Source organism: Juglans microcarpa x Juglans regia, chromosome 3D (assembly GCF_004785595.1).
Source record: "Juglans microcarpa x Juglans regia isolate MS1-56 chromosome 3D, Jm3101_v1.0, whole genome shotgun sequence".
Lineage (NCBI taxonomy): Eukaryota > Viridiplantae > Streptophyta > Magnoliopsida > Fagales > Juglandaceae > Juglans > Juglans microcarpa x Juglans regia.
The window spans coordinates 35,249,095-35,390,968 of record NC_054598.1 but is presented as its reverse complement, the minus strand read 5'-3'; the positions used below and the strand labels follow the sequence as shown (position 1 = coordinate 35,390,968).

The following is a 141,874-nucleotide window of genomic DNA, read 5'->3' as shown; positions in this document are numbered from 1 at the left end:
AGATACAATTTGGAATCGGAAGCTCTATGGAAATTAGTGGTTGATTGCAAACATGGTAAGATTTGGGGGGGGGGGGGGGGGGGAGATTCGTGTCCTAGAGAGGGGAATGGGTCCTATGGGGTGAGGGTTTGGAAGCACATACAACGTGGTTGGGGGGTGTTTTCTCGACATACTAAATTTTTGGTGGGGGAGGGCACTCGTAGAAATTTTGGAGGGATATTTGGTGTGGGGAGGAAGCTCTAGCGGACGCCTTCCCTTCCATTTTTCGTGTGACATGTGATCTAGAGGCTTCAATGGCGGATCTCATGGTTCGTTCAGGGGATCAACTCCATTGGAATGTCACCTTTAGCAGAGCAGCTCAAGATTGAGAACTAAACAGTTTGGAGGCATTTTTCAGTCGAGTGTACTCTTTGAGGATATCTAGATTGCGAGAAGATAAATTGTGGTGGAATTCGGCAAGTAAGGGTTTTTTTCGGTTTGCTCCTTCTATAAGTCCCTTACTATGCTTCCAAACACGCATTTTCCTTGGAAAGGATTGTGGAGGAATAAGGCACCTCCAATAGCACTATTTTTCACTTGGACAGCGGCTCTGGGTAAGATTCTGACCACTGATAATCTGCGGAAGCGCTGGGTTATTATTACGGAATGGTGTTGTATGTGCAAGAAAGCTGACGAGACAGTGGATCATCTTTTGCTACATTGTGAGACAGCTAGAGCATTGTGGAGCAATGTGTTCATTCGGATAGGGTTAAATTGGGTGATGCCTGCTACAGTGGTAAAGTTATTGGCTAGCTGGGTAATGCCGGATGGTCCTCCACAAATCTAAACTGTGTGGAAGATGGTTCCTATTTGTATTATGTGGTGCATATGGCGGGAGCATAATGAGCGGACATTTGAAGATAAAGAGCGGACATTAGAGGATCTTAGAATTTTATTTTTTCGCACCTTACTTCTTTGGGCTATTGCTGTAGATTTGAATGGCCTAAATGTACATGATTTTATACTACCTTGCGTACCTGGGCTTTGCCTATTCTTATTTATACTACCGTTTACTTATTAAAAAAAAAAAGGAGCTCTAGCTCAGATTGCACCTCCTCCCCTTGCAGAAAGGAGGAGGAGAGGAGGGGGGGGGGGGGGGGGTGACCAATTAGGACAAGAAAACAACAAAGTCATTGGTGATTAGGAAGCATGAAAATTTTATGTATTGTTCATGGAAACACATTCTTGAAAATATCAAGAAAACACCCCAAAGAAGGTTAGAAACTACTGCAAAACTCCAGGCCAAGCTTTATTACTAAGGTAGCCATCCCGATATATATTAAGATTATGCTTTCTGTGGAACCTGCTAATTATGATTAATGAACTAAATCCGGGAGTCATATTTGAAACAGTCAATTATAGACTCTTCATGATTATTATGAAATATTACTTATAAAAAAAAAAATGACTATTATGAAATATTTCCTTACATCAAATGTCACATGATCGCCTGGATAGTAAAATCTAAAATTTGAAGTTATACATAATTGGAGCAGCAAAACCATTTTCTCTGTTTTTTATCATATTAAGCTTCAAACTCAGGAGAGGCTAAGGACTTGTGAATGAAAAGATGGTCATCAGTACCCACGTAAATGAAATGACCCTATTTATGACCCAAAAGATCCCGATAAATGAAAAAAAGTCACTTGTTCAACGCACATAAAAGCCTATCATTGAATGCAGGTTATTACAGTGATCACTGAATACAGATTATTATGGCGAATAGAGTGGTTTCTATGTTTTGTAATCATTTTCAATTGCAGTAGAAAGAAAGTCAATGGGTATCCGATTTCACTTGTAATTTACGCATGTGGATGCCAACTCTTTTGTTCTTTCACACCCGTCAACTTTCAATACTCTCTCTTTTATGCTTTTCTGTAGTTGCTTACTTCCATTCTGACTGCTGTTGCTATATACTAATTTAAGTACTAGAAGTGATGCAAACTTCATGTTTGATGCATCTAAAAAATTGTTTATCTCTGTTGAGTAATTATATGTAACTTTTACCAGGGGAAGGCAGATGATCAAACTAATTGGAGAGTAGTTCACAATGATAAGCTTGTGAAATTGAGGGAGAAGCTTCGTTCTAATAAAAAGCAACTTGTGCAAGGTTGGTTGCCCACTGAAAGTTGCTCGCATTTCACTCTAAACCTGTTAGACTTATACTTACTCTTTCAGGCAAGGCTAAGATTGAGAAGATGTCCCATGATATAAAAGCTAAATATGGGGTGCTTGAATCAGCCCTTTCTACGGTAAATACATCCTGTTTAGTCAATCTTATTATCGATTGTAATGATGCAGGCTAGTCGCTCTTACTAGTTTTCTTGTGTTTTTCTGTCAGCATAAATTAATGTGTTTTATTCATTGGTTTTATCTTTGCAGTTGGGAAAGTATCGCGTGGAACAACTGGAAAAGTTCTATCCTAACCTAATTTCCACTCAGACCTTGGGGCACGTGAGTGCTGTTTTCCTTAGTTCTTAATGTTGATACTTGTTTTGTAATTATTCATTAATGGCTATTTACCTTGCAAAAAAACTGTTGAGTTGTTTTGTTTTAATATTATTTCATATTTGAGGGTGAATATCTCGCCCTTGTATTTTTTCTTCTATTCTACATAAATATCTTTTCTTCATCTAAAAGCTATGTTGAATGCTGCAGATGGCAATCACTGCTGAACGCCTTCATAAACAGTCTGTGGTTGTAAAGCAAATATGCAAATTGTTCCCCCTACGTCGGGTAAGCACTTCAGAAACAAATGTATCTTGATTTCTGCATGTCAGTATTTATAGATTCAATTGTCAACCATATTTTGTTGATAACTCATGACAAGTATATCCTTTGTGGATGACTTTAACTGCATTTTAAATGTATGTTCAATTTGGGCCTTTTTTTTTTCTTTTTTCAAAAATAGAAGTCCTTTATTTTTTGTTCAGAAACTGAAGTAAAGTTTTTGGTCAAGAACTGTTTAATTTTTTTTGGAAGTTAAGAACTGTTCATTACAGTTAACATTCATAACCTTGGCAATAATATATGGGGCAGTAGCTAAAATCTTAATTGCAATTTTCAAGCTTCCAATCTCATTTTCATTTGGTTAGTTGGAACAAGGTTTGTCAACCGGTTTCTTGTGGAGGATTGGGGGTGAGAAATTTGAGGTTGTTTAATAAAGCACTCGGAAAATGGCTTTGGAGATATCATGAAGAGAGAGATGCTTTATGGAAGAGAGAGAGATGCTTTATGGAAGAATGTTGTAGCTGTTAAATATGGGAGTGGGTGGAGGGATTGGTGTTCTAATGAAGTTAGAGAAGCGTATGGGATGAGTTTATGGAAGTTTATTAGGAAAGGTTGGGGGAGTTTTCTAAACATATTAAATTTAAGGTGGGGGAAGGGAAGAGGATTCTCTTTTAGCATGATATTTGGTTGGTTTGGATTCAGAGATGAGATGAGATGGTTTTAGATGAAAGATGAAAGTTGAAAAAAATATTGTTAGAATATTATTTTTTAATATTATTATTGTTTTGGGATTTGAAAAGTTGAATTGAAATTTGAAAACGTTGAATTGTTTATTATATATTGTGTGAGAATTTGAGAAAGTTGTCATGATGAGATGAGATGAGATGAAACACTTTCCGAATTCAAATGAGGCCTTAGTGTGGGGAATCATCTCTTAAATGATTTTCCATCTCTTTACAAGATTGCAAGGGATCAAAATGTTGTTGCGGCAGATTATCTTCAATGTACTGATAATAATATTCAATGGAATGTTGACTTTATTAGAGATGCAAATGACTGGGAAGTGAATGTTGTTTCGGATTTTTCGGGAAGAATTTATAATTCAAAAGTGATGCAGGGAAGAGAGGATAGGCTATTGTGGGATCATGCTGGAAATCTCAGGTTTTCAGTCAGTTCTTTTTATAAGGTGCTTAATTGTCATTCTGGCTGTGTATACCCTTGGAAAAGCATTTGGAGGGTGAATGTACCTACTAAGGTCGTGCTCTTCAGTTGGGTGGTTGCTCTAGGGAAAGTATTGAAGATTCTCGACTCCTTTTCTCCTCTCCCCTTCTTTCCTATATCCCTCTTTCCCGTAACTAACTCTTGCCCCTTTGATAAATTTACACACAAAGCAGGAATGAAAATAACAGTAACTAAAGTGCACCATTTGGGACAACTCCCCAAACGATGCGTTTTGCACTTATGAAATAAACGACAGTTGCTTAATTAAAAAAGGCTAAACGACAGTAGCTCTCCACTCCCAAAATGGTGAGCTTTGAGTCCCCTACTTATTCTTGCATTTCTTCCATCTTCAACGACGCCGTTCCCAGTCTAGAAGACTTCAAACCTTTTCACTTTGACCTATTGAAATCAGAACCCCTTCCCACTTCAACTTACCACGGATAACCTTAGAAAATGTGGTTTTTGTATTGCTGATTGGTGTGTCGTGCAAGAAGGATGGTGAATCTGTTAATCATCTTTTTTTACATTGTGAGGTGGCAAAGTCTTTGTGGAATGAGGTTATTGGTCGGATAGGTTTATATTGGAGATGCGATGCCCAAGGAAGTTGTGGATCTTCTTGCTTCTTGTTGTGGTTTCGAGGCAAGGAAATGTGTTGCTGCCAGATGGAGAATGATTCCTTTGTGTTTAATGTGGTGTTTATGGCTGGAAAGGAATGAGAGATGTTTTGAAAACAGAGCGTTCTTTTGAAGATCTTCGAAATTTTTTCTTTTCTACTTTGAGTTTGGGCTAGATCTTTGTAAGGAATGATGATAATGTACTGAATCGGTTTTTGTCTTAGTTTCCTGCTTTCTAGAGTGTAGTAGGTATTTCTTTTGTATACATTCTGTTTTCTTGGGTTGTGCCTATTCTTGGTAATAAAATTCTTGTTACTTATCAAAAATCTTAGATTTAATTATATATATAGGCACACACACACATTCTAAAAAGAATCAATTTCAAGTGTCCACTCACTATGAATAATCTTAAGGAAAAAAACACATCATTTTGATTTTTTAGTGTTGTGTATGTAAGATGAGTGGGAGGTTCATTGATCATCTTTTACTCTGGTGCAAGATTGCTACTGCTTTGTTTCTTTAATTGAGTTGGTATGGCTTCAGTCATGCTCAGAAGAATGGTGGATCTTTTTTATTCATGTAGAGGGTTAAGCAGCAGCCCATAAATTGCCGTTGCATGGAAGATGGTTCCTTTGTGTCTTAGATGGTGTATTTTTTCCATCTTTTTCTCCTTTCAAATAGTTGTTTCTCTTGTATACTTCTTGGGTACTTGGGTTGTGCCTTTTGCGCTTTTTAATGAAGTTATATTACATATCGAAAAAGTGTTTTCTTTGATGTTTTATGATGGAAGTTTAGAAAACTATAAAAAATTCCTTCTCTAAAGCTTTCTTTGTTCTTGCCTCTTTGTTCTTGCCGTTCTATCTTCTTCTTGTCCTTTCTCAAAGCCGTGAGAAACGAGATGAGTTTATAGGCACACAAAACCCTGATCTCACTTCTGCAAAATATCTGAAATCTGTGTGCATACAAGTGGAAAACATGTTTGAATGCACTTAATTATAAAATGAGGTTTATAGATCAATTGGTTCAAACACTTAAGAACACATTGTGGTCGCAACAATCTGTCTAGTCAAGTTAACCTTGAGTTCAAACAAGTTACCAAACGTACCTTCAGTGTTGTCTCCGCTTGAGTTTTTTCATCTAAAGTCAAAGTATTAATTGCATTTCAAACGAGACTCTGTGTTTTTTATGTGACAATCTGTCTAGTCGAGTTAACCTTTAGTTCAAACAAGTTACCAAAAGTATTTGTTATAATACAAGCAATACTTGTTTGTTTTCATGGTCAATATTTGTCCAAAATGCTGTAATTTCCCCCAATTAGTTATGCTTTGATTAGTGTTGTGAAGCATGAGATGAATCTATTTTTTAGCCTTCATCAAACGTGTGGTTAAAGGTGGGTTCCACAACCATCGGTGCTTACTCAAATCTTGGTGTATCCTTTTTATTTTTTAGGTGGTCATAGATGGTGAAAGAAAAGATGGATCTACTGGTCAATATGATCAAATTTGCAATGTACGATTACCAAGAGGACTTGATCCTCACTCTGTTGTGTCAGAAGAGCTTGCTGCATCTCTGGGGTAATTTTCTCTCTCGAGGTTTCATATGCATGTAGGATTATAAGCAGCTTTTGAGGCGTACTGAACGCTTTGTGATCACTATACTGTGCTGCTAAGATTCTTTTATGTATTCACTTATCAGAAAAAAGTCATATATTCGTTTGTGTTAATATGTTACTTATCCTGAAACTGCAGTTATTTGTACCATTGAATAACTCTGTGCAGTTGGCTTATGCATATTTATGTTGTCTTTACTCTAATCGGTGATAACCATGATTGATAAACAGATACATGGTGCAACTTCTGAATCTTGTTGCTCAAAACGTGGCTGCTCCAGTTCTTCATAACTCTGGTTTTGCAGTAAGGACTTATTTTCGTATCAAATGATTTAGATTTTCTTCCTTGGCAAACAATGAGCTTGGTTTGTTTAATTGTTCGGGGGGCAATTGGGACTATATTTGTAAATAGATATGAAAAGGCTACGCCATTGAAATTAAAGTGTTCCTGAAAACATTTATGAGTTTATCCCATTTGGTTTTAATATTTACTGAAATTCTATAATTATTAGTTATTCTAGTTTGTGTGTATTTATTAGTTTTAGAAAAAAAAATAATGCTTACTGTTTATGTTTATGCTTTCAATTAGATTCTATCGTCTTATCAAATTAGCACCTCCTCGTAGTGGCCTGTCAACTAGCTCACATGCTGCTTCTTCTGGCCTTTTATGAAATTTTTGCTAATGAGGATATTTAGAACTTTCTACATCTTTTTTTTTTTCTTAGAATCGATATAATAACAATTTGTGTTTTGAACTTTCAAAGTCTTGATATTTTTATATTGGTCGACAATGTTCCCTCCATGGTGGTTTTTTCTGTGGGAGATCTTAAGCTTCAGAAAGTTTATTGTGTTCATGTTGTACACGGGGATTCTCTCACTGATATTTCTTTGGTGTTATATCTGTATTTACAAATTTACTTAGGGTTCTTGCTCTCGAATATGGCAACGAGATTCTTATTGGGATGCGTGCCCATCATCTAGAAGGTACTTTTGTCTGGCAAGTTTATTTTGTTGTCATATTTGGTTGTATAAGCATATTGAACTGAGTATGCTTTCTGCTATGCAGCAATGAATACCCCCTTTTTATACCACGCCAAATTTATTGTTCTGCTAGTGGGGAAAATTCATTGTCCGATAGAAGCTCCAATAATTTTGGTGTTGCGTCAATGGAATCTGAGAGGAAGCCACGCCTGGATTCTTCTGGCAGTAGTAGCTTTAATTATTCTTCTGCTTCTGTGCATTCTGTTGAAACACACAAGGACTTGCAGAAAGGGATTTCACTTCTCAAGAAAAGCGTGGCATGCATTACGGCATACTCTTTTAATTCACTATGTTTGGATGTCCCATCTGACACATCTACTTTTGAAGCATTTGCAAAGTTATTGGCCAAACTGTCTTCGTCCAAGGAAGTTCGATCTGTTTTCTCTGTAAAAATGGCTTGTTCGAGGTACACAATCCCATGTTTCCGTATGTGTGATTTAAGTTTTTGTTGTCTTTATTTGATTTCTACAAGTAAAAAGTTGAGAACAAATGTCTTAAGAAGTTTTTGGATGACGGATAGTTTTCATGACTTTCTTTATCCATTTCTAGCTGCTAACTTGTAACTAGGTGTTCTCTTTTGTATACTTCCTGTATACTTGGGCTACTCCTATTTACTTGACTCAATAAAACTTTATTTACAAGTTTTAAGGAGTGCATTTTTATGAAGAAATCATTATGGCAATCTGCCTAATAAATCCTGTCTGTAGCTTGACTGTAACATAGATGCTGCACAGTTGAGATTATGCACGAGCTACAATGAGAAAATGGGAAGTACAAGGGTAGAAATAGGTATAAACTAAACGAAATATTTCAAAAAAGCCCTATTAAGCCTTACCATTTATTTGCATGTCGGAAGAGTCAATAGAGGTATTTTTTCTGAGATCACAGAACTTTTGGTTTGGCCTTCTAATATGGTGGACCAGTGCAATGTGGCGTGTAGATTTTTTACACAATTATAGTTGAGTTTGATCTTTATTTAACGGGTTTTCCATAATTTAATATCTTAGCAGAAATTCTTTATGTCCATATTTTGTTCTTTTTACAATATATAAAATTCTTTTTTTCATTAATCGAAATTTGTCGATAGAATAGGTATAAAATCCAAAGAATGATTCTTACCAAAAAAAAAAAAAAAAAAAGCTTGGTTATGCTGAAAGCTTTTTCTTTGTTGTCATTGTAATTTTTACAATTTAAGTTGATTATTGGAGTGCTAATATCATTTTTCCCGTTGACTGGAAAAAGATAATTTAATATCCAGTCCTTACTTGGTTGAACTTTATTTACTAACATGTCCTCAATGATATAAATTCACTTATTAATATCATACTTGTAATATCGTTAAATGTAAAAGTTATCGATTAAAAATTATCATTATATGTAACAGTCTTTTCTATTGTGCATGACATTTGCTGTTTTAATTTTCAGGTCATCTAAACAAGTTGAGCAATTGAAAAAATCTGTATGGAATGTGAATTCTGCCATTTCTTCAACCACTCTATTGGAAAGTGCACATGCACTGCCTACTATGGTATAACTTCCAGACTCAATTCGTTTTGTCTTCTTTCCCTGTTCTTTTGTTTGCCACTCCTAACACCCAGCAGTCTCTTCCTGCTTGACCTGCCAACACACCTGAGAGGCGTTGGGTGGGGAAATTAAGATAGGTGTGGTTGTAAAACGGCATTTCTCAGCTGCTGCTAGTGATGAAAAGGGAGTGAATAAGAATTATCTGATATGGTGATCACTGATCACCTAGGGGACCATTAAAATAAAAGAAAGTTTGACCCATGTTGGTGCATTAAGCTTAATAGCTTATGGGGAGATGCAGCTTAAGGTGCTATTGAAAGGAACAAATGGAGGTTGTCTCTCCTTTTGCACTTTTTTTAATCATCAAAAGGACAAAAGGTTATGGCTACCGTGACATTAATATATCGAACTTTTTTTACCTATCAAAAAGAGATCACGGCTACTGTGGGAAGATTTTTATCTGTATTTTGCATGTAGGCATATTGACTTTATCTTCATCCCTCTTCTGTTGCCTCGCAGAGAAACATTTCTGATAACCTTCCAAATTCTACTGCCAGTTTTCTATATGCCACCGAGTTGTCTGATGTTGGAAGGAACGAATGCCTCATTGAAGGATGGGATATTGTGGAGCATCCCACTTTTCCTCCTCCTCCATCACAAACTGAGGATATTGAGCATTGGACTCGAGCCATGTTCATTGATGCTACAAAGAAATGATCTGCTTTTATAACAGTCCTCTACTTTTTGTAAGTTGGCTATTAGTGCTCTGCAGTTGTGAATGTCACTGTTTATCCAACCAAAAAGTCAACCTTGCTGTGGTTGGTTTACACACACCCATCAACACACTTCGCAATGTCTGTAGAATGCATGTCCACCACTGCTATAATGCTCCGAAAGGCCTGCTGTTTTAGGAGCAAATTTTGATTTCTCTTGGTTTGAATGATTAGTTGTGCAGTGTCTTATGAATTTCTTCTTCTGATCATGATAAATTGCGATAATTCGGTTGCCTTATCAAGGCTTTGTTCTTGGTTTCACATAGTTCAGACTTCAAATTTGTTTTTAGTTCCCGTTAAAATCTTTGTTTCTATGCCTTTCTTTATTTTGTTTTGGCAGCCATCTACAAGCTTTCTTTAGCCCTTTTGGTTCTTAGCCGTCAAAAGTTTGATTCATTTTTTTCTCTTTTAATTGATGGGTAACAGGGAAGAAGACGCCCAACAAGAGTTGAAGATGGCATGGAGGACCAACCTGCAAAACTTTCAGTAACATGTTTGGCCTTTATCCTTTTACCTGTAAATAGAGAGAATATTCAATAGCATGTATATATGACCGCTATTGAAACTCATTCCTGATTCTCTTTGTTGCCCAGTTATACTCTGCATTGCTTCCTTTAGTTTTAGTTCAGTAAATATGATAAGAACTTGAATTAATTTACCGGAAAAAAAAAAATAACGGTTTATATATTTCCTCTAATAAAAGTGATTCATTCATCTTTTAATAGTCAGAGTAGGGTCTTTACAACTTTAGATTTCCATGGGTGAAGAAGGAGTTCTGCTTTTTAACAGCTACGAAGGCATTGGGCTTTCTGAATAAATAATGATTAGACAAACTTGTGCTACAAAACTAGAACTCACTTTGCAGCTTCGTGTTCGTGTCAAGGCCTGTTTTGAAAATTAAGGCTTAAAATTAAGGCTGGAGCCTGGAGAAGGGAGAGGGATCCCAACAAGAACAAGAGAAAAGATATTTGTAATCATGAATTGTGCAATCGTCGTGTAATTGTTATGAAAAATAAATAAATAACACATGAGATTCACATGAAAAAAATTACTTTTTTAAAAGTGGATTTTACTCTTTTTCAAAACGATTATGCGGCATTTACGCATTTCACGATTGTATGTAGAATTACTGGTTGATCATGACAGATTTAAAATATTTAAAAAATTATACATATTATCTTTAATGAAATGTTTTGTATTATTCTCATGGGTTGCACAGATATGTGATTAGTTTAAATAATTGATAGTGAATCAATATGCTTTGGTATGGCGTTGTTTTAGTTTTTCCTATTATTAACTTGAGCAATGGTTTTGAGATTATTATTCATATATTAACACATATTCAAGTTTTCAAATGTTTTTTTAATCTTTAATATCTTTTATTTTTCTAACAAATGGCATGCCATGTCAGCATAGTTAATGGTTGTTTATTAAGTAGTTTTTAACAGATGAAGCAATTTAATCAATCTTAAAAACTCAGTTAAAAAACCGTGGAGTTAATAATAGCTAATGAAATTGTCGTTTTGAGTGGTGGCCGTGTGGCACCGACCAATGTTCGAAACATTTATTTAGTTTTATATTTCCTTTTTAGCTCAAAAGTTAATGAGAAGTTTTATCTTCAGTTTTCAGACTTGACTATTGATATAAAAATTACAATATGATCGAACGGAAACATCAAGCATTAGGATTATTTTGAAATAAAATGTTAAAACAAACAAGGCCACAAGTTTTCAGAACTAAAAATCTAATAGATAATAGATAGCTACCTACCATCAAGTTTTCCACCTGTAAATTCGCTCCCTCACTTTCCTCTTACTTCTTCCTCTTCTTTGGGGGCTGGAGGGTCTCTTCTTCTTCATCCTCTTCTGGTTCCTCTACTTCCACAACTTCTTCCTTCTCTCCATCTCCACCGTCATCATCTTCGTCTTTATCTTCATCTTCATCTTCTTCATTGTCATTATTATTTTCATTATTACCATTATTATCGTCATTTTCTTTGTCTTTTCCATTCTCATCCCTAGTTCCACCAGCCTTATGGGCATGCAACTAGATCCGAATCCGGCCATAATCGGATCCGGATCCGGATTCTAAAAATAGGGCAGATAAATTGCCTGGATTAATCAGGAAATAATCCGGGCGGATAACCGGATTCAATCTGGATATCCGGATTTATTAAGACTTTTTAAAAAAACTGTTTAAACTTTAAAAAAATATTTTTATAGCACTTTTAAAAAAAAATGATATCATGTTTAAATTGCCTAGATTAAAAAAAATTTTAAACACTTTAAATAAATAAATAAATAAATAAAAATGCAAAATAAATAATATTATTATTACATCACAATGCAAAATATTAATTTATAAAGAATAAAATAAATAATAATACATCATAACTAGTTAGAATATAATTTTTGTATATTATTTTGTTTTGAAATTTGAAAAAATTGAATTATTTTTTGTATTTTTTTAAAATAAGACCTGGATAACTGGTTACATAATCCAATCTGTAGCCGGGTCCATACCGAATCCGTGTTCATATTACCCGGCCGGATCCAATCTGGACTGATAACCGCCTGGATTCACCCGAATTTCTGGATTCCTGACTAGACCAAAAAAAAAAAATCTGACCCGGTTGTACACCCCTAACTAGCATGTCCTTCAAGCCCCTTCTTAGACTTGTCACTGTTGCCATTCGGATTGTTTCCATAACCTCCTCCCTCTTCGGAAGACAGCTCCTCTCCACCTTCTCCAAAGCCACCATCCCCATTGTCGTCATTATCATCAGCACTGCCATCATTGCCTCCATCTTCTCCACCATCAACTGCTTCTGGACGACAGTTACTACTTTTGGGTCTAGAAGTTGGTAACAGCACAGGAGTGTCCTGAATTTATTTGAAGGCACAAATTAAGAAAGAGTTAGATCGTACCTTCATGAAAACCATAACAAGTGATCCAAAGCTGTGGGTATAAAGTGAATTCAAGTTATATATAATGAAAACAAAAGCATGAACCAACACGTTATCTTTATTTTCCTTCCTGACCAGAGGAATCTGTTCATAACCATGCCAATAATAATTCAAAAAGGTGGCAATATATATATATATATATATCTCAATCCCAGTAAGTCCAATTCTTGTTAGAACAAGCCAAATCAATATAATTAACTAAGCGTATTAGAAGGAAAAAATAAATAAATAATTAATTAAATCATGAATAACAACCACATAGAATTAAGAAAATAATATGCATGGGACCCGTTTGAGTAACCATTTAAAAAAAAATTATGTACTTCCAATTTCTTTCCAAGTATAATTGCGTTTAAAATACTGTAATTTCTCCCCCACCTTTTAATGTATTCTATTTTGCCCGGCAAAAGACGCAATAGCCATGTTTGTCAAGATAAGTGCTAAATTTACTTTGAAATCTTATAAAAAGTAAACTAACACACTAATGTAGTTGATTTGATACGTTACGTACTACATTAAAATATATCAACTTATAATTTTTTTTTTTTTTTGTAAGAGTAGTGTGTAGAATAGACATTTCTGGGTTGATCAAACTTCTTGTTTACTAAAAGAAAAGAAAGCGAAAGCAACAGATAAGACATCATACGTATATAATTGTCACTAAAACCAACTGCCAATTTTGTTTTCCCCCGTGATCAAAAGAAATATATATATATATATATGTATATATCTTTTTCCCACAAGCATTCCAATAGAAGGACCACTGGCTCGAACATGAACTCTGACAAAATGTTGAAGATTTTGATTTTAGTCTTTCTATTCTTCTTCCCATTTTGCAGTTCTTCCACTGAAACCTTAACACAAAACCAATCCATCAAAGACGGCCAAACTTTGATATCCAAAGAAAAGAACTTCTCCATTGGCTTCTTCAGCCCAGCCAACTCCAGCCATCGTTATCTTGGTATTTGGTTCGCCAAAGTCACAGAACAAACTCTGGTGTGGGTTGCAAACAGGAATGATCCTTTCAATGATTCTTCGGGAGTTCTCTCAATCAACCAAGATGGAAACCTTGTTCTCCATGACAACTTTAACCGTTCTCTCTGGTCTACAAATGTTTCAGTTCAAGGGCAAACCTCCACTGCAGCTCAGCTGCTGGATTCTGGAAACCTAGTACTGGTCCAGGAAAACAACAAAAAGGTGTTATGGCAAAGTTTTGACTATCCGACAGACACTTTGCTGCCAAACATGTCGCTTGGTTTGAATCGGAGAACCGGACTCGACAGATTCTTAACATCTTGGAAGTCTCGAGATGACCCCGGAACTGGGGACTGTATCTATAAGCTAAATCTTACTGAAGCGCCACAGTTCTTCCTGTACAAGGGTTCGATCCCATATTGGCGGACTGGACCGTGGCCATGGAGGTCCTCTGCAATAAAATCCAATTATAAGGTCAATTATATCAATAATGGAGATGAGATATCTTACAAATACTTCTTCGATGACTCTGCAATCATCACAAGATTAGTGGTAGACAACTCCGGATTACTCCAGCAATTTGTATGGAATGATGGTGAACATCGATGGAAGGAGTTCTGGTCTGCACCTATATATCGGTGTGACAAGTATGGACAGTGTGGCGCGTACAGTATTTGTAACCCAGATGATATTGATTTCCAATGTTCATGTCTCCCAGGGTATGAGCCAAAGTCTCCAAGGCAATGGTATCTCAGAGAAGGTTCTGAGGGTTGTGTTAGAAAGAAGTCAGGTTTGTCTATGTGTGGGAATGGAGAGGGGTTTGTGAAGATGGAGCGTGTGAAGGCTCCGTTTTCGCCTGTTGCAAGTCAGATGCATTTGAGTATGATGAGCTATGAAGCGTGCAAGCAAGCTTGCTTGAGGAATTGTTCTTGCACAGCTTTTACGAGCTTGAAAGATGGGAAAGAAACTAATTGCTTGCAATGGTATGGAGAGTTGATGGATATTGAAGTGCATGATGATGAGAGGTACCAAAGTGTAAATGTTCGTGTGGATGTGGCAGATTTAGGTATGCTTCTTTCTTTTGCAAGAAAATGTTGTTTTTATCCTTAATTTTGTTATAATTTAAGCAAATCTTCATTTAAGTAGTTGACCTATGAAACCATTTAAGACTTGTCATATTAACTAGTATAATTAAGGACGATAAAATCAAGATGGAAAAAAGCAGTATTACTTTTCTTATTTCCTTCTTTTTCCTTTCAGCCAAGAATACAAGGAAGCCTGGAGGTTTTCTTGGGAATAAGGGGAGGCTGGCTTTAGTAATAATGTCCATTGCTGTGCCATTGTTGCCAGTAATTTTACTAGCCCATATATGGCTAAGGAAGAAGAAGAAAACGAAAGGTAAATAAAGTCAGTTGCATGGTATTTGTTCAAACACACACAATAGAGACACTGTGTGTGTGTGTTTTCCAATAAGTCAAGACAAAAGTTCTCATATGTCAGGAGTCATTTAGATTAGTTTCCACATGATGAAAGTTCCTTAAATGCTCTATTAATTCCAATTTGTATTTAACAATCTTTTCCAATACGTTTTAGGACAGTGAAGAGAAAATTGCATAATCAGTCAGTAAATTTTATTGGTACCAAAGGCTTTTTGGAGGGAAATGAGCTCGAGGACAGTAATACAAACCTTGATCAACCCATTTTTGATCTAAGCTGCATAGTTGCTGCCACAGACAGTTTCTCTCCAGCCAATAAACTTGGGCAAGGTGGTTTTGGCCCTGTTTTTAAGGTATATATGGTGACAACTCATGATTGCTATCTTGCAAGATTTTTTGTATTTCAAGTTTCTTAATATTCTATAATAATGAGGGTGTGAAGGGGTTAAATGAAACTGAAGGAGCAGATTGACTAACCATGACAGGGTCAATTACCTAATGGACAACACATAGCTGTAAAAAGGCTATCCAAGAGTTCAAGACAAGGAATAGAAGAATTCAAAAATGAAGTTAAGTTGATTGCGAAACTTCAACATAGAAATCTTGTCCAAATGATAGGTTGTTGCATTCAAGGGGAAGAAAAGATGTTGATTTATGAGTACATGTCTAACAAAAGCTTGAACTTCTTTATTTTTGGTATGTCTTGTTTCTAAAAATTTATTTCCTTCACACACACACACGTTCTTTTGCTATCTATATAAATAGAACCACATACAAATCACTATTGAAATCACCATTTTGAGTGTTCCTGCAACAAAATTGTTATAGATCCTACAAGAAGTTCATCCCTGAATTGGAGCAAACGCTTTGAAATAATCATTGGGATCGCTCGTGGGATTTTGTATCTTCATCACGACTCGAGGTTGAGAATTATCCATAGGGATCTTAAAACAAGCAATATTCTACTTGATGATGAGATGAACCCCAAAATTTCAGATTTCGGTGTAGCTCGCATATTCAAGGGCGACCAAATTCATGACAGGACAAACAGAGTTGTCGGAACATAGTGAGTATCATATGCAAACATATCCCCAAACTTAAAACTACACCAATTTTCAAGTACTAAGAAAATTTTAATGTTGCATTTTTTATACTGTTCACATGCAATGACGTTAAGATTAACTTTGACACAATTCTTGTGCAGTGGTTATATGTCACCAGAGTATGCAGTATTTGGAAAATTTTCGACAAAATCAGATATCTTTAGTTTTGGTGTAATATTATTGGAGATCATAAGTGGCAAGAAGAATAGTGGTTCTTATATGGAGCACCCTTCCCTAACTTTGATAGGGCATGTAAGTAACTAAAAATAACAATATTTACTATTTATATCCTCAGATTTAGATCCCTTAGCATTTTGATTCAAACTCAAAGTCTTCAAGCGTGGGAGAGATATACATGTAAAATAAGTTTTACAGCATTTATTATTATCCGAGTGAATTTTTTGGACAATATTATATACTCGATAAATGTTGTAGGGTCTACTTTAGATTTTATCTCTCTCTCAGTACTTGATCCTAGAGTTTATATGTGATCTAAATCCTTTATAATACAACATTTTATTCATAATGCTACGAACCACGCAGGTCTGGGAACTATGGAGAGAAGATAGAGCCTTGGATATAGTTGATTCATCGATAAATGAGTCATGTGTTCCCCATGAAGTCTTGAGAAGCATTCACATTGGGCTGTTATGTGTGCAAGAAGATGTTAGAGATCGACCAAATATGTTGGAAGTTTTGCTTATGCTGGGTACTGATGCAACCACTATTCCTTCTCCCAAACAACCTGCTTTCATTTTTAGAACAGCTTCCAATGATTTAAAATCAGTTGCAGAAGGATATTGTTCTGTAAATGAGGTGACATTAACCAACGTCGAACCTCGCTAATTAATTAGGTGGCTGCATTCAAATTGGTTCATTAACAATTTTTAGGACTAGTACTTGGCATTTTACTGTTTTTGGTGCTAAAGAAAAACTTCACTATTTTTTCTTTTCTGTTTTCTTTTTCTCAGCTTGCTAATAATACTGCAGATATTGTTACTTGTATTATGCTTTGACTGAATAGATGGGGCATTAATATTTTATGAGTACTGCTAGAGCCACCGCGCTGGTGGCTCTAGCATGTGTTTTTTTATGTGTTTTTTTTTCAATTATTTTTTATAAAAAAAAAAAATCATTAAAAAATACTTCCTTAATCACGAAGTAAAATAAAAAAATAGAAAAAATAATTTTTTATTTTACTTCATGATTAAAGAAGTATATTTTAATGATATTTTGAATTTTTTTTATTTTTTTAAAATATTTAAAATTGTTAAAAAATCTATATAAAAAAAAACTAAAAAAAACACATAAAAAAACACACAAAAATGCTAAGCGAAAGTTAGGAGCGGGACGTTTAGCATTTTCCATATTTTATAGGTAGAAGAACCTCGACTTTGTTGTCCATCGAAAGATTCAATTAATTGAACTCTGATCAAATCTTGAAACTTACCTGCTCCCTAGCAACCCTAAAATATTTTAAGCCAAGTTATTGACTTTTTAAAGCTGAACTTCAAAGGGGGAAAGGCGAGTTTGGAGTAGGTGCCCCAATCTTGTCACCTTAACATTACATCCCATAGCCATCGGCAAACAATCATCCACAGTGCATGTACATGAACGTGACATAAATTATTCATGTCTACTTTCTTGAATAAAATTCGCTATAAACTTGTCAAAGGCAGGAGTCATTATCACAAATGTTGCCCAAGTACGTGTATATTGTATATAGTAATTGCCGACTATATATTTATGCAGCATAGTAATCAAATACATGCAAAGTCCCGTACTCTTCTTTTGCACCTTTTTAGTTGAAAGTCAATCAACAAACAAGGACGCTAGCTAGCTGTCGGATCTTAATATATATATATATATATATATATATATATATATATATATAAAGTGATTGATCTCTATATGCTGAGAGTCTTGATCTCGGGAGATAGTATTTTTGAAAGAAAGGAAAGAAATGTAAAAAAACTTGTTTAATTAATCTAGAACCACCATTGCATTTTATTTATTTATTTATTTTTAAGAACCCTGCGAGATTCTTGGTGTGATCATCCATCATCATGATATTCTTTCCCCCAGACGGCACCCCCCCAGCTAGGGGCCGGCTAGAATTTCCATTCCTATCAAAATTTGACATTTGTGTCTTTATTTTGTAAGCAGCTTGGAAACTTGGAGGCAGGCATGCATGCATCCATCTGACTAATGCTACATGATAATGTTAACGTTGTGAGTTGTACAAGCGTCGTATAGTCTTTTAGAAAAATAGTAGAGTTTATTATTAAAAAATTAATTTTTTTATGTGAGTCTTATATTTATTCTTTTTTTTTTCAGAAAGAATACGTGATGATTGCTCACTCTATGACTGAAAATATCATTTCTCTTTTTATAATCGAAAGAAAAGGTAATTTCCACTCCAGATCATTGTTCTCACTTTCACAAACCAATTACTATCTGTGATTACTTATAACTTAAAAAGCCTACAATTTTTTTAAAAAAATCTAAGCTGCAGTAGTATTGGGTAATCAAAGCATAAAACATCCCTAACCCAAATCACATACAATTCATGACTATATATGTCCAGTAAAATATAAATATCAGCTGATATATACATTAATGTTAAAACAAAATGAAATATCCATCCATCATTTAATACCCTTCTCAAGAAAATAAGAAATATCATTACTAACTTTATCAGAAAAATATAAAAAAAAAAAAACATCAATTAAATGTTATACCTTACTCGGAAAAATATTCAAGACCTGATGTATGGCTTTCTTTCATTTTTGAGTTTTTGTAAAAATTTCTTGCATGTTTCTAATTTATAAAAAATCTGACTTGTTTTAAATATATTTTAAGAGGTTAAAAACTAGCACTTAATTTATACATCATATGTTTATAAAAGCACTTCCTAAATTTCCAAGTCGTGTTAATAAGTCGATGTGCTTATCGCAACGTTGTCAAGCCAAAGTGCTAAAAAAAGACATCCGGATCAGATGGGGATAGGATAAAGTAAGAGCAAGTTGTGTGGCTTGATGGTGTTAGACGTGAAAAAATATGGGAAAGATTGGCACAAATGTGTCAAACTATTAGCCACTTGAAATAAAGAAAGCTGCAGAGATAAGGGATGATCTCCTTTGGGAAGATTTTTTTTCTTTCCCTTTTTCTCTCCTTCTTTCTTTTGTCAATAGATCAGATGCAATTTCATTTCTATTTCCCCTTGGAAAATCTGGAGTTTCTTTTCGATCCACTTCGTTCAGACATGTCAGCAACTGTTTAGTTCCATCATCCTCCGAATTGCTCCCTACTCGAAACTGTGTAGTGATCACCATTCCATGCAGTCCCAGTAATATCCTCCACTACTTTCTCTGCAATATTTTGATGAGCTTCTGCTACTTGGTCTTGACGACGATATTATTGAATTGAATTAGCCCATTTTTGCATAAGAAATTATTGAATTTATAACCAGTTAAAATGGTTGGAAGAAACTAACACTAGCTCTAACATGAATAACTTCAAAACAAAAAAGGTAGCAATGCTTGGTAACAGATATCATATCGCTTCTGAATCTCATTCTCGTGCCTCTTATGATCGATACACAGAGAGAGCGATGATGGGAAAGAGTAATCAACCACCGCAGCCTCCACCACAGCCGGCAGCACAAGCTGTGCCATAGGTATTGGTGTGGGCTGCAGAGTCTTTTTCTTTGGATGCACCATCTGCACAGGCAAAGATGATAGCTGTAATCAGAGACAGCATGACCAACGCACCCCAGAAAATCAAAACTGCACTGCTGCTGCTGCTTAAGCTTTCAGCGTTGCTGCCTCCATCCCCTCGTGCTGCTTCCTTCCATTCCCTCACCATCTATATATGTTCAATCTCTCTCACTCACTCTCTTTTGTCTGTTGAATTTGCAAGCAATTCTCTCAAACTCTCGGGTGAAGGACACTAATATAAACGAGGACAAGGATATAATCCGTTGAATAGTAAACTATATATAAATTTATCAAACCGTCGGATAGACAAATGTACACAAGAGTACAGAAACAGTGAATAGAAAAACCGTAGAGTCGGTGAGAAATGGTCCAGAGTCGGCCAGCCCAGACCTTATCCCCTTTCAAACCCAGCTTTGTTGACGAAAAAAAAAAAAAATCTATTCATTGGCTTTTTTTTTTATCATCATTTCACCTGTGTCATTAAATGATAAATTTATAAATAAAATATAATAAATAATTTTTAATCATTTAATATTAAATTATAAAATAATAAAAAAATAATAAAAATTAAGATAATAAATAATATTATTAAAAAAAATAATGTAAATACGAAAGACAAGAGGGTTTCTTTTCTCACTATAATTCTTTCGATCTAAATATTCTTTATATATAATTTAAAGAGATAAGCACAGTCGATTAAATTTATAATATCCAATACAGTTTATAAATAATATGAATTTTAAATGATATAGTAAGGTTGAAAGGTTATGTTTATATATCTTATCTAATTGGTTTAAAGAATATTTATACGAAATGATCTCGAACTAATTGAATAATTAAAATTCAAAATAAAATAAAACAAAATAATATTTATTACATTGACAATCACTAATAATATAAAATTAGTCAAATCTTTAATTACAATAAAGTTTAATATATATTTTTCATTATCATTTATGTTCATCTGATTTGGCAGTTGACTTTGTCCTCGATTTTTAACTTGGGGTAGGATAGACCCTAGACTTATCTTCTAGAAGACGAGACGATAATGATAATGATTATTATTCTTTAAAAATAGTAATGTATATGTATATGTGTTCTTGGGAAATGTATATCATATGTGATTTTTATATACTTAAAATTCCATGCTAATTTTAATTTTATTCTTAAAAATAAGGTAATTTTAACTTTTTTTATTTAATTTGTCAATGAAATAAACGAGCAACTCTTTGCGGGTTAATCATTCTTCTTTTATCATCTCTTTTATGACATTAAATGATTTAAACTATTCTTTTAATTATCTATAATTTGATATAGAAGTATGGGATAAAAAAATAATTATTAAAAAGATAATGAATAACATTACTTATATTTAAATCTCGTTTGGGGAATGAGATGGGCAGAGAGATTAGTTAATAGAAGTGAAATGATTTGTGACTATAAGTGAAATTGTTTGAATTAAGATATTTTATTGAGTTTTGAGAAATCAGAGATAAAAAGTTGAATAAAAAAAAATCTTATAAAATTAAAATATTGTTAGAATATAATTTTTGTTTTGGAATATGAAAAAATTGAATTATTTGTTATGTTTTGTTTGGAAGTTTTGAAATTAATTTGTAATGATTATGTAATAATTAGATAAAAAAAAGTTAAAGATTTAAAATTGAAAAATGTGAATGAAGTTCGGGAAGAAAATTTTAAAAAATTTTGAGATGAGATAAAATGAGAGATATTCCCAAACGAGACCTTAACTTATGATTATGCCATTCAATTAATAGCCATGACATTACTATCAGCCAATTTAACATGGCAAAACATTTGACAACCAGAGTCGGAGTCGCATATAACATTGCAGATTGTTTTGCCAAAAAACCATTTTTATTTTCCTTATTATATGGTTAGTGGCCGTTTAAGGATGGAGAAGGAAGGTCTTGCTTTTATATATAAATATAAATATATATATATATATATTTATATACACGTGTTGTGAATTATTTTTCTGTGGCATAGTGATCATATTTCAATGTCTTAATCTTTGGGACGTGTTATAGTTTATCAATTAATGAAATTTTTTGTTAATTTTTCTGGTCTCTCATCATGTTCCCTAATTTCCTACAAACAGTAGGACCAACAAATGCAAATCAAACAAACTAGAGTTAATGCAGAGTTATGAAACACATAATGAAATCGCTTAAATGCTAGAGCCAACACCATTTACATGATAAAAAATTCTATTGACAAACCGATATAGATAATATTCCTAATAAAACGCTTACATAAAATAATTTGATTTGAGACAGAAATTTTAAAATTTGAATCTTATAAATCAAATCTTTCAATATAAGTGATGTGAATAGAATGCTCTACACACCGACTTGTAAATAGAATAAGCTGTTAGGTATAATTGGTTTATCATTTATTTATGTCGTAAATGCAGGAGATAGTAAATGTATATATACACCTTAGTTTTTTTGTTGACCAACATGATTTATTTACACTCATATTAAACAACTTATTTTCATTCCCACAACTTCCATACTTATTGGAATTTCCTCTGTTTTACTGGTCCCCTTGGAATCTTGTTAAGAACCTTGGAATCAAACTTCCTGTACAAACTCTTCACATCTTGTCTGCCTTTGGTAGCAAGATAATCCACCTCCCTTTCATATTTCTTGTACAAAACAGGTAGTATTTGCATGCAGAGGAAGACTTCACAACAACCAAGAGAAACACATAACCAGCTGTTATACAAACTGGCTCAAACAATAAGGGAAACATAAAACATATGTAAGAGATCGAGGTTCTAGAAATGTTACCAAGGTATAGAAGATTCAAAGAGTTGAAATAGGCTCCAATAACTGACAATACCCAAAGAAAAGCGATTGCCTGTATTTTCAAGAACTCAAGCATGCCAAACTGTCAACTTCAGAGAATAGTGATCTTTCAAACGGAGTTATGTAGGGAACACAGATTTACATACCAGAAAGAAGCTTTTCAAATCTTTCCCAGTTGAAATCTCAAAGAATTCGAACAAGAACCAATTAACTTTTGCGAAGTAGAATCTGCATGTAGATTCTGAAAGGCTAAAATCATGGATATTGGGTGGTCGCCTGAGATAACATAAACATTGTAATACAACATAAGCCAAAACAAGTTAAGGATGCTATTCTAGACAATGAATCTCAAACTTGGGAATTGATCATTTCAGTGATTACCAATCGATCAGTACTCCTGCAACCTTAGACCAGACGAAAATAAGAGTCATTGCGGTGATCAGTATGTGACAGAGAAAAGTAATGAACTGGTACTCCACAACTTCAAAAAGAAACCATATCAATGTCAACACAATCAGGATTGCTGCGGATAATTTCTTGTTCTTCCACATGAGTATGTCAGCAACTGCAAAATCGATCCAACTTGATGACAAGCACAATCTTTCATGAAGCAGTTTATACTAACATATAAATATATATATATATATATATATATATATATATATATATTCCCTTCGAATATGGATCAAGCAACAAGGAGAAGATTACCTTTTCCTTCAAGGTTGTCATGCATAGTTCTTCCATGATCAAACACTCCAACCCACGATTGCTTTTGATATTCTGAATGAGATGAGAAGCTGGTTTTTGCCATGACAATATGTTCAATCTTACTATGAATATACTTGAATTATTTCTCGACACTGTAGCCTCTCAAGCTCTATTTTGCGCATATATATGTGTATATATATATATATATATATATATGTATGAATATGTATATAAAAGGTATGTTGTAGTTCTAAGCTTTGTAGCTAAGAAACTCATTACAAGAAAGGTATGACTTTGACATGGGCTGGAAGCTTGATGCACATGATCGATCGATGCCCAATTCAAAATCTATATATATATATATATATATATATATATATATATATATATATATATGTAGTTGATCTTCATTTTCGAAAAGGAATCCAACGAAGATTGTTGAAATCTCTTGTCAACCTCGAGAGGCTATCAGAATATTCGACATCTAGCAAAAATGGAACAACGTACAGTTGAAGTTGTTGAAAAGGTTATTAATTGTATTATGAATTAATAATTTAATACGTTAGCTTCATTCAATGACAATACACACATGTTTTCAGAAACCCATGAATTTGGTATGATCTCTTTATTTTATAGGGCGCTCTATGTTTTTCCATTCTTACACAATTCAAACTTTATTATTATTATTATTTTTTATAACGAATAAAGCTTTAATTTGTTGCAATACCCTTTTTCTTTTAAATACAAAAAAGTGCTTAACCTATAATTTTGGCACCTTTGCCTTAATTCTAAACACACCTTGGTCGAACTTCAACTGTCCGTATTTGAGGGGAAAATAAACGAAAAAGAAAAGGGAATATATCAATAGGCTATAAATATTGTGAATCTTTGGAGAGGTTTGCATAGTGAGTTGAGATGAAAATTGAAAGCCGAATAAAATGTTATTAGAATATTATTTTTTAATATTATTATTATTTTAAAATTTGAAAAAATTGAATTGTTTATTATATTTTGCACATAAATTTAAAAAAATTGTAATGATGAGATTAGATGAGTTGAGATACATTTTGTATCCATTATTACAGTATTGAAACATGCACCAAGTTTAGAAATTAAATAACAAGAGGTACCAATGAAAGCGGATGAATATATTGTCCAATTCTAGTGATTATGATGAAAATTCACTCAATCTTTTTTCTTTTTTTTTTTAATCTTATCTAAGAAAATTAGAAACATAAAGTAGGCTAGACAATATTTATTGAAGTTTGGGTGCAAAATTCTTTAGATAACAATAAATAGTAGTGAAATTTATATATAGTAGTGAAATAGTTTGTAAATAGTAATGAAATGATTTGAGTTAAAATATTATATGAGATCTTGAAAAATGAGAGAAAAAATTGAATAAAAATATTATAAAATTAAAATATTGTTATAATATTATTTTTGTTTTGAGATTTAAAAAGTTAAATTGTTTTTTATGTTTTGTTTGAAAGGTTGAGAAATTTGTAATGATTAGGTAATGATTAGATGAAAAAGTTAAATTTTGAAATTGAAAAATATTTATGTTTGATAATATTTAAATATTGAGATGAGATAAAATATGATAAGATGAAATAAGATGAGATAAGAGTCATAAGACCATCTCCATCGTCAACATCTAAACCGGAACTGACTATTCGACCCAGTACCATGTGTCACCTTTAGGGGTGAAGAAGTTTCAGTCCGGACCCGAAAAACCGACTAAAGAATATGGAATTTTAACATCATTCTATACTTTCTTCAGATCTAAAAAGCTTGGAAGCCAACTAATAAAGATGTTGCTGCAAAATTCCTAATACATGAAAACATCAACAAAACCTCAACACTGCAAAGGAATTTGATAGGTAGGCTGATTGACAAAGAATGCATAAAGCAACATTAAAGAATGAAAAAGAATAGAATGTGTGCAAGTTTGGATGTTAGAAGGAAGCAGAGCTGTTCCGTCGCAGTTGGTATTTGGGCATGGAAGTTGGATTTGAAGATAAAAGTATATCCACTTCCTGCAACATAAGCACCAACAACAACAAAATTGAAGACAAGCATCTATTCAGCAATTATGTTTGTTGAAAACATGACTACCCTTTACCATACCTATATATATTTTTCATATAATACATTTAATTTATACAAATACTCCAACTCAAATCAAATTCTCATATTGCTATTAAGATTTTTATGTATCTTAGATGATCAGATCCTCAGATCCTCATGTAATATATATATATATATATATATATATATATTAGTAGAACACTTGTGGGCCTAAGGTTTTAAATAAAACAATTAAAGTCATTCAAATGATAATAATATGTACTGCTATCACTTTGCTTGAAGGTACAAACCAAAATTCAAGAAATAAGTTCCCAATCTATTAAATTACCTAATTAATATCCTAATTTTTTCGTTTTGATGTATAGTTTCTTATAGAGTTATATGAGGACGACATAAGTATGCTGTTGAATAGTTGCATATAAATTTACAAAATGAAGTTTGGAATTCATTAATCTTTTCCCTGGATTTCATGATTTACTCATGGATAAATTATAGTGTATTTGAATTTTTATTTTATTATTATTTTCTTTTAAGTATTTTTTTTAACATCTTTAATCATTAAGAAAAATTTAAAAAAATATACAACTTCACTAATAGGCACTTCCTTAACCATTAAGTAAAATAAAAATAAAAAAATAAAATAAAAGGAATAGTAAATGGGTGGTTAGAAATAGTACGCCTATCATTATCATTTACTCATATGGTAGACTAGAGATAGCTAGGTCCAAGTTTAGGGGGCACATGTCATCTCCAGTAATATTAATTTGAATTTTGATAGGTCAGTAATCATTAAGGTTCTAATTACCCAAAAATCTATTAAGATTCTAATTAACATTGAGAGGGATTGCACCTCAACAGAAAAATCCAGCTGAAGTGAAACAAAGCTCTTGTGCACCACGCCTGGCGTGGAAAGTAATAATTACAGAGTAGTGCGGCAGAAAACTCCTAACTTTGATGGGTTTTACATAAGTTCGTTTCAAGCAAAGTTCAAAGAGATTTTAACAAAAATATATATTCTTCAACACCAGGCTAACATTTTTCAGCTTCCAGTTGAATAGAATTCTTCAATGATCTAGTTATAATTTACACCAACCGAAAGTTGGGGGACATGGCAACAGAAGTCCAGCATACATATCTCATATGCCTTCTCTACCTGAAAATCACTTTCCAGGTGATTCTGTCTGCTAATCTGTCCTGTATCGATGACGAACCTTGAAATTGGTTTTTCCTATCTTGGCTTGGGTGAATTAGGCACTTTAGTAAATAGGTCATATAAACGGCATATTGTTGACAAAATGTCGACAACAGATAGTGGAGTCTCAAAGGGAATGATGGTGCTATACCATCCTGAAATGATTGCTTTATTTTCAACGGTCACACATTGAGTTCTTCCAACAATATAGAACCCAGATCCACAACAACATTGAAATATATCACCATTAGGATGGTCTAGGATACTTAGGCAAGCACAGCCAAGCTATTCCACCAAGATTAATCGCATTGCTCACATTACAAAAAATTATGGATTGCCTAAAGTCCAGATATTTGGTTCTGGTTTTAGAAGATCCTCTCTACTGAAAATTATGTACAGCTTCTTGCAATCATATTGGTATGATACCTTAGGTCTTTGGCTTTGGCTGGCTCTCGAGTTTCCTGCAAGGGTACTTCCAATCTACCAAGTTAGTTGCCTGTTTGCCCCTAGGTCATGTACACTTTGGGGCTGTCTAGTGTCTGGAAAGTAATATACTTTATGAAATCTCAAGAACACTATAGAACCAACCTTTCAGAAAGAAACTTGCTAATCTTTAAAGGTTACCTGCCAATCTATTGATCAAAGAGGTGACAATGTTGTTAAGATAAGGCATAATTCCTCAAGCTGAGTATAGAATGTGGTGTGGTTAATAAGATCCCACATGTCTGGAAGGGAGAAGTTCTTGTCTTTTATAATGATTTCAATATGCTCTAATTGAAATATTGACTAATCCTTTTGGAGTATAAGGCCAGATGTATCTCGTGCTTTCAACGGGTCCTCGCATAAGGCATCCAAACCCATAGGTTTATATCACAATGAACTGAAGCAAACAGAACAGCACAAGACTTTGACTGCTGTTATAACAGGTTTCTCTACACTAAATGTCAAGGAATGCATCTCTATCCCATCTTCAAGCATAATAGAGATCGGTTGATCAACAAATGAGTGCATTTGTCCCTCTACTCCCTAGATCATTAACACATGTATGCACATATCTGTATAGACACAAACACAGGCGCACGCACGTTCCCACACACGTCATATCAAAGGCCGCCATTGAATCTAGAAACAGGAAATAAGAGATTATGATTGCTTTAAAAAACTTGCCCTTGATCCTAACATTAAAAGAAACAATTTCACAGTCAATGCATCATGTTTGAGTCGAATTATAGTCTTTCAGAATGTATCATCCAATCTTAACTCATAAATGAGAAAGATATAATGAGAAAAAAGTCTGACAAGCAAGCTAGAAGAGAAACATATGCATTCAAATTCATTTAAATCGTCTTCGTAGTATAGACTAAAAAAATGTGTGTTGACATTACTGCAATTGGTGCAAGAAAAAATCTATTTTGCAAGCTTGCTTATTAAAAACGTATTTGTATTTTGATTTTGTTTTTTGTAATAGGTCACAAAAGAAGTGGTGTGTTCATGCACCGACATATTAAGTAATAGAATTCTTGATGCAATGATTGATATGCGTATGACGAGTTTTGGTAGGAATGAAAAATAATTAATTTGAATGTACGAATAGTACCTTTTGCCTTTTGAGCAAGTTGTTTGTTTCCGTTAGGTCAGACACATCTTGCAGCAACCGTTGGGTGTAAGCCTTAGATCATCAAAGCAAAAAGATACGCATAACCATAACTACTTATTGACAATAAGCTCAAAACAGATCATAAATCATCCACTAAGATAAACTCCACACTGCAAATACTGTCCAATATTTACCTGCTTCCTTGCCCTTGACCTAGCAGCCGACTCCCGGTTCTTGATCATCCTCTTCTGTCTCCTCTCAATAGTCTTCTCCATTACATCTGAACATCTGAGCTTTCTTTGGGCAGCTAGATGAGAATCTGAACATGTCGATGATATTGATGGCATTGGTGCTGGCATGGCCAGTTGGTTCTCAGAGAAACCCATATCCACAACCGGGTTCTCATAAACCGATTCAGAAACATTGAAATTTGAATCCAGCACTGTCATCTGCAGCTCCTGCTGTTGGACAGCCGCCATTTGAAATGGCAACCAATTCGTCTGCGGAGACACCATTACCATCGGATCAATTGCCATTATTGGCTGAGGATTAATGACCCCAGCACGAACTAGAAACTCCTCGAGTGTTGTTTCTCCAAGTGTTAGTTGTTGGTGTACCGACTGGTTGGCCACCTCATTCACATGCTGCCGGTGAACAATTTCCTTCCATACCTCGTCGACAGTCTTCCTACTCAAAGTTCCATTCAAATTAAGATTCCCAAGAAAGAATGAAGCAGATGACGAGGAAGAAGAAGAATTGTTTTGCACGAGCCTGCCCTCTTCAACCAATATCACATTCCTTAATAACTCATCCAAATTCATACGATTCAAAGGTTTTCCTATGTTTCCCAGTTGTCTCTGAACCTCATCGAAGGTGAGATTATACAGAGAGCATTGTCTGGCTAGAAGAGGCGGAAAGTATGGCTCCCGAGCATTATTAGGAGACACCATTGCTCTATCAGCCATTCACCCGAAGACTAAATTTGCATAAATTTCTGGACTTCAAAGCAAACAAATTCGCAAGCACATGTGGAAAATGCACGCTATCAGGGCAGTCGAATCTACAGACACACTACTTAAATCTGAAGGAAATAGAAGGTTCTCATAAACGAAATCGGAGCCGCCAGAAAGATCGACGAACCCTTGAGAAATAATCTGGCGGGCGCTGATTCGTTGAAAACGATCCTATCTTAAAGAGAGAGAGAGATAAGAGTTGTTCATCTCAACAACCACACCTGATTTTCTTGCTATTTTAGTGGGATACAGAGCTAATTTTCCTGACCCAACCATTACGAAACGACTCTCTCTCTCTCTCTCTCTCTCTCTCTCTCTCTCTCTCTCTCTATATATATATATATATATATATCAGTTCCTCGATCTGGTTTTGGTATTGCCTTTCTCGCTCTTACAGTCACTTCCATGTGGGAAACGATAGAGGCGACCGTTGAGACAGTTATTTCTGGTAAGTCCAGGGCGGGTGTGGATCCCCTCCAGTCCAGTGAGGTCACTAGCACCTTCCTTTGGGTTGGGCTTCCTTGAGACCCAAATCTTATATGACAAGGCCAAGCCCAGCCCAGCCCATCTAATCAAAATAGTAGCACAATTCATCTCTTTCAAAGGATATTAATTATTATCTATAGAAAACGATAGGGATTTCGTTGGGGGATTCCGTTCATTTGTCCCGTTCCTAAAAAAAAATTGTATTTCTTAGGTTTTTTTTAATGTAGTGATTAAGAAAATGTTTTCTAATAATATGTGAAAAATATTTAAAAGTGTTAAAAAATTATGTGAAAAAATATTTAAAAGTGTTTTTTTTACATCATTTTTTAACACTTTTAAATATTTTTTAAAAAATAAAAAAATCACAATATTATTAAACAATATTTTTTTAATCACTGCATAACAAAAAACTAAAAAAAAAAAAGTAACGGGATGCTTGAACAGGATCCCCCAGCGGGATCCCTAACATTGCCCTATTATCTATTTATATCTTTTTTCTCATTATCCATAACGTGATATTAGATGATAAGTTCACAAATAAATTATCATAAATAATTTTTAATCATCTAATATCACATCATGGAATGATAAATAACATTATTATACCAGATAATAATTATCACAAAAATACTCTCGACTTAAAAGATTGTAACTCAATCAATCTATAATTAGGACAATCATTGATACACAAGGACACACGATATAACTCATATGACATGCCATGCCATGCATGCGAACTTTAGCTTATTATTTTCATAATGCAAAAAGTATAGGAAACAAGATGGGAGATAGCCCTCAATTTTCCCACGTCCTAATGCAAGTGGCAATCAAGCTTTTGGAGGGCCCCAATTACTTATTAAAGACTTAAAGTGGAAAATAATCAGCCGGAAAAAGGGAACAAAAGTGGACTGTTTAATTAATTTATCTCCGCCGATGGCACTCCCCATCTATGGGAAGCCTAGTGCGTTCATGACTCTTGACATTTTCTTTATTTTTTTACGATTAATAACATAAAAATATTAACAAAAATATAAATTATAAAAGGAATGATTAGTAAACACAACAAACACTTTAAAATAAACATTATAAAACTAAATATAAAAAGAACACCTGAAAGCGACATTTTCTATGATTATAATACCCATTACCTCTAACTTTTTTTTTTTTTTGGTGAAAAAGACAGAAAAATAACTCACAAGATTTAATTTCTTTATCCTATTTTTTTCCCTTTCTTTTATAGTTATTCCTAGGTATAAATAACCAACATATACATCTCTTATACAGCAGTAAAACAACACCAAAAAAACAAAAAAAAAAAACAAAGTGGTTAAGGCCTTGGTCTTAGGGTATCACTCCCTTCAAGGTCCAATGTTCAATACTTCATCGGTGCAAATAATCATTTGAGGCCACACTCCTAGTGAAAAGCCAGTAATTTAATCAGTTTCGTATAGAAAAACTTTCGAGAGTGCGGTGCACAGAGTCGAGATTTACTTTGTAGAGATGGGTCCAAAGAACTCTATCTTAAAAAGGTTCCCGACATTAAAAAAAAAAAAAAAAAAAAAACAAAGAATCCTTCTTCCTTTTGTAATTATTTTTTTTTTCTTTTCTTTTCGGAAGTACGCTTGAGAATCCCTTTGGCTTGAAAATTCCCTACGTGTTTGACCCCTCCACTTGGAATTGGAATAGTTTTTACCACTTTTAAATGAACTTTTAGGCTTTAGTCCACACCACATGAGATGGATGGCTTATAAACTTTGTACTCTTGGACCACCGAAGCTAGCTTTGAATTAATATATATAGAGTAAAATGGGCATGCAGTACTACTACTACTTGATTACACAAGAATAACCAAACAAAACATATGATTCTTTAGGTACTTAATTTCTGTATGCTAATTATAAAAAATGGGTCTTTACAATATCTTTATATAGTTGTCCTACCACTTGGGTAATGTTGTATGCTAAAAAAATACACACCAAAAACAATATAAAACTTTGCCTTTTTTTTCTACTTAATTAAGTGTTTGTACTTTATGTGACACTTGGCTATGGATTGGGTGGCATGTGCTCTCTCTTTTTTACGTGAGGGGTGATAATTTTTAAAAAAATATATAAAATCATGGGATTTAAGAATTATGGTGGAATGAGCACCCAAACTTAGGTAAGAAAATTATGGATTTTTTGATAAATAGGAACCCTTAGTCAAGAAGAAAGTTTCTTTGTGCAAGCAATTATGTGTATTAAAATTGCCTTTTTCTTTTGATAAAACATCAAACCACGTCAATTCACAAGTTATTTTATAGCAAACTCGTTAAAAGTTGAGGTGCTAGGGTTTATAATATAGTTGAAAAAGGGAAAAAAAAAGGATCCCGAGGTTTTGGCATGTGACACGTCACGTTCTTGATATATGATAAATATTCTCTATATAACGTACTTATATTAAGAAAACTTAAAATCACTCTGATAAGTTTCCTATAATATAATAGGAATACACTAATCGTGACATCTGTTTTTGCCCTTTTAATTGACATAAAGACATACTTCTTCTCAAACTTAAAATCAGAAAGCAAAAGAAAAGGTGAGAAAAGTTTTGTCCAAACTTAGTGTGCCTTTTAAGCATTTTTCATTTAAAGAGATTCATTTGTAACTTTGTTCATTTTGAGTTATCCTTATATATAGAAAAATTATGTACATCACACTGTTATTATCCCACTATATAAGATACGGCATATTTATTATTATTGGATGATCTTTTATTAGATGATTCTTTATGATCATCAAATAGTAATAAATGTGATACATCTTAAATAGTGAGATAAAAGTAAGATGAAAGTATGATGTATATCGTTACTTATATATTTGGTGACGAATTACACAGCACTAGAGATGCCGTGAGTGGTGGGAAATGGGAGCCAAAAGATGCCATCAGGCTGATCTTAAGTTAAGAGCAAAAAGGAAAAAGAAGACAATATTTCCCACCTACAGCCATCAAAAGCAAAAGCGAATTCGCTTCCCTGACCTAATTTAGCTGGTGATCAGGACCCTTACACCTACACATAAATTCCACTCATTCAGAGACAAATAATGCACACGACAATCCTCTTTTCAAACAAGAAAATGATAGTATTCATAAAATATCAAAATTCAATGAGATGGGGTTGAGGACTAGGCTTAGCTTAACAAATTAAAGTACCACATCATCTTAATAATACAATCTTGATAGAGCAAGAAAATAAAACTAAATAGAAATATTTTCATTTTCGTAATTATCGGAATATATATATATATATATATATATATATATATATATATATATCCCATTATTTCGTGATGAAAAGACTAATCGAGGAGATCAGGATGGTGGTTTGCGAAGCGATATTAATCTCATATTGTGTCTGTATTTTGAAACTACTAATTTATTACTACATTTTATACATGTTAGATTACCTATTTCTCATGTTATAAGATATCCTAAGATAACTGAGAGTTGCAATCACTTAGAGATAACATTCTTAAAGTACTCTTTAGAGATAACATCTTTAACAAATAATAATAAATAAATAAATAAACTTTACTTTTATGTGAAGATAACATAAGAAATAAATTAAAAACATAAGAACTGATTTTAAAAATGGTAGACGCATACTAAAGGTACCCCAAAAATTAAAAAAAAAAAAAAAAATTTTGAGGATGATACTTGTCGTCATGAGTATGCAAGCGCCGTGCAATTACTTTAAAAAAAGTAAATAAATATGGGATTTACATAAAAAATAATTTTTTAATAATAGATCTCACTTTTTTTCAAAACGACTGCATTACATTTACGCATTCCACGATTGCACATACCAACTTTTCCTCTTTTATTCACGTCCGGAATCTTGGGTATCTGTCTAAGTATCAAACCTAGCTATTATAAATCAATTGTAGTCTTTATTGTATGCCAGGAAAAAAAAGATAAACTTACACTTAATTAGCGTATATATTATCATATCTCTTGGGACCTTTCCCTTTGCATGCGTTCATTTCTTTTCTGATAAAAAAGTTTATAAATTGAAATGAATTACATAGTATAAATTTTGTATATTCTCTTTGACAAAAGAAATGTGGGGATATCTTAAAATTGTATAAATTATTTTCCTTTCATTTTATTGTTAAGTAACGTTAATGTATCGCATTAAACTACGTCAATTTATAATATAATTTATTTTTTTTTTGATAATAATATTTATCTTTGTGGATTGAGATACTCCCTAATTCTCTATTAAAATTATATTATTTAATTTGAAAAGGAATATAAATAACATTATGTCGGTCTATTTTATCCACAATCTTAGTAGGAAAAAGATGATGTAAGATCTCTTCTTGAAACAGATTCTTTTTAATTTTAGAAAGAAATAGAAAGATCTCTATTTATCTTTGCTTATTTAATTGTTAGATTAAAAAAAAGTAAAAGCAAAAAAATAAAATAAAATAATAAGATAATTAAAAAAATAAGAGAAAAGAAGCAAACAAGGAGTATCTTCCATATCATGCACTCTAAAGTCGGAGACAGATCACGCGCCCGTTCGACCTTTAGCCAAGGCTGTGACACGCATGCTTACGTGTACATCATCTTCGACAAAATCAGAACTAAACAGTCAGATTTTAATCAATTGGGAGGGGGTTATCATAACTTCACCAACCCCTCAGCTCACCCACCAATCAAGACCTCCCACGAAGCAAGAAGGAGTCCCACCGGCGAATCAACACTGGTAATGACATCATCCAAGGTTGTCAACAAGCGTGACTGTGACAGTGTCGTGGGCTCACGTTAGCTGGGGTGTGCGCGCAGGTTAGAATTTTCAATCACTCTCTCTCCCTGGCCTCTCACTGTGGGGGCTTTCACTGAGGTCTACTGCTTTTTTAGTGCGAACAAAGCGACAATCAAATAATGAACCAAAGTTTTTAATATCTTTATATTGTTTTGATGTTTGATTTTTTGTCTTCATTCATATAGTTAAGTCGGTCCGGTTTCTTTCATCTTTAGTCGTTATGTGTAGCTTTTGGTTCTTGTTTGTTTCCGGGGAAAAAGTGGTATTAAATTCGCTGAAGCTGAGCTTAAAGACAGTTCGAAGTATGAAGTTAGGGCTGTAGTTTAACCAAAATTAGGTCAGTTTCTTCGTTTTTTACCGACCAAATCCAACTCTTGCGCTGTTTCTTCTGTACACTGAAACTGAGCCCTGTGAAAGAAAAATCTGTTTTTGCTTGGTGGAGGTGGAACTGTGGCTAATTTGGGAACTTCTTTGTTTTGGCCAGTTTTCGTTGTGAAGGACATGTGAGTTTTGGCGCCATTTTGCGGGAAAAAAAAGGGTCAATCGGATCATGTTGTGAAGGGTAAGCACACTTTGATTAGTACAAATGTTTCAGTTTTTTTGTTTGTTGTTTTTTGTTTTGCTTTGATTATATATATAGTGGAGGAGGTGCCAATTGAGTACACTTCTTTGGCTGTATATATAAAGGTTGAGTTTTGCTATGCAATTTTACAGCTTTATGATTTCATGGAATCTGAAGCATCTAATCTTTCTCAAATCTGTTGCTCTGTGTTTAGAATCTAATTTTACGAGAGTAGTGTCGATTTCATTTGTGTAGCATTGATTGAATTGGCTTTGAACCAAAAATAGAACATTTCTGACGTGTTTCAGTAAGGTGTTGGAGAACATTTCTAGTATGGTAATTATTCTCCCTTCACAAAATCTCGATGAAGAGAAACTATTGATGTTAGTATGTATTTTCATCCTTTTCTATTGTTTTATGGTTTTCCTTTTTAATTTCTCTCTGTATTGTCTGGTTTATGAGATATCAGAAGGTTATCGAGTTTATTCGATATCCTAAACGAGGAAGTTTTTGTTTGAGATTTCTTGGAAGGTTGTTAGGGAAGATTGTCAAAAGTTTAGCAATCTAAAATGCATAGCTAATTGTCTTTAGAAGATGGCTTATTTTGAATCTGGTTTGTCAATAATATCGCTCTATATTTCCCATGTTTGAGATTCATGTTAAGGCAAGACAGTCTAGGCTTAGGGCACTTTTATGGGATCTTCATAGGTTAGCATTGGAGAAGTAACTAGCCTCGGCTGTTTCCAACTGTAGGATGTATCGATGCGTGATGTGGTTTCTAAAACAAGAGACCTAATCAAAGAAAGGACTTAGATCTCCACTTCTGATCGCAAAAACTTCAGCATTCATTCATGTCAAATTTTAAACATGTATGAAAGCACCTAATGAGAGGGAGTAGCTCGTAGTAACTGCTAAAAATGGAGAACTGTTGCCATTGGAAAATCATCAGTGGACTCTCGTGTCTATTCCTCCTGCAGAATAAGAATGACGTGTGTTATACACACACAATAACTGCTTTGCTTCCCTCTACCTGCTTTGGTCTATTAATATGGTTAATGCTTTCCATCATCGATTTACACATACTTTAACCTGGCATATCAAAGAACTTTAGACGTATGTTAGTGATGAGGGAATCAGTGAATTTGATGGATGTTAGGAGTTTGTTAAATACAACTGTCTTAAATTGGTTTCTACTCTTTATGGAGATCTTACAATTGCTTGAGGAAAGCACAATGCTAAGCACGACAGAAATTTGCTCCCTCTGTGCCACATTAGATGAAAGTTTTCAAAATTTATCCGTTTAACTTCCCATATTGCCCCATCTCAATGGATGCTGAAATGCATGAAGAATAATAAACAGTAAGTGTGCCCATTTTGGGTGGATCGTCTTCTTTACATCTTGCTGTTGCAATTGAAATTTTCTCCTAATGATTATGATAAGTGTAGACTTTGGGAATAATGCTCAATTACCTGATTGGCTTCCTAAGATAAGGAAATCTAATCCAAAAGCACTAAATATCTCTTTCAGTAGATGCTTTAGGTCATCCACTTCTTTAGAAGTCTCCTATGTGGTCATAAAATAATTTGAAGTTCACATGTCTGTTTCTTATCATTGTCTTGCACAAATAACAGAACTTGTAAGTTCAGGTAGAAGTCTCCTGGTGTCTCAATAGGCAATGAAATTAAAATGCCAGTAGACATTCACTCAATATGTGGCCTCCTTGTCATGGCTGGAGCATATGCCCTTACACTTTGTATGTTTTGTATTTCAATGAGATAATTTTGTACCGGCATGCTGCTTAATTATCTGATTATGGGCAAACTTTGAGGGTGCAAAATTTGTGATCGGGTAAATACTGGCAGACAATTTCAAACATATTCTTATCACCCATTTCATCGGTAGAAGCAATGTATATAATAAAAGCTGATTGTTTATAAACTTTGGAGTTTCATTTCTTTGTTAATATCCAATTTATAGTTGTTCTGTCTTCACTTCTTTTGTACTTCTATTAATCTCTTAAATTTCCCAGACATATATAATTTGCCTTTAGATGACATTTCTGTTGTGATTTTTGTTTTTTCAATATGTGATGTTGCAGGAGAGTTAATAAAAGTTTGCCTCTTTTTTTTCCATGTTAATGAAAGGTTATGAGCTCTGCATCAACTCAACTTATCACTTCAAGAAAGATGGGCATATATGATCCATTCCAACAGGTCAGCATGTGGGAAGATCCCTTCAAAGGCGATATTAGCCCAAATACAGGTGCCTCCACGATTTTACAGGTGGATGCTGGGCTGCCAAACAAGGTGAGGATACATGAAATTGGCTCTCTGTGTTTCTGAATCTAGACTTCTTTTATCTGATTACCCGAATTTAACGATTTTCTGAAATGATCTGCTAGTCTGAATTTAATTCTCAAGAATTGACGGGACCTTCCAGAAATGATGAAGAAGGAAACAATACTGCTGATAAGGTGAAGAAATTGCATATTTGCACCACGTGGTCTTTCTCCTCCCCCTATCCAAAACCTAAATTCTATAGTCTTGGGCAATATATCTGCTTACACTATTCTATATTTATCATACAAAGTGCATCATATCATTATCAAGTTAGAGAGCATTTGATTCTGCTTGGGATTTACATGAAAGAAAACATGTATCTTTTCAAGCCTATCATTTATTTGCTACTTGGACAGATTGCTCATCAAGAATTTGTTACTATGCTTGATTCTAATTCAGTTAAAAGGGCCCATGTGAGCACCCCGGTATTGCATTGTGATGCTGAACAAGCAAATATCTGATTGAAGTAGGGCATTAGTTTTTTGAATTAATGTTGGTAACACAAATGCACATCTGTATACAGGTACGGAGACGCCTGGCACAAAATCGTGAAGCTGCTCGTAAAAGTCGATTGCGGAAGAAGGTAATAATAAATGAATTCCTGTAATACATTCATTGTTGGGACTTAATCGAGCTAATTTTAGTCTGAATTATTATTTTTTATTTTTCGTAGGCCTATGTTCAACAGTTAGAAACAAGTCGTTTGAAGTTGGCACAACTGGAACTCGAACTTGAGAAAGCTAGGAAGCAGGTTAGGTGAAGCTCACCTTTATAGGTTTTCATTTTCATCAAATATCTCTGCCCATTGATCATGCATTGAAATTCAGCATCCATCTAATAGCCACTGCATGTCTGATTGTAGGGTGTGTATGTAAGCAGTGCTCTGGACACCAGTCATCTGGGATTTTCTGGAAATGTAAACTCAGGTTTGTGATTCCAACGGCTGGAAATTACCTTTTTATATTATGTGTTGTATTTTCCCTATCTCATGCGTCCTGCTACTCTTTACTGTTATATTTAATTTCTTGTACTTATTCCTTGTGCATTTTCAAAAACCTAAATTCTGTGGATAAACCATCCGTATTGAGTATGACATAGTACGCATTGTACAAGTAGGGGTCAGTTAGCTCGAGAGTTTCAAGCAGCGATATTTCAAAATCGAGTTTTTGTGATAATCATAGTAACTGTGCCTGGAATTTATATCCTTGTATGAATGTAGAACTCTCTTTGTGATTCTGATGTATATTTCTTTTTTCTTCTTTTCTAAAGAGGGCGGAACCCCATTTTTTTTCCATTTTTTAAGTATGCATGATCTAAGATAGATAAATATATGTATATCTATATATTTATGTATATAGTATATGCACAAACATAAGCATTACATTTGAACTTTGCCGTGCTCGTTAGAGATTACCTGTTCTCTTTTATCACTTTTAGTCAATTTGTCGAGTGTTGTTTTGTCATTACAGCTTGTATATTCTTGAAATTGGTCTCAACTGTGGATCTTGCAGGCATTGCTGCATTTGAGATGGAATATGCACACTGGGTTGAAGAGCAAAATAGACAGATTTTTGAACTTAGAAATGCATTGCAAGCTCATGTAACTGAAATAGAACTTCGTATGCTTGTAGAGAGTGGCTTGAACCATTATCATAATTTGTTTCGCATGAAAGCAGATGCGGCAAAGGCTGATGTCTTTTATTTGATGTCCGGTGTGTGGAGAACAACAACGGAACGCTTTTTCCTTTGGATTGGAGGATTCCGCCCATCAGAGCTTCTAAATGTAATTAGTGGTTCATTTAATCTCAATGCTTGAAGACTGCGTATGCATTACTAACAAATTGTCTCTTCATTTACTCCTTTTTTTCCCCGGATTGACTCTATTTAGGTCATCACTATCTGTTATTCATCACTATGTTGTCAATGTTCAACCCTGTGCTATGACTGCATATAATGACAAACTAACATTAGCTTAGCATATTATGGAAAAGGGGAAAAAAGAGTGGTCATGCAGCATGCTGATCTTTTTTTTAAAAACTGGTTGCAAGCACAGGTCCCCATATTCTTCAACATCTAGCAGTTACACAATTTCACCTCTTTGAAGCCGTTGCATGGTAATTAGTAAGATGGTACTGAAAAGCATAGCACTCAGGACATTATGAATGCTGGTGATGCCTTCAAATCAACTTTCACAACATCAAATAGCTGGAAATGCCACTTAAATAAGTTTGAGTTGTGCACACACACGGATATATATATATATATATATATATATATATATATAATATAACCTATAAAAAAAATATATGTATACATATACTGTCTGGTGGTTTTGTCATTAACTATTGATCTTCAAGAATATACATTTGGTCAATAGGACAGTTGATGTTATGCAAAATTGTTTCACTACATCGACTTGTCTCCTGTTTGTAATGTTTTGGTTCATACGACCATATCTCTTGTGCTTTGTGTCTGATGTAATTACATCTTAATCATCTCTTATGCTAAGTTTCAACCTTTTTCATGAAATATCTAACACCTATTTTGTTTTGACAGGTCCTCAGGCCACAGCTTGAGCCTTTGACTGATCAACAAGTTCTGAGTGTATGCAACCTCCGACAGTCATCTCAGCAAGCAGAAGATGCCCTCTCACTAGGAATGGAAAAACTCCAGCAGAGTCTGGCCCATAGCATAGGAGCTGAATCAGTACTTGCCGGTAATTATGGGTCTCAGATGGCTGCCGCAATGGAGAAGTTGGAAGCACTAGAGGGATTTGTGAACCAGGTAACAATGTTACAGATGGTTGCCATGAATAATTCTAGTTGACCTCAGAAATTTGAAGTGCATTTAGGGCAGTTAACGCACAATGTCAAGAAAACTTCTGCAAATTCAAAATTGGCTTCTTGAAGAAGTAAGACTACGGGTCTCTAAATGAATAAAGAGCCGTGAGAGCTTTGGGCTCAAGAGACTAAAGCTATTCTACATATTCATCCACCCATTGGCCATTAATATTAAAATATAGCTGTGTTAAATCAAATGAGCAAAATCAAAGCTGTATCAAGAATCTAAACAATGGTGAAACAAATATCCAGTGTAAAGGGCTAAGGTTTCTGTATGAATCTTGGTTATGTTTACCATGTCTATATGTGCAATACCATTTGGAATTGATTACTTTTTCACCGGACTCTCTTTGCCCTTCTAAAATACAGGCAGATCATCTTCGTCAACAAACTCTGCAGCAAATGTCTCGCATCCTAACAACCCACCAAGCAGCTCGAGGCTTGCTTGCCTTGGGGAGTACTTTCACCGTCTCCGTGCTCTCAGTTCGCTGTGGGCTGCTCGTCCCCGTGAACCTGAATAGCCTAGAAAGCACCACTAGAATCACCTCATATAGGTACACCATATATAGGTAGGCGTTACCCCTTGTTCACGCCTCAGCTGCAAAGGGAATGAATATGGTAATTTTTGTTTCAAAGCAGTCTCTCTAGTTTATAAGGTGTAAATATGTATTTCAATGTTGTGTATCAATTAGGATTTAGGAAATTAAGTTACCCTACAATGCATTTGGTAGGCTATATCGTGTATATTGTGATGAAAAGGTAATTTTGAAATTAGTACTTTTCAAACATGTTGAGACAATTGCCCATTATATGAAAACTTCATATTTTATCTTCAGGAGAAAAGAAAGTGCTCTACCTTTTTTAACTGTCTCGTGGATTTTGTACTGCTGTTTTTTTCGCTGTTTGGAGAGACCTAATATTGGAAAAAAGGAGACAAGAGTTGGGGACATGCTCACCATAAGGACTTCTTAAAGAGCAACCAAGTTCACTTGCTCCTTCCTGAAACAGTGAAACCCCTAAACAGAGGCAGCTCGCAGTAGATTAGTAGATTGTCAATCTTCCTCCTCCTGGGTAAAGAATATTACACTGACCATAGAGCTTTCACATCATATTCTCTCTGTGAATTGACAACTGAAGAAAAGATGGCTATGAGACTCAAGCATCTCATTCCACAGATTGCAGCAATTGCTAGTGATGATCCCAGATCTACTGTCTTGTCACGAGTGCCTAAACAACCATGAATAGCAAGCCAGAGGGATTGGCTTTAGAAAACAAAACAAACCGCACTGAACTATTCAGCTCTTGGTTTAACTTTCCAATAACTCTACCAAGCACTTTTGACAGAAAAACCTTGCCATCATTTGCAGTCATTCATACAACCCTTATTATCTTCCCGGGTAACACAGGGCTTGAAGTCATCAGGGCTTGCATAACCTTCTCAACTCTTATAATAGAGAGTGCCAATTTTCGCACCGGAGAGTGCTGCAACCGTTCCCGATGACCGTTAAGAAGCTTCTTCAGGTCCAAGAGCAATCATGATGAGTTCTTAGAAGACTTCAGTCTTTGATCAAATAATTCCTAACCCAAGAGCAAGCATGGATCTCAACTTACCTCTCAATCTAAACCGGCCATAATCGGTACGTTTGGGTAATGAAATAGGATGAGAAATTTTCAAAATTTATCATATTTTCTTTTTTGAACTTCACTCAAATACAAACACTTTTTAATTTTAAATTTTAAAAATTTTCATTTAATCATTACAATTTTTACAAACTTCAAAACAAAATACAATAATCAATACAATTTACATATAATATTTGTATTCAATTTGTTCTTCTTTCTTTCTCAAAACTTAATAAAACATCTTAACTCAAATCATTTCATAATTATTCATAAAATTCTGAGATTCTAGAGGAAACGGGCAAAATGGTAATATTGCCGCGCATCCTAACTGTCATTACAGGAATCTTAACCGTCCACAATAAATATAAATATAAATATAAATATAAATATATATATATATATATATATATATATATATAATTTATATATATACAGATTCAGCAAGATTCTAATTTCTCACGTGAATGGTATCAGAACCTCTATTCAGTTCCTTCACGTCTTCAACCTTGGAAGCTAGATAATGACAAATTAGCAGTAAGCAAAAACGAAACCCTAATTTTTTTCCTTGACCGAGCAATTTTGAGCTCGAAATTCTGGGCAACATGAGCAATCTGAGAGCAATCTGTCGGCCCCACACGGTCTTTATCTCCTCCTTCATGAGTTGCAGGCAGCGTTCTCGAGCTACGGTTTCATTTCGAAATCCTAATTACAAGCCTCGTTTCTCTGCGCCGTCGTCGTTCTCTCCCTGGTTCGAGTCCTTGGGTTCAAATGGGACTGAGCCCTGGTTTCGTGCTAGCCAGAGGAGGACCCTGGTTAGGGCATCGAATTGGACTGATCAGAAATCTCCCTATGACACTCTTGGTAATTCCCTCGTTTTTTTTTTTTTCCTTCAGTTTCTAAAAAACAAAAACTCCTTACAGATTGTGTTGAAGAAATTATAGGGACAAAAGGTTTTTTTTATTTGTTTTATTTATTTGAATCTTTAGGTGCTTGTATACGTAGCGAGCTTCGTCGGATATCGGATAATCATAATAATTAATACCCATATAATATATATATATATATATATATATATATATATATAATACTCATGTATGCATGTTTATGAATATCTCTATAAACACAGACCCACAATATCTAAACCGGCGGGTTCCTTTCAAAGACGTGTTAAGGTTTTATCCGAAAGGAAAATGAGAAATTAAATAATACTGCGCTGATTGTGCTTGCTTCCGTGCATTTTAGAGAAATGGGTTTTGAAGGTTAGACTGCTATGAGTCCTGTTTTTTCAATATAGAGAACTTCACCATGACTTTTATTGAACACTATCATCATCCATACGATCAAGAGAAACAGTATGTTGAATACAATTAGGAACCTCTTCCATCAAAACTATTGGAAGTCTGAGAGCCTCCTTGGAAGTTTTTGATGCTTGAAAGTGATCATATTGGCGATGACACATTTATATGTATAATATATACACTCGTACCAGTTCCTGAAAGTCGTATTATAAGATATTGAGATTTTTACTGGAACGTGATTGTTTTGTAATAAATTTTAAAAAGGTTCTGATAAAAAGAAAAGGAACCACATACAGAATCAAATACTGCAATCAAGAACTCAAGATAGATGCAGTTAACTATTCTTAAACTGTTAGTCCTAAAGATTGGTCTAACATTTTGTTATGAGCTGGCTGGACAAAGATGGATTGAAGGTAAGACAGTTTTGAGTTCAAGTGGCACTATAAGATCTTTAGATACCGAATAATTAGTGCAAAGTTAGATTTCATTATAAATAAGTTAAAAAAAAACTAAAGCTCCATCTATTTCAGGGTATTCATTTTACACATGATGAAAACTTTATCCATGTGCTTGTTATTCGAGTTAACATGCTGTTAGGTAACATATATACTTTCTAGCATGTTTATTCTTTAGATGTTTATTTGTGGTTGAAAAATTATACCTTAATTTTATTTTTATAAAACAGAGTTAGAAAGAGATGCCGATGAAGAGCAGATAAAGTTTGCTTACAGACGCTTGGCCAAATTTTATCATCCAGATGGTTTGTCCTTTATTATGACCACTTATTCTAATGTTCCTTTTGCATGTCTTCATTTTTCTGTCATTTTATTGTAAAGGTAGCATGAATGTTCTTAGCAACTTAGTTCATGTTTGCTGTTGTGTATTGGAGTTTGATTAAAGCAATGCATTGACCCTGTCATCTTTCCTGTTTCAAGTCTATGATGGTAGAGGGACTCTTGAGGAGGGGGAAACGGCTGAGGCAAGATTTATTAAGATTCAAGCTGCTTATGAGTTGCTCATAGATGATGAGAAGCGGAGGAAATATGATATGGATTACCGAGTCAACCCAATGAAAGTAAGATTGTAATATATATTTGTGTAGTATAGGAAATGTAGATAACTGTTTAACTGTTCTATTGAGTCTAATTGTTTATTATACTTGATGATGGCCCTATGAATATTATGTTGCTACTTCTGTCCATCCTTTGCAAAATTCCTGATTGCCTTATAAATTGTTTTTGAAAAATGCTACTTCTCAGATGGTTTGGAATATAGCAACTGTATACACACAACAATTTAGTCATTTTACTTCTAAGAAAGAAATAGTTCTGGAAGATTTCTTCACAGTAATCTTCAAGAAAGCAACAGTACTGATGTATCTCCACCATTACTCAACCATGAGAATGAAAAAAAAAAACAATTTTTTGGAATGATAAGGTTTTCTAGTTTCATGGTAACGCCAGATGGAGCATGCATATAGATCCAATGGAGTCGATGTTTCATGAATCACATATTTTGGTATTGTTAAATAATCTGAATAATGCATTTTACTTTCATGTTGAAAACAAATATCCACATGCCACTGTTAAGTTTATTTCTATAAGAATGGTCACCATAGTTGGAAACTCTGGAGTTCCAAGTTAGAATGATTTGGCAGTTTTGTTGCACATGATGCATAGGTATCAAAATTCATCAGCAAGAGATTTATTTTGCTAAGCCAATGTGGAACATATGGGGTAGGGAGATTACAGGTCTGCTCAAAGATTCAAAAGAAATGAAAAATCGTTATGAGCTATAGAAAGACCCCTCTAAATTCTCTCTTGATATGCTAATCCATCAACAATCTGATTCCCTTCTAAACTATATTCTGCTTTTATATGCAGTGCCAGCAAAGCTATATTTATCTAGTCTAAATTTTTAAGCCTTTGCTTTGGTTCTACAAATTTTTTCAAGTTTAGTGACTTCTAAGCTTTTAACTTAGATTCTTTGGAATATCTCTGTCGTGAAAACCATTTATAAACATTGTCGACTTTTTTCTTTTTGGTACTAAAGAACGATGAGCTTCAGTTTTTTTTAACTGTTCTTGTCCTATCCTATTTTCAAGTCAGTGCACCAGTATGCTTGCAAGATATCGTGAAACTGGTCTTCAAATGGACCTGTCGTTTATTTAAATGCATAAAAAATTGACTGTCCAGTCTTTTGTTCTCTCATTTAGGAAAATAAAGTTTTCCTTGTTTAGAGAGTAATATCAATGCAATTATGTTTTTTTTTTTTTTTTTGTAATTTTACTAATTTAATCCTCACTATTATATCAGGCATCTCAAGCATGGATGGAGTGGCTTATGAAAAAGAGAAAAGCTTTTGATCAGCGGGGTGATATGGCTATTCAAGCTTGGGCTGAGCAGCAGCAGCGTGAGCTGAATCTTCGTGCTCGCCGTCTTTCTCGTTCAAAGGTATCAAATTGAACAATATCTCCAGCAAGTGTTAAAGAAAATTCTCTCAGGCTCCATATTTATTTTCTCATAGCTCATTTAGTTAGGTCTTTGTTCTTGTTCTTGTTCTTGTTCTTGTTTTCCTTTCTGATAAATCTATGCCATGCCTACACGCTATCACTGTTATATAAAATTTTTATTTAAAACATGGTAAGTTGAAAATGAACTCGCACAACTGGATAGTTGCACTAGAAGTATCATTCCTCTCTTCAAAACCGCACCATACTTTTGTGTCAGCATAAAAAAAATAACTATTTTTAGCGATCTACCTCTGAAATAATAGCCTTTACGACAATCCTTGTACAATTTTCTTTTAATTCAGTAATCGAATCCTTTTTATGTATTGGCCAAATTACTGCAATTATCTTTTAAAATCTATACTGGAATTCCAGGTTGATCCTGAAGAACAGAGGAGAATCCTGGCTAAAGAAAAAAAGGCATCCGAGGAGTATTTATCCAACACCCTTAGGCGCCATACACTTGTCTTGAAGAAAAGGGACTTGATGCGAAAGAAAGCCGAGGAAGAGAAGAAAAAGACCATCAGTCGGCTTTTAGCTGCAGAGGGTCTTGAGCTTGACACAGAAGATGATTCGGCGCTGTAGACAACTTGCTTCACCCACTTTCAGATATCCCACATCTAATTACAGAATACATTCTTGAATATACGTTGTTGGCGATACACATATTTTATTGTACAAAATAATAATAATAAAAAAAAAAGTTGTACATATTGTTCCTTTCATAGTTAAAAAGAAACGAATGAGATTGCAATTTACATGGACATACCTCAATTGTTAAGATAAGCCTCCTGTTTTGTCAGTGGAGTGGGCTTGCCATTGGTTTTCAAACAGTTTGAAATGACCTTGGTTACTATATGTATGGTGCTATAAGCCGATCACCAAGGTATGCTAAAAGGAGAGTAATAGGCATAGCGCATATTTTCCAGTCCTATTTTGAACCTAAAGAAAAAAAGAAGCAAATTCATTCCCAATATTCTGTCTTCTGCATCTTTATTCTGATTTTCTGTGTTTAGGACCTCCAAGATGAAGCACAACATTTCTGATTACTCTCTGCTTCGATCCAAAACTAATGCCCATCTTTGTTGTCAAATGCTAAGAACAAAGCCAAAGGCCTTTGGCCTAGTTGGCATAATCCCCAGCTTTCAAAACGTAAGTCTGGAGTTCGATACCCCTTCCCCAAATAATAATAAATAAATAAATGCTAAGAACAAAATTAAGTTGGTTCCATTTAAAAAAGAAAAACAAAAGGATTTCAAACTAGATGGCATTTACATATAAGCCATCTATGATTCAGGATTCTAAAGAGAGAGGGGAGTCATGATCTCTAGGCAATAAGGGTATGTATAGAAATTAGGTCGAGCAATGTCATTCAATAGATCACCAGAAAATAAATATTTTTATTCCGTAAGTTCACATGTCATTTGAGAAAAATTAATATAGAGGATTAACACTATCATCCATAAACACGACAACTTTATTTACTTTAAATTAACGATACTCTATGGCAAAGAAAGGAAAGCTCAGCTGACATCGTGAGGATCCTGTATAATACAATGTCAGGTATGCCTTGAGAGACCCACAACAATCAACCATTTTTTGGTTTGCATGTCTGTATATATTAGATGATACCGTTAGGCTTAGATATCACAAGTCAGGATTCTGGATATAAGCTGAATGTCTCTCCACGATAAGTCTTATCAGGGGATTCTCCACATCGGTGCCAACCTGAGTATTGTCCCGGCAAACTGATATCTTTTCATTACTTGTAACAACTACAACCTCCTCTTTGCGGGTTGAAAGCTCATTTGCCACAACCATATGCATCTTGTACTTTTTAAGAGCTATATCAGCCTTCTCTAAAAGAATTTTTGTATCTGTCTCTAGCTGTTAAGTCAGAAAGGAAAACATCTCAGTCCCACTAACGCACCAGATTTATTAACGGGTACTTCTCAGTTACGCATAACAAAAAGTCAAAGAATGTTATAAAAACATTCTTTGTGGGGTAAAATGGAAGTACCATACTATCCAGTCTGTCTTTGTTACCATTTACTATTCTCAGATTTAAACAACCAATAAAAGATATGCAGATGGGGAACATGGAGATAAGATTTCTGTCCATGTAAAGCTTCAACGGGCCAATTTAAGTCCACCGTAGATGACCCAGCCCCAACCCTTATAGTTTATATGATATTTTACTGATAAAAAATCCTTGATATACTGGAGAGAGACAAGAATAGAATGATGCATAAGATAGTTGCTATAAGTAAAAACAATTACATTTTCTTCTCACTCTCACTCTCACTCTTGGCTGCTACACATCAAGAAATGCTTTATGAGTATGGCCTGGAAGTAGCAATCGCCTGGAAGTAGCAAGATATCTAACCTTGAAAGAAATGCAGTAGGCCATGGGAGCCCAGACTTTCCTCAGCACTGAGAGCATCTTTGGCACTTGATCTAGTCGGATGTCCAAAGGGCAGATGCCGACTGTATCTTGTGTTCTGCCTACAGAATGAAACAATGCCTTTTATAAATAAAAGTAGGCACAGGCATGATATAATATATAGGCACATCTTTATGTTTCCATAGAGGAGTAGTCTAAAATTGAAGGAGTTATAATTTCCAGGTAGAGGAAACCTCTGCCATCGCACATGACACCTGGTCCAACAGGGCTAGGTTAAATAAGTCTGAGCTAAGTTGCTTGGCTACAATTGAGGCTTCAAAAAGAAATATCTAACGCTCTTATTTTTATGTTCCTATTGCAATAAATATGATGCTAATTTAAGAGGATTCTGAATTATATATACTGGCCATTTTCGATCATGAAGCTTACCAACAAAAGATGATCAACTTACTCAAGACAGACCAATATAAAATGGGCTTATACTTTATAACAAGGAATTGTTTTTCAATATGTTTATTCATTATATGTGATACCCCGTTATGATAGGTGATAGGGGTAGATAGTGTATGAGATTCTTTCTTGGGAAGGAGAAGTTCTTGTTCTTTATAATGTTCCAATGAGGCTCCGATTATATCATTAACTAGTCATTTTAGAGTATGGGTCATGTGGTTTGGGCATTCCATTGGGGAGTTACGAATAGTGTCAGAGCCTATTCCAACTAGAAATGTGGGACTTGGGTCGTGCCACTTACGACAGACTGACCCGACGAGGATGTCGAGAACATAAGGGGGGAGGGAGATTGTGATATCCTATTATGATAAGTGATAAAGGTAGGTGGTATATAAGATCCCACATTACTTAAGAATGAGAAGTTATTGCTCTTTATAATGTTCCAATGGGGCTCCAATTGTATCAATGACTAATCCTTTTGGAGTATAGGCTATGTGATTTGTGCCTTCCATTTTACATTATAGTAATAAGATAATTATGAAAACGCCCTTAGCTCTTCAATGGAAAAGATTATCAGCAAGTAACTCTTGCATCCTTGTAATATATGATAGTTAATGAAGTGATGGGTGAGATAAGATGGACAAGAAGTACAACAACTAATCTTTTCAGTTTAATTTTTTAATTAAAAATTCTCGGAGACATAAAAAAGGAGAACAACCACGTTTAATGAAGTTTTCAATAACAGAAAAGATGACACCTGTGCTCTAAAATAGAACTAAAAATACTTTCTTTCTTTCTTCTTCTTTTTTTTGTTTTTTTTTTTTTGTTTTTTGTTTTTTTTTTTTTTTTTTGAGTCAGGGAGGGAGGTTGAACCCAAAACCTCCATTTTGGAACTAAAAATACTTTTGAAGGATTCACAGAATCTATTTTTCCTGAATACCAAATACAGCCAGGAGGATGGAGTAAAGCAAATGACTACTCAACATATTAAACCATACCATGCTCGTCCAAGGAACATAAAAGTCAGAAACTGCAGCTGCAAGATAAAACATTGCATGTGCCCCAAGACTTCTCATTGAAATTGCTATCATTTGCAGCATCTGCTCACAAATAAATAAATGATAGTGGTCAATCCATAGGAGATCAACTATTACCTCCAAAACCACCAGACACATTAGTAACATCAAATACAGCATCAACAAGTTTCTTGTATGGAAAACACAACACTCAATATGATAACCACATGCAATCCTATGCCAAAAGAGATGAAATATATAAAGAAAAAAAAAATCCCTTGGCTGTTCATGGGGCTTAAAAATTACTTATACATAATAGTTATAATTGGAGAACTCCCAATAGAAAACAACACAAACATCCTTAAAATTCCTAAAGATTATATACAAACTTTTTTCCACTTGAGCAATTTATGGTAGCATTTACTGTATTGAGTCTTGGATGAACAGGTTTTGTACTTTTCGATGACAAGGAATCCCAGAGATTGTGCAAATGCAACATCTCTTTTACCTAGTTAAACTCCAGATCCGTGTAGCATGCTCATATCCACACAAATCAGTTAAAATCATTGGATTTTCACCAATGAGACGTGGCTCCTAGATATTGTTTGAAGGATTTGAACCTTAGACCTAGGGGACATACTCCTAAGACCAAGGCCCTTACTACCTTAGCCAACCCCTAGGGATTCGGGTTTTGTATTTGACCTGCAGAATCAAGTACAACTCTCCTATAGACAGCTTACGAGATTAAGATGTGGAGAGAGAGAGAGAGAGAGAGAGAGAGAGAGAAGCTGATACCCAGGAGGAACACGAAATATAATCCATATTTTTGAAACAAAAGAAGGAATGAAAAATATACATGCATATATAGATAAGTAAACTACTGAAAGTACACACATAATTTGGTGTTAAGAAGAAACAAAATATGATCAACTGAAACTAACCTGAAGATACTCAAATATGGTGTTAAAGGGAAGTTTTAACAGGAGATTTTCTGCCACTGCCTGCAACAATAAAACCACAAAGTTGCCCACGGTCATGTTGAGCTAATCTTCTGCCATTGCATTATACCCAAGAGAGCCAAAATCAAAATACAGTAGTCAAGAGAGGAAAAACATGCACAAATATATTAATAGTCCATACAGCATGATGCTCAGTGATGGCCCTCGTCACAGCTTCAGAATCTGACTGGCGCACTGAAGTATAAAATGGAATTCATTCATCTTAGCAGGAACCATCAGTACTTGATAAAATATTAACAATGAGAATATGAAAAGGTAAAACTTCTTAAAGAACTGCAGGGACAGTTACGAGAAGACTCCCCCAACCCTAAAAATCCCCTCCACTCATGTCAACCCTATTATAACAAACAGTAAGAATAATGCCGCTTAGGTGAGGCTGAAGAAAACTTGATTTCTCAATGTCTTTGTCATTTGTAATTAGGCCATGGATTTCAAGTATTTGAGTCATGTCATAACATGGGCATGAACCCAAGGGGTGGAATAGTGGTCCTAGGCGAGCCATATAGACCGGAAGTCCTGGGTTTAAAACTCTACAGTCACACTCTTGGCGCCATTAGGCTAATAGAAATTTCTTCTTGAATTACCCAAGGTGTACTTGCAGAAAATTCCTTGCCAAGGGCCTGTGCACCCCCAAAATTTTTCAAGACTTTGTCCCAGACACCGGGTGCCAATCAAATCAAAATAACATAGGCATGTATGATAAGCCTTCTTTCAAAACTGCTTTCTGTTTCTGTTGACAGTAAGTGATTTCAAAACATAAATTCCTTTCACGGCCAATACAAACTACAAACCTTGAATATTTGACTCATCCATGACCTCGAAACATTCAAGTAATGGATCCTCGGGAAGAGATCTACAGTATGGCTGGTAGGTTCTCCTGCACAAAATGGGTACAGTATCCACCATAAAGTAAGAACTTTTAAAATTGTTCTCTTTCACCAAATGTAAAGATGTTTCAGTGAAAAGATAGCATATGTCCAGAGAAGACGAATTCACCTGCGATGTAAAAAGATAACTGCATATCCGGCCTTAATAAAATGCCTGCAAGATAATCAACGCATCAGTATTAACTTTCATAGAAGTTTGTAAACGAAAGTCTTCCTGTTTGATAAGGTGCAGTGTGACATACTCTGTGGATGCAGCTCCTCTATGGCCTGAGCTGAAGTTATCAATGTGGCGAACACACCTTCGCTCCAAAGGAACTGTGGTACCTCCAGATGTCACACACACAACCCTCCTAGCATTTCCATTCCCTGAAAATAAAGTTTCAAAGTAACGCACATCCAATTAATAAAAAATTAAATGGCATATGTGTGATAAACTAGAGAGTGAGTTTGCCTGATGGTAATAAATTCCTGTCGATAAATTCCTTCAACTTTTCACAAATGCGGTCTCTATTTTTAAGAGGAGGGGCGGATTCAAAGAATGACTTGATTTCTGCATCCAGTGTTTCTTGTGGAACTCCTATTCCACTTGTTACATCCATTGCAAAATTCCTACAGCCATTCAGGTTGAAAAGAAAAAACTAAGAAAATAGAACCCCTCACTTTCACATGCACAAAATCATAGAATCATAAACAAAGTACACGAAAAAGAAATTTCCAGCATCATGGAAAGCTACTCAAAACTCAAAGACACTTGATCATCACTAAACAATGAAAGCAACTAGAAATCAATTTCACTTGGGCGCAAAAATTATCAACCCAAAGTAAAGCGAAAATGTTGAATAAGACCCACTTGATATCGAACAAGCGTTAACCCCCGCAAATATCATGAGTCAACTTTCAGAAAGGAGAAAACAAAACCCTAGTCTTTCCAAACCACCATATGATCAGAGGAATTCGCGGCACTTACCTTCAAACAAACAAAATAATGTGCCAAATCAAATCGGAGAAAGGGATCACAGCCCTCAATTGGTGGTGCGGAATACGAAGATTTGAACATGTTTATATATACAAAGTCCATGATTTTTTGTGAATTTCATGGACTAGATAATGCGTAATGTAAAGCGTGAGACGTTAATAGCGGTTTATTCCCGCTAATACCAACTGTAGTGATAGATAGCGGAGAATAAACCGCTTATACCAACGGCAGTGATAGCAGAGAATAAATGCGAGGAGCTCACCCAACAAAAAGGTAGAAATTCCATTTGGCGGCGGAATTTACTTGACCTCACAACTCCTGTGCGTGAGAACGGGAGCAGAACCAACCGGATTTAGATCTCCTGAAATTTTGATCCAAATTGAGTTAGAATGAAATGAATAAAGGGGTCTTTTTTTTTTTTTTTCTTATTCTTCTTCTAAAGCTAGATATATTATAATAAAAAGATTTTTTCATCAGTAACTATTCATTAGTCCATACTTTACACTTTATAAAAAGAACAGTGTTACGTCCACCGCTCTCAGCTCCTGTTGGGAGCTACGTTAGGTATAATTGGCCTTCTTCATTTTTGTTGTCTTTTTTACATGTATTTTTTTATACTTTTAAATATTTTTATAAAAAAAAAATACAATATTATTAAAAAATACTTCCTTAATCACTAAGTAAAAGAAGAATAAAATAAAAAATTTCAACGGTAACACCAAGTTGTATAAACCAGTAATGAGAGTATTATTTTTCTTAATTTTTAGAGTGGCACTACAGCCACCGCTAGTTCCCACTAGTTATTTTGGTGTGTTTTTTTTCTTTTTTTTTACATGTATTTTTTTAAAACTTTTAAATATTTTTTTTAGAAAAAAAATTCACAATATCATTAAAAATATTTCCTTAATCACGAAGTAAAAAAAAAAATGCCATCGGGAGGATTAGCATTATCCCTATGAAAAACACCATCATACCCTATGAAAAACATTATCACACCCTATGAAAAAGTTATAGGTGTAGAGTGTGAAAGTGAATAGTAGTCAATGCATAGTAAATCCCTATTATAATTAAAGGATACAGAAATACATGAACAACGGGTCGGAAGATTCTAACAAACACCATTTTTTAACTAGTGCATCACTTTAGGAAAAAAAGAAAAAAAGTAGGCACCGAAAACAAATCAATGTTTCCTATCCTTTCCTGCAAAGGGTGAGCCGGACAAAGTGGTGATTTTTATACAATTCGAGAGTGAGATTGTAATCCCATGACCGAAGGCCATGGTGGTTATAGTGACTGCATTTTGTTTTGAAAATGTTGTTGGGGAAGTCAACTGCCTCGTCTTCACGATCATGTGACCAAATAAACCAACTCTTATAATAAAAAGTTAGATAAAAAATCTCAACTCCATCACGTTATACGTCGTCGTAAGACTCTGCACTCTCCCAAAGGAATAAATGTTGTTCTTACGCCAAGAGTAAAAGTTTAAAAAAAAAAAAAAAAGTGGGGTTCATGGGTTGTGGCGGAAAGAGATCGCCAAGGGACTTGAGGGGGTGGTGATCATCGGGCGCCAACAGTTCAAATTTTTTACCAAACTCTTTGGATATAAGAGTATTCTTGCAAAATTTAGGAAAAGCAGTAAAGAAAGCAATAATGAAAGTAAGATAGAAGCGAAAATAGACGGATTACAGTTTGGATTAACTCTAATAGACTCCAAAATCTATAATGAAGCGTACCTGTGCACTTGTCTCCGTGTAGCCACAACAAGTAGATATGAAGGATCTAATGGTGGCCATTGGTTCCTTGCATGTGACAAGAAAAGCTTCCTGAAGAGAAGGCACTTGAAGCCCACGTGCGCCTGTGGGCAGCGTGTGAGCGTCACTCGCAGAGATTTTTAGGAAACAGCCACTCCTCTATGAAGTATTGGAGGCTTATGAGCCTTCTTGTATGATGCGTGTCTCTCAAATGTTGACGAAAAATTGCAGATCTGTACTTTTCGACTTTAGAGGAAACAATACAATTAAGAAAGTGAAACTAATTTTATAGACAAAGTAGGTAGATAGAGAAAGAGGAGAAGGAGGGGTAGCTCCCCCCCCCCCCCCCTCCCCCTCGGCGGCGACGACGAGGACAAAAAAATACATACACAAAATTGCTTTAGAACAGTCAATCTGTTGCTTAGGTTTTAACAGTCCCCAATAAAAATTTTCCACGTCAACAATTTTACACAAATATCATAGACTTATCACACCCGATAATTTCAAGAGTTTTGAAGGGCCGAGTGCTTAGTCTTTTTTCCTTTTTTCCTTGTTCAGGCTTCAACCCTATTATTTGTGAAGTTCGGAGACTATCAGAGACCAACTCCATCGCCGCCATAACCACACAAGGGCGTCACCACACCAAGTTTCATCACCCAATAAGGTTCGTCGCCCCAAGAGTCCACAACAGTCATTTGGCCACCAAGTTTCATCAATTTGGAGTTGATTATCCACAAATAAATATGAAGAAAAAATTTAATTGTAAGCGATTATGAGCACTAATATGTGCATTCATTCAATATGATTGGTCAAAAAGTAAATTTTATTGAAAACTGTGCTATTTTAAATTTAGAATATGAATGCAACAATATTAATACGCAAATTGGTACGCAAACTTAGTTGTACATAACAAAACTCAAATATGAAACCTAGTAAACCAACTTCCTTATTTTTTTTTTCTCTCATTTTAATAAAACGCAAGAGGAAAACCCATCAATACTCTCACTCTCTCCTACATTAATGAACTGAGCTAAACACTTGAGATCAAAATCAAAAAAAGAAGTAAAAGGAGAAAATAGAAGAGATCAAGATGTACGATAATCGGGAGCAATAAATGGCACTAGTGAAAACGATCGAAGAATGAGTGTTAGAGATGGCATTGATGATTTCAAACGTTCAAGATAACGCCCTCTTCGCCACTGGTATTTTTGAATATTGTACAACAAATACAATTATTTTGCATTTGCTTTATCGATCTTATCTTGGTATATCTAATGGTGAATAAATTTCAACCCTATTTTCCTTTCCCACAGCATAACAAAACCACTTTTTTTAAACTTGGTTGTCCTCTTTTTACTTACCATTCCCTCTCAGATTCCTTATAAATCAAAACTCGTATGCGTGCACATTTGGTGATAATGGTGAAGGCTCTTTCAATTTTAGTGCATTTTTCTGTGTCTTCTGCTGCTAGCGGGTGTTGTGGCTACCAAGAACCATGGTACTATAATCACCCATTCTATTGTTTTGAATGGCCTTGAAAATTTTGATATCAAAGCTTCTAATGGCCTCCGAAGTTATTATTGTGGCTTTTGTTCTTTTTTGGCAAGTTTAATTAGGGTGTTTGAAAATTTTGCCTAAAATGATGGTCATTTAAGCAAAGATTTTTGGTTTTGGGTTTCGAGATAAGGGATGGAGGACTGGAGAGGGGAGGCGTTTTTCGTTGCCATGAGTAGTAGCCTGTTCTCCAGTCATATTGGAGATGAAATAGGAGGTCTACATGGCACTCACTCATTAGAGCATTCACATTGGATTTCTCATAAAATTTCCTATAATTTAGCTAAAAAATACCTTCCCTAAAATTTTTTCCTAAATTTTACTCATCTTTTAAAAGCCTTTTACGTCTCATTCCATATCCATTCTCTATTCTATTAAAATAATATTTCTTTATTACTTTTTTCTCTCACTTCCATTTACAAATTTAACTACTCAATATTTTTTCTTATGTTTTGAACTATTACTCTAGTGAATATTTTAAATAAAAATTCAATTTTTTTTTAATTTTTTTTTTTTATATTTTCGTAGTTATTTAAATTATTTTTAAAACTATTATTTAAAACTATAACAAATATGAGTATAAGAGAAAGTGTAGACGATTGGAAGAAGAATTAATTTAATTGAAATGAATAAAATATTGATAAAAGTGATTTAAGGAATGAATAAATATTCATTCCTAAATCTTTTCCCTAAAATAGGGATCCGGATGGAGGGAAGTTTTGAGAGCATTTCTTAAATTTTTTCTCAAATTATAGGAAAAAATAGGTTATGAGAAATTCAATGGGAATGCTCGAAGGAGGCTAGTATTTGAGAATATATATATATATATATATATATATATAATGTATTTCATAATCATTAATATTTTCTAAAAGACTAAGTGGAACAACCATAAAGATAAGACCCCTTATATATACTTAAAAATAAAAAAGACCCCTTTATATTTATATATATATATATATATATATATATATCTCCTTATACTTAAAAGCCGCTATAACTATAAACAGTAATAAACAGTAACATATAAACAGTAATGAACAGTAACATAAATAGTGATTTGTGTTTTAAGCTTTTCTTCTTACACCTTACGTGTCCCTCTCTCCATCCGCGTCCCTCCTCACAGCAAAATCATAGTAAAATCATTACAAAAATATCACAAAATCAAAAAATCACCATACAAATCATCACACAAATCACCAAATCAACACATACGTTTCACACAAATCAAGATCTTCGGTTGGAGCTTGGGAAGGAGGGAGAGTCCGTGAGAGAGTGAGAGAGAATGGGCATGCATGACGGGTAGATCGGGGCCATGGGTGGTTGGGGTAGGTCGATGGTGGCCAGAGGAGGCTCATGACGATGGCTAGACACCGTGGGTGGCGGCGCACGAAGGTGGAAGTGGAAGAACCCGTGCGTGAGGGAGGTGGACTTCGTGGGGGCAAACGGTAGGGAGATGGAGGCCGAGCTCGCTAGAGGGGGATGGCCGGTGGGAGGGGAGGCTACCGTGGAGGTGGTGGTGCCGGAGGATGGCACACGGCGGCGCACCAACATCAAGTCCATTCGGGCTGTGCACAGCCGAGAGAGAGGAAGAGAGAGCGTGAGAGAGGGAGACCGGTGTGGGGGGACTCGCCAGAGTGAGGTAGTGCCGGTGGAAGGGGCGGTGAGACTCACCGGCGCACGGCGGCGCCGGGCTGGGCAGAGGAAGAATCAGCTTGGAGAGGGGGCAACGTACCGCGTACGCGTGAGCTGAGGGAGGAGAGAGAGAGAGGGGAGGGAAAAGTGAGGGAGAAGGAAGAGGATCTGGGTATTTAACCCAGTCCCTTCGTCTTTGAGTCTTCAAAACGATCTAACGGTAGAAGATTAAAATATTAATTTAAAAATACGTAAACATTAACTTAATTAAAATACTGAAAAAAAAATTAAAGTAAAATATTATGTAAACTAACACACATGAAGATTTAGATTTGATAAAGTGCAGAAAAATGCTGTGAAAAAAATCAGAAAACAGAACCCAAGAGAACACAACCGTAATTATAGCAAGTCATACAGGGGCATAAATAATTAGAATTGTTAATATAATTTAAATTTCATAATATTCTAAATTAATTAAAATCATTTAAACAAAATAATTTTCTACCATTATAATATTTTTGAAGTTTTCAAAATAGAAGAGACTTACTTTAATGATGAAAAAATGTGAGAATAATATAGAAATAAAAGACTGTATTTTTTTAGTACTCCCTAAGTCATTGAGTAGTATGGTTGAATTCTACAATTCATATATTTTGCTAAAAAAACTATTTCTAGAATATCTAAAATCTTTTAATTTTCATATTACTCATATTATTATAACATTTATATTTGCAATTTTCGTAGGAGTTTTTGTGGCTTTAAATATAGACTACTACTTTGGAGGAATTGACTCAGAATTTTACGATTGGGTTCTTTTTCGTTTCCTAACTATAATGTGTTTTTCTCTATTGATACATATTCTTTTGCACTCCAATAAAATTAATTCAGAAATTTCTATTCTCTGACTAAGACCATGCTTTGGTTTTGCTATTTTTAAATTTCATTTTACCACTTCTCATTTTTTATTTTCTTCGGTTGGATTGCTTCAATTTATATAGTGAAGTACTATCATCATCACATAGATTCTCCGCATCTCTTTTCACTTGTTAGGTGCGGAAACTAAGTTCATAAAAGATTCTCTATATACCACTTATTTTGCTTATGATTACGTATTTTTTTTTTTTAACACAAAGCATGTTTATATTTTACAAAACAACTTCTTTTTCATTCAACCGGGCAAATGTGCCTCGCACAATGTCTAACTACTAGTGTGTGTATATATATATATATATATATATATATATATATATATATATATATATATATTTGGGGACTCTCTCTCTTATGTATCTATTTCTCTTCCACTGTAGATCTTAGAATTTGGACAGAAATTCTAGAGAATTCAAATGAAGACAATAATGCCAAGTGAATTTAATATTATCTATTGTGTGCATTATCAATTTTTGTTATCATTCTCTCGTTATTTTTAATATGATATTAAATATTTTCTATCTGAATTATTTATTATCGATTACTTATCCTCCAATTATTTGATGGAGATAATGAGAGGATGGTAATGAAGATAAATTGGACTTGTTTTCTCAATTATCCCTGTTCTTTATTTCTTTATAGGAATTTTTCAATATGTCTTAGGATCTTGATTAATACGATAGAGTAATGGTAGATATAGTCTTAGGGTATGCAAATTTCGCACACTCTTTTTAAAAAAAAAAAATGAGTCCACCATTAAATTTTCTTTTTTCATGCGAGTCTTGTATTGCAAGATACAGTTTTAGGATGTGCAAATCACCCCTACTCTCTTTGTAAAAAAGTAAAGTCCATTATTAAAAAAGTAATTTTCTCATATAGATATTTATCTACTTTTTTAAAAAGAAGTGCGTAAAACTTGCACAACCTAAAACTGTAAATATCATTTTTCTTTTTATAAACTATCGTGTAAGTAAAACATTGTCATATGGGTGGTGTGGAAAGTGTAGTATCCATGCCAACTTGCAAGTAGAAGTGTTTATACTATCATTGATTGGATTTGTTAAAAAAATAAACTTGCAAGTAGATTTCCTTTTTACTAGGAAATTACTTTAAAAATTTCTCTCTCTCTCTCTCTCTCTCTCTCTCTCTCTCTCTCTCGGCATCCCCACCTAGGGGTGGATAGCGAGGCCTGCACCTCGTTGCCTAGCCCCGTTCGTCCCGCCCTACCCCCGCCTAGGCGGGGCGGGGGATCAGCACTGCAGATGCAGAAGGCAAGCAGGGGATGGAGGGGGCCAGCCCCGCATATATTATATATTATTAATAATATATATATAATTATAAAAAAACTCTGTCACAAAACGTGATATGAATTTTTTTAAAACACCCCAAACCAAAACGACAATGTTTTGGTCTACAAAACGGCATCATTTTGGTCTAGGATGTTAAAAGCCCCCCTCTCTCTCTCTCTCATCTCTGTCGCAGTCCATCCGTTTGTAGTACGCTTATGTCGTCATCATTTGTCTGCATCTCTGTTGCCAAAGGTAAGTCAGCTTAAGCCTTGGATACGAAGCTTTAATTTTTTTTTTTTTTTTTCTTTTTGAGTTATGGAGATTGGAAGAAAGTTGGGATTAAATGGAGGAGTTGAAAGATGAGATTGTATCTTTGTGAACTATGTGCTGTGGAGATTTGATTGTGCATATATTTTGAATCTTTGATGTTGTGATTTGTGTTTCGGGTTGAAATCCTAAATTAGTTTAGGGTTCCAATCCTTTATGGTTTCAATCATTGAATAATATTTTTTTACAATATCAATTAAGTAATCATTAAAGTAAAAATTATTTAATGACTATGTTTCTTTTTTAAGAAAGAGAGACACAAAAATTCAATTTTATTAATAACAGTTTCTTACGATAGAAGAATACTTTTCCAAATAGGATAAAGACTTTAGGATTACATAAATCCGTAAACTAAAACCTTTGCAAAAACTATATATTCTAAGAAACTAGTCTACATAATAATATATCAGCGTTTTGGTAAGTGAAAAATCGAGTAAAAAGAAACATACACTAGCATATCCTAAATTTGCTAAAGTATCAACCAAGCTATTCCCTTATCCTAAATCTGCTTTAGTTCAAGTGCTATGTTGCTACTCTATTTCTAACACACTCACTTCACCTCTATACCCATCTCTCCTACTTTCTTTTTTAGATAGACATGTGCATTAAATTGCTTTTTCTTTTCTTTTCTTTTCTTTTTTTTTAATGTGAATCCTTGGTGTTTATGTTTTCACTTCAGATTTTTTGCTTATTTTGGAGAATGTCTACTCCATCATATTTTAGTGATAGTTATCCTACCCCTATCCCAACACCTAACCCTGCTCCTGAGACTAACCCTACAGACCCTAGTCCTAACCCTACATAGACGGACCTTGCCCTGCCCCCAAGCCCACACAAAGCAAGAAACTTGTTTCCATAATTTGGTCTCACTTTACCAAACTAGAAGGTGGTGACCCCAATAATTTTCAAGTAAAGTATAACCACTATGGTAAACTCTATAGATGTCACTATAAAAAAATCCTATATCACAATTAAATGTCCATATAGACGAAAAATGCAAGAGTCCAATTTTGAGATCCTTATAAGAGAAGAGTCAATCTAGACTAGAGATTGGACTAAAAAAAATGTCGAATGAGAGTAGTGGGGTCAACGTTGAATGTGTATACTAAGTATGATCCTCATGAATGTAGAAGAAAATTAGCTTGTATGGTTATTATGAACGAGCTACCTTTTCAATTTGTGGAGGGGAGAGAGTTCTAAGAATATTCTCATTGCTTGGAACTTAGATTTAATATTCATTCTCTCCACACAATGGCAAAGGATATTGAAAAACACTACAAGAAAGAGAATGATTTGTTTAAGGGCCAATTGCTAAGTCAAGTAGTTTGCCTTACTATCGATACTTGGACATCCGTTCAAAATTATAATTACATGTCTTTGATTGTACATTTCATTGATTGTGATTGAACACTACACAAAAAGATTGTGAAGTTTTGTCAAATTTTTTATTATAAGGGTGAGACGGTTGGGAATTGAAGGCCGCAATAAAAGAATGGGGGTTGGCACGAGTTCTGACGGTTACAGTTGATAATGTCTCGTCTAACGATGTCATATTAGGATATCTTAAGACCTATCTAAGAGAGGCAAATAAGAAAATCTTGGGTGGTGATTGTTTGCATGTTAGATGTGCTACACATATTTTGAATTTAATTGTGATTAGTGGCTTGAAAGATGTTGATAACTCAATTGCATGAGTCAGAATGGCTGTAATATTTATGAGATCTTCACTTGCTAGATTGGAGAAATTCAAGGTTACTGTGAGGAATGCAGGCATAACATCCAAAAAAGGCCTTTGTACTGATGTTCCTACAAGATGAAACTCAACTTTCTTGATGTTGGAGACAGCTCAAGAATATAAGGCAGCTTTTGAATTATTGGGTGATGAAGATATTTAATACGTCAAATATTTTGATGAGCACGGGGGATTAGAAAAGCCTACTGATGATGATTGGGAGGTGGTTGCTATTTTTGTAGATTTTTTGAGACTTTTCTACAAAGTCACATTGAGACTATCTAGTTCTTTGTGCTATACATCCAATAATTTATGTCAACAAATATGTAAGGTGAAAGAAAAATTGAATGAAATGTGTATGGGTGACCATATTAGAATGCAGGAGATTACATTGATGATAAGAGTCAAATATGACAAGTATTAAGGGGATTTGAGTAGGCTAAATATTTTGTTATATGTGGTTGTTGCTCTTGACTGCCAGATCAAGATTGATGGCATGACATATGGTTTTGGACTTACGCACGGGGCCGCATGGGTTCAGCTTATTGGGACAATGGTTAGAGAAACCCTAGATAAATTGTTTGATGAGTTTACCATGATCAAGGATGGTAATGCACTTACACTTACACCTACCCCACCACCTCCTCCAGAAGCAGAGGTGAGGAAAAAGCGTAGGTTGACGTGAGGTGAGAGCCTCTCACAGAACCCTTACTAATCCGTCAATTTACAAAGGTGAAGTCGAAAGTAGACCGATATTTGACAGAAGATCTTCTCTCATATACGGCAAAATTTGATATATTAGCATGGTAAAAGACCAATACCGTGAAATATCTCGTCGTTTGAGAGATAGTCTGTAGTATTTTGGTCATCTCTATTAGTACCATTTCTTCAGAGTCGGCCTTTATTACCGGAGGACGCATATTGGATCTATTCCGAAGTTCTTTGTCTATTACCACTATGGAGGTATTGATTTGCACGCAGAATTGGATCAAATGGACGAAAATTCATGTTTTGGATGTTCTTGACTTTAAGGAGGCCAACAAGGAGGAGGGTGATCATCAGCCTGAATCTGGTAATCGTTGATTTCATTTTATTATTTTGATTTATTTTATTTATATTCATTTCATCGGTATTAATTTCAAATTTAATTGTTATAGAAATACATAAGATGATGTCTACCTCCATTACAGTATGACTTCACCATATTGGACCTTGACCCACCATTGCTATTTGCCATAGGTTTGTACAATTTGTATTGTCCCTTAATTATTTTTTGTATTTATATAATTTTTGGTATCTAATTGTTTTTATAATCTTACTATCATATGCACAGCTCAAATCTCAATCTTACTCCCAAGCTCAAAGACCAAAATTCAAATGATATATTCTCAATATCTCATCTTGATCCTCATCTCATCTTGGTTAGTCAGGTTTTAGTTTCTAATTTTTTCATTTCTATTGGTTCTTTGTAATTTTAATTTTTGTTTCTCGTCTATAATTCTAATTTTCTTCCTATTATAATTAAATTGTTAATATTTCAGATTTTATGATCTCACAACTCACAGCAGACAGCACTAAATTCTAATTAGTCATTCCACCATTGGTCACCCACCCTAAATGTCAAATAGCTCACTTAGTAGTTATTAGTTAGTTCAGTTGTATTTAGTTATTCAATTATTTGTAATGTTGATACAATATCATTTTTATGTTTGTAATTGTTTTCTCTTAATTTGTATTATTGTAATAGGTTAGTTATTATTATTAATTTAGTAGGTAGGAGTAGTACTTCATAGTTCATTTTCTCTTAATTTATATATTATTTTTATTGTTGTAAATTCATTTTTGTTTATATATATATATATATATATATTATATATATATTTGTTAATTTTCCAAAATTTTGAGACCATTTAGGTCATTTATGCTGTTTTTGGGCCATTTTGAACTCAAAAATAGCTTCTAGGTCGATGGCCCATTTGGGGGCGGGGGATGGGGTGTCCGCCCCCACATCCCGATATCTAAACGGGATATCCCACCCCTGCACACCAAGGACAAGTGTCGGGAGTGAAAACCCTACCTCCGGCCATGCAGGGCGGGGGCGGAGAGGGGGCTGCACGATACGGTGCGAGTAGCACCACTGTCCACACTCATCAAAGTCCCATTACCAAACAGTTCAAAAAGAAGCTTCCCGCCAAGCCCAACCGTTTCTGGAAACAGAAGATAACCCTTCCCAGAAACCAAGCCACACCTTCTTGCAACAGAAGATATGGCGGACACCTCCAAGTTCCACACCCACATCGAAATCAAGGCCCCTACACCACCACCACCAACGCTAGCTCCAACTGCAGCATGGCCATTCTCCTCCGAGCTCGTCGAGACAACAACTACTGCTAATTCTACTCTCCAAGATCAGAGGATCCCCTTCTTCAGGTCCCGCTCTCGGCGCCGCATCGGAGAAGATACCTGGGTAATCTCCGTCTTCGTCATCCTCCACATCGTGGCCTTCTTCGCCACCATGTTCGTCAACGACTGTTGGACCAACTCCCACCACGACTGCGCCCTCAAGGTGTTCGGGAGGTTGTCCTTTCAGCCTCTCTCTGAGAATCCCCTGCTTGGGCCTTCCGCTTCCACGTCCGTAAATACAGCTTCTTCTCGTTTTTCTCTTCGGTTGCATTGAGTCTCTTTGATATGTGCTTCTCTAATTGGTTTGGTAGTTTGATTGCTGAGAATATTGGGAGAAAACACACGCGCAATACATAGTAGTTTATTGCTCTGGCCAATTACCGAAAATATTGTCTTGAAAATTCATCTTCTGTTGTTGGATGCTAAAAACTCTTGGGGAAAGAAGAATTTAGTGCTGATTTATAGGTTGATTAGGGTTTTTGGAACCTTTTTCTTGGTGATGTAATCACTCATTCCTCCGTGGTTCTCCAAAAACTTTGAGTTTTAAGTATTTCTCTGTTTGGGGGCTAAGAATAATCGAAAGAAAGATTACGAATGCTTTTAACAGCAACTGTCAATTCTTTTCGCTGATTTTCTTGAAATAGGTTTCCCGAATACTTTATACTACTCACGATTGCGCTTTCTCTCGATTCTATGGCTTTATAATGTTTTAACTGTCTTTCCCAATTAGTTGCCAAGTGAGTTTCAGAAATGGAACCTCTACCAAACAAGTTTTCACCTCATTCATTTAGACGTAGACAGTTGACTGATCCATCCGATTGTGTTGATGATTTGATCAGGATTTGGGAATGGAGGTTTTGATTTCAGATGAGGAGAGTTGGTCAATTTTTTAAAGTATCATGTATATGGCGTTTCAGACTTCAGTTCTTTAGCCAATTTGATACCCTATACTTATTACTTCTAGAGACTAAGTATAAACCGAAGTCTTGCAATGCTATAAATTGGGTGCTCTTCTCTCTTTTGTGCTTTCCACGAATGCTAAATTAGTGGATGCACTGTCACAGGCTAGATGAAATGGGAGCTCTTCGACGGACATTTTCGACACAATATCACCAAATTTGGCGTCTTTTCACATCTCCATGTTTGCATGCTGGAGCCATCCACCTTGTCATCAACATGTGCTGTGTTATCTTCATAGGCGTTCACTTGGAACAAGAGTTTGGATCATGTACCTATTTTCTTCTATTTTGCCTCTATTCTGCATGATCAAATAAGAATACAGCTAGATCTTGAGAAGTTTGTACAGTATGTTTTACCTTCTTGATGTTTTCAATTATATTGGGCAGTAAGGATTGGACTGGTATATATTCTCTCGGCTTTTGTTGGTACCTTGGTGGCTGCAGTTTTTGTCCAAAACAGGCCAGCTGTCAGTTCATCCGGAGCTCTATGTGGATTGCTCGGGCTATGCTCTCTATGCTTATTCGGAACTGGAAAGTTTACACCAATAAGGTCTTTCACCTTCTCTTCTCAGTTCCCTGTTACTAACTCTATACAATTGGTCTGATGAAGTGGTCTAATATTTGCTTTTTTCTCTGATTGCAGTTTGCAGCTCTAGCATTCATTTTTGTTATTTCCACAATCAATTTCATCCTTGGTTTGCTACCTTATGTAGACAATTTCTCAAATGTTGGAGGTTTTATATCTGGGTTCCTTCTTGGATTTGTGCTTTTCTTCAACCCTCAGGTTACAAAAGTGGCTCAAAATAAAGGAGGCTTCTTTGAATATGGTGATAAAGGCTCCGTCAAGTTGAAGTTGAAACAGAAGCTAGAAAGCCCAGTCCTGAGGAGTGTTTCTCTTCTTCTTTTTGGTCTTATGTGAGTTTCTTCTTTTCTTTGCATGGCTGTCTTCCATTGCTACTTGTTTTTCATTTGAGGCCTTATGTGAGATCTTATAAGAGGATTTTCTTCCAAATGCAGACTTGCTGGATGTCTTCTAGCAGTTCTTCTAGGTGTTAACATGAACCAGCATTGCAGATGGTGTCAATATGTTGACTGTGTTCCTGTCAAATGGTGGAGCTGCAAAGACAAGGGAACTTATTGTGAGGTATATATTTTCTTTTAGCATGTTTTTTCTTTTATATATCTCCACAACCCACATACCTTGAGATTGAACCCGTTACTTCACTCCTCATCCCTGATTTTAGCAATGTGTTTGATTGTAATGTTGAAAGTAACCATGTAAATGAAAAGAATAAGTAAAGAATCAGGATAAAAAATACGATTTGGAGAAGCCTGAAAGCATTTCCTCTATTGCGGTTGAAATGACCCCCTCTTCCAAATAGGAAAGAAAAAAGGCAAAGAAAAAAAAAAAGACAGGAAAGAAACGAACAGAATAACACTAAGGGATGTTTGTGGTGGTGACTAGTGTGGTATATGCCTTTCTTCGGTCTGAACAAAAGGAGTGAAACCAATACTTCATACTGAATGTATATCCACGTGTATTACTACCATTTTCTATTTTTATAACATTTCTACCATATACCGCAATTTCTTTTCTCATGACGGCTAATTATTTCACTTTGAGAGAGAAGGTTTCTTTTGACACTTTCTTGCAGCACTTAAGATCATATTCATCTGTATCTTTGTATAAAATATATATTTAAGAATATCTAACTTGAAAACTTTTCTTATGTATGAAATATACTTTTCTTTCAAAATTCACCAAAAATGGACTATGGTATGTTTTGATATAGCTTTTAGACTCTACAGTTTGATACTCAGCATGTTATATCATAATTTATAAACCATAATTTGACACTCCATGCTAAACTAGTTATTGTTAAATGCAGACCATGGTGAACGATGCACAGTTGACATTGACCTGCATGAGTAATGGAAACTTCAGGGTTTTCCCTTTCACTAACATTTCGCAATCAAGGTTGAATGATTTGTGCAGTTTGCTATGCTCATAAAAACTAATGAGCTTTGTTGTTGTTGTCTTGTTGTTTTGGTTAATTGGTAGGACTAAACAAACTTCTATGTACATACCATACTATATCTGGTACTTGTTACATGCAAGACCATGTTAAGCAATCCGTAGTAATGGCAACTTCATGGTTTCTCCCTTTCAACAAACATTTGTGTGCAATCTGTGACATTATACGCATGAAAACTTGTGAGATGAAAAAGAAGTGAGACTTGAGAGCTTGCTTGTGTGTCCTTGAGCTCAACTGATGAGATCAACCAAAAAGAGTGTCCTTTGTTATGCCACTTTCACTATATACAAAGTTAAAGAAAAAAATGAGGATAGTGATAGTTACACCATTCAATCTCTACTCGAGCAACATAGCTTTCAAAGTTTTCAAACCAATTTCACCATGGCAAGTTGCTGCCTCAATTGGAGGACTGAGAAACCAGTAAACATTGAGTAATTGAGGTGAAGTTGAGAATGATAGTTTCTTTTTAAGCAGAGTTGAGCGTTCAAAATACATAATCTTATGTAACTAAACAGCAAATTAAGCAGCCAAACAAGTAACTTTCCAACCATTATCGGACATATGTAAACCTTTTTGGTTCCATAAGGCACTAAACGATTATCAAAATATCTCAAAAATTTGAAAAGTGTCCCCAAACCACCACTTTTTGGTTAGCAATTCATCACTTTAAGTTTATTTTAGTTTGTTAAAAAACAAAAGCCCACTTTCTTTAGTGTTTTTTCAGAACTCAGACCGCCCATAAGCCTACAGTGGACAGTCATCTGAGTTGGGCTCGAGTCCCATGTCATACTGGTCCACCTAAACCTAATGTTTTCTGGCTTTCTTCCCCCATTTCAGGAGAGACACCGCAAAAAAGTATCAAGATTCATACTGTTTTTAGTCTTAATTTATTTATATATATATATATATATATATATATATATATTCTTTTTAGATTTTTTTTTAAAGAAAGTACTTTCCAAAATTTTGAAAAAAAAAATGCTTATTTGATAATCTTACAAACATTCATGCATGGACTTTTACAGGAAATAAATATATTAAAATTTCTTAAAAGTCGGGTCCATGGAACTTTTTTGTTAATGACCATATCATTCAAATCAAATAGCAATTGAGCTAACAGCGTTCATCATACCTCGACTTATTTTGATTATCTAGCCCTACTTTATTTTTTCTCTTTTGTTTTGTTCTTTATGGGTTGTAAAAATGAAATATAAAGTATAAAGTTTATAATTCCAATCAATCCACTGCAGAGGTATCTAGACTTTCCAATTTTTTTTCTCAAATATTTTCTATAACTTAGAGAAAAATCGACATAGTATGTAAATCTTATGTATTTAATGTTAGGTCTACTATATTTACATAAATTTTGATATTGTCGTAAGAAAAGTATTACAGTTACAAATTAATATGATTTCACGTGATACGTTAAATCTATTTTATAATAAATTTAAATTTATAATTTAATATACTACATCAAACTAATTAATCTAAAAATTAAATTAAATAATTGTCTTGTAATAAATTCCAATCCATCAACAATATTAGAGTACAGTACTTACAGCGTACAGGAAGAGAACAATGGACATTCTAATAAGCCATCAATATCTTTTTTTTTCTTTTGGTTTGATTCTTTTATTTTTATGGTTTTGGGTTAGAGTTGCGCGCAGACACGATTGATTGCCGCAGAGCTTGGCCTACAGCACTAAGTACAGTGGCCGCCCTTCGAATCGCAGGACCATCCATCGCTCATACTGGGTTTAAATGAGTACACGTTTAAGTACAATGTATTCAAAACTTCCGCAAAAGCATTTTCATGTGGTCCAACTCCTTTCTCCTTTTCAAAAATATTTATTCACAACATATTCCATAATATATATTGTAAAATATTGATATTTAGATAAAATAATATTATTTTTACAAGTTAGTTTATAAAAATAACCTTATTTTTAAAATATTATTATGTAAAATATTGTAAAAAATTATATGCATTTACCATTTTTCTTTACGAGTAATGAAAAATGATGAGTGTTTATCGCCCACAAAACCTTTGTACTTCAATATTCTCAATGCTCGGTACTAAGTATCCATCAGTCAAATAACAATATTAGATATAGTCAAAGATTATGTAAATATCATGTATTAATTTTAAAAAATATTAAAATTTATGATTCATAAATTAATTTTTTTATATGAATCTCATATTTACTCACTTTTTTTTTAAAAAAGTATACAGTGTTTACATATTTTATAACTGTAAATATTATTTATCATCTATCAAACTAACTCTTTTGATACTATGGCTAGTGATCCTTTTTATTGTCTATTTTTTAATAATGTTGTTTTTTTATCTTAAACTTATATACGTATTTTTAAAGTATTTTTAACTCTTTTGATACTATGCTTAATGATCCTAACTAACAACAGTAACTGCACTGAGAAAAAGAGGAAGGTGTCTGATCTGAATGAGAACTGCGCCTTCTTTTATTTTTGGGCTGCTGCTAGCTTTTGAAAGTAGAAACATGAAAGACTGCTGCTTTTGCACATACTTTCTGGGCAAAGCTGCAACTTCAGATCAAACTTCGGCAAGTCTTAAATGGCATCTATAGCTAAAAAACCCAGAGGAAATTGCTGGACCATCGTACTTTCGACTGCCTGAAACCATAAATAGCCAACACATTGTTAACCGCTGTATTATTATATATGCGGCAGCTTTTTTAATTTGTTGTCTTATCAATGCATGTTTCTATTATTATTCCTTTTTTTTTATGTGCATAAAAAATAAACAAACAAATATTTTTATAATTGTTTACATAATTATATTTCAAATGAATGATATTAAATCTTATTATTTTACAAAAAAAATGCCATTTTAAAAACATTATATCTATTACTATATATAAATATAGAGTCATATAATTCTGACATGACATTTTGCTCATAAAATAAGTATTCTACCTATTAAATTTGAAGTGTTATGTTTATGAGCGATAAATATTTTAAAAGTAATGTTTCATTATGAATCATTGTAATTTTTAATTTCATTTCTTTTCTTATATATAAAGATATAAATCGATTCAAAACTCTACTCAAAAGTACAAAGATATTGTTTTGTGACATTCTACTCATAAAAGTAGGCATTTTATCCATTAAACTTAAAGTGTTATGTTTATGGAACGATAATCTTTTTAAAAACAATGTTTTATTATGAACTGTTGTAACTTTTATATTGTTTCGTCAAATAAACCGGCCTATAAACCGTTTCAAATTTCTCCACTATAAAATCCGGTCTCTTTCTAAATCTCTCTCACTCTTACACAACATACACAACAATATGCGCATTACACGGATTATAAGCTTGTAAAGAATATTTATACGTCGATCCTTACTCATGCTCAAAATTCAAAAGAAGAGCTAGGATCTCAGGCATCCCTTATCCCTAGCTACCAAGATGACTTTGAAAATGGACATAAAGTTGATTACCTAGTTTTTTTTAGCATTATTTTTCAAAAAGATTTTATGCATTAGTCACTATTCACTCTCACACTCTACACCTATAATTTTTTCATATGGTGTCATGGAGGTATTTTTCATAGGATACGATATATTTTTCATAGGATGTGGGGTAGTGAATAGTGGCTGATGATAAGAATTTTTCTTTCTAAAAAATAAGACTCGAACAAAATAATTAATGAACATTGTTCTTAAGCTAAAGTCCTACCACTACAATGTTTTTTCGTGGACGAAATTTGTCACAAAATTTTTCATGCGGCCAGAAAGATGATTATTTATTTTTCTCGCAAAAAAATTGTTACGAAAATTATCCTTTTGGGATGAAAAATTTAGTTTAAAAGAATTATGTTGTAGTGATAATATATTATACATATATATAGGCTATTAATTAATTAGCTTAGACATTTAATTAGTTTTAAAAAAAATTGAGATGATATATTATAATTTGGTAAAAACCTGATGCATGGTCATCATAGAGCGTAGAGGATCGGTACGTTTTGAGTTGCAAAATGATCAGATGACGAGGGAGATGATGTAGGCGCACTAATAATTAGAGCACAGGATCATCGAGTTGCATGCTTGGGGGCAAGGCTGGTTGATGCATGGTCAGGATCAAAGAACGTACGTGTCATTTGTCAAATTCATGTATTTCCTATCGATCTATATACGCATGCATGATCGATCTCCAGATTCTCCACCTGCATTTGATCAGACACCAACCATTAATTTTGTAACATTCAATGTTCCTGGCCACTAACGTCGAACATCAACATGCATGCATGCATGGTGCTGAGGTTATAGTACTGCCCTAAACACCAACTTTTCTCTTCTTTTCTTTGCCTTTTCCTCCTTGCAAACAGTCATTTTTCTTCAAAAAAAATGAGAAAAAAAAAAAAAAACCCAGGCTTTCAAAGGAAAACTCCAGAATCAAATATTTCCCAGTTGAAGGTTTTGAGAAATTGGGACAATAGCCTCGTGTCTTAAGTTTTATTGTGAATAAGAACATGAGAATTCTAAGATTGTTGTAAGGAAAGAAAGTAGCCGGATCAAGGCATGCATGCAAGCTTAAGAAAGCCATGCATGCATTTCCCCAAGATTTTTGTTAATATTGTTTGTTGTAAAGGGCCGATCGATGGTCGATCGATAGCAAAATCGACTAGCTAGGCACAATTAACCATCCGTACGTACGTGGTGGAGCTAGAGAGAGAGAGAGAGAGAGATAGATGGTGTCAAGGGTTTTGTGCATGTGTCCATGGGTTACAAAGAAATATACAAAAAATTAAAAATGTATATAGCATTACTTTTAGAAAAAGATGATGTTGTGAGATGATGATTGAAAAGGGGTCATGACTAGATTTAGGTGGGTGATGAGCGGTGGTACGTAGATCATGCACAATATGCGCTGACATCATGTAGTACGTGGCTTAATTGAGATGTGCATAAGAAAGCTATTAATTAAAAAAAATAAAAAGAAAAGACAACGAACTGGTAAAGGAGAAAAGAAAGACTAGAGAAAAACAAAAAAAAAATGAGAGAAGGAGAGGAGATGATCAGGAGGGATAAGAATTTCTTGTAAATTTCTCATAATATTTAACGTTGAAACTCATGTTACCATGGAAAGAGAATCTAATTACAATATTAAAATAGTTGAGATGAGATATTAAAAGTTGAAAATTGAATAAAATATTGTTAGAATATTATTTTTTAATATTATTTTTTATTTTAAAATTTTAAAAAATTAAAATATTTATTATATTTTGTGTGAGAGTTTGAAATAATTATAATAATAAAATAATATGAGTTGAGAAACTTTATCAATAAATAAAAAATTAAAAATTAAAAAAAAAAAAAAAAAAAAAAAAAAAAAAAAAAACCTAAGAAATAACATTTTATGACTCTCTGATCATCTTAATCATAAAGAATTAATGTGGAGAATGTATGCATGGGATTAGATCAGGAGCGTAGAAAAGGGAAGCTGAAAAAGAAAGAAGGAAGGAAGGGAACAGAAGATAGATCAGTAAATAAAGATCAAAATCATAATCATGAAAAAGGGAATTGTAAGGATCCCTTTAGACATCCATCATTTCAGCATCTAAAAGCCTAAGCTAGCTAGCTACAAAGCAATAGCTAGCCAAGCCAGCCTGATGATCTTACGCTTTTTTCATGCATTTACCATAAATGTTTAATTAGATGGTTTTGCAAAATTCATGTGAAGGTAGGAAGGAAGGAAGGTGCCCGGCCACTCTTTTAACTCTAGCCCTAGGCCGGGAGGAGAAAAAGGTGACAGTGGGAATTAAGAAGGAATCCAGAAGTACTAGGTATTGCCTAGCTAGCTAGCTGATCGACCTAAAAAGCCAAACCAGTTCCTTTGCCTTTCTCCATCAATTCTTAGTCAAACAAAGGTTAATGGGATGATTATTGAGCATATATAGACCCTATCTATCTATATATATATATATATATATATATATATATATATATTTCATTGGTTGACCCTTCCTTCACTCTCTCTCTCTCTTATCTCTCAGTGTACTTTTTGATTTGGTGGACTGACTGAAAAATATATATATTTTTTCCAATCTTTTAACATCTCATGATTTAATTTATAAGATATCTTTCTATATCAATTATTTCTAGCTTCAATAAGAAGGTGTATAAAATAAAAATAATGCATTTCAAATGAGTTGATTATGCTTAATTACCACCACTTAAATTAAATAGAGAAAAAGATGTTTTTATTTTGCATGGTTTTCTTATATTTTATTTATTAATGGACCACATGAATTGTAACTTAGCCACGGAATTAAACACATATTTCTTAAATTTTAATTAAATAAAAAGATTATTCTCTGTAAATTCATGAATCATGAATAAGAAATGAAAAGATGTTGATAGATGTTTGTGATGCACTTGACATATATATATATATATATATATATATATATATATATATAAATAGTATCCATGAGAATTTTATATGATCCATTAAATTAATAGAAAATTGGCCTTTATGATCAATAATATAAGATGATGAGGGATTCCTTTAATCATATAGAAAGTCGATCTTCAACCATCTAAAAGAAACTAATTTGGTGTATAGTAATCAAGTAAAATAAGCAATAGTATGACCCTCCACAAACTTTATACCAACTGAACATATCATTTAAATGAATATAATGATCATGATCATTAAAAAAAAGTGATTAATTCTTTTTTTATATATAATTAACCCATTCTCTGACTGCACATATATATATATATATAGCTGGTTGCTTGATTTTTATTTTCTTTTCACTTAGAATATAGATAATTAAATTAATGTGCCTGTCCAGAATCTAAGACTAATTAGGAGGCCCAGATCAAAAAGGACAAAAAAAAAAAAAAAAAAAAACCTGCTTTAGAAGTTTTAGATTATGATTAATCTACAGTTGTTTAGTTTATTGCTCGACACTTGTCCTAGAATGCATAGGTACGTTAACACTTTTACCAAACTTTAATTTTCTCTCCTTTTTTCCTTGTCTCCAAACAGGAACTTGACTTAATTGCCTGTGTCTGTGAGAAGTGGAGCATCTTAATTCCTCTGATAAAGACATACATGAATCATGGCCGTGTTCAACTATTTAATTGCAACCAATTTAGACTTTTATTTTTCTCAGTTTGAATGATTCCTGTAAATTCTAGGTGTAGTCTACGTACGTATGACATGATTCTAATTTCCATATTTAAATAATATACATGAAAAAAAAATCAATAAATACCAATATTCCAACTAATCTATAACATATGTAATAATTTTTGAAGCTGAAACTTTGCTCCATTTGATAATTTAAGTTTTAAAATAGTTTGAAAGGTTACTTGATCAATAATTATTATACAATTTTAAATTTTAAAGGTAATAAAAAAATATTATGTAGCTCTTTGTCTTTTTTTTATTATTATTTGTATTTATCTTGGTGATAAAAAATGATCGAGTCTAGATTACTCGACAGTTAGCAATGCATTGTGCGGAGGCCAGGCGTGATTAGATTACTCGAAAGTGGTCATGATCATTGTTATTTAATTGATTTATATATGAATAATGTTGAGATATGCAAATCTCGTACACTCTCTTTAAAAAAAATGAGTGTGCGAGATTTACACGCTCTAAAACTACAAATATATATATATTCAATTGATAAAGAATGTCATATCAATTTAACTATTTAAGGTTTGATGGTCTGAATAAAAGTGTTTTAATTCCGATTTGAACCAATTCACTGGCAATTTAAAGTTTGTACGTAAAATTAATGCAAAGGTGGAGTGCTGATCCCATTCTCTATGATCATCAGCTAGAACCTGAGATTGGGTTGAGATAGTGTATGCATGGCATGCCCGGCCCCCATTTATCGTGCATTTTCGAATTAAGACCGAATCCCTTTTTATCTTTATCATCAAACATCAACACGATCGAAGAATGAAAAGAAGTGTCAGTGGTCCCTGAAACACCCCAATTTATTTCTGAATTAATAGCATAAGCAACTTGTCAAGTTTAGGCATATGATCACAACCCTAACTCATTGCATACATATATCATTTTTAAGTCAGTGTGTAGAATATATCTAGTAATTTTATTTAAAAGATAGATTTTAAAATTTAAATCTTACAAATCAAATCTTACCATTTAAGTGATCATGTGAATAGTATTGTACTCTATACACAGACTTGATAATAGAATAACTCATATATATTGCTTTTTTTCTTTTTCCTTTCCCGAATGCTTCCTTATCCTTTCTTCCTTTTCTTCTATTCTCCTAATCTCAATTTGATTTTCAATGTAAACAATGATTCCTTTATATCATTTTCAATTATTTGGAGGCTCTGGACCACCCAGTTGTATACATCTAAGAGTACCAATATATTTAAGGAGAAAATGAAACATTCTCCTCCAAAGACTTCATATACAGGCCGGTGGTAATAACATGATGGATGGATGGATGAAAGTGATGTTGCCAGCCAAATCTTAGCCGTCCAATTCTTTTAATCCCATACCACCATTGGACCCACATGAGGGACGCCATTTTTTTGTGTACACTCGTGATTTTTCACTTTTCACTGTAACCCTTTTGAGCTTTGTTTCTTTGTGTAATGTAAAACCTTCAGCACCCGACATACCACAAACCAGATAATAGAATACTAGATAACTATCCCAATTTAACAGGCAAAATCTAGCTTCTAAACAAGTTGATTTATTGAAAAATTCTACTCATCATTTCTATACCATACACTAGACATGATTTTTCTAATTTATTTGTTAGTAGGGGTGAAACTTTTTTTGTCCTGACCGGATTGGACTGAATTCACCCCTACTTGGTCTCAATCCATGGTATCTCTAAAATTCAATTTTTGGTCCGGTTATGGGGTGTGGTGTTTTTGGACTAAACCAGACCTAAACCGTCCGAATCACTTACATATAAATTTTTTTAAATATTTTATATATATAATATATTATTTATATAGTAGTTATATAAGTTAATTGTATAATTTTCTCTAATCTATCACTATTAACCATATAAAATGTAAATTAATATATGCTATCAATTTACTAATATATCATACGATAAATCATATAATAATTAATATATGTTACTATACGTAGATACATACTCTACTAAAGTACTAAGTTAGTCATAAATATAATTATAATTAATTATTTTTTTAATGAGTTAGTTATATAATCTACATTAAAGAGCTCACTTAATTTTGATTTTACTAATTTAATTAATTTTTTGTATTAATTTATCTACCAAAAAAAAGAAGAGAGAAAAAGATATTCTTAGCTCATATGGACCGAATTGGACTAATTGGACCGATAACTAATGATCCGGTCCTATCCTTAGGGATAATCAATCCAAAAAAAGGATGGACCAAAATCTCCGGTCCGGACGGACCGATTACATACCTATTTGTTAGAAAGTTTAGGAGGAATCTTGCTTGGGTTGAAATTGGACCTGTTAGATGTGGGACACGTCTCTCGTGTGATGTTATGAGATAAGTGTCCACCTTCGGTTCCAAACCATGCAAGATAGGAAGTAGCTAGTTCATATTTTTAGAACAAGAATAAAGAAATCCTGCTCAAGTGCTAGCTGAGTTGTATTGTTGTCCTTTGCCAATCAATTCAAATGCAATGGTGGTGTTTGATAGGTGTATAATTCAATTGCAATTAACAAACAAACAAACAAACAAACAAACAAGCCAAGAAAAATAAACCAACAAACAAACAAAACATCTTTAATAAATTAAAAAAAAAAAATAAACAGTGAGAGAAAGGAAAACATCTTTAATATATACTGTGTGCCATTTGGAAAACATTGGATGGAAAGACTGGTTCTTCAAAGCTTAATATTGACAATAGTTGGCATCAATTATTTGGTAATGACATGTCATTGTTATGTATTATCTTAACCAGTCATCTTAGGATATTTATAAAAGATTGATCACTACCTATCACATGAAATAAATTTGAACTGTTCCCAGATTCCTTTTTTTTTTTTCTTTTTTTACTTGGTATTAAGATTGAGATAGAGACTTTGTACAAAATCTAAGTCAATGATCAATTAAATTGAACCATAATCCAATGCGACAAGGATACCATCCATTTCAAGTGAAATGGTCGAAATGGATTGTATCTATTTATAAGTGAAATGATTAAAATACGCTATGTTTTACACTAATTAAATAAATACTATCTATTTCAAGTGAAATCAGGATACTTTTATTACAATCTAAACTCATCATTCATAGGTCCAATCTCAAATAAACTAAAAAAGATTTTCATTTTTTCTTAAGGAAGACAAGAGTGATTGAATATGCAAATGCAATCAACCTATCTGATATGCACTGAATAGTCACAAGATCGCTGAGATCGATAGAAGAATTGGAGTTTAAATTTAAAAATCAATGTGATAATTTCAAACTTGTTTCTTTTAAATGTAATTTGAAAATCAAGTTTAGAAACTAGTCCAAATCTAATATTATTATATTATATGAGCTCTCCAACATGATTTTAATAGGTTCTAAAGAGATTATTGAACAAGAGAAGGTCGCCACTTACACAAATTGCTAAAAAGATTATAAGATATGGGAAGGAACAGTGGGGCATACCCATATTAGTTGGAGAATGGGCTACCTTATAATATGGTGGTGGGGGGTGGTACTGTGTAAAGCAATGAGGGTGCCCATATCAATGCCCTAAAATAATGGTACTTGGCTCTTTCTTCACTTTCCCAACGAAATCTTAAAAGACCAACATGCTCTTAAGATGTCCCATTCTCCGAAAACCCACGAGCACCCGACTAAAGTTTAAAAAACAAAGAGTAAATTGTTGCATTAACACCAAGCCATTAGCAATTTAAGATTTGATGGTCCCCCTCCAACAACCCTAGCCATATAAAAAGTACTCTTATAAATAACAAGAAATTCACAATAAATAGAAAAGACTTCTAATATAATTCTTTCGTTATGTTTCGTACACAATAGTCTACACCCTTTTATTAGGTATCTATCCCGACCGATTCGAAGAATAATATCAAAGGGGAGAAAATTTTATATTTATTGTTAAGAGAATGAAGGAAGACAATATTAACACCTTGAATCATTGCATTGCCGTCCAAATAACTAAATCCAATCGAACATTGCAAACCCATTTGACAAATGAACCATATATACTCGATCGGGACACTAATCTCAGCCGCTCTATAAGAATGGCAAAGGGACGGCCGGGATAAAATTATATACAACTAGTTGGGTTGAGTCGTATTCAATGCACAGGGCTAAAAAGGCATGACGATCAAATCCAATTAGTCCTAGAAAAGAGTGATAAAATCGTGAAAATGTGGCCTAAAAAGACTGATAATGCATAGTACAAGGTTACAAAACACATATACAAGGAACCTCATCATTCCAAATCCTCCCCTTTTTGAAAAAATCAATAAACCAAGACATATCTAGGAGAAACAAAACCACAAATTTCAATAGAATGGAGGGGAAGTAAAGGAGCAAAGTCAGTTGCTCGAGGAAGAAAAAGAGGGAAGAAGAAGCCAAAATGCACTCAAATCAAAAGCATTAGTCGTAAATCTAATTGGGAAGAATAAGAAGGTATTGGTCTCAGAAGCATAACCCCAGTCAATCCGGTCAAACTTTTTGTAACCCCATAACATAACCTCAATCTAGCATCATATATAGAACTTTGCCAAATATATTAATAGCATGCCACTTGCCTCTCTCTCTCTCTTTCTCTCTCTCTCTCTCTCTCCCCCTCTGTACTTCAAATGGGTGGAGACAAAGGAAGGAATTGGAAGGGGAGGTCATGGTCTTGGCTCATGGTCATGGTCTTACTCGGTGTCTGATCTTCTTCTCCTCTGAACTAAAATTTTCATCCTTCTTTTTTTATAAGAAAAATCTGAGGCTTTATTTATGTGTGTGTGTGTGTGTTTATTTTTCCTTTTTCTTTCTGCCCATTAAATAATGAAAATGGCATATTACCAATCATCCATTCCCCTCTATAGGAAACACCCATCATTGCTCCCAACAATCCTTTTCAACCTTAGAAACCTGAGCTGCTTCTTCTAAGATATTCCCTCCCTCCCAATTCTTTCTATTCCTTCTCCTACTGCCTTATGCTTTCCATTCACAATTTATATACCTCTCTTTGTAACCTTTTTTATTCCTCCCTTCCCTTCCTCTCTCACTTCTACCATCCCCTCCCCCCTTTTTTTTCCCTTTTTTCGTCTTTCCCCACCACAAAATGGATCCTTCTTCTACCAACTCTGTCAATGGGTTCTACTCCTTCCTCACGCGTGGGATCGATGATCTCGAGCGCGTCTACCTCTCCAACAATTTCATGTCGATCCAATTCCTTCAAAGGGTACTTTCACTTCTCCGATCCTTCCACTCCCAGCTGACACTCCTCGTCCAGAAGCTCCATTTGCCTGGGGGTGAGAAGTGGCTCGATGAGTACATGGACGAGAGCTCCAAGCTCTGGGAAGTCTGCCATGTCCTCAAGTCTGGCATATCCGGTATGGAAAACTACTACTCTGCCGGCCTCAACATAACTTCTTCCCTCGACAATCATCGTCATCTAAGCCCACAACTTACTCGCCAGGTCCATCACAAAATCACCAATCTTTTCAATTTATTTGGGTAGGATTGTTTAGAAAAAGAAGGAATTTTCATTTTTCTTTGATCGGATTCTTCAAACAGGTCATTCGCACGATCTCTGGGTGCCGCAGAGAAGCTCTGGGATTGGAGGAAGAGAACAGAGCCTTAATGGAAACAAGAATCCAACCGCTGTCGTTGCGGTTCGACGAGAAGGTCTCCATCGAGTCGAAGCTAAACGGGTTCAACGGTTTCAGGGGAGTTCTCTACGCAATGAGGAACGTGAGCTCGCTGCTGCTCATGATCTTGCTGTGCGGATTGGTGTACTGCTGGCCCGAGTCGAATTCTCTCCGGGGAGGATACGAGGGGTGCTTGTGCTTCGGATCGGGGTTCATGATATCGACGGCGAGGCTGCAACAGAGGGTAGCGGCGGAGATCAACCAGATGGGCGGGAGGCCTGGGATTCTGCTGTACGAGTTCCGGAGATCGAAGGTGGCGATGGAGGAGCTGAGAGGGGAATTGGAGAGGAGGGGCGGTTCGTCGTCGCAGTCACAGGTGGTGGAATCGGAAACAGAGGTTGGAATTAGGGAGAGAGTGGAGAATTTGAGAGGGTGTTTTGGGGCGTTGAGATCTGGTGCTGACAACATTGTTGGGCAGCTTGATGATTTCTTTGATGAAATTGTTGAAGGCAGGAAGAAGCTTTTGGACTTTTGCAGTCTTAGGTAGAGTCAGGGGGAGAGTTTCTGTAGAAAACTCAAAAAATGTGGATGAATGGGTTGGTTGTATGGAAGTTGGAAATTGCAAAATACCACTCTTACTTACTGTGGGTGTTTTTTTTCTTTTCTTTTTTCATCACATTAGTTAATTAGGATCGATTTCATTTATCATTATAATTTTATTAAATTTTTATACAAAATATAATAAATAATTTAATATTTTTAAATTTCATTTTAATTTTTTTAAATATCAAAATAATAATAATATTTTAACAATATTTTGTTCAATTTTTATCTTTTATATGAAACCATCATCTCATTTCTAAATCCAAACCAGTCCATCAATTAACTATTTAAATTATAAAAAATTATTAAAAATTAATAAATTAATTAATATAACTGAGAAATCCATCTATAATATATTTATATATATTACAAATAGAAGAAGCAAAGCTGTCGTTGGGAGAGGACGGGTTGTTGTCCCTTTGCCTTTTAAAGCCTTTCTCTCCTCTCCCTCTTTTTGTTTATTCTTCTTCTAATATTATTATTTGTTTTTTTCTTTTGGGTTCTTCTCTCGTGGTTTTGCAGTTGTTACAGTTACTACAGTTGAAGCTTTGGAGATGGCTTTTTCTTTCAAACCAAACCCAAAGAGGAAGCTTCTTGAATTGGAACGTAATGACTTCAAATGAGAACCCCAGAATAAAATTTTAAGCATTTAAAACATAAATAAATAAAAAATCATATAGCAGAGCCAAGTTCCTTTACTTCTAACACCAAACCACCACCACCACCATTTAAAAATTGGGTTAAAAGAAAGAATAGAAGCTTCTGATGATCCCCACAGGGAAGACAAAACAGCAATATTCCCACTCATTTTAAATTGTTTAATGTTTTATGAGCTGTTAGATTATGGTTATATTATTAAAAAATAAATAAAAAAAAGAAAATATTTTGGGAAGTGATTTTCGATCTTGGTTTTGCATTTGCTTTCAATATAGGTAGTAGTGCTGTATAGTTGTTATAGAGGAAATGAATGGGTGGCTAATGATTCAAGGTGTGAGAGAATGATGAAAAGGGAGGCTTAGGACTGTAGGAGGGGAGGGGGAGGGCGACTGTGAGATTCCTTGGCTGCTTTAATTTCAAAAGCAGCAGCTTCTTTTTGCTCTTGTGAAGCTTTTGTCTGATTCTGTTTGCTTTGAAAGCAATGGAGTCGATGATGAAAGCTTCCTCTTCCTGACATCTCTCTCTCTCTCTCTCTCTCTCTCTCACAGTCAAATTGTCTGTATTCTATATTCTGCTGAAAAATTTCTTCCCCTTTTTTGGGGTTTTGGGGATATTAAAATACTCAACAGAAAATTTCAAGAGGGTCACTTTCTCAATTCTAACCGTATCTCATGCTTTTTGTCCCTTGCCGGAAATTCATGCCTTGCCTCCCTCAAGGAGTTCCATTTGAGCATTGGGTAAACAACAAAATCATATAATAATGCCAAAAAGCAGAGCATAAAGGACAAACACAAAATGAGTAAAACTCATTAAATTAAAAGATAAAAAAAAGGGGGGGCTGGGCTTACACTCTGGATGCCAGAAATTCAGGTAGCAAGCAGACTTCTGTTCTAACAAACCAATTGGTGTAACGTCTTGGGCACGTCCATTTCCCCTTAAAACAGCACCCCCATGTGTTTTACACCCATCACCAGATACCATCATCATCGATGCTCTTAACAAATAAATAAGAAAAAAAATAAAAGATATATCACTGAAATAATTCTGGTTTTCCTGACTTGACAAAACTCGATAACTACAAGATTCAAACCACAGATGATGCAGGTTGGTCAAGATTACTAGCAAAACCAACCAGGATGAAATAGGTTAGATTTTCAAAATCAGAACCAATAACAGCTTTCAGTACTGAAAATAAAACAGCTTCGGTAGACACATAAACCGAAAAATCTGAATGGCAGTTGCAATCAAGAGCAAGTTCAAATGGAAACATTCTCATATTTTTCACGTATAACTCCTTTCAAACAGAAACTGTCCGAATCTACCCCAGTTCTGTAATTACACATGTATTCATTAAAAAATATTCACTACAGACCACTAAAACTTTGAGAACTTTGATAATGCCTTCACAAATATATCAGAAAATAAAAGGACAGGCTTTTTTTGGTATAAATTTTACAATTTCACAAAAGAAGTCACTCTGGGACTAGGTGAGTGATGCTTGTAAAACTTTTGGGAAACATAATCTAAATGTCGACTTTCTTTTGGGCGTAGTTTACCGGAGGAGATGGGTGAAAATGGATGGGTTACCATGTGGAGTGACAGGTGAGGCCCAGAAGCACAGAATGATGATTTTACTGATGCAGGCAGCCTGCCTCTTTCACATTTTCAAATGTCAAATCCTGGCATTGCAAACTGGGAAGCAAATTCCTCAACTCGATTTCTGAGCTCAACAACATCTCTATTGTTCAGCAGACCCTTGAGAAAATCTCTGTGTAACTTTCCATGTTCCCTCTGCAAGATACTTGTAATCTGAGCTGCCCTTAGTAGAAACTCTGCAATCGTCTCAAAATCAGCCTCTAAACAACCTCTTGATGTCATAGCAGGAGTACCTGAATAAGAATAACAAAAAAAGTAAGAAAGTATATCCGAACATTCAGCAGGCAACAACAGATATATGCACTATCCAGCAATTTCAGTAAGGGAATAAAGTCTGCAGGTTAAGATACTTGTATTATTTGCCACGTTCTAATTCAGAAAATGGTAAGATAGTGTGCATATATGGAAACCTTCAAGAAATACTTCCACAGGACACCCATAGAGAGAGCAGCATGCCAACAAAACATTAGTTGATGATGATTTAAAAAACATTACATTAAAATTTTGGATACCATGTTAAATCACTAATTATCCCAAAAGTTTAAGGTGATAGGTAATGAGGATTTAGCTATTTAAACTATATCCTCTAACAATACTAAACAAAGAAGTGGAGAAGGTTTTCTTTTCTTTATTTTAAAGTTACATAATGGGTCTTGAAACTACAACTTCACCCTCCACCCCCTTTCTTACAAGGGAAAGGTAGTGGCATTTTCGCTAGAGTTCAACTGCAATATAAGTTGATTAGGTTATACATGATAAATTAAAAAGGCGGGGAACAAGCGTACATTACATGTTTTCTAAGCCTACTTGGCTATTCAATATGACCAGATTACTCACCAATTCTTACGCCTCCAGGTGAAATAGCACCATTATCACCAAATATAGCACTTTTGTTGAGAGTGATGTGACACATCTCACAGACCTTCTCATAATTCTTGCCTAAAAACACATTTTGGGGAAAAGATGAGAACATGCATGCATATTTAAGCAGGTAGTTTATACACTTTTACCCTAGCAAACAAAAAGAAAAAGCTAACAATTAAAATTGTACCACAAAAGCCAAAAAGCTAAACAAAATGTCCCTACAAGATGTTGAAACTTTTTTTATTGTAAGCATACAATATATTTAACTTTTCATTTGCTTGTGGGTTTTTTCCCCACCTTGTACACTTCTCAAGGGAAAAATAGTTTCTTTTTCATCAGTCTCTGCTAACACAATCACAGATGCGTAATTTCTCGTATATTGTCAATATGTCAACAAAACATACACTTTTCATACAGGTATGTAACCAATCCTTAGATTCCAGAAAAATATGCATTCAGAGCCAAACAACATGGCCTGAGGAGAATGCAGCTGGCTTTTAAACATTTGCAGATCATATGCTACTAAAATTTTTTGACTGTCAACATAAATTATGCAGAATATTTGGACTGAATTTCATAGGCAGTCAACCTAAACCTAAACCAAATCAATAATAGACACCAACTTCCACAGAACCTCAAAAAATTAGATCAAACCACAATATATTTACCATCAATGCACCATTACAATCAGATGGTTTGCAATTAAAGTACTATTATATATTCATCGTCGTCTTTAAATTCATAATTTTCATCTCCTTCCACAGCTAAATGGACCAAATTGATGAAAACGGAGGAACAAGAAGCAATTGTTTCAACAATATAAAGTAAAGTAACTTCTCATGAAAAGGTATAAAAGTAACTGCCACAAACTTGTTCTGGACAACATGTATAACAATAATTGTATGCCTATGAGATTACTCTGCCAGTCTGTAAACATAACAAATTGTGCTAATTGAAAGGGGGGGAACAAGAAAAAAGTTGGGAATGTAAACCACAACCAGAAACTTCATGATAGCTTGATACCAAAAACAAAGCTTATTAGCATAAACAAAGATAAAGCTAATTACCAAAAACATTTTTAGTGAAGTTCTAATCTTAGAATCAAGATGGGTGCAACTAATGTAGTACCAAAATATAAATAAATAAAAATAAAAAGATAAGAAGTATAAGAATTAAGCAGGTAAAATACAGCAGAGTTTATCCTATCCAATCTATTTTTCGTTTCTTTCTTTTTTTTCGTGGAAATTGAGCAGGTAAAATCAGAATACCTGTCAAGCCTAGAGCAGTAAGATCCCAGAGCAACAAATGATTGTCAGTACCCCCAGTTACCAGCTTGCATTTTCTTCTCAGCAAAGCAGATCCTAATGCCTGAGCATTTTTCTTCACCTGTTGCATATAGGTTTTATACTCCGGAGTAGCTACTTGTTTTAAAGCAATGGCAAGAGCGGCAATGTGATTATTGTGAGGACCCCCTTGTAATGATGGAAACACGGCGAAGTTTAACTTTTCCTCGAAATCATAATGATTACTACCATCTTCATGACTAAGGTTCAAATCCTGTTTTCTTGATTTTGTACCTCTCCTGTAAAAAATAATACCTCCCCTAGGGCCTCGGAGACTTTTGTGAGTCGTTGAGGTAACTATATCACAGTACTCGAATGGACTTGAACATTCCTGTGGTAAGCAACATACAAAAGTTATGGTAAAAAAATTTGGATTATTTTTAGATAGATATGTGTTTGTAAGAAGAAAATATACAAACTGCACAATAGATGCCAAACAAAATAATTTGAACTCATCATAATTGAAGGTCTAACATTTGAAACCACTTGAATATATCCCGGGTACTTGGGCTACGCCTATTTCCATTAATAAAACTTGCTTATTGATAAAAATAAATAAATAAATTGAAGGTCTAACAATTTGAATGGGAACTTGTCCATCTTCATTTATATCAAACCATTAAAATAAATCAATAAGATGCATATATTGACATCTTTTGAATTGGTTTAAGTTGATGGAGTTAAATGTCTCTGTATCTCTGATTTTTACTTGAATATCAATGCTGGAAAACAGTGGATATATGGGCAAAAGTAGAGCACCCACTTTTCATAGAAAAATACCTCTATTATTATTTTTCTTTTACTTTGCTTTCTCTTGTATGCAAAATCCTCAATCTGTTTAATATTTTAGATTGTGAGTAAAATATGATGTCATATTTATGACAAGTGAATTACTTTGGGGTTCTTAGCTTTGAAAAAGTTTAATGGATGATTTGCATGGTGTAGAAACAAGATACTAAAGAAAGAGCCAGCCACATCAACTAGACTTCGATACTCGTACAAGCCTATAAATATCAATGAGATCAATCTGACTTCCGAATTGACTTCTATAATATCAATCAACATCGGTTTTATCATGGCAACCAGGTGGTAACTGTTAATCATGGTGGAATTGATCTCATGAAGTTATATTGCCAAAGGTAATTTGTCTAGGAGAGAAATCGATCATAAAAGAGTTCTGCATCCTGAAGTTTCTACCCTTGAGATGAAGCTGGGCAGAGGATGCAGGTCCTTATTTCCACAAGAGCTATTTCCTCTTGCACAGTTTTGAAAAAAGCATTTCAGTTTGAGAAGAGTGCCTTCTCAACTTGGCTACACAACTTATTTTATTTATACCCTTCCAACTTTTGCAACTTATGGAATAAAATAAATCTCCTGCCAAAACTTTCAACACATCTCAACAAACAAATTATTGGGAAAATCCCAAAAATTGATATTTCAGTTTTCTACAATAAGAATAAAAACTGACTCCAAATAAATCTATTTAGATAGAATAACCTAAAAGCAAGTCAAACGTGTACTTTTAAGGGAGGTTTGGGGATCCAAAACTTAATTATATTCAATCGAGCCCTTTTAGGGAAGTGGTTATAGAGGTATACTCCCGAGAGTGAGAGTCTTTGGATGCTAGTGGGGGCCGCAAAATATGGTTGTCCATGGGACAGATGGTGTTCTGGGGAAGTTAATGGGATATTTTGGGTTGTACTTTGGAAAAACATTTTTTTTTTATAAGTAATAAGAAATTTTATTGATATAAAGATAGGCGTAAGCCAGGTACACTGGAAGTATACATGTGAATACACCGCTTTAAGAAACTTTGGAAAAACATCTAAAGAGGTTACAGGATTTTCCCACTTTGCTATATTTGTGATGGAGATGGATCGAGGATAAGGTTTTCACATGGTGTGGTGTGGTGCAAAGACCCTTAAGGCAGCTTGTTCAGAAATTTTCAGTTTTGCTCACTTCAAGGAAGCTTCAAGGGCAAGCCATTTATAGATCTCAAATGGCTGTCATCGATGGGTTTGATTTTATCAGAGCAGTAAATGAGAAGGAGATGGATACTCGTACTTCATTTTTTGAGAGTTTGAATTCCACCCATTTAAGCTGGGTTGGTGAGGTGTACCCAAATTATGTATAGAGAGAGGTGATGGATGAGATCCTACATTGCTTAGAGGAAGAAGTTCAAACGCTTTATAATAATTCCAAGGGCGAGGCCATTGTGAACATGACTGGTGTTTTGGAGTATGGGTATAGATGTGGCTTGGGCCTTCCCTGGGTTGACAATTATGTTGGGTTCCCTCCAAGCAAGAAGTGTTAAAAGTTGGATAACAATCTAGATGTTTGTCGTCCTTTGATGGATCTTCTTTCTCTTGGAAGAAAACCTAGCAGAATAAGACCCCTTTATATGTGGCTTTCTTTGTCTGGATCATAGTATTAGGGAAGATGCTCACTTTTGACCGGTGTAATATGACAAACAACTATGAGGACTTTGGCCTGCACTACTCCTATGACTATAAGTATACTCGTGAAAGAATAAAATTTTATATGACAAACAACTATGAGGACTTTGGATCATGATGTAAATATCGAGTATATGACAAACAACTATGAGCACTTTGGACTGCACTACTCCTATGACTATAAGTATACTCGTGAAAGAATAAAGATGCACCTCAGACTACAAGGAAAACCATCTCCTTGTACCAATGATGTAACTAAATCAAAGCTAGCTCATAATGATCCACATCGACTTGTATATAAAGTAAGAATGCACTTTAAAACGCACCAAATCAAAAACTTAAGTATTAAAAGGTCGATCAATATTAAAATTAGATTTCAGAAATATATATTAAAATTGAATTTAAATTTCCAAATCAAGAATAAAATGACCAGAAGAAGCTTAAACCTTAGCTGCCACGAGACCGCTAATATGAGCCATGTCACACATCAACACCGCTCCACATTTATCCGCAATCTGCCTAAACCTTGCATAATCCCACTCCCTCGGGTACGAACTCCCACCGCAAATAAGTATCTTGGGGCGAAAATCAAGTGCCTTCTCCTCCAGCTTTTCGTAATCAATGTAACCCGTTTGTGGGTTCACTTTATAAGGGAGACTCTCAAAGAATATCGAAGCAGCGGAGACCTTCTTCCCGCTCGTAGTATAGTACCCGTGACTCAAATGCCCTCCGGATGGTGAATCCAAACCCATAATCCGATCGTTGGGAAGCAAAAGACCAGTGTAAACCGCGAAATTTGCGGAGGTACAAGAGTATGGCTGAACATTCACACCCCACTTCTCGGAGTCAAGACTAAACGCCGCCAATGCGCGCTGGCAACAGAGAAATTCAATCTGATCAATATGCTGGTTGCCGGTATAATATCTGGCTCCGGGCATTCCCTCCGAGTATTTGTTCGTCAAGTGACTGCCCAGAGCTTCCATCACAGCCCGGCACACGAAATTCTCCGAAGCGATCAGTTCGATCCCTTTGAACTGTCTCTGCTTCTCCTTTTCCATAATCGCGTGGATCTCCGGGTCCGCCACCCCTAGCGGCTGGTTTCCCCAGGCCCGCACAGCAGCTCGCCTCGCCTCGAACCCCGGTTCGTCCACAACACGCTTTGGAGGGTTTGTACAGACCAACGATTGGCCATCTCTCGGCCTCTTCAAACACACAGAGTGCCCCAGAATGCTGAATTTCTCATCTTCACTTTGGTCATCCCCATTTTCGAGCTCAATTTTCTCTTCCTTCCGCTCGAGCAGCTGTAGCGGAACGGGCGGAACCGGGTTCAACGAATTGCAAAACCTCGAATCGATTTGAAGCGAAATCGGGCTGTCCACCTTAGAGGTTCTTGAAACAGGCGATGAATGTGTATTGAACTCCAGATAGAGGCCCGGTTGAGCATGCGGCAAATCCATAAACCCTATAAACCTAAAAAAAAAGCCCAACTTGCGCAAGGAAAAATGCGAAAAATCCGAGCCCTCCTACGGATAGGTGTAGCAGCAACAGAAACAGTGACAACAACGCCTGAAGCAGCGGCAGTGAAAGTGACGGAACGATGATCTGCGAGACGTTTCTGCTGGAGCGGAGGTTTCCATGAAATTTCAAAAACCCTAAAACCGTAAACCTTAAAACCGAAGGATTTTTCCTTTTTTTCTGAATAGGAAGAAGGGGATGACGAATGATATAGGAAACAAGGAAAGCGGAAGAAAAGGGGAACGGGAGATGATGAATATGGTTCTGAATTCTGATTATGAGCCCACTGCCTATTTTTGTGGGAGGAAGGGGCCCGATTTAGGCGACCGGGGATAGCCGGTAGCGTGGGGTTTATGTTCCGGTTAAGCATACGTGGACGAATTCTGCGGCTGTGGGAAAGGCTGGTTCGTCCACCTGGATGGAATGTCATCTAGGTTCATTCGGAGCCTGTGCGGAAATTTCGTACAATGGATTTGTCCTATCGGTCTACGTCTGAAAATTGGGCCATCTACTCGTCTCTTCTTGTTTGATTACCAGGTATGAACGAAGATCAGGAAAGACAACCACTTTTTACATCTTTAATTTTGTTAAATGGAAAAAATAAATAATATTTGCAACAGTAGAATATAGATAAAAAAATAATAATTTTTTTAATAATAAACTATATTTTTTTAAAAAAAATTATACGGTACTAGACTCTACGATTGTATCTAATATTACTCTTACATTTTTAAAAAAAATAAAAAAAAAGGATAAAGTATCCAATTATACATAATGAGATAAAAATAAAATGAGAGTGTAGTTTTTAACGTTATTCATAATAAATATATAATATTTATTTTATCTTAAAAGTTATCTCGAATAATTATAGATATTATAAATTTATTTTATGTGTCTATCTTCTTACCTTCAAATTAGATTAAAAACTCTTAACGAATTCAAACTCATAATGTATGATGGTGTGATACATCTAAAATCATTTATTATATGAGATTTTGTTTTTATTTATTATTTTCATCCACCGGTATTAGTATTTAGAGACAATAAAATTAAGATGAAGAATAGAGAATATTATTATTCACTATTTCATATCATAATAGCTGATATGTTGGCAGCTTTTCATTTGAGTGGTTTACTTATGATTTAAGGATAAGAAGAATAAAATATCAATAATAGTATTATTCTAAATAATAAACATTACTACATAATAAAATAGTATTTTTAAGGATAAAATTTGACAAGAGAGACAAGTTTAGGGTTTTCTTTTTTAAGGAATAAAAAAAATGGGGGATGAGGACATGATCCCTATCCGGATGAAGGATCAGCTTAGAGCACTGGCATTGCATCTTCAAAAATTAAAGAAATATAGATAAAATGATTTATATTGACTTCTTCAATAAGTAAAAGCTTGAACTATGAGCTATAGTAATTTGAAGTATATCTTTAAAAGTAATATTTTATTGTAAAAATTATCCCTTGCTTTTCAGTTTTCATTTTTCAAGATTTTCACTTCTCCCGAACGTCTTTTCACTTTCATTTTTGTGTTCAATTTTGAAATATGTAAAGAAAGAAATATTATTATTAATTAATATATAGTTAATGTAATTGTAAAATATAAAAAAAATTAAAAAATAATATTATTAAAAAATAATATTATTAAAAAAGAATATTATATTATTATTTTGACTAATCCAATATAAGATTATGACTATAGAGATTTTGGATTTATAAAAATTGTATACTTTTCATCAAGTTTTGAATATGATTTTGATGAAATCAATACTAATCCGAAGTGAGATTTAAATAGGCTGGCCAATGCACCCAAAATTATAAAAGGAAAAGAGAAGACGTAAAATACAAAGCTATATATTCAAAATCATGCATAGTGAAAGTCCAAAACTTGATGCATCAAGTTGAACAGCCATGTTATGGGTTTACATTGGAGTTAAAAGTCAAGATTTTATTCCCTGATAATATTTTAATTTTTTGTTTTTTCTTTATTGATTATGGAAAATGACCCACAATCATATCGTATCTTTATATTATATTATATTATATTATATTTTGGCAAATACCATGAAAGCACAACATGATTACCTGTTCTGTTCTATCATATTTTTATCATTCCTTATTCTATGTTCGCGTTTGGTGAACCTAAAGGAGAGTTGAAGTGTCAAACCAATAAAAGAAGAGAAAATACTTTAGACACAAAAAATATATATATAAAAATAAATTTATAAATTGACGTATTTTGATGTGATATATCAGATTGTAAAATTATTTTTATTATAAAATATATCTAAAAGATCTCATGAAGTCGTATTAATTTGCAAGTTTATTTTTATATAATTTCTTTATGTCTATAACAGTTCTCTAAGATAGATAATTTGTACAAATTCTGAATAAATAAACTTCTCGCGATCTGAATCTCTTCTATCTATTTGTAAAAAAAATAGATATCACATTGAAAATGTGTAAAAAACACTTATGCTTTTTTTAAATGAATTCCAATTTTTTACAAAAATTTTGTGCGAGGTTTATACCTAATATTACTCAACCAATAATATCCCAAACCTTCTTATTCAAGAAGGTTAAATTGATCACATTTATAATTCATTGCCTTATTTGAAATCGAAAATTAAAAGATTTGGTGAACTCAAATAGGAAAATCATTCAAAATTACACGTCAACTCCTTTTTTTTTTTTGGTCTAAATTTTGGACAATTTTCACCAATTATAAGAGAAGGTGCATTTTGTTTTGATAGGGGTCAAATCTTTTTTCCCCAAACAATATATTCATTTAGGAATATATATATATATATATATATATATATATATATATAGGGTTATGGAAATTTGACAACAAGCCCTACAGCCAATTCATAAAAAACACTAGCTTATATTTTTTTGTATTGAATACCAAATTTCACATGGTTGTTGTTATTATAAAAAGAAATTGGAAAAACACTTAGGAATATATATTATAAAAATCTTTGATAAACTGATACTATTGTATTGACACTATGTAAAATGAATTGCAATATCTTTGTAGTATGACACAATTTTTCTCTAATTCATTTAAAAAATTATCGTGCGTCTCTTAAATACTGAGAAGTACGTGTATTTTTAATGAAGTAGGACCCGACATTTTTTCAACTTAGATTTTTTTTTTTTTAAAAAAAAAAAAAACATATGTTTGTCATGTATTACAAATATTACTTTTATAGAAGAAATGTAGAAAATTTCCATTTCTGAAAAGTGGGCCATATGCTGCTCCCTGTTTTTTCCAAAAATTAATAATAATAATAATAATAATAGATCCCTTTAAAAAAAAATACGTTCTGGCCAAAAAAAGAAAAAAATTATATATAAAGATGTAATTTAATATTATATTTTAAATTATAAAATTATTTTTATTATAAAATAGATATAACGTATTATATAAAATTATATTAATTTAAAAGAGATAGAATTGAAAAAACTTAAATCTTGAGAGCTTCGAGTTTGAAACTATTGAGACCAAGAATTTTTTTTTTTCTTTTAATTTGGATAGAGATTTTATTCGAGCTTATTAATATTCAAGCGATTTTTTTTTATAATATTAAATAATTAAAAGATATAAACACTTAATTTAATTTTAATTTTAATTTTGTGTTTATCAATGTTGCACGCGAATTTCAAAGGAAAACGAGAAACAAAAGCCAAACAGCTATTTAAAAGAAAATAACTTTTCGTCGGTGCTTCCAAGCTCAATTTATCGGAGACCAATAGAGTAGTGCCACGTAAGGACTACATCTCCATCCCTATTCGCCGTCCTGTAGGGGATTTGCCTTCTGTCGAGACCCCGCTCCCCCACCCCCTCTCTCTCCCTCTCTCTCTCTCCCTCCTTCAAACCGAAAACCTCCTAACCTTTCTCTCTGTCTCTCTTTCGAATTTCAGGCTATCGAAGCTCTACGTCCTAATCGTCAAGAAAATTGCTAGTCAAACATGCAAGAACAGGATGAAAATTTGTAGAGTTTAATGTTGATAAGGGTGGTACACCCCAAGTAAATAAATAAAAAAAAGTTTTCATGGGAATTTTATAAATATAAAACGAAGTCAAAATTGATTTAGAAAATTAGAATATCTTTTTGCAAATTCTTCTATCATGGATTAAATTGCCCGTGCAACATGACAAAGATTTTAAACACAACACCAAAAAACAATGAATGTTACGTCTCCAAGCTATCCTTGATAATATATTTGAAAAAGATGGAAGCCCTAAGTCAAACTCAACACAAAGGCACCGGGTTCTTCTTTTTTCTCTGTTCTTTCCCCTTCTGCATGTTTGAGAACTCTTTTGTCTAATACTTATTTTTCAACCTCTCTCTGTCTTTGTTTTTCTTTTTCCTTTTTTGTTTTTGGTTCAGTTTGTTAGTTCAGTATCAGACTAATATATTCTCCCCTTCCTCCTCCTCCTCGTCTTCTTCTTTCTCTGAAAGTAACAGATAGTAATATGGCTGAAAACTTGAAGAACAAAAAAAAAAAAAAAATCATGCATGTTGTCTTTGAAAGACATCTAAAAGACATTTTGAAATGGTGGGATTGTGACCTCAAGATGGCGCTTCAAAACAACGTACGTAGGCGTATTTTTACCACCAAGAAGAAAGTGCGCACTATGGAAAAGCCTACCCACAACACCGCATGAGTACCAGTACTGCTGTGAAGATAAAGTTGCAGGATTTGAGGTACACGACAGGTAAGTTGCAAGTCTTCAAGCCACAAGAGGGAAGGAGAGAGAGGTTAGGGATTTCGATTTCGAGAGAGAGAATGAGAGCAGAGAGAGGGGGTGGGGTCGGGAGGTCTCGATTCAGGATCCTCTGACGTGCATCTCACGTTGGTTTTGCATATATCTCTTATGTGGCGAGTCTCCATTGGTTTCCGATAATTAGACTTTGTAGGAAACTCATGTTAGAAGCGTTTCTCTATTTAAAATCATGCCTAGTATTCCAAAAGCTTTCATACAAAGTAGAACCATTACATTGGAGTTGAAAATTAAGATTTTATTCCTCATTAATATTTTATTTGTTTATTTTCTATTGGTTGTGGAAAATGATTTATAATCAAATCGCATCTTTCCATATATTATTATACTTTCATTTGTAGCATGTGAAATCACAATGTGATTACTTAATTCACCATATCTTTTGCCTCTAAAAAAATAAATTCACCATATCTCTTGTGATACCATGTTTTTAAATTGGGGCTTGTCGAGGTCAAGGGAGAGTTGAAAACAGCTTGATTATGGGTGTCATTTCCTAAATTCGTTTTTTTTTTTTTTTTTTTTAATTATAAGTATTTTAAAATATTATTATTTTTCATTTTAATTTTCTTTCAGTCAGACATGACGATGTATCTCAGGCTTCATTTATTAATTACTTAAATAACATTCATTTAAAATATATAACATCACAACACATAATTGGGTTTAACAAAAATTAAGGTCCTGTTTGGTTTCACAAATAGTCTCAATTCATCTCATCTTATCTTAACATTCAAACATCATTCAAATATAAATACTTTTCAACTTTTTCATCGATCTAATTATTACAAATTTCTCAAACTTACAAATAAAACACAAAAGATAATTCGATTTCTCAAATTACAAAACAAAAGTTTTATTACAAAATTATATTTTAATAGTATTTTAACTTTATAATATTTTTATTCAATTTTTTCTCTATCATTTTCCAAAATCTCGTTAATTATCTTAATTAAACTATTTCACTACTATTTACAAATTATCTCACTATTATTCATAATTTTTTATCTAATCTGTTTAACTAAATGAGACCCTTAAAAGGAAACATTACTCATTATTTTATGCCCATGAAGTATTTAAAGATAATAAATATTCAGATGACGTGTTAAGAAAAAGAAAATTTCAACACCATTATTAGATAAAAGAGTAATGCTAGATACAATCGTGGAGTGTGCAAGTACTGCATAATTATTTTTAAAAAGAGTAAAATTTACTATTAAAAAAAAAATTTTATGCGAGTTCTGTATTTATTTATTTTTTTTAAAATATATTGTGTGATATTTGTATATTACACGACTGCAAACATCAATTATCCAGATAAAATGTGTGATTTTTACAACTCTCAATACGAAGGCTGTAATAATAATTTTAGTGTTTAAAATATCGCATGCTATTTGACTGTATTGAGATCTGTTTGACTCAAAAGAAAATTCAAGGAAATGGCTTTACAAGAACCCATTGCCAAATTCTAGGAAAATTCTAGTCTCTTTCCTTGCCCGTAAGCGAAGCTTGCATGTAGTTGCGTGTCTCGGGAGGTTATTTGAGGCTTCGAGTTCATCTCGGCCCTCCCCTCTCCCTCACTTTTTTGTTTATTTATTTATTTATTGATAATTTAGTAAGATATATGCACAATACAAAGATGTCACGCAACTACTTAGAAAAAAAAATCTCATACAACTATTTTATAATTTTTATGAAAGAATAAAACTTGCAAAACATTTGTACCTATATATATATATATTTTTATTAAAAATGGTCTAAAAAAATGATTTGTACAAGCTTAAAGCAGGTTGTGGCGCCCCCAACCCTCACGTACTGAAACTCGGGACTCGAGACGTCCGGATGATGATAATACGGTCACGCACTCTAACGATAAGTGCCAAGTGTGTGTATGTGCAACAATGTACAACAAAAATAAAGTAGTGGATAACTTAAATATGTCGACTAAGTACCATAATTGTTTAATACAAATTCACTTAAAGCAAAACGTTTTAAAGAATAATACAGTTATCCCATAAAAATATAATAATTTCAAAATATTTAATTCAACAAGCAGAAAACAAGTCTCAAACATGAGTGAGTGATCCCAAATCACTCCTCTGGCAGAGCCAAATCATCAGGCTCAACATCAGCATCATCTGCATCAAAATCTACGATACCATAAAACGATACCGCAGATAAGTAATAATCCAAACAACCCATGAGATAAAAATGTATTAATGCAACCAACAATTATACATGTATATGATGAAATATGCATTAGACCCAAAACATCCTTTTTCCCGAAAATAAATATTTTCTAACACAGGCCAAAATTCCATTTTGCCTCAAAACATTCCATTAAAACATTTCACACCATTTTCCCTGAAAATGGCCCAAAACAATAATCTATCATTTTTCCAAAAAATGATTCACATAAAATCTTTTTATCCAACACACGCTATTTTTTCAGAAAATAGCCAATTAATCTTTTTTTTACCGTATGCACATTGATCTCCCCTAAGGACCATCCGCACACCCTGGCTCCCTTCGTCACACCATGGGTAATGACCGTGTGAGTGACTTCGTAACGAGCGATGCCCAGTTCCGCTTCCAGCGCGTTCGTGGCCAAACATCCTCTAGCACCGCCAGCAAAAGGGGCCACAGAGTCGGCACTAGAGCGTTACCATCCCGTCTGATCCCGTTGTCGCTCAGCGACAACCCAGAGGGACGTCACTCAGTATATTCCTCTCCCCAGTGACCAAATGAGCTTCATCGAGATAATGCCCCATCTAGACTTGGGGTCATGATACACATGCACCCAAAAACCATTTCTCACATGAAAACCCAGTTTTCAAATATACATATGAACATGTATGTAATTATGCGAAAACTCAGTTTTTATTTACAAACATGAACATGCGTGCAAATATGCAATGCACATGACACAACACAAATAGCCAACAACCAACAAATCATCGCATAACCCAATCACGCAACAACTCCATTCTCTAATCCAACCGACCCTCTTACTCTTCGGACTCGGTCCGACACAATCAACTAGTTCATAGTAAATATGAGTTAGAACAAAAGTACATTTAAATATCAAAAGTTCTTTGGAAATATACTTACAGCGCTATAATATAATTTTTGAAGGATCACGAAAGTCTTAGAAGGGGCGGCATAGCCATGCAACAGTGTATTTTGGACTATGGTCTTGGGTCTCAAAAACCTAACTTTGAATGAAAACAAACGAAAACTTGAGATGGCTAGGAAAGAGCTTATGGGTGTTGGTGAAACTAATGGTAGTGGTGGTTGGGCGTGGGTGGCGGCGTGAACGGCGGTTGAAAGTCAAAATACTCAAATCGGAAAACGAGTTAGAGGGGATTCAAAGGTGGCAAATTAGGGCTGAGCTTGGGTGGGTTAGGTAGTTGAAGGCCGCCAATGCTGTGGTGAAAAGGTGGTAGCCAATGGCGGCGCAACGGCGGCGCAACGGCGGCGTTGGAATGAAAGAGGGTCGCGGCTTGAAGCCATGCGTGGAAGAGATTGGTGGCGCGAGAGGGGCTGAAAACAAAGGGGGGTGGCGGCCGGTCGGAGGGGAAGAAAATGGGAGGGGCGGTGTGGCTCACGCCTGTGTGTGGCGACGCACAAGAGGCTGATGAAAAACTGACGGGAAGAGTAGGGAGGGTGTTTCGTGTGCGGGAGGAAAAGCAGGCGAGGAAGAAAGAAAAGAAAGAAAAAGAAAGAAGAAAAAAAGAAAAGGGAAAAAGAAAGAGAAACAAGAAAGGAATGGAAAGAAATGAGATCTAGTCTTTCAACTCGGGGTCTCGAAACTGATCCAACGAAAATGATTTCAAAACGACAATTTAAATAAATTAATTTAAACACAGTGGCTAAATAAAAATAAAATAATTAAATCCAACAATAAACTAATTTAAAATAAAGAGAAATTTAAATAATGAACAATAATTAATAACAAGAAAACATATTGAATTAACAGTTAAAAAGATCTTAAAATAATACCACTTAAATCATCTAAAATTTAAAATAAGAAAGTCCATAATCTTAAGAGATGCAATAATTACTTGGTCAAAATATACGTAAATACGAGATATCACACATGTAAGTTATTCAAAAAATAGTAAAATTTATTTATTTTATAATAAAATTTATTTTTTTAAAATAGATTACACGAAACTTACACAAGAGCGGTTTGTATCTGATACTACCCACTTCAAAATGGGATGGACTTCTTGTTCCTTCTTTTTCGGTAGTTGTCATAATTGGCACTAGTGGACCTGGACATTGAACCAGCTGCCAGGCCCTTAAATAAACATACGCATATGGTCTTCAAGCTCATCTTGACTCCGACAAGAAGCCCAAGCCCACCATACTAAGACAGATTCGAAGAACAAAGGAACCATAAAACAATTCCTCAAAGACACAAAAGTCATACATCGGAGAGACTTGTTCAGGTTGTCTATGGAGTCCTCCTCATCTTCTTATTCAAAATATTCACTTTCTCCTTGGGATTACCTCTTGCTATTCCTTCTCCGCCCGGTCCTCGCAATCGTATTTGTGCTCTCCCTGATTTCTATCGGTAATTACCTCTCTCTCTCTCTCTCTCTCTCTCTCTCTCGCAGTACTCTTACAGTCTCCCACTTTCTTCTCGAGTATTTGGCTTTGTATCGCCTCCATCAGTTTTAGGTAGAAATTAGGATCTGGGTCTTTGAGGACTTTTCTTTTATAATTTTGAAGAAAATTTTATACCCGAATTTACGAGTTATTTGATGGGGTTTGGCTTTTCGTATAGGTTGGTGGTTGGCGTGGAAGCTAGTTCTGGTTCACGTTCCTCTGGTGCAAGAGATATTCGGCTTGCGAAAGAAACCCTTCAAGCCGAAACCCCCGACACGTAGGCTATCTAAGATTTACAGTAGCATGAATGCCCAGAATTCTTCTTCTCGATGGTAATTTTATTTTACGCCCTTTTCGACTCTTTTATTTATTTATTTATTAAATGTGTGGATGCATAAGAATAAATATTATTCCAAGCGTTTTCGCTTTAGTTGGCTGATAACAAATATAGGGTGTAAATGCATCATGCATGCCGTTTTGCGTTTAAAATTAATGTTGTGTTAAGAGCATGGTGATATGCAGGTTAATATCTGAGTGTAGTTTTTCCGTTTGATTCATATGCTAAATGGCATGGATTGCTTTCATTTTTATTCGCATCCTATATGTATGCCTAGATGCATTTTATGGTGAGATGCTTCAAGTGCCTCTTTAGAGCTATTTGGGATTCTATCTGAGGGGATCTAATGCAGAAGTGACACCCAAAACATCTAGTCATCCTTAAGGAGGATGGAGTTAACTATGATCACTTAGTTTCATTAACTTATGAAAACCATTAAAAGTTGGATTCTAGTTGTTTGGGCGATCGATTTAACACTAAAGTTATTTCTGCTAGTCCGATTTTGTTGGTAACTCAATCCTAGTCTGTCAAAATAATGTTGCTGAGATTGAATTTCAGCTGTACAATTCGGAGCTTTAAAGATCGGAAATGCTCTCTAGATGATCTTAGAAGTTTCTTTCGCAATACCTTATTTCTTTGGGCTGTACCTATAGACTTCAATGGGTTTAGTTTTCATGACTTCTTTTATCTCTGTCTAACTCCTAATTAGTGCATTAATGTGCTTGGGGGTAATTTTTGGGGGTAAAGAACTAGTTTTAAGAATTTACCTTATAAAAGAACGTCAAAATGAAATTTTTAATATTTTTTGAAATTTAAGGGGTGGAAGCCCAGATCCTCCCCCCTAAAAAAATGCATTATGCTAGGCCGTGCTGAGAGAGAGGAAGGCAAGGAGGTTATTCTCCCAAAAAAAAAAAAAAAAAAAGTAAAGAGATGATAGAAAAAACAACCCACAAATTCCTGTAGATCTAACCAGAATTTCAATATATACATGGATAAAGTGACATTTAGAGAATCATTGGAGTCACTTTGCCTAACAAATTGCATATGCTCATCCTGTTAAAATGATTAGCTCCACAGTATATATGACAAGAGAGACGATAAAGGCGAAACAACAGAAACATTTTATGTTGATCAAGATCTTTAAACTTTTGCTTATATGGTTGAATACCCTTAGATGTTCTTCTTTCATCTTATTAGTTTTTAATTTTTGGGATTAGATGATGAGTAATTTGGTTCCAAGGGGAGGAGGGGATGGGCAGCGTAAACCAGTGACCGTTGCTTTATGAGACATTGATCCCCAGTCAATTACACTACTCCAAAGGGTTACCCTTGCTTATTCTTAGTCTACAAAGGTCAAGTGAGTCCAACATTTATTAAGCATTTAATGTTGTCGGTAAGATTCACACAGGCAATAACAATTGTTATGGAACCCACTTCATATGTCTACCTCTCATCCACTCTAAACCTTAGAATTCAGGCAAAAGTTGTAGGAGATCTTGGTCCATTGAGAAGAATTGCTTAACAATGGATCATACTTTCTTTACCAGCCTTTTTGCACGTGCTTTTAGTCTTTTACAGTAAAGATTTGTAAAACACGAAGAGTTGCAATTTGATTTTCATGATACTTGCATGTAGATTTTTAGTACATGGCACACTTGAAGATCTGTTTGTGGAGTATGGAAAAATAATATGGGCATCAATGATAATTGCAGAAAAGAAAAACATCTCTGGATGGAAGGGGAGCAAACTTCTGAGTCTTTGCATGTCCTGATGGGCAAGTGGACGAAACGAAACCATTGACGCTCTAATCCAATGAACATATCTTGACTTTAGAGCATCGGATTCGGTTGATTGTAATATATAGTTGTACACAAAATTTGTAATCTCTTGTAAGCAAACTGTGATGGAAAACAATCACAATTATTTACGAAATTAATTTAGTTAGTGGAATCTTATCTTCCATGTCAAATCTGAGCGGTGACTGATTTGGTTTTAGTGCTATACATGTTTATGAAGAATATTACCTATAAAAAACGGCTCTACTTATATGGGATATGGAAAACAAATTCGAGACAGAAATCAGTGCGCTCCAAGGCCTACTCAATTAAACCTTTCGTGGGTCCTGAATGACGCTGATAAAAAAGGCAGCAAACCCGGATGCCTTAGATCTTCCATTCAAATATGATTGCACATAATTGCTTTAGGCACGAAAAAATGACGTGACTTAACATAATACGTAAGTTAATTTTATTGTAAAGTAAATTTATAATATATCATATGAAATTATGTCAGTTTATAAATTTATTTTTGTAAAATCTTTTTGTGCTTGCAACACTCTTCTTTGAATGCGTAAGATGCGGGAAATGAATACATAAAATAGAATTTTTATGTAATTGGGGAGTGATTGCAAATTAGGAGATAGTTTGAGGGAGGGATTTGCGTATCCACTCTATAATGTTTTTATTCTATTTGAAAGTAGTTGAGAAAAAGGTAGAAATAAGAGCTTCAAAGTATTGATGAGTAAGCTTAGATAAAAATACTTGAGTTTGCACAAAAAACAAAAGTAGAAAGAAAAAAAAAATGGTTATGATGACTTTTGGGTGCAATATTGAGTTGAGGTTATAATTTGGATGGAAAAGATACTGTCGTCTAATAATAATTACAAGCTTTATAATCCTCATAGTACTTGATTTGTGCAACAAATACTCTTTTTAGTAAAAACGGTCATTAAGTCCATGGGTTTCACGAAGCATTTATTTAATATTGGAATCTTTGCATTTTGGGTCAAAACGGTCATCAAGTAGATTTGACTTAATTCAGACTAGGTTTATTACAATTCTCTTTATATTCCAAGCGACTCTCCAAAATCAAGTAAAAATTGGTTTATTTACTGCGATGTATATGGCATTTCAAATTTCTAAGAACTTTTTATGAAATGTCTAGCTCTGTTTGGATTCAAAACTTATATCATCTCATTTCATCATTACAATTTTTTCAAATTTTCACAATATGATAAACAATTCAACTTTTTCAAATCTCAAAACAATAATAATATTAAAAAATAATACTCAAATAATATTTTATTCAACTTTAAACTTTCATCTCATTATCCAGACCTCATCTTAGATAGAATGGTATAAACCAAACATTTCGTTTTGATTCTTATCATTTAGAAGTTACTTTCTGTTAAATTAGTGAAGTTTGCATTCATCATACATTTAAATAGATGCTACTTGATTTTTGCCAATCAATCATTGCTTAGAATTTGACAAAATATCGACTCAATGATACCTTATTCAGCAATGTGGCATTATAAAGCATTAATACGAGGAACAAGTATCTATCCAATGTTGTTTTCTTTTTTAGTCTGAAACAGACCATTTTTTTTGTTTAAAATAAATAACCTGAAACAGACTTGTGAAGGTCAGAAATCCAATAATAAATAATAAGGGTACAGCAACAAATTTAATCCTAAAGTTATTTAACATTACACCCTTCAACAAGATATTTAACTATTAGTAGGTCTTTGAGCACCTGAATGTTCTTGGAGATGCACATTGAGCCGCCTTCTTGTCGAAACAAAAGTATGTGTCGTCTTTAGGTATGGTAATCAAAACCATCATGAAAAGACTGGAACTCAACTAAATTTGCCTGTGCAGAAACGGGGAACAAAAAAGTTGGACAAAACTCGAAGAGCTGATGAAAATACCAGATAGGCTAAAAGTGGATATACCAGCACAGCGAGTTGAGCTTGCGCTGGAAAATCTATACTTCATCTACTCCTGCACCTGTTGCAGTTTGCTCGGTGGACTTGTTGCTGTCAGCAGCCACTTGGACTTTCTTACTACCGGGGCCTGAAGAAACTTTAACCATTGCTGGTCTCAAAAGCCGTTGCCCAAGCTGAAACCCACGACGGAATTCTTCGATTACAATCCCTTCCTTGAACTCATGCGACTCCTCACGTGCAATGGCTTCATGCAGCTGCAAAACCAAAATGGCAGCCCACGTTGAGGTTTAGATGGCATGGAAAGGTTTATTAAGTTGCTTATCAATTCAGATTCTAATGACTACCACTCCAAGATACAAGCCTCAATTACCACGTCTCAGTCAGCCTTGGAAATTAAACATCTCACTTGGGTTAATGATTTGGACAACTCCCTGTCTAAGAGTGGTAAACTCCCCTCATAACATGAAACCATAAGCAATAGATTTGACTTTTGGATGCATAAAGATGAAAAAAGATGGACTACTTTTTGTAAAGGATTGAATAAAAAAGAATGGTATCCAAGTAATGCACAATTCCATCTTAATGATTAGTTTTCATTATTGAATACATTTTTCTTTTAAATAGAGACTACACAAGGAATTCAACCAAAAGCTACATGACCAGAGAACCCAACCCAATCCACGATGTCACATATCAGATTCCTGGATGCATAAAATGAGTCGACAGTAAAATCTGTTATCTTTACATGGGATAGCTCACAAGCATGAAAATTCTAGCAAGAAAAATGAACTTGTAACTACTTGCAGAAAACACCACCAAGAGTGGTGGCTCAAGATCCTTAGGTTACTCTCAAGTGTTTGACATGTACTAGGTCCTGGGCTCGGATTCGAATATAGATTTGCCTTAGGCTATTAGTATTAGCCGCCTAAGGCTTCATTGAATTCCTAGATGGACTAGGGTGTAAGCTATGGCTCAAACCCGACTTGAGGGAGTGCCTATGGCTTCTCACAATCTAAGCCCCTCCTGTCCGCTTCCCAACACGTAGGGTGCTACTATGGTCAGGTAAAGAAACCACCTCCAATTGCCCCTTCTTACCCCCATTCCCCGCCCACCCCCCCCAACCCCCCCCCCCCCCCAAAAAAAAAAAAAAAAAAAAAAAAAAAAAACACTACTCGCAAATAACACCACAAAACTGATAAAATATCAAAAGCTTTCACTTACTGAGGGATCGAAAGGCTTCCCTACAGTTGCTACCGCAGCCACGTGCAAGCTCCTCATTATCTCCACAAATTGCTTGTATATACCCTGATAACTTGCATCAATCTTTTTTTCCTTTTCTGTTTCTAGTTTAAGTTGTTGCTTAGCTCTTTCAAAATTGTCCACCATGGGCAAAAGACTCTCAATTACTTCTCCTTGGGCATCAGACCTTATGGTCAGTCTCTCCTTCTCTGATCTTTTCCTAAAATTGTCAAAATCGGCTTGTAAGCGGATGTATTTCTCCTTCCCAGAAGTTATTTCCAATGATAGAGCTGATACTTTTTGGGTCAATTCATTCCATTCACTTTCTATTATGTGTACCCTGGCCTCGATATCAGATACAATTTTTTCATCTCCAACAAGAATGGCATCCTTGTAAACGTTAATGAGAGCCTTTAAACTGGATAGGTGGTTTTGATCTCCACTTTCTGACGTCTTTACACCATTCTGACTAGCCTCCTCTATACCATTTGCCTACATAAAGAAACAAAATTTGTCTATGAATTGCATCTGTAAAATAATTAAACCAGAAAAAATTACACTTCACCCCTCAATCTCAAACAGCCACTCCTTTTACAGTATGACCAGCGACCACCAGAGTGCCAAAATTGTCACTTTACCTGCAAAACTGTCACTCCTTTTGCAATTTACTCCCTCCCTTCAACAATTAAGATTGTGTTGCATCAATTTTTTTCGTATATCGCAACTTATGTTTCAGATTGGGGATCAAGTGACCCCCAATCTGAAACATAAGTTGCAATAGGGGTCATAGTTAGAATGATTAAGTGTGATTTATCACACGTTAGGTTCATGTATGCTGCTTAATAAAAATGTGAGGCCTCCAATGGGTATTTATCCAGTGTCAGATTTAGGAGCGATGATGAGTTGGGAAAGACATGGATGATACATCCCACACACACACACACACACACACACACAGTTCAAAGTAACAGAACAGAGAATTTCAATCAATGTAGACAAATTAGGATTCATAATAATCAAAATCCCTTGGGTTAAAGGTGGATAATGTAAATTCATAAATCATAAAAATAATTGGGAGAAACATCAACGGGATAGTTGATATACTGACCAAGGGCAACTGGGTCCTAGATGTTGTGTCATTGTTAGTTTGCAAATCCTAAATGTGTCCTTTGGTCTTTCTAGCCAAGAAAATTCTCCTCCCTTTATCATTAGCATAGGTTATTAACCACTGTATAGAAGGATATTAATACATTATATTTCAATTCTGAACTCATTTTTAATCAGAATGCTTGCATTTTCGATTCAGAAACAGTCATGATGGGGGATCATATTACCATGTCATGAGTCCTTCCAACAACCCCCCCTTTTTCTCTCCTATAAAGCTCTTCTTAGAATAGATTCATAAATAAACATCATTAATGCCAACTTGGAGAGGGTTCAAATGTGAAGATTACATTTTCCCTCCATATACCATCATGTGTACTTCGGAGATGCCTATTCATACAAATATAATCGCTTACTTATAAAAAAAAAAAATTACATTTTCCCTCCAAAATTACATTCCCAAGGCAATGACAACTATCAACCTGAAATTAATCTACAATATCATCACAAAAGATAATTTACAGAACGTGTCATGACCTGAGGACATACTATTCGCACCTATGTGACAAGTGCTACCTTACTACAAATCGTTTCACGCTTTCATGAAATTTTCCTGTCTTGAAAAAAAAAAACTAACAAGTAGCATTCACATCCAATTACTTACAAAAATATAAAGTTAAATTTACATCGTTAACAAAATGTTGTTGAATTGTTTATTTATTTCATTAGTTATTTTCTTTCATATTTCTAATCATTTTTTTCAACTCATCTTTTTAATCTTGCCCATGTGAACCAAAAATCTGGCTCCACCACTGGTCGCACCCTTTTTATACGCTTTTAAATGAAACTTATTACTTATATAGTAAATTTTCCACCAAGACCTATAGTTCATATCAATAGGCATCGCCCTGTGTATACAACTGTACTCATCAAGTTAGAAGCAGCAAGTATGAATAAAAAACATTGCAAAAAAAAAAAAAAAAAATAGTATGAAAACGAGAAACTTATGGAGTTCAGGCTGCAATACTCAAACAGAATAATAATATACCAACAACAGTACAATAGCAATAGCATTTAGATTATCTAGAATTACTTGTAGAGTGAGATAGAAATAGTCGCATGTTGTAAGACATTAATAACTGCCCGAGTGAATTACCGAAGAGTCTGTCATTTGCCTGTATCTCCCACTGTAGACCTCAGAGTTCCTATCCAGAGTTCGGATAAGAAGTCCGGATCCAAACTAGGAACAGACAGAAACAAGCATTAAGCAGAGGTGGGGGAGGTAAGTAAACAGCGTACCGTGGGGGCGGAGTCTTGGGAGGAAAAATAAGATTTGAAAAAACGCCTGCACTTGTTATCCATGGTGATTGGGGATGAGTTGGGGAGAGGAAGAAACCCTAGAATCGGCTTGCAGAGATGAGGACGGTGGTGATAATGGAGGGGTTGAGAAAGTGCTAGGGCTTTGGAGTGCTTAGTGGATAATGAGAAAGAAGCGGAGAGGCGAGGAGGCAACAGAGAATAGTTAGAAGGAGACACCGCCATTAGCACCGTTTCGTATTTTGCTTTGCAAAATAAGTCAGAACTGAGCTTTGGCTTTGTAGTTAGGAAAACCGCTCTTCTTTCTGGTTTCTTCGTTTCTTTTCTTATTTATTTATTTATTTATTATTATTATTATTATTATTATTATTTTAACGAAGTAATGAAACTAATTTTCCGACGAGACTCGGTGTATTTTGTTAGCTTACACTTTTTTTTTTTTTTTGTCCTTTCTTTTAGGGGTGGGCAGTGGGGTCCCCTATCCTGCCCCCGTCCGCTCCACACCCCCACATGGACGGGTGGGCAGGCATCGCCCATGCGGGGGCGATTTGGCCCTAGTGGGATCTCGCTCTCACCCCTGCTCCACACCCCTCCCATTTCTAATATAAAAAGTTATAATTTTAAATATTTATATAAATATATTATATATAGATATATACAATTTGTTAAAAACTTGAAATTGAATTCAAGTTAATGGATTGTCTTGGCCTCCTAGACCAACCATTATATAGGAGGTCAAGACAATACAATAATCATACATAAGCAATATGAAACTTAACAGTAAGCCTCACATTAATTAAGTATGACTATTGTTTTACCTTAAACTCCTATATAATGATTGGTCTAGAAGGTTAAGACAATCAAAAATACAACTCTAATGAGCGAGAGGTGGGAGGCATGGTAGAAAACCCTCCCCCTGCATTGTGCGGGATAGGGGGCGAGGAGGGGGTGCCCCTGCCCCACACCATATGGGTAGCACCCACACTTTCTTTGTCGTTTCAAGCCTTCAACTCTGCCTCTCAACAATCTACATCTATTTGTTTTATTTCCACCATTTTAATTTTGAAAATTGATACACACACATTACTTTTTACAACATTTTATACAATAATATTTTAAAAAGGGGGATAATTTTGTAAACTATCTTATAAAAGTAATATCATCTTATCAAAATATCATTATTTTACGACATGTGTTATGAAATATGTTGTTTATTTTATTTTATTTTTATTAAATTTCAAACCTTTTCAGATTCTAAGTTTTTCATTTGGGAAATGCTTGGGCCATAGAGAGGTGGTCCCGAGACATTTTCCCGATTCAATTTTTTTTTACTTAATGATTAAGTAAGTGTTTTTAAATAATATTGTAAATTTTTTTAAAATGTTTAAAAATATAAAAAAGAACGTAAGAAAAAAAAGGTTAAATGACCTTATCGAAGATTCCTCAGTAGCTGTAGTGCTATCCTTTTTATTTTTAACTATCATATCTTTATCATTATTTTTTTAATATCCATATTTTTAAAAACTCATATTTTAAGTCATATATAAGAGCTATTCTATTATCAAGTTGATATGTGAAGTCAACTTAGCAAAATACTTACATGACATAATTTTATTCAGAAAATAAATTTTAAAATTTAAATATTACAAATCAAATTTTATCATTTAAATAATATGGATGATCTGTTTTGCACGCTGATTTGAGAATAATAACTTAAATTACGAAGACTTCAAAACTCTATATGTTATATAATTGTCATATTTTTACGAATTCCTTTTTATCAATAACACTTTTTGCTTTGCATAAATTAAGATTTCAGGCCTGTGTTTTTTTTTTGGTAAAAAATTAGGACCCATCGGTGGTTGCCAACTCGATGACCCTAACATTGTGACGGCCGGATTCGTTTACCCCATAGTGGTGAACTTAGGCAAGCATAGAATGGCCATGACCAAGCCATCCTTGACGGCTAGATTCAGTAGCGTCAAGTCTCCACCACCACATCACTTGGTCCCGACAAGGAGGAGAGGCCTCCCCCACCTTATTTCTGTTTAATCTTCCATTTGTTAATTTTTTAAAACAAAAATAAAAAACAGAAGAAAATTTTACCCGACGACATATTTCCAAAACTACTAAAATGCATTGATTTTCAAAGAGTCTGAATTTTATTTTTTATTTTTAATTAAAATAGAGTGATTTTTTTTTAATCATATATTTATGCATCGTTGCGTAAACAGTGTTAAGAAAAGCTGGCCAACAATAAGCAACATAGAATTTCTACAGCCATTATAACTAGAACGCTTGCATGACCAATTAAGCACACCATTTTGGAATGCCCTAGCCATTCACAAGCAAATAAGACCAAAGAACCCTAAACAAAGCAAAAACACCACAATCTGAAAAATGTCAAATCACATCTTAGTTCGCCATCAGCACTTGATTCAAACATCCAAAGCCAAGTTTGCAATAGTTTCAAGTTTCCAAAATGGCAAACTAAAACAAACCACCCTAACAAAGTAACTACTGCAAGGGTCAATTAGTAGAGCAGCTTCCTGCCTGCCCTGCCTTAAGTACCTGCATTATAGAGGAAATTTTATTTAAAAAAAAACAAAAAACCTTGGTGGTAAATGGAAGTGACTCACAGTATGACTGTTAAAGATGCATGATCGGCCTCATCCTAGTTAAAATGGTTCAAAATAATAATGACCTCTGAAAGACAATAGACTGTATCTTTAATCTTCCTATTAAAGGTGTATCTTCTGATACAAAGACATCTTGTTTTGATAGGTCTGATCCAAAGACAATTAGAAGTGTTCTGATACCTGTAAAGCTCCAACACAGTTTTTCAGTCAAATTCCGATCAAATGGTAAACAGACCATAAGGCCAATCAATCAAACCGGCTGTAGTTTATAGACTTGGATCTCCTATAGTTATTGCCCGAACTCTAGGGCTAAGAGTAGGAGAGAGAGAGAGAGAGAGAGAGAGAGACATAAAATGTACTCAACAGCATTTGTAGCTGCCCTAGTGAATTTCTCGGGTAGTATTAAATGATCAAGGCCCACTTTATGTGTCTATTTCTCTTCTACTCTAGACCCTAGAGTCCAGTCAAGAACCCTAGGAGATCTCTATCCGTACTTAATGAATACATGGCAAGAGATTTTCACGGCTTAGTAATTCACAATATCCATCTATCTGCCGGTGTATATGGGTCGTTATGAACAAGGCACTCCTTTTAGGTATGAAATACTGAAAATGATAGTCTTTTTTTTTTTTTTCCATGCAGGTCACCGAGGTCATTACTATATAGTTTATAATCCTTAATGCAGGCCATAAATAGAAAATATTATCACCAACGTAATTCCAGAATACATACCAATATCCAAATGATACACACCAAATTAAAATAGAGAAGATTACCACTGATGTATGCGACAGTACAAACCCCCATGAAGGCTTCACATATACTTCCTGTACCAAAAAGACACTATTAATATAATTAGATTTAGGTTCACCATATCGCAGACAATTTAACAATATTGCTAATGCTTTTGTCAAGAAAATTGTAGCAACTAATACTCTAAATTATTAAAAATGATCAATAAATTGATTGGAATCTAGTTTCCCTCCTTCATACATCTGGAGCTTTCCAACATAGGAAAGGAGAAGGTAATTGCATGGGATGATAAGTAATATAAGTTTTGTTAATTAGCAAAATGGCACTATCCACATATACATTTTTTTTTTTATTGGCACCGGGTGTCCGAGAACAGCGTCAACTATCCACAAGACACACATAAATGAGATGCTAAAATTACCTACATGCAATTTTGGAAATAAAAAAAAAAAAAGCATGGCTACAATGTTTATAAAAGCGAAACTTCATATACAACTTTTAATGGAACTGGTCGTCAATGCCATGGCAAAATGGAAGACACTTCTACAACCCCAAAGGTTACAATAAGGCTTGGATAAATTCTAACCAAGGAAAACATGTCATAAAACTTATCACAAGTTACCAATAGGCCAAACTCCTAAGAATCATAATCAAATTTAAGGAAGATTTATATGACAACTATACAAGATATCTGCGGGAACATACAGATAAAAAATAGAAACAAGATATCTCTAGGAACAAGCATCAATTCACTCCATCATATAAAGTAACAGCTTAGTTAAGTCCAGTGAGTGAAAAGAATACCTGTACAGCTACTTATCAGCATGACATAGACGCAATCACTAGTTCACAAAGTACATGCCTCAAAAACAGAGGCTCTATTACATTGGACATCAAGCCTGTCAAGCAGTTTTGTGTAAGTCGAAGAAAGATCCTGTGGGTTGTTTATGCCTTCAGTTTCATTGTAAGCTTTGATGCTATCATCTTCTGTACTATTAACATCATCAAAACCACTTTCAACCGGTTGCTTTATATGAATGATCTTACCAAACAACTGAAAGCAACTACCACCAACTTTTGTTGAGCTACAGCACTGGGTTCCAATCAATTCTGTGCCAAATGAATGCACACTGCTCTGGCTATGTGGTGATAAGTTTTCAGACTGTGAACTTCCAATATTCAGCTCGGTAGAAACAGTACTCAGCTTTGGCACCATGCTGTTGCCATAGGAATTATCGACCAACATATTGTTTTCACTTAAGACGTTGGATAAAGTAGATTTGGTGAATAGATTTTGCCTGGCTCCCTGCATGCCAGCAGGAAAAGAGTAAGAGTTATAATTCAACAATGGTTGGTTCATGTGCCCCATTGTTGAATTAGTAAATCCTGTGATGGGAAAGAAAAGGTCCCCCTCTCCATCAGTCAGCAGCCCAGAATTCTGCAGGGCTCTGCATTTCTTTGCGGGAGGAAATGTAGTATGGAGTGGTGATACTGGCGAAACATGTTCAACTTGCCAAGGACTCACTCCCTTGGCATTCTGCAGAACTCCAGGTTCATCCCATGTGACCTGTGATACACAGACAGAATAATAAAAACTAAATCAGTCAAGAGGGAGAGCAGGTAAGATATTTTTGCGATATTAGTAACACAAAACTATCTAAACAACCCTACAAGCTATGTGAAAATTCATAACCTCCTATGGCACCAAAACTACACTAGACACACATAGTTAACCATTACTAACGTAGAAGATAATTGTGGTTATATTCCAGAAATGAGTAATGCCTAGATACAAGCCTAGAGCGTGCAAGCCCTGTACAGTCCCTTCAGAAAAAAGTGGGACCCACAAAACAAAGTGGATTTTCTCAGGTGGGTCACACTTTTTTTCAAAGGGCCTGCATGGGGCTTGCACACCCAAATCATTTTCTCGTTCTCCTGTCAATGTTTCACAACAAGAAGTGATTAAAAATGCTGCCAAATAACCTGATCAACATCAGTTCACTTCCGTTCTATAATCTGCAATCAACAGCATGAATTGGGACAGTCGGAACATACAAATATCAAGTATAAACTCTCCAAGCATATGTTTAATCGACCAATTTGTATTAATATTCTCAGCATCCATGTATGAAAACTGAGCAACAAAGCTTGGAAACTTCAAAGTCTTGAATGGATCAGTGACATATAATCAAATAGCACATGAACGGACTAAAGATAAGTTAGTTTATACAAACAATCGATACAACCCCAATACTGTTTAGTTCAACCTTATCTTATAGTGATGAAACAGGGTCTATGAGCTGGCCCTGACTAGTATTGTGATTTTTTATTATCAGAAGGTATTGTGAAATATCACCAATCCACTTCATGGGAAGCAAAAAAACCCTTGCACAAAGTAAACAGTCATGTTCCCTTAAAAGACCTGTTCACATCAGACAAATCCCAAAGTAAACAGAAAATAAAAGGAAAAGACAGAGAAGAAAATCTGTTGTCCTCTAATAAAAAAATAGAGAGACAAAATAAGCCTCATTATCAAAAAAATATTTGCTTTCAATGGTACTGGTATTTATTAAAAAAAAAACAGCGCTACCGGCATGCTGTCATCATGTCAACACCAAAGGAGAAGTCATAATCCTCCATGATAGTATTTCCAATTCTGTGTTCAAGATCTTTCTTATCAAAATGATAGTATTTCCAATTCAATTCAAAATCACCAAAGGGAAAAAAACAAGAAAAGAAAACATGTTGTAGTCTAATCCAAAATTAGATAGAAGCGAAATAAGCCTCATTATGTCAGCACATTTAAAGATACGTAGCATATATCTTTTTTTTATAAGTATATTTTTAAATAAGTAGATTATATCTCGAAAGCTCTTTCTGGGATATAAAACTTTATTGAAAACCAACTCTTCTCCCTTTCATTTTTCATCATCTATTAAGAAATTGTAACTAATGCTCAGGAAAAAAAATTACGTTATTTTCAGCCCTACTTATAAAAAAATATGTATTCAGTGCTACTGGCATAGTGTCATCATGGCAACACCAGGGGACAAGTCATAAGCCTAGTGGTCCCTCCCATCTTCAATTCAATTCAATATCAATTACATCATATAAGCACACATGCTGGCCATGGACTACTTCAAGAGCATTCCGATCAAATTCAAAGACATTATCACAAGATTTTCATAATTAAACAAGGATTTTCGTGCAGTGTCATCTCTTTGTCAAATATCCAAACATGGAGCTATATTCACCTCAATCTTCATCGCTAAAACTAAATATTACTAGTTTTTACCTGTATGTTGTTAGCATCTCACTTATCAAAAAAATGTTGTTAGCATCTCAATAATCATAATAGACTATGAAGCAAAGAAAAATGACACATCAATCCGAACAATGTACTTGGACTACCCATTCCAACACATCAATCGATGCAAACTCAGAGCTGCATCAGCAGGCAAAGAGAATGCAGCAGCTACAGTTCTGACATTCTATCTTGGATGTAAAATCCTTGAAATCAAAATGAAAAGTCTATCCCGAATCTAGACACCATATAGCCTATCAATAACTAGTTAAGGAAATGCAGAAACAACCCAATAAAACATACTAACAAAGAAACACGAGACGTATGCGACACAGTGTGGATACCATGAAACAAAAACTCTTGTGACGATATGTATGCGATACAATATGGATGTGACACGATATGGCTAGGACACATTAGCTGACTAAACGATAAATGTATATCTATCGTTTACACAGCATTATATATTATATTTTTTTTATTAGGTATGTATCATATTAAATGAGAACACAAATAACAAGCGCCGAAAGATCAATAAAAGATTCAAAACTAAAGCTCAAGCAATAATAGATTGCATTACCAATAAAAAAAATAGATTGCATGTCACCAATCAATTTGTTATTTCAAATCTTCTAATATTTAACACCTTAGAATTTTCAAACAACAATTATAACTCCATTTTTTATATTAAGAAAACTTTATTTTATCCGACACGTTCTGAGTGTCCTGCCATGTACCAGAAGTGCCCAGACTTTGAATATTCTTATTTTTTAATTCGAGGACACGTATGCGGCCATGTCTAAGCCGTATCCGTATCCGTATCCGACACAGTACTTCAGCGGTTCAGCCCTTTGAAAGTGCTTCCTAGCAATTTCGTAGTGTACATGATCAAAGAAATCAAACTAAAAAATTGCTCAGACAGTATATGCAAAAGCGATATACACATATACCTGAAGCATGCGCCAGGGAGAGCCCCGCCAAGGCCCGCTGTCCGGGACGGAAGCGGAAGAAACAGTTCCCTGAAACCACGTCATCCTCGATGAATCCTCAGTCTCCATTGCCATCTTCACTCTCATTCCGGCGGTCCAAAACATATTCAGCGCTTCTTCCACCACCTCCGCCTTTACCACAAAGTCTGACCACCCTGCCTTCGGATAATACACTACCTCAAAGGGCATCTCCTGCGCTGCCAACTCCGCGGCCTCCGCCACCGCCTCCGCAGATAGCCTAACCCTCCCGCTCCTCGAGAATCCCTCTCTTCCAGAGGCATTATCATCATCCGGCGTCCCTTTCGTTGCTTCTGCGATCTGCAAGCTCCACCTGCCGCCGCAATCTGCATTGCTTGAACGCACTGCGCGGCGGACCCCGATAAACATCTGGCCCCTAGAGTTCCTCATGAACACCACGGAATCGCCTGCAACCAGCTTCTTGTGGTTCACAAACTTGCTCCAACCAGTAGTGAGCAAGTGGCGCCTCGGCGTACCACGATAAATGTGCCGAAAGTCCCAGACCACGCCGTGAACGTCGGTAACGGACAAGTTCTGGACCGGAGGCTCGGCTTGGTAGTTGAGCGGCGGGAAGATCGAGTCGGCACAGAACCTCGGGACGGAGAAACCTCCGCCGTTATTGGCATCGGACGGTGTGAGAATCTTCGAGAAGGAGACGAGCTTATCTGGTTCTCCCGCGCCTTCGTTTCGATCGGGCTGGTTAAACCGAGAGGAGTCGAGAAAGGAGGAGGAAAGCTGGGCGTTAAAAGGCTGGAGGAGGAGTTTCGCGAACACCTCGTCGGTGATCGGATCAGCGAGAAACTCGACGGCGGAAATCTGACAGGGAATGAGAGGCTTGGAGAGGACGAGAGGGGAGAGGAAGGTGGGACGAGATGAAGACTGCTCAACATGGCCCTGGGGGAAGTAGTAAACCCTAGAATGGACGATGGGGATCTGAACGGAGTTTCCAGCGCAGGCGCGCCAGATTTTGGGGTCGAGGCGGCGGAGATTGTTGGCCGGAGATTGATCCCGAGGCGGCATCTTCTAGGAATTAAGGAAGGGAAAAAGAGAAGGATATGAGGCAGAAATCTGGGGGAAAACGGAGAGAAAGTATCGGGTTAGGGTTTTTTAACATAAGGGCGCCGAGAAGATGGGACTCTCCGAGTGCGAGTATGAGAGTGAGTGTGTGTGTCTCTCTCTCTAAAAAAATAACAGTGTCTGATGAGCTGAGAGAGAGAGAGAGAGAGAGAGAGAGGGGATGTGTTAATGCGTGTGCCGTGTTGGCGTCGGAGAACGGGCACGGAAGCAAAAAGCGGGGGGAGTGGCATAACAAAAGGATGCCCTCTGATTGGTCAGAAATTTACAGTTTTTGCCACGACAACGTAACTGTGATTCGACGACACGTTCACCAATCTCACCTCATACACAGTAGTTACACAGTAGTAGTCTGTTTGCCGGACTAAAGTTTTTTTTTTTGGAAAAAAATTAATTATAAATAATTTTGCACGCTAATACGTATATTCATTAAATATAATTAATCAAAAAGTAAATTTTATTAAAAATAATATTAATTTAAATTTAAAATATGAAGATAACAATATCTATATATAAATTAGTACGTAAACTTACTTGTTCATAACAAAATTTTTTTTTTTAACCCATCTTGTAAAAATTAATCCATGGAGATTTCTATTCTTGCTTTTTTTAAATATTCTCTCTTATTCTTAATGGGATATTAAATTATTAAAAAATTAAATTAGTTTTTATTTATGTGTCAATTATCTAATAAATTTATTTGTTTAAATTCGAACCAATACATTTTAATTAAATTGACAAGATTTTGAAAATTCAGAATTTGAATTTTTTTTACCAATTTGGTATATTATTTCATTTTGAAAACTGCATTTATGAAAATTTAAATTTAAAGGAGATAGCCTAGAGTTTTTTTTTTTTTTTTTTTTTTTTTTTTTTGTGTACTCGAGCAACGCATTTATTTCTTTATGTTTCTATTAATAACTAAAGTTTCAAAACTCTAGAAGAAGAAACAAGTACGAAATGTTGTCAAACAAAAGGCAGTTAATTTAGAATAATTCATGTATTAAAGATCATTTAATGGATGTAGTAAGTTCAAAGCTTCACGTGTGAAATTACAATGGATTATAAAAAGCATAAAAAGTCTCTTTGAAAGTTGGAATTAGGATTTTCAACGTCCGTTCCCTTTCTTTTTTTTTTTTTAAGGAAAATGTCATCATTGATTTATTCATCAAGATAAACTTAAATTCATAACCGGATACATGTATAAATATTCACATATCAACTATTTAGAGCTCTATCAGCACACTACTAGACTAGTCTGAACTTCACTGCTGTTGATACTCTCTACATATAAACATCCAAAAGACAACATTCTGTTTAAATAGAGACTCAACCTCATACTTTATAAAAAGGAATGACTCAACCTCTACGGACAAATCGTCCAAGAGACAAACTCGTCTTTTTTTTTTTTTTTTTAACTATACAATAAGAAAAATAAGAACGAAAAATAATAGATTACAATATGGACCAACTCCGGTAGACTTTGACATCATATGAAGGCAACAAGTTTGTCTCTTTTCAGTCACAAAAGTCATATCTGAAAGATCTGGTGGTGGTGATTCTGGTGATCTGGCATGTGTGGCGCGTGAGGACCACGCGCAGTGATTTCAACAAAACTGCCACTATCCTCAGAATGATTTGCAGCCTGGAAGTCTTCTTGTGCTGCGTGTGTCTCTCGAGAGTTGTCGAAAAATTATAAATCTAACTTTTTCGACCTTGAAGAAAGAAAAATAAACTAAGAAATGAGGAAATGAGAGAAAAAAATGAGAAATGAGGGAATGAGTGGGGGAGAGAGGAGGAACTTCCTCCTTCGATGAAACTTAGATCTGAAGGCTTTTTTTTCTTGAGTTGTGCAGCACCACACACTCATTTTGAAAAGAATTGAAGTCCACGATTAAGAAATTAATTTTTTTCATATAAATATCATATTTATTCAGTTTTTTCACAAGAATACGCGATACTTACGCACTCTGTGACTATAAATATCATTTCTCATATATAATACATAGATTTTGCAATATTACATCCCTTGTGGGCATCATAAATCTTGGTTTTTATAGGCTTGGATTTGGATGAGTCTATCTCTTTCGGATATTAAAAAAATATTATTAAATAAAGTTTTATTTACAAATTGATATTGGTGATACTTTTTTATTATTAATATGATATAATTTGATTTGTACGATTTTTTTTTTTAAATGCTATTTTCTAACTGGTATAAAAGTCTTTCACACTATTAATGTGACATAATTTAATTTATAAGAAAAATTTAAATATTACAAATTAAATATCCCATTCAAATGGTGTAAAAGGTGCGACGGCATGGATATGTACTATATCCTCCACGCCAATATAAAAGTCTTGATAAGTTTTGGTCTATAGAGATAATAGCACAAAAAAGTTTGCAAATTGTCAAAGTTTGATATGGTACAAGCAAGTAAAATGATTCAAATTTAAATTTTATAGATGAAATATTATTAAATAGTGTAGATAACGTGTCTCCTACATTTATATAAAAAAAACTTAAGAACTGCTTCATCTACTAAGATATTTAACACAAAAGAAACTTACAAACCGACAAAGTCTAGTATCATACATCTGATTATAAAACAAATATAACATTAGTTCACGCCAATTTATCTAACCTCGTTTTGCAATGTTAGTCCTTCTATTAAAAAAAAAAACCTTAATTTCTAACTCAACGTTGTATGTCAGGGCGAATCATACATCAACCCCTCCTCGTCCTGGCTTCCCGAGTCCCTCCCAATTACAATTTACGTCTCGTTACCAGGAAACATGGCGGACCATGTCTTCCCTCCAATTACGGAAAGGCCCTTATCACATGTGTCAGAAATAAATCATCGTGGCCACATGGCGCGTATCCATTTATTGAGGTAGTGAATATGGACCCCACGTGACAAAGAGATACGGAAATCAATGGTAATCAAGACACTGACAGCGAGGGAGAAGTCAACGAATCAGGTGGTTGAGATTCGGGGTGGATGTTTAGGACGGAGGGTTTGTTCCCTTGTTTTTTGGAGGAGGAGGAAAGGCCGGAGATCAAATCTCGTGGAACGGTGGAAACCGTTGGAGACTTTTATTTTTGTTAAATAAGTGAGATAATAGGAGAATTTTATAAATAATAATAATAGTTTGTTAGTAGTAGTGAGATAGTTTGAGTTGAGTATTTATTGAGTTTTGAGAAATGAGAGAGAAAAAATTGAATAAAAAATATTATAAAATTAAAATATTATTCGAATATAATTTTATAATGTAATTTGTGTTTAGAAATTTGAAAAAGTTAAATTATCTTTTATTTGAAAGTTTATAAAAATTGTAATGATTAATTTGAAAATGTTTGTATTTAAATTATGTTTAAGAATGAGATGTGATGAGATAAAAATTTTGGAATGAAATTTATTTCCAAACAAGCTCATTTAAAAAATAAAAAATAAAAATAAAAACAAAATAAGAATCATTATTCCCTTCAAAATTAGGAATTTGGATGTCTAAAAAAGCTTCTATTTGGTGGGATTAGGGGTAGCAAATTGTGTTTTTGGGTCGTGTCAAGTCATGAACATTTGACTATATAAATCAACCTAAACTCAATCTGTTAAACTAAACGTGTCAAATTTTCAGATCCTAACCCAACCTATTTAGATAATGGGTCGTGTCGTGTCACTCATTTTGACATATTTAATAATTAATTAGAAATATGTTAATACAATACGACTCATTTAAATCTTTTTGTTTCATGTAAATGGGTTGAACTAAAATGCATAACTCATTTGACCTGATTAATGTAATTTCACATAAAAGTTAAAATCTATATTTATTAATAAACACAATATCTTAAAAAATATATATAAATATTTTTCAAATTTTAACATATAATAAAACTAATATTACAAACCATACAATAACAAATATAAGCATAGGTCTAAAATTACAATAAAAATAATAAAAACAATAAAAATATAAGCATACTGAGAAATACCAATATTACAACTTAACAATAATTAAATTTTAATTTTGAAATAAATTCAAAACATATCAAAACAGATTGATTTCGTGTTAAGCAGGTTAACCAGTTATTGACTCGTTTATAAATCATGTCTTAATAGATAAACCCGTTTTGACCAAAACCCGTTATCATCAAATTTAAACCTGTTAATTTCGTATCATGTTCGTGTAGGGTTTGCAGGTTGTGTCACATATTGACATCCCTAAATGGGATAAGTCTAAACTTCACTTTAAAGATTTTTTTTTTTATTTTTATTTTTTTTAAGATGGATAGGATGTTATTCATGCAAATCGGATCAGTACTTACACATAATTTTTCCCTCAAAAATAAATTCAAAATCTGTACATATCTTCCTCTATATACATTTTCTCTTCTAAATATGAAATAGCTAAATTTGGTTGTTAGATAAATTTGGTTGTGGAGATAAACATAAATCCTGTCTACTAAAAGATAAACTTAAATACATTCATATCCACCACTAAATTCTACATACATAAGAGTCCTTAATAAAATAAATTACTTTATTTCACTAAAAGAAACAAAAAAAATTGGATTAACATCTACTTTCCACAGCCCAAGTAACCATCCGCCCAAGTAACTGGATGGCGAATACACCGTTACATGAGATGAATAAAAGCAGCAAAAAAAAAAAAAAAAAAAAATCTCATTGATTAAAGTATTAGATATAATCATAAAATGTGTAAGTCTCGCACAAATTATTTGAAGAAAAAAAATGGATTTTATTATTAAAAAATAGATTATTTTATGCAGACTTTAGACTTGCCTACTTTTTAAAAATAAGTGTGTGAAACTTGCATTCGTTAAATTGTACATATCATTTTTCTTATTTTTAAGTTAAACAGTTTGGATTTTATCAACCTGATATTTATTTGAAAACATCATAAGGCTTTGATAAGTGACATTCCAAATAATTTATGCATTGCCTAAAATAAAATAAAAAGATGTGGCAATATTTCAACATGTGGACTGTCGAGCAGTCATTAACCCAACCAAAAATAATAACTCTTATTGCATGTCTTATTATATGGAAACCGTTTTCAAGATGATCTTTTTTTTAACCTCATATTGAATATATATATATATATACACACACATATATATATATATATATATATATATATATTTATATACACACACGTACACACACGTATTAGTATATGAAATAATGTCAATGTGGTGCAACGATTAATAAAGTTTTAGAAATTTATTCTCAATACTAATTTTCCTCGTTTCTTAGAATTATGTTATTTATGTTGTAAAACAAATTGAGTAATATTAAATATAGTTATAGGTAGTCACTACAAGAATTATGACCTTTTGCCATGAATTTTTTTCCCAAGACACATGGTCGTGGCAAATAATTACCGAATCACACTAAACCCGTGCGTGGAAAATAAAACAAGTCTTTCCTCACAAAATATTGTTGGCAATTAAAACTTTGTGGAGAAAATATGTTTTTGCGGCCAAAAAATATTTATTGCAGCAAATTTTGATCGCCGCAATAAGATTGGTCAGAAATTTGTCCGTTCGTGGGTAATTAACCTATTGCGACGAAATTATAGACTTTTTGTGTCGCCGCAAATAACTTTACTGAATTAATTATGGGTTATTTGGTTTTTGCGACGATATTAACTTATATTGCGGCGACTAAAAGTCGTCGCAAAAAGTCAACAACATTACACCCCGTGTTTTCCCCTTTTCCTTTTCTTCTTCCCAATCCTTCACACCCCGCGTCGCTCTCGTCTCGTCTCGTCTCTCTCTCTCTCTCTCTCTCTCTCTCTCTCTCTCTCTCTCTCTCTGCTATTGCGAGCGGCGACCTCACCTCTCTCACCCTTCGACTACGAGCCTCTCCCCCTGCCACGAGACCTCACCCAGTCACCTAGCACCAGTCCGCACCCCATCGCGTCCTCACCCAATCACCTAGCACCAGTCAGCCCCCCATCGTGGCCACCTCCGCCTGCCGCTGTCTAGTAGACGCACTATTTCGACACGGTGAGCCTCTCTCTCTTTTCCCTTCCTTTTCTCTCTGTGTAATTTGTGATGATATGATTGTATAATTTGTGAATCTGTGTAATGTGAATCTGTGAAATTTGTGTTGATCTTGTTGTGCAATGTGTAATCTGTGTAATTTGTGAATCTGTGTAATTTATGAATCTGTGAAATTTGTGTTGATCCTGTTGTGTAATGTGTAATCTGTGCAATTTGAGAATTTGTATACATGACAATTTGATAGACTGGTTTAGAGGAAATTCTTTAAAAAACCAAAAAAAAAACTCAATTTAAATAAGACATTTATCTAAATACAAATATCTAACCATGGCTAATACTCATGACAATTTTACAAAAGTCATAGTACCAAAAGACATAGTGCTTAACTGGTACTTGCAATGAGAAACCTTGGGTGATTTTTAATCTAACCATGGCTAACACCCATGACAGTTTAATCTATAGTTAGAATTGTATAGATTTCATCCCAAAGTCTGGGTGATTTTTTTATTTTATTTTTCACGGTCTAGTTCAAAACATCTATGTTATATCAGTTTAGCATGCATTAAATATTGCCTTCAAAATGACCTATAAAAAATGTAAGAATCACAGCCATATAAAAAAGAAAGCAAAAAAATTGAAGAACCTCACTTGGGGAACAAAACTATATACATAGAAGCACTGGAAGCTTTTGAGGTAAATTTAAAGGTCTTCTCAATTATTATTTTCAGAGGTAAATTTGAAATTTTTACAAAAAGGAAAACGCACACTTTGATTGCTGGGACAGAAACAATAAGGATAAGAAAGAAAAAGAAAATTATATATAAGTTGAATTAGGCACCTCTATCCAAAATTCCAACTGCACTTACTAAATCTGGTTGGCAATGATTAGCTGGTTGTTCCATAAGTTGAAAAAGGAAATAACATGAAGAGAATAAGATTCAAACTTTCATATTTCCTTCCTTCATTGGTTTCCTTGGTAGTTTATGACATATTCAAACTTTCATAATACCAAATAAAAATCACAAATTTCTTTCAAAATAAGTTCGTTGGTAAAAAAAGGAACAATTAGCTCAAAACAAAAAAATCTAATACTAAACTTTTCTTTGGGCCCAATAGAATTTCCCCATATTTGTTCTCATAATCCAAATTTCCCCACAATAAGCCACCTCATATTTGAGAAATCAAGTATACAAAGCAAGGGATCATTACTCAATTGATATATAAAATGTAATAAGCACCACACTTTATCAACAGAAAGCAAGAGCTTTCTACACATATTCAATGCCCCTAATCAGTGCTTTGACTAGCATCTTCTCTCATTGATAATTAAGGATCAAAGAAGAACCTTGACTTATAGACCCAAATTTGTTTTTTTGAAATTTATTTACCTCCATCCATAAAGAGTAAGTAGATTGCAACCGTAAAGAGATTTCAAGTTCAATCAATCAATAATAAGAAATTTCAACCAAGATGGGAAATAAGCCTGAGATTTTTGTTTTTCTTAAAAAAGGAAATCGAAATCATTCAAATAAATTTCAAATGATTAATTAATCCTTGTTTGTTTTCAAGTGAAAATCTAATTAAATGCTGACTTTTCAGCCAATGTGAGATTATTGTGAGAGATATATATATATATATAGTGGTGTAGTACTTTGAATCTACAAAATACTTAATAAATAATTTTTTTGTCAAAATTATGCTCTAGATGTATTATAATGACAGATGGTTGTCTAGTTTCTGATGCTTGTGTAGATTGTTCTTTCCATCTATTGAAAATCATACTTTTTTACCTATGGTTTAGATAGTAAATACTTCGTATACCCACCAGTTTTGAAATCTGTAGCTATTACCCAATGATTTAGCTATCTCAACCAAATTACTGTGTTAATTTTCCATCAATATCATTATATTTCTTGTTTTACTGCAGCCCTTTCTCAATTGGATTTTCCATATTAAAACTTTAGTATTCCAAGTCAATACCATAGGACGGATGGAGCTGCCCCATTTCATCTTTGAACAAGACAACTGTTGAATTCGTTATTTCCCTTCAGATTTGTCATCCACCATGTCCTCGTCATTGTGTATAAAATTTGTAGTTTGACATTGTTTCCCTGTGTCATATGATGTTGTTTTGGTACACAAACTTCTATTAAATTGTACCCATAATAGTTATCACTTAAGGAAAACACTTGCAAAAGACAAATGTGCAAGGCCATCTCAAATACTCCATGTTTACATCATAATTCATGAACCATCAACTAACTTTGCCAGAAGCTACAACATTCGCCATAGGGCATTTCATCAAGAGATGGTTATTTGCCTTCTCTATTCTGAAACAACTTTTCACTTAATTTCGTGAAAACCCATTAATTTAACTCTTACTAACTTGAACAATTACCAGATGGATAAGGCTTGGATGCATATTGAAGATAGATTGCAAGACAACAAATACGCTAAAGGTGTTAAACAATTCTTAGATATGGCAAAGGCGCATGCACCTTGTAGAGACTACATTAGGTGTCCATGTCGTAGATGCCAAAATAGAAGTTTCCATCCTCTTATTGTGTGGTTAAGGATCATTTGTTCATCGTAGGAATAGATACAACTTATACGAAATGGATTGTCCATGGTGAGGAGGAAACTTTGCTAGACACGGCATTTTCAGACGAGGAAGGTGATGGTGCTAATAACTACAATGACTACATTGATGATGTCGACGAGATGCTAGATGACATCCGTGTGGGGTCCTTTATGAAAAATTCTGGTACACCATCTGCTTATGCAGACCAGCATCACCAAGGTCACACCTCTGATGCTCCAATCAACCTTAACTTTGAAGAGTTGCTTGACGACGCAAAACGTCCACTTTATCCAACATATGATAAGTTCTCAGAGTTGTTCTTCATAGTCAAGTTGCTACACATAAAGACAATTGGTGGTTGGACTGTGAAGTCGTTCGACATGGTTATAAAGCTTTTGCAAGCTGCATTTCCTGATGCATTGTTCCCAGCCTCATATAAAGAGGCTTGTCGCTTACATCGTGGGTTGGGTTTTACTTACACAAAGATACATGTATGCCCCAATGATTGTGCCTTGTTTTGGAAGGAAAATGCTGAGAAAGATGAGTGCCCTAAATGTAATGCATCGAGGTGGGTATCAAGTACAACATACCCACAAAGGATCCCCCAAAAAGTCCTCCGATATTTCCCTTTGAAGCCACGGTTGCAAAGGTTGTTTATGTCAAGAAAGATTGTCCAAGCCATGAGATGGCATGTAAAAGATCGTGTTGACGATCCAAGCTGCATGAGACATTCGATAGATTCTAGGGTATGGAAAGACTTTGACAACAAATATGGTTGGTTTGCCGCAGATCCACATAATGTCAGACTTGGTCTAGCGAGTGATGGGTTCAACCCATTCAATAACATGAGCAAACCCTACTGCATTTGGCCAGTGCTAGTTGTCCCTTACAACTTGTCCCCTTGGTTATGCATGAAAGATCCATATTTGATTATGTCATTGTTAATCCCTGGACCTAAGGCACCGGAAAATGATATTAACGTATTCATGCGTCCACTGATCGATGAGTTGAAGAAATTATGGCATGAGGGAATTCGTACATATGATGCACACAAAAGACAAATGTTTTCATTGCATCCAGCATTACTTTGGACTATCAATGACTTCCTCGTATACGCCAATCTTTCAGGTTGGAGCACAAAGGATAAGATGGCATGCCCTACATGTAAGGCTGAAACAGATTCGTTGTGGCTGGTTTATAGCCTTAAACATTGTTATATGGGTCATCATCGGTGGTTGGCTTCAGATCACAGTTGGAGACGCAAAAAAAAAAATGCTTTTAATGGTAAGGAAGACCATCATCTCCAACCAGAAATCATCACAAGAATGACATTGCTGGATCAATTACATGAGGTCTCAAATGTGCAGCTGGGTAAATTTGTAAAGAAGAGGAAACGTACGCCCACTGAACTCAACTAGACCAAAAAAAGTATATTCTTTGAGTTTCTTTACTGGTTAGAGTTGGGATTGAGACATAATTTGGACGTCATGCATATTGAGAAAAACATCTGTGATAACGTGCTAGGAACCTTGATGAATATTGAAGGCAAAAGTAAGTACACTGCCAATGCGCAAAGGGATTTGGAAAATCTTGGCCTAAGGAAAGATTTGCATCTACAGCATGATGGTAATCATACATCTATGAGTCTTGCAGCTTACATGTTAAATGTAACTGAACGAAGGAGTTTTTGTGCATGGTTGTCAGAAATCAAATTCCTTGATGATTTTGCCTCAAATATTGCCCGGTGTGTCAACGTTAAGGAAGGGAAAATCATGGGAATGAAGAGCCATGATTGTCATATCTTTATGCAAACATTGTTGTCGGTTGTGATTGGTGGGTACTTACGACCTGATGTGCATCAAGCTTTGTCTGAGTTAAGCTCGTTTTTCAAAGAATTATGTTCACGAACACTGGAGAAAACAACATTGGTACGACTTTAAGCTAATATCCCCATAATTCTTTGTAAACTGGAAATGATATTCCCACATGCATTCTTCGATATCATGGTGCACCTTGCTATTCACTTGCTAGAAGAGGCATTACTAGCCGGCCTTGTGATGAATAGGTGGATGTACCCTTTCGAGAGGTATATGGGTAAGTTCAAGAGGTACGTCTGCAATAGAGCAAGACCAGAAGACTCAATTGCTGAGGCATTTGTTCATGTTGAGTACCTGACATTTTGCTCTCTGTACCTTAATGATATCGAGACTAGGCACAATCGAGAGGAACACAACAGTGATGTTCAACATGTCTCCCCACAGCCAAGTGTATCCATTTTCTCCCAAAAGGTTCGCTCGTTGGGGGGAGCAATCTTAGAAAAAATGCCCAACACACTGTTGGCCAAGGCCGAGTGGTACGTGCCTAATGATTGCACAGAGATTGAGTACTATATAGAGTAAGTGCACCGTCAAGTATTTTTTTAGCAATTCATTTTGTTATATTGTCTTTGGATCACCTATTAACACATGTAGAAAATGTAGTGAACACTATAACAAGATCAAAGAAGAGGACCCGAGTAACACCGAGTGTAGGCACCAAAGTTAATTTCCAACCTGGTTTAGATCACGCATAAGTTTGCATATTGCCCTTCCTATACGTACATATCCCTTTATTTTTTTTATTATAATTAGTAATTGTGTTATCTTTTGTGAAATATCCATGTTAGATTGCCGAGTTGCATGCAATGACTCCCCTAAGGTGACCGATGACTTATATGCATTAGTGTGTGGTCCAGATCCAATAGTCACATCATATTCCGACTGTATAATGAATGGAATTCGGTTTCACATGAAAGAGCTTAAAAGGCGTTGCCACACCTAAAATAGCGGGCTTGTTGTTCATGGTGACCATCAAGGTTTGGCCGTTGACTTCTACGGTGTTCGGAAAGATATTATAGAATTACGCTACATGGGTTGACATAAGGTATACTTGTTTAAATGTCATTGGTGGGACATTGGCGACACGAGAAGGGGGATACATGTTGGGAATCACTTCACGAGTGTGAATACTTCTAGGCAATGGTATAAAAATGAGCCTTTCGCCTTAGCATGCCAAGCGTTACAAGTGTTTTACTTAAAGGACCCAAGTTTGGAGGGAAGTTGGCAAGCCGTACACAAGATTACAAGTAGGAATGTTTACAACATTCACCATAAGACCTCAGAAGAACATGAGAATGATGATGATGAATTCTCTGATGTGTCTGCAGACGGCGATGATGACACTTATCTTAGCAACTATGGTTTAGTTGATGAAACTAACCTAGCCATGGTCAATCCACTGACCCGAGTCGATGAAGAGCACTTACTCTTTGATCCGTCAACCATTGCACAAAAGGTGCCATCCAGAGAAAGTGATGATGAGGTCTTCATTGATTATGACGTAGAGTATAACGAAAATTTGAGGATGGAGAACGTAGATGATGGGGAGGACGATGATAGTGGATCAACACGTCATTTTGATGATTATGCAGATGATGATGGTATATCTTATCGTATATATTATTTATGAGTTCTCTAATTATATATAATGTTTATCTCATCCACAAAGCTATTTAGTTAAAAAACATAGCTTCCATTTGCATCGACCATACATGCAAACTGGAAATGTGGATTTGACAGATAGATAAACTAATTTTTTAATAGAAATGTATATTCCTACATGCATTTCCATTAATTAATGTTCAGTCATGGATTATATAGCTCTTTGACTTGGTGCAAATTAATTATATTTGCAGAAAGCTCTTGTTAGTTGCTTTGACGGACTCGACAAATCTGGATGAGTCACTGCATCTATGTTGACTTTAGACTTTGGCACCCATAATTACAATCCTTGTTATGTCTAGTGCTTCCCCATTATGGTGTAACATTACAATCAGCCAAGCCTGGATATTAGTGTTTCCACGACCTTCATAGAACTGACACCAAAACTGCATTCACCCACATTTTTTTTTACATGTGCTCGTGAAATATATTCTTGTTCATGTTGTCCAGCATGCTTAGAATTTCTACTGACTTACCCAATATATAACATTAGAAGGATGATCACAGTTGGTGAGCAGATTTGGCTAGCTGGGGGAGTATAAAGTGATGATTGAGTCATGATAAAATTACTTGTGATTTCTCAATTTTTTTATGAAATCTGCCAAAATCAAAGTGATGATTAGGTCATGATAAAATTACATTTTACAGCCTCTATGGATGTGAGAAATCTGCCAAAATTAAAGTGATGATTGGGTCATGATAAAATTACTTGTGACAATCTCAAAGTGTCGAATCTACTAGTATTCTTCCTCTTTTGTCTTGTTATCATGCCCAAATAATGATGATATGCACTGGCAATATCATAAGCAATAGTCAAAGTGGGTCCTCTTCAATTTGTACATATCTGAATGTAAAACTCCCACAATTATAAAGATCAAATATGTTCACATGCAATCTATTATATATATATATATATATATATATATATATATATATATATATAAGCAACATCCTTTTTTTTAGTTCAAATATTATATGGTACAACATGAACTAGAAAATTTTTAAAAATATAAGAATAACAATTTTTGTGCATTTATAACTTAAAGATATGTCCAAAAAACTCTATAACCTTAAGGTTTTAGAACAGAAAAAGTTTCAAAAAAAATTTGGTGCTATTATAAGTCCATGAACCACTAGAACCAAATCTATCCAAACAATCTTAGAAACATCCTCCACATGAATCCATAAGTCACGCGTACAAGTCCCCACAGAAATAAAAGGGGGGATTTTAAGAATAGGAAAATGTGAACTGGCTAGATCTCTAATTGTACAGTGGTTACATCAGTAGCTCTTGGTTACAGTGTTGAATCTACTAGTATTCTTCATCTTTTACCTTGTTATCATGTCCAAATAATGATGATATGCACTGACAATATCATAAGCAGTAGTCAAAGTGGGTCCTCTACAGCTTGTACATATTTCAACGTAAAACTCCCACAATTATAAAAATATATTCACATGCAATCTATTATACACACACACACACACACACACACACACACACACATATATATAATGCAATATCCTTTTTTTTAATCCAAATATTATATGGTATAACATGAACTAGAAAATTTTTAAAAGTATAAGAATAACAATTTCTGTGCATTTATAACTTAAAGATATGTCCAAAAAACTCCATGACCATAAGGTTTTAGAACAGAAAAAGTTTCAAAAAAAAATTAGTGCTATTATAAGTCCATGAACCACTAGAACCAAATCTGTCCAAACAATTTTAGAAACATCTCCACATGAATCCACAAGTCACACGTACAAGTCCTCACAAAAATAAAAGGGGGATTTTAAGAATAGGGAAATGTGAACTGGCAAAATCTCTAATTGTACAGTGGTTACATCAGTAGCTCTTGGTTACAGTGTTGAATCTACTATTATTCTTCATCTTTTGCCTTGTTATCATGCCCAAACAATGATGATATGCACTGGCAATATCATAAGCAGTAGTCAAAGTGGGTCCTCTTCAGCATGTACATATCTCAATGAAAAACTCCCACAATTATAAAGACCAAATCTATTCACATGCAATCTTTTATGTATATATATTTTTATATATATAAAGGAACATGCTTTTATTTAGTGGGCCAACAATATTATATGGTACAACACTCACTAGGAAAAAGTATAACAATTTCCTTGCATTTATAACAGGTTTTAGAACAAATGAAGTTTCATAAAAAATTCAGTTACGTCTATAAATCCATGAACCACCAGAACCAAATCTCTCCAACAATCTTAGAAACATCACTTAACTGATGACACAAGTCACACGTACAAATCCCCACAGAAGTAAAAGGCGGAATTTTAAGAATGGAGAATTGTAAAGTGGCGGGATCTCTGATGGTACAGTTGTTACATCAGTAGCAACTTACTTTAGATACTCCAGAGGGTTGTTGAAAGTACCAGAGAACCACAGGGGAGTGTATGCACAACCTAGCCTTTCTAGAGTTGAAGTGGAGCTCTAATTTGTTCTTCATCCAATGTGAGCAGAGGCAGTTTCGAAGGAAGGAAAAGGTAGATTTTTTTTTTATTCGGCCTCATCTTATTTCCTTGCATATTTCAGAGCCTTTAATCCATGATATTAATGTGTGTTTTAACCTCATAAAAATCAATACTTTCATGAGGAATGTGACGAGTGTGAAAACATGTGAATGTTTAACTCTAGGTAAAAAATCTTAGGGACTGTTGTTGTGGGTTTGACAGTCAGCGACATATTTAGAATATTTTTGTTGTTGGAAACAGTAGTAGCCCAGATATTTTCAGCTTGTTTGTTTGCTTCAGCTTGAAGAAGGCTCATGTGATGTTCAACGTCAAAACCATAATTTGTACCTTGTTTGGAATAAATATCTCAGCTATCTCACTTTAAATTTTTTTTTTCACCAGCTGACTTTACTCCTAGTGCAAGGGTTTTATTTTATTATATCATTAACTTTGATCAGACCAGATTTGTAATACTTTTCTTTGGATTCAGATTTATTCAAATATATGTGCATGTATTCCCTGGTTATTTTAATATTTGTACATTGCATATAAAGTGTTGAATCATATTTATCTTAAAACTTTAACCTGAGGAATTATCATATCATATTTCTCTTGTCGTTTCAGAACATAGATTAATAAGTTGCATCGTGTGACCTTCCAGCGTGGGTTGATCAACAAGTTGCTGTGTAAGACATACTATGGTTAATTTATAGTAGGGTTTTTTGTTTGATTATTAAGTTGATAAGTTTATGATATTACAGCAATAGTGACATCTATAACTCGAGGACGGAGGGGACTACTTCGACCCCGACATCCACTCTGACCCCGACGTCCACTGATAGTATCAAGCCCTATTAAGGAAGCTCCAGCTGCCTCCGATAAGGAGCCTAATAGATGAGGCCGAAGATCCCCAAGTTGATGAGTCACCTCAAGCAGTACCTGAAGTGGGCCAACAAGAGTCGAGCGATGTACAAAATGATGAAAATTAGGGGGATATTATCACAGGTGTGGGGGTTAAATACATGATGTTATATTGTTTTCAGCTTGGCAAGTTATTGGTTAGGGGATAATATTCTTTTTGTGCATATCCATAACTCAATTACTAACTTCTTATTATAGTTACACCTATAAAAAAAGGATGCTGGGGCCTGCGAAGGGGATAGGATTTGAGAAGTTACGTAAGTTGGGTAAGATTCCTTTACTTATAAAGGATGGGCACATGGGTCCATCGTGCAATAATGCCGCTGTCTTCAGTAGTCGAGTGAGCTGGGTAGTGAAAGTACATGCAGAAATACGGCATGCAAGTTGGAGCGCTATAGACGACAAAAAGAAGCACGAGCTCATCAATCGTGTTAGAGTAGGGAGTTATAAAATATACCCATATTTTGAACTTTATTCACTACAGAATTTTATTTTTTATTGTGACAAACCATATGTGATTCAGATTTTGGTTTTGCAGGCAGATTTTGTGTTGGACTGGACGAAAGAAAACCACCGCGAACCTGTGGTAATGGCTCTCGTTGATAAATACAATGCATACCACTACGAACTGCACAAGCACTACCTCAAATATGCATCGCATGAGGAGGCACTATCCGGTGGGATGTCCCTGGTAGAGAAACCTGTTTGGGAATGGTTATGTGAAAGGTGGGCCAGCAGCCCATTCAAGGTACTTATGACTAGTATTGATTTTGAAATTATCATGGTCATGTCATGGTGAAGGCTTTTATTTAATTGATCTGTCTTTGATGATAACTCTGATGTTCTATTAACGTTGTGGAACAACCATGTACAGGAGCATATTGAGTTAATAAAAAATATCAATGCAATGTTGTTTAAATATGTAAGTTGATTTAATACTGCCTCATAGTACATAAGAACCAAGACATGATTATGTTCACATGGTATTTTTGTTCCCAAATGTTTGAAGAAGCTAATAAGCAACAAGGCATAAGGCCCCACAAGGTACTTGGAGTGTTTTGTAGTTTGACTTGGATTATTCAAGTATACCCAAAATGATTACTATGTCAATTTACATGACCATTTCACTTGAGTCTAAAGAGATGACAAAAGGGGTTGTCATCAACCTCCTTGAAGTAAGAGACACATTTGTGTATTATGTTATCATAATACTAATTACCACTTCTCTTTACTTTAATCTTTGGAAGTTATAATTTGGTTGGTGTGTTAGACTATGCTTCGAAGCTGCTATCCAGATTTTCTGAACCAGATTTTTTTACTGTAATAGCAGCCCATGCCATTGCATTATTTGCTGTATAAGTGTTCTATGCCCAAAGGTGTTGTTGCGTGACTTTATTTATCTTGTTTCCCAATATTTCAGGAGCAGTCTTGAATAAATACTACTAATAGGAAAAGATAAAAAGTGAAACATACCGGTGGGAGAAAATTATTTGTTAGAATTATGAAAGAGAAGGTAAGACATGTAGTGTGCAGTATAATATAAGTGTTTATATATATAGTGGAGTTTGATAGTTACATTTTACATACATTTTTTTTTTAAGAGTGAGGAGGCACTGAATATGATTGCTTTTTATAAAGAAACACACTGATCTAGGCAGAAAGGGAAATTCATAAATGCAGCAAGTGAACACAATTATGTGAGTTTGTTTTAAAAAAAATTATATTTTTTAGTTTCAGCCCAATATTTAATGGACTATGCGTGACTAACAAAAAATGTTCAATTCTTCTTTATGATATTCAAAATCTTATGGTAGAGAGGTTGAATGAGATGGAGTCTCAAGAGGATGTTGATGCCGCTGCTGCCTCTGTTTTCAAAGAGGTCTTAGGGTTCAAGTCTGGATATGCACAAGGGATGGGGCACTCTATGATTCCTGAGCCCTCTCCTTCGTTGCAAAAAAATAAGGCATTTGTGCGATTGGCGGAGGAAATTGAAAGAAACAAGACTTCTGCAGACATTTATAAGACTAAACTAGAGTCACTTTTGGCTGATATGGCTGCTCTAAAAGAATAATTTTCTGCGTATGACAAACAACTGAACATGATAACATCACAGTTGGAGTCAAGTAGGGAGTCTCAAGAAGAGACTCAAGGAGATGCTTAGGCATCTCTAGACTTGGAAAGTTTTTTAGAGTGTGGGGCTTTTGTGTTTTGTATTCCCCCTGTGCAAATGACAGTGTGTCAAATGTACATAAATTTTGATGTTTCCTGTGGGAAGTGTAAGGGGTGTTATATTGAGGGAAAAGTGGCAAATGGTTGTATAGTTTGGTGCTGGTATAGTGCAGGTAATGGTGTTCGTGATGATGTGAGTTATCTTCTCCTATACAATTCTTCATAGATGATTTGTGAAAGTTGATTTAATTTTTTACTTGAGTCCAGTTGGGTCAAACTTAGAGATTTTTTTGTTGCAGGGATACACCAGGATGCATGTAGGTAGCTGTTTTCAGCAAGGGTTCCAGCATGGAGAAAAACAACCTGATGGAAGAACATTGTGTCGTACCAGATGGAGAGACTTGGCAACCACCAACAAAAGTGAAAAATATAATTGGATAGGAGTAAGTTACCGGTATTCCCAATGTTACTTTAAACTAAAATTTCCTGAGTTGCAATAAATAGTTCATATAATTGGGTTGTAATGCATCTAGGTGATTTTAAAAATAGTATGTTTATAATATAAATAGGTGAGTAATGGTTGATGTATCCCAACACATGAACTGGGAAATTAATAAAACAGATTGATATTGGTTATGTAATTGGTATAGCTAGCATTAAACTCTGATGCCACATATTATATATAAAGTGTAAACAACCAAGTGTTTGCTAAGTATTGGTTTTGCATCAAATCTAAATGATCTGTTAAGGTGCACATTGTGGTCCATGTTTATTTATGCCTTAAAAAATACTGAAGTGATGGTTGGACTTATAGGAACTTTAACTTGATAGTATACTATCTTGTTTAAACACATGGTCTGAAAAGCTACAAATGAGAATATTGATATTAAGCCATATTTTTTGGTATTGGAATCTACTATACAAAGATATTCTCCATTATTTTATATAGGGCTTAAGCAAGCCAACACTTTTCAGGGCCTAAAAGACAATTTTTCTTCAACACCATGTAGATTCGGTTGACATAGTATTAAATATTGCTTCAAAACCTTTCAGCCATATACTTGTTATTTTATTTTAAGTTTGCTGGAGGATCTTGCGTGCTTGCATGTGAGTTTGTCTATGGCTGTAAATGACCAGTAGTATAACTTGTAGATTTATGCCATGAAATATGTGGATATAGACATTTTAAACAACAATAACAATATGGAAGCCTATTACTGCTAAGGCACAGCTTCCTATTCATTGGCTAACATCTTTGTGATTTATTTTCAAGACTATCAGCCCTCTCATGTGTGGATGAAGAGGATATTTGGTGGTCATCTGGACAAATCAAAAGTTGCTAAATTACATCACAAATTCAATGAACCTGTGTTTAATTTGGTGTAAAGTTGTAGTATCATATATGCATACTGATGACCCTCCTATCATTCCCACTCAACAAACTTAATCAAGTATTTCCATATGTGATTGGAATTTGTTATAACATATTGAGTATATAATTATGTTATAGTCCTGTGAGTCTTTATTGCAGTATGTTACATAACTGGGTGTATTTGATACTTAGGTAATCACATAATTTGAGTGTTTGCATAGATTATTATTGTCTAGAATATTGTCTGCAAAATAGATTTTATCGTGTATATATATATATAGGTGATCTTCAGTGAAAATGCAAAACTTGATTGTAATTATATAAGAAAATTTTAAAAGTATTATTGATTGGCTACAAATTTGTGAGATGTCACAAATCTAGCTATTGTGAACGCAGGATAATAGGTAAAAAAGAAAAAAAAAATTGGTTTTTCTCACAAGCTACTGTTGTAGCTGAAAGATGGTAGCTAAACTTAACCATCAAAATTATTTCCTACAACATTAATTCATGGACATTAGCTGTCATACCCACGAAAGTGTCTGTGATAAAAAGATAAATAGGTAGGAAATGTAGCAAATTATTCCCTACAGGATAAATTCATAGTAATTAATTATTACCGACGGATCAAATAGTTTGTGGGAAAAACTATTTCAGTTCTATGAAAAACAATTACCTACGAGATGTAATCATGGAAAATATGGTATTTTCTACGGAAGCCTCGGTGGGGACAAGTTTAATCATGCTTTTACTAACGAACCAATCTGGTGGGAGATTGGTTTTCCGCACCACCTAATCTCGTGCGTAATACTAACAAAAACTCTACTCGTACACGCCAGGGGAACCCCTCGCGTACCCGTCCCTCCACGTGTACAAATGAAACGGTACGTTTTATATACACCAAACGATTGTGTCTTTGCTTTCTCCCTCCCTTCCCTTCGTCTACCCACAGAGTAATACGAAGTCCTTCGAAGCCTTCCTCCCAAACAGAGTCCTTCGTCTTCGCAGCGTCGTCTTCGCATCATCTTCTACCATGTGAGCAATCTCTGGTTTTCCACTTCGTATTCTCCTTCTTGTTGCAGATCTGTGATTTCATCTCCCGTCTTGGTCTCCTTCTCAGTTTTCCTCACCTTCCTACACCATACGCCTCCACGAACCCACAAATGCCTCCTACCCCCTTCGTCTTCTCCATGGACCCACAACCACTCCCCCTTTCTCGTTCTATGGTGAAGTCAGATGTTGGTCTTCTCATTGTCTGAAAAGTACACACTAACCACTAAGACACATCTCTTAATATCCCATAAGTAGCAGATTGATATGTAAACATATATCAATAAAGAAATGGAAGTCCGGTTCGCATAAATTTGAGGTCAAGCTCTTGTTTGTAAAATTTATCTTAAAAAATCATTAATAGCTTCTTTGACTACATTTTCCTTTCTAAAAATCTTTCTTGGTACAGAGGGTAATCGACAAGCTGTAAACTCAGTACTATGAATTCTATCACTTGTTCAATACTCCCAATTCACTCCCCTGTGAAGAGTGAAGGAACATCTACTCTTTTAGTGGGAAAAAAAAAAAACTAAGCTCAAAGAATGGTATTTTACTGGTAAAATCACCATTGCAGATTCATACTAATTAAATTAATAATAATTTGGGAGGTTCTCACTGATTTGGAGACTCCCAGATCAAATCCCAGAAAATCCCAAGTTGAATCTAACTGATATAAGCCATTTCCTCGAGTGATGACACTCTTTCTCTTAGAAAAAGTTTTTCTTCGGCTGGATTTCTTGAGAGATGCTAGATGTCTTTCTTCTTGGACGCAGAATCAGCTGGGTTTTCATCTGATTTTGTTTTTATTTTTTTTAATATATTTGCTACGTGGCAGCCGATTCCCCAAAAGGTCCCCAACCCCGGGTACCTGTAGCAGTTTTGTAATACTAATACCCACAAAAAGAACCCGTAGAAATTTAACATTTTCTACGGAAGTCGATTAAGTAGTTTGTGGGAAAAACTATTTTAGTTCTGTGAAAAAGTATTACCTACGAGATGTAATCATGAAAAATATGGTATTTCCTACGGATGCCTTGGTGGGATAAGTTTAGTCATGCTTTTATCGACAAACCAATTTGGTGGGAGATTGGTTTTCCCCACCACATATTGTTGTGGGTAATACTAATACCCACGAAAAGATCCCGTGGGAATTTAACATTTTCCACGGAAGTCAATTAAGTCGAACGTGCTAATTACGGCGAGCCACTCACCTTTTCCCTCGAGATGTCTCGTGGTTAAAGGTATTTATTGTCCATGAGTTAGACCTTTCATGAGATATAACACTTTTTCCAGTGAGTTTTATCCCATAAACTTCCCACGATGAAATTTTGTGGGAAAAGAGATTTTCCCACAAAATGTCTGCTTTTTGCCACAAAAATCATCCGTGGGAAAAACCCGTATTTCTTGTAGTGAGTGCAAGCGCCATGCACTCTTTTTGTAAAAGAGAGAGGTGCACTATTAAAAAATTAATTTTTTTAATGTGGATTTCATATTTACTCACTTTTTTCAAAAGTAATGTGCTCATTCTATGGCTGCAAATATCATTTCTCATATTTTAGTAGTGGACTCCACTTTTTTCTAAAATGCGTGCGCAACGCTTGCATGACTCATGACTGTATCTAGCAATACTCATTATGCCTCCTAATTTATACCACTCAATATGTCCATTTGGCTTATTTAAAAAACTAAAATTATATGTTCAAAACAAAATAGCTTCCAAAAATAATAATAAAAATGAATATTAAAATCCTAAATTCCTTTTATCTTTTTATATTTGTGTTTTAATTTATTTTTATTTTTTTGCAAATTGTTGGTGCAAAATATGCAAAGCTATATATTGTAAGCCCTAATGTAATAGAAGTCCACAACAAGTGAAGAGAGGAGAAAAAGAGACAAAAGCCAGTGAAGTGACAAGATATAAAGCTTGAGGCTAAAGTTGAGGGACTAAAGTTGATTAAAGAAGTGGTGTAAACTAAGGGAGTAGCTAAACTGAAAGGGGAGATACTCAACCAGGAAGGGGGCTTCTTTCAAGCTTCAAATGTATTTATATCTTCTTCAATGTCTTCTCAACCAGTCTAAAACACCGTAATAAAGAGTATAAGAGATTATGAGAGCTTGTATCATCATTATACATAGTGAGTTTTGCGATCGAAGGACACATAAATGTAAGCCTTAATGTCAAATTACATAAGTTCCGCACATGTGCGCTATAAGAAAATCGCTTATTTGCGACCAGTTATTTTCAATAAAATAACTATTTTCAATTAAAATGAGTCTATTTTTGTAGCAAATTATCTTTTTCGTCCAAAAAAAAGTCACAAATATCCGTTTTTCTTGTATCTATTTATTTCTGCACGTCTCTCAATTTGTATATTTTCTTGTGTCCATTTATTATACTAGTCATAAATGAACATTCCAAATAAAGCATCATCCTACGAACGCTACCATGGATCATACAATCATATTGTTGGCATTATCCTTCGATAGGAAAATACACCAAACTAGTAAAAATGAGACAATGCAGAATGTCATACAATCTGAATGGTTTTATTAAGCGCATAAGAACTTGATTAGAATTCTTGGTTTCTTGATATTGGTTGGTTGTACATATACCATGTACGTTGGAGCCATTGATGTCAAATTCACAGTTGGTAGATGATTACATGGGGAAGGTAACAGGTAAGTAGAGAATTCTTATTCAAAATTTAAAATCCGAAGCATTCGTATATTGTGATCATGTGCTTTATATTCCTTACGTGAAAAACAATCTGACTCACCTTCAGCTACATAACAAACTGGAGGTATATGTGAAATCATCACTTGTAACAAAAGTTAAGTTGAGTTGAGTTGAGTTTTTTATGAATAGTAGTGAGTTGAAAAGGTGTAGTGAGTTTTGTGGAGTCTACTTAAGATGAGTTTGAATGTATTTAGATGTTAAAATGAGTTTAGATATATTTATGAGAATTTGAAAAAGGTTGTGGGTCCCATGTGTAAAGAGGTTTTGAGTTGAGATGAGTTTAGTGATTTGAGAGTTGGGTATTTAGATGTTAGACTCAGCTTCAAATTAGACTAAATTAAGTTGATTTCAGTACAATCCAACAACCAAACGAGGCCTAAGATGATGGGGAAATATGGATTTAATTATTTGTATTAACACTATAACTCATTTGTGGGCTAGACTCGCCCTCACCGAGTGAGCTCAACACATGAAATATTTAATTAAATTAGATAGAGTGTAGATTCAGTGCTCGAACTCAAAACCTCTATTCTAATGCTATGTAAAATCACCATTTTTCTTAGAAGTTCAACATGATGGGAAGATGTGGATTTAATTATTTGTATTAAGTTCTTTAACAATATATTCATTCCAAAATCACAGCAAACAATCATCATGAATTTATGTGTGATGAAATTTTTTTCTCTTATACATAGGTTATCGTCATGTTGATTTATGATCATTAATTTCTTGTTCTTCAAGAGTTGGTGAGTTAATTGGTGTACTGCTAAATTCATTGGTGGTGCTGCAAGAGTTCTAGTAGACTAAACGAAGTTTGTTCATGGATAAAGTTATAGAAGGGCTAGAGTTTTGGACCTGCCGTATTGCAAAGATTGAGTACACCATTCATGATGATTACAACTCCTTAAAAAATATTTAAATAATGGTTAATAGGTAATGATTGAGAATCTGGAGTGATTTTTTAAATAATTCTTTAAAAATTTTAATTTTGACTAAAATCTTTTGTGTTAATTATTTCTTTTCATAAATGTAGGTCTTGATAGCTTTATAAGTGAATAATGATTCCTTTATTCCTTAACAACAACTTGTCTACAACTCTAGCCTACGTTTTTTATTTTTTTATTTTTATTTTTTTTTAAAAAGAAACACAGCTACCTCTTACAAGTTTCATCTCACCAGGCCGAACCTCCTCTCCTTCATGTGGCCATCATTCGACGGTGCCTCCTCTCCTTAAACTGGCTACCGTTCGACGGCTCAACTATGGGTGAGCTCGACGTCCATTTTTGAGGTGGAGACTAGGGAATGCAAAGCTGCCGGTCAACCCCGTGAGATGTTTTGTGTGGGTGCGACGACTTCTAGCTCGTAGTGGGATGGGAACACCGCAATGACTGCAGAAAACATTGACGAGCAGACGTTGTGCTTGCTGGAGTCCTTGCGATGTCACGATGATGCGTATGGCTGGCGGGTTATGCACCCACTGGCTTTCAATGTGACATAGGCCTATCGCTAGTGGCAGAAACTATCTTTGTAGGGCTCGTCGGCCTTGGTGCGAATAGGAGAGAGAGAAATTTTTTATAAACACTAGGTGCAAAGGAAGAGAAGGGAAAAGTTCCTTAGCACACTGACGTGCCTTTTGAAATTCAAAGAGAAAAGCAAAAACAAACAAGAAAAAATAACATGTAAATTGAAGTTGCATTATTGTTAGAACATTAGCATTAGATTTTCCATCATGTTGGGCAAATTTTGTATAATTTATCACTTTTTACCTTTTGCCTATTCCACTTAAAATTTAGGCCTCATTTGTTTTCAAAAAAATCTTATCTCATCTAATCATTACAATTTTTTCAACTTTCAATACAAAATAAAATAAACAATTCAACTTTTTCAAATTCTAAAATAAAAATAATATTAAAAAATATATTCTAATAATACTTTATTCAACTTTTTAATTTTAATTTCAACTTATCTCATCTCATCGCATCTTATCTGCGAAAACAAATGAGTCAATCCCATATTGGTTTGTCCATCTATCTATAATAAAAAAGTAATATTTTTTATTTCTTGTTCATTTAACTCACGTTGGCTTTTCTACTTTTTACCTTTTACGTTTGGTGTGCATAGAGAGCAAATAATATTAAAAAAAAAGGAATGCCTAAGCATTGTATCACTACAAATTTATTGACCTAAAAGCCAAAAACCAAATGGTATGGCTGCTCCAATGCAAGCTGATTTAGATATGTTTTAAGCAAATTTTGATTGCATAGTTCATTTGCCTACACCATTACGAATGCTTTTAAGAGCACAAGCATTGGTTTAGCCAAATGCTAGTGAAAACAAAAATATGCCTCATTTTACCCTAAAACTACTGCATTGGATTAGCTAAAGGGTGACAAGTGAGACTTTGAGCTATAATAAATCAGACCCATCAGTCATATTTGGCGTGAATGTTCACAGACCAAATTTGTATTTTATTCCATTAAATCCGGTTCAACTACCTCTTTTCCTTTCCCTTATTTCTCCCAAACTCTTTACCCCCGCTTTCTCTCCCTTTCTAGTCATTTCTCTCTCTTTCTCTCTATTTTCTCTCTTCCTCGAGCAACTGTCTATTTGTTTCATTCCACAAAAAAAAAAACTTCCTATTTCCGTGAATGATTTTCTCTTCCTTCGGAACTAAGACAATTGAAGGCTTATGGGTGTTTTTGTCAAAACCCGTTAAGCTCAAAAGCTGTGCGAAATCATGAATCGTTATCATTTTCAAGTAATACCATCTTAAAGTAGTTGTTCTTGTTTACTTGAGGATTTTGAATAGGATGACGAAACATTCTCTGGCCCATATGCCCTTCTCAGTTTCTGTTTTTACACTGGTTTCTTTTTTAACTTGTTGATTTCATGGAAAATTATTTTCTTATGATAATTGTTTTTTAAGTTTTCTTTTTTGCAATTCTCTTTGGAGATTTGTCACTCTTTTCTTTGTGCTAACGTAACAACGTTGTCTTTCTTTTGCCAGTAGAGGCGAGTCTTGGCTATTAATTTGCATTTTTTGGTTGTTTTAGGTTCGTTGGGTTTGTCTTGCTCACTTGGTTGTGTCGAGTTTTAGGTTATCAAATTGAACACCGTGTAAGAGGTCACATCGGATACCTCAGGAACAACTTTTCGAGTTGCTCCATAAGTTTATCTAGACTAGCCAAATTTTCAGCAAGTCTCAAGCGTCTCCTCTTGGTGGTGAAGTGTACTACATAGAATAAACTAGAGTAACACTTAAAAAAATCCACAACCTAAATGCTTAACTCAAGAAAGAATGAAAAATAGAGAGAGATCTTTCTGTGCTTATCATGAATGGTTTGGCAACAAACTAAGGAGGTGCTATATATAGCACTCCCAGTGCAGCATTCACAACTGGCCTTAAAAGGCCAGCTTTTAAGCCTCGTCATGTGGTCATTAGCCACTTAATGACCATGTGTTACTTAACGTATCAACACAATGAAAGGAGAGGTCTGCCCACGTGGGTGCCCCTCCATCTCACACCTCTTACTCGCACACAATGGGTATGGCCCCGGGCCTGTATCTTTCAATTATTTGAATCTTGTTTATACAAACAAATAGACAGGCACACTTGCAAAAGAAAGGTGAGAGTACTATACCAAATCTCTCTTAGAGAAGACCAGTATAGCAACATCCTAAAATATCTCGTCATGCCCTAATCACATCAGATCAAGTATTTTCGGACCCTCTTGAGTTTCAAAAAGCTCAGAACAATGCTTGACCACCTCCAAATTATTTTAATGTGTTCACAACCTTAGCCGCTTCCAATGTGTAGTGTCATAGTCTGACGATAGCAAACAACATCGAAGATACGATATCGAATAGTCTTCTCTTCGCCCTCATGTCATTCAAATTTGGTCAAACCACTTTCCCAATAATGACTCTTTAAATCGTATCAATCATGGCCATAAAGTAGCAAACATTATAACATCAATTTTATGACATAGTCAAAGATAAATAAAGGGAACTCAAAAAATTATGAGACATAAACAATGAGCAAGAAGTGAACCATTTACTCACTTTCTCATTTGGTCGAATAAGTACATGTAGTATAAAATACACGCAACGATGGATTTCTCTTTCTCAA

At 34.7% G+C, this 141,874-nt stretch overlaps 17 protein-coding genes and 1 long non-coding RNA gene across 25 annotated transcripts in view; 10 read left to right on the top strand and 8 right to left on the bottom strand.

Moving 5' to 3' along the window:
• The window catches only part of LOC121256706, a 16,699-nt gene extending 6,552 nt beyond the window's left edge, over positions 1–10,147 (top strand). The window contains exons 4-14 of one of the 2 annotated variants that reach the window (XM_041157579.1): positions 2,050–2,149; positions 2,218–2,291; positions 2,422–2,493; positions 2,698–2,775; positions 6,054–6,178; positions 6,445–6,517; positions 7,136–7,197; positions 7,280–7,660; positions 8,680–8,782; positions 9,298–9,503; positions 9,967–10,147. In XM_041157579.1, coding sequence (XP_041013513.1) covers positions 2,050–2,149; positions 2,218–2,291; positions 2,422–2,493; positions 2,698–2,775; positions 6,054–6,178; positions 6,445–6,517; positions 7,136–7,197; positions 7,280–7,660; positions 8,680–8,782; positions 9,298–9,495 — 1,266 coding nt within the window. In that variant the 3' untranslated portion in view covers positions 9,496–9,503; positions 9,967–10,147. Of the gene's footprint in view, positions 1–2,049; positions 2,150–2,217; positions 2,292–2,421; positions 2,494–2,697; positions 2,776–6,053; positions 6,179–6,444; positions 6,518–7,135; positions 7,198–7,279; positions 7,661–8,679; positions 8,783–9,297; positions 9,504–9,966 lie in introns of those variants that run through there. The other variant, XM_041157580.1, reaches the window with a different exon arrangement.
• A 1,216-nt stretch (positions 10,148–11,363) lies between these two features.
• Positions 11,364–12,493, bottom strand: LOC121255267 (sodium/potassium/calcium exchanger 1-like). The gene is made up of 3 exons (XM_041155544.1): positions 12,479–12,493; positions 12,199–12,433; positions 11,364–11,497 (listed from the first exon to the last, which is right to left on the bottom strand). The coding sequence occupies exons 1-3, from the start codon at positions 12,491–12,493 to the stop codon at positions 11,364–11,366; spliced, it is 384 nt and encodes a 127-aa protein (XP_041011478.1).
• A 615-nt stretch (positions 12,494–13,108) lies between these two features.
• On the top strand, positions 13,109–16,991 carry LOC121256705 (G-type lectin S-receptor-like serine/threonine-protein kinase RKS1). The gene is made up of 7 exons (XM_041157577.1): positions 13,109–14,558; positions 14,753–14,890; positions 15,091–15,281; positions 15,414–15,624; positions 15,757–15,994; positions 16,133–16,283; positions 16,575–16,991. Exons 1-7 carry the CDS (start codon positions 13,238–13,240, stop codon positions 16,875–16,877), a joined length of 2,553 nt encoding a protein of 850 aa, XP_041013511.1. The 5' UTR covers positions 13,109–13,237; the 3' UTR covers positions 16,878–16,991.
• A 2,048-nt stretch (positions 16,992–19,039) lies between these two features.
• LOC121256704 lies at positions 19,040–20,088 on the bottom strand. Its single transcript, XM_041157576.1, has one exon. It carries the CDS (start codon positions 19,896–19,898, stop codon positions 19,662–19,664), a length of 237 nt encoding a protein of 78 aa, XP_041013510.1. The 5' UTR covers positions 19,899–20,088; the 3' UTR covers positions 19,040–19,661.
• Positions 20,089–22,104: 2,016 nt separating this feature from the next.
• Positions 22,105–23,466, bottom strand: LOC121256703 (reticulon-like protein B14). The gene is made up of 5 exons (XM_041157575.1): positions 23,293–23,466; positions 22,966–23,149; positions 22,731–22,860; positions 22,567–22,636; positions 22,105–22,459 (listed from the first exon to the last, which is right to left on the bottom strand). The coding sequence occupies exons 1-5, from the start codon at positions 23,393–23,395 to the stop codon at positions 22,290–22,292; spliced, it is 657 nt and encodes a 218-aa protein (XP_041013509.1). The 5' UTR covers positions 23,396–23,466; the 3' UTR covers positions 22,105–22,289.
• A 1,609-nt stretch (positions 23,467–25,075) lies between these two features.
• LOC121256700 (ABSCISIC ACID-INSENSITIVE 5-like protein 3) lies at positions 25,076–29,844 on the bottom strand. 4 transcript variants are annotated; one of them, XM_041157573.1, is made up of 3 exons: positions 28,367–29,844; positions 28,173–28,244; positions 25,076–25,331 (listed from the first exon to the last, which is right to left on the bottom strand). In XM_041157573.1, the coding sequence occupies exons 1-3, from the start codon at positions 29,135–29,137 to the stop codon at positions 25,251–25,253; spliced, it is 924 nt and encodes a 307-aa protein (XP_041013507.1). In that variant the 5' UTR covers positions 29,138–29,844; the 3' UTR covers positions 25,076–25,250. The 4 variants fall into 4 exon arrangements, with proteins under 4 accessions (XP_041013507.1, XP_041013503.1, XP_041013504.1 ...); XM_041157569.1 differs by lacking the exon at positions 25,076–25,331 and adding an exon at positions 26,598–27,300; XM_041157570.1 differs by lacking the exon at positions 25,076–25,331 and adding an exon at positions 27,309–27,697.
• LOC121256702 lies at positions 29,012–48,141 on the top strand. The gene is made up of 3 exons (XR_005939048.1): positions 29,012–29,022; positions 35,274–35,277; positions 48,010–48,141. It is a non-coding gene; the product is annotated as an uncharacterized LOC121256702 (long non-coding RNA).
• LOC121256698 (transcription factor TGA3-like) lies at positions 34,541–41,058 on the top strand. The gene is given in 11 exon segments (XM_041157567.1): positions 34,541–34,818; positions 34,966–35,043; positions 37,189–37,350; positions 37,446–37,517; positions 37,907–37,966; positions 38,057–38,134; positions 38,246–38,309; positions 38,895–39,166; positions 39,940–40,167; positions 40,593–40,668; positions 40,671–41,058. Coding segments are annotated over 9 exon segments (1,083 nt in total). The 5' UTR covers positions 34,541–34,818; positions 34,966–35,043; positions 37,189–37,191; the 3' UTR covers positions 40,745–41,058.
• On the top strand, positions 42,287–46,411 carry LOC121256701 (ER-phagy receptor 1-like). Its single transcript, XM_041157574.1, has 5 exons — positions 42,287–42,707; positions 43,830–43,904; positions 44,080–44,219; positions 45,460–45,597; positions 46,029–46,411. Exons 1-5 carry the CDS (start codon positions 42,449–42,451, stop codon positions 46,236–46,238), a joined length of 822 nt encoding a protein of 273 aa, XP_041013508.1. The 5' UTR covers positions 42,287–42,448; the 3' UTR covers positions 46,239–46,411.
• LOC121256699 (phosphopantothenate--cysteine ligase 2-like) lies at positions 47,036–52,785 on the bottom strand. The gene is given in 11 exon segments (XM_041157568.1): positions 47,036–47,540; positions 48,040–48,131; positions 48,134–48,158; positions 49,506–49,607; positions 50,465–50,524; positions 50,664–50,716; positions 51,334–51,419; positions 51,539–51,583; positions 51,672–51,795; positions 51,881–52,038; positions 52,668–52,785. Coding segments are annotated over 10 exon segments (975 nt in total). The 5' UTR covers positions 52,029–52,038; positions 52,668–52,785; the 3' UTR covers positions 47,036–47,300.
• A 10,903-nt stretch (positions 52,786–63,688) lies between these two features.
• Positions 63,689–67,159, top strand: LOC121256696 (RHOMBOID-like protein 8). The gene is given in 7 exon segments (XM_041157566.1): positions 63,689–64,254; positions 65,091–65,254; positions 65,373–65,486; positions 65,489–65,535; positions 65,629–65,900; positions 66,003–66,129; positions 66,875–67,159. Coding segments are annotated over 7 exon segments (1,212 nt in total). The 5' UTR covers positions 63,689–63,889; the 3' UTR covers positions 66,998–67,159.
• Positions 67,160–78,806: 11,647 nt separating this feature from the next.
• LOC121256695 lies at positions 78,807–80,484 on the top strand. Its single transcript, XM_041157565.1, has 2 exons — positions 78,807–79,670; positions 79,769–80,484. Exons 1-2 carry the CDS (start codon positions 79,314–79,316, stop codon positions 80,387–80,389), a joined length of 978 nt encoding a protein of 325 aa, XP_041013499.1. The 5' UTR covers positions 78,807–79,313; the 3' UTR covers positions 80,390–80,484.
• Positions 80,485–82,357: 1,873 nt separating this feature from the next.
• LOC121256692 (serine hydroxymethyltransferase 7) lies at positions 82,358–89,198 on the bottom strand. Its single transcript, XM_041157560.1, has 4 exons — positions 87,868–89,198; positions 84,891–85,296; positions 83,596–83,697; positions 82,358–82,991 (listed from the first exon to the last, which is right to left on the bottom strand). Exons 1-4 carry the CDS (start codon positions 88,876–88,878, stop codon positions 82,768–82,770), a joined length of 1,743 nt encoding a protein of 580 aa, XP_041013494.1. The 5' UTR covers positions 88,879–89,198; the 3' UTR covers positions 82,358–82,767.
• Positions 89,199–98,134: 8,936 nt separating this feature from the next.
• On the top strand, positions 98,135–100,638 carry LOC121256694. 3 transcript variants are annotated; one of them, XM_041157564.1, is made up of 3 exons: positions 98,135–98,316; positions 98,530–98,683; positions 100,324–100,638. In XM_041157564.1, coding segments are annotated over exons 1-3 (273 nt in total). In that variant the 5' UTR covers positions 98,135–98,198; the 3' UTR covers positions 100,325–100,638. The 3 variants fall into 3 exon arrangements, with proteins under 3 accessions (XP_041013498.1, XP_041013496.1, XP_041013497.1); XM_041157563.1 differs by having other exon boundaries at positions 98,140–98,316; positions 100,401–100,638; XM_041157562.1 differs by lacking the exon at positions 100,324–100,638 and having other exon boundaries at positions 98,530–98,688.
• A 1,444-nt stretch (positions 100,639–102,082) lies between these two features.
• LOC121256693 (protein GrpE) lies at positions 102,083–106,385 on the bottom strand. The gene is made up of 4 exons (XM_041157561.1): positions 106,058–106,385; positions 103,637–104,146; positions 102,422–102,669; positions 102,083–102,339 (listed from the first exon to the last, which is right to left on the bottom strand). The coding sequence occupies exons 1-3, from the start codon at positions 106,298–106,300 to the stop codon at positions 102,454–102,456; spliced, it is 969 nt and encodes a 322-aa protein (XP_041013495.1). The 5' UTR covers positions 106,301–106,385; the 3' UTR covers positions 102,083–102,339; positions 102,422–102,453.
• Positions 106,386–108,332: 1,947 nt separating this feature from the next.
• Positions 108,333–115,027, bottom strand: LOC121256691 (auxin response factor 17-like). 2 transcript variants are annotated; one of them, XM_041157557.1, is made up of 4 exons: positions 113,722–115,027; positions 110,272–111,034; positions 109,491–109,541; positions 108,333–108,646 (listed from the first exon to the last, which is right to left on the bottom strand). In XM_041157557.1, the coding sequence occupies exons 1-2, from the start codon at positions 114,796–114,798 to the stop codon at positions 110,315–110,317; spliced, it is 1,797 nt and encodes a 598-aa protein (XP_041013491.1). In that variant the 5' UTR covers positions 114,799–115,027; the 3' UTR covers positions 108,333–108,646; positions 109,491–109,541; positions 110,272–110,314. The 2 variants fall into 2 exon arrangements, with proteins under 2 accessions (XP_041013491.1, XP_041013492.1); XM_041157558.1 differs by lacking the exon at positions 108,333–108,646 and adding an exon at positions 108,843–108,894.
• Positions 115,028–123,287: 8,260 nt separating this feature from the next.
• Positions 123,288–125,407, top strand: LOC121255266. The gene is made up of 3 exons (XM_041155543.1): positions 123,288–123,345; positions 123,480–124,838; positions 124,926–125,407. Exons 1-3 carry the CDS (start codon positions 123,288–123,290, stop codon positions 125,405–125,407), a joined length of 1,899 nt encoding a protein of 632 aa, XP_041011477.1.
• Positions 125,408–130,653: 5,246 nt separating this feature from the next.
• LOC121255265 lies at positions 130,654–135,217 on the top strand. Its single transcript, XM_041155542.1, has 3 exons — positions 130,654–131,168; positions 132,889–133,032; positions 135,041–135,217. Exons 1-3 carry the CDS (start codon positions 130,719–130,721, stop codon positions 135,215–135,217), a joined length of 771 nt encoding a protein of 256 aa, XP_041011476.1. The 5' UTR covers positions 130,654–130,718.
• Positions 135,218–141,874: the final 6,657 nt, after the last annotated feature.

Excerpts from the sequence above, each read along its gene's own strand:
- LOC121256703 (XM_041157575.1), bottom strand. The coding sequence starts at position 23,395 with ATGGCAAAAACCAGCTTCTCATCTCATTCAGAATATCAAAAGCAATCG. Across the intron at positions 22,861-22,965 it reads GCAGGAGTACTGATCGATTG|GCGACCACCCAATATCCATG; the intron begins GTAATCACTGAA and ends ATGTTATCTCAG. Across the intron at positions 22,637-22,730 it reads ATTTGAAAAGCTTCTTTCTG|GCAATCGCTTTTCTTTGGGT; the intron begins GTATGTAAATCT and ends TTGAAAATACAG.
- LOC121256704 (XM_041157576.1), bottom strand. The coding sequence starts at position 19,898 with ATGGTGAGGGAATGGAAGGAAGCAGCACGAGGGGATGGAGGCAGCAAC.
- LOC121256695 (XM_041157565.1), top strand. The coding sequence starts at position 79,314 with ATGGATCCTTCTTCTACCAACTCTGTCAATGGGTTCTACTCCTTCCTC. Across the intron at positions 79,671-79,768 it reads GCCCACAACTTACTCGCCAG|GTCATTCGCACGATCTCTGG; the intron begins GTCCATCACAAA and ends TTCTTCAAACAG.
- LOC121256692 (XM_041157560.1), bottom strand. The coding sequence starts at position 88,878 with ATGGATTTGCCGCATGCTCAACCGGGCCTCTATCTGGAGTTCAATACA. Across the intron at positions 85,297-87,867 it reads GCGGTCTCGTGGCAGCTAAG|GAATGTTCAAGTCCATTCGA; the intron begins GTTTAAGCTTCT and ends TGCTTACCACAG. Across the intron at positions 82,992-83,595 it reads ACCTGGAGGCGTAAGAATTG|GTACTCCTGCTATGACATCA; the intron begins GTGAGTAATCTG and ends ATTCTTATTCAG.
- LOC121256691 (XM_041157557.1), bottom strand. The coding sequence starts at position 114,798 with ATGCCGCCTCGGGATCAATCTCCGGCCAACAATCTCCGCCGCCTCGAC. Across the intron at positions 111,035-113,721 it reads CTCCCTGGCGCATGCTTCAG|GTCACATGGGATGAACCTGG; the intron begins GTATATGTGTAT and ends TGTGTATCACAG.
- LOC121256693 (XM_041157561.1), bottom strand. The coding sequence starts at position 106,300 with ATGGCGGTGTCTCCTTCTAACTATTCTCTGTTGCCTCCTCGCCTCTCC. Across the intron at positions 104,147-106,057 it reads CCCAAGACTCCGCCCCCACG|GCAAATGGTATAGAGGAGGC; the intron begins GTACGCTGTTTA and ends TTCTTTATGTAG. Across the intron at positions 102,670-103,636 it reads GGAAGCCTTTCGATCCCTCA|CTGCATGAAGCCATTGCACG; the intron begins GTAAGTGAAAGC and ends TTGGTTTTGCAG.
- LOC121256701 (XM_041157574.1), top strand. The coding sequence starts at position 42,449 with ATGAGCAATCTGAGAGCAATCTGTCGGCCCCACACGGTCTTTATCTCC. Across the intron at positions 42,708-43,829 it reads ATCTCCCTATGACACTCTTG|AGTTAGAAAGAGATGCCGAT; the intron begins GTAATTCCCTCG and ends TTTATAAAACAG. Across the intron at positions 44,220-45,459 it reads ACCGAGTCAACCCAATGAAA|GCATCTCAAGCATGGATGGA; the intron begins GTAAGATTGTAA and ends CTATTATATCAG.
- LOC121256694 (XM_041157562.1), top strand. The coding sequence starts at position 98,199 with ATGGAGTCCTCCTCATCTTCTTATTCAAAATATTCACTTTCTCCTTGG. Across the intron at positions 98,317-98,529 it reads GCTCTCCCTGATTTCTATCG|GTTGGTGGTTGGCGTGGAAG; the intron begins GTAATTACCTCT and ends CTTTTCGTATAG.
- LOC121256705 (XM_041157577.1), top strand. The coding sequence starts at position 13,238 with ATGTATATATCTTTTTCCCACAAGCATTCCAATAGAAGGACCACTGGC. Across the intron at positions 14,559-14,752 it reads TGTGGATGTGGCAGATTTAG|CCAAGAATACAAGGAAGCCT; the intron begins GTATGCTTCTTT and ends TTTTCCTTTCAG. Across the intron at positions 16,284-16,574 it reads CCCTAACTTTGATAGGGCAT|GTCTGGGAACTATGGAGAGA; the intron begins GTAAGTAACTAA and ends CGAACCACGCAG.
- LOC121255267 (XM_041155544.1), bottom strand. Across the intron at positions 11,498-12,198 it reads GGGGCTTGAAGGACATGCTA|AAGATGAAGATGAAGATAAA; the intron begins GTTAGGGGTGTA and ends ATGACAATGAAG.
- LOC121255265 (XM_041155542.1), top strand. The coding sequence starts at position 130,719 with ATGGGTCCATCGTGCAATAATGCCGCTGTCTTCAGTAGTCGAGTGAGC. Across the intron at positions 131,169-132,888 it reads GGGCCAGCAGCCCATTCAAG|GGATACACCAGGATGCATGT; the intron begins GTACTTATGACT and ends TTTTTGTTGCAG. Across the intron at positions 133,033-135,040 it reads AAAAATATAATTGGATAGGA|ATCTGTGATTTCATCTCCCG; the intron begins GTAAGTTACCGG and ends TTCTTGTTGCAG.
- LOC121255266 (XM_041155543.1), top strand. The coding sequence starts at position 123,288 with ATGGATAAGGCTTGGATGCATATTGAAGATAGATTGCAAGACAACAAA. Across the intron at positions 123,346-123,479 it reads AGACAACAAATACGCTAAAG|GAATAGATACAACTTATACG; the intron begins GTGTTAAACAAT and ends TGTTCATCGTAG. Across the intron at positions 124,839-124,925 it reads GGTCTCAAATGTGCAGCTGG|AGTTGGGATTGAGACATAAT; the intron begins GTAAATTTGTAA and ends TTTACTGGTTAG.
- LOC121256700 (XM_041157573.1), bottom strand. The coding sequence starts at position 29,137 with ATGGCTGATAGAGCAATGGTGTCTCCTAATAATGCTCGGGAGCCATAC. Across the intron at positions 28,245-28,366 it reads GGTCAAGGGCAAGGAAGCAG|GCTTACACCCAACGGTTGCT; the intron begins GTAAATATTGGA and ends TGATGATCTAAG. Across the intron at positions 25,332-28,172 it reads ACTTGCTCAAAAGGCAAAAG|GAAGTGGATATACTTTTATC; the intron begins GTACTATTCGTA and ends CTTATGTTGCAG.